Here is a 143,071-nt window from a genome sequence, read left to right on the forward strand (position 1 = left end):
ATACTACAAGTAGTGTAAAATCTTCAGTCTTCAGTAGTGAAAAATGTCAATCTGGTTGGTTTTTTTTTGTTTGTTTTTTTTTTTTGTTAGTGTTTAATTCAGTGTCTGTAAATGCATGCCTGATGTGGCCCTGGACATCGGCCTTGTTACATTCAGTGCTGTACAATCTTTAAAACTTCAATATGCACATTTAATCATTGCTGCTGGAACATTGCTGGATTTCAGTTCAGTCTCTTTTGATTTTATCGTCTCTCTGCAAATACCATGGCCCTTATTATGCAAGCTGTTGAGATGAGCTAAAGGTGCCTCTGGTCATCCACACCTGCAGCTTGTGCAGCGTGTTTCAATTCTTGCTTAAACAGAATTAAAGGTCCTGCACATCTACACAGGCTGACTAGACTTTTAATCAGCCTGACACTGAGAGGAGCTATGTAATGGCTTTAACTTTACTGTCAGAATCAGAATTACTTTATTGATCCCAGGGGGAAATTACTTAATTACTGTATGGTGCATTGTATATTTCGCAATAGAAGAGTGAGGAATGAAACTTTTTTTTGTATGTTAATACATGTCAGCTTATAGGCTCACAACTACCTCTGTACCTACGACTGCAGTCTGGCCCACAGCAACAACATCATTGTCAAATTTGCAGACAGCACCACTGTTATATCCTACAGAGAGGAGGTCCAGAAGCTAAAGTCTTGGTGTTCAGACAACAACCTGGCACTGAACACCATAAAAACAAAAGAAATCATCGTGGACTTCAGCAGAAACAGAACCAACCGGCCCCCCTCCACACATTCAGGTTCTTAGGAGTCCAGATCTCTGATTACCAGCAGCATCTTCAATACCTGTGAGACCTCAGGAAGAAGAACCTGGACAGGAAGCTGCTGCTGGCCTTCTACCACTCTTCCACTGACACCCTGCTGATGTACTGTGTGTCCACATGGTACAGGAGCTGCACCGAGGCGGACAGAACAAGGCCTTTCCTGTCCCTGATCTATCACACCACACACACACACGGTGCCTCGGTAGAGCTTGCAACATCATCAAGGACAGTTCACACCCTGGTTCTCAGCTGTTTGAGCTGCTGACCTCTAGGAGGTGCTACAGATGTACCGGAGCACAGATAAACAGATTGAAAAAAAGTTTCCTTCCTAGAGCTGACGCCACCCCGAACATAATGTATGATAAGCAATATAGACTTTTACTGACATTGATGCTGCTGCACTGTTTATTCTGTTTTAACCTATTTTTTGTGCAATACATTTTTACTGTTTTACATTTTTACCTTGTATTCACCTGTAAAAAAATATATATTTTTACATTTCTTTTTATATTATATTTTATATTTTCAATTCAATTCTCTCCCTTTGAACCATTTTGTATATACTTTGTGTTTGCACTGAAAAGAAGAAGATCTCCAATCTCATTACACAGTGTATAATGAAAATAAAGAGCGTTCTATTCTGATTTCTTCTATTTTGTTTTATTCTATTCAACCAGGAATTAAATCGTCCTAAAGAGAAACCTACTTGATGTTAAGAGAATATTCTTTATATTTGTGCCAACCATACTGGACAATAGCTTCAGCAAATGCAAATCTTATCCCATAGCATATCAATTTAGAGATGAAAATTGGCACAAAAGAAGCAACAATTTTTCTAAACATTTATTTAGGGATTGTACACTCAGAGGACACACCAAAAAAAATGGTCAAAGTACAGTAGGCTATTTCATTTCTGCAGAGTATGGTCGGTGATATAGATGACCCGACCACACTTCCACCAGACTCACTCACGTTTTTGTTTAGTTTAATTAATACTATGCTCTGCTCTACCACCACGGTCACATTCTATTTTATCTTAGGGGTGCGTTAGGTTGGGGTGGGGGGTATGTTTGGAAAGTATGCATGTGTGTAGTATGTTGTGTGTCTTGTGTGTGTATGCATGTGCATGAATGAGGGTCTGGGGTATGGGGGGGAGAAGTCCTTGTTTTTATTGTAAAGCACATTGTGTTGCATCTTTTATGTGTGAAAAGTTCTATATAAATAAAGTTTGATTGATCGATTGATTGATTGATGAGGGGCTATGTAGGTTTGGATTTTGTTATCCCTTAATAATAAAACTGAATTTTGTGTTTATTTGTGTTACCTTTGTCTTATATTTAAATTTGTTTGATGATCTGAAACATTTAAGTTTGCCAAACGTGCTAAAAACTTAGAAATCAAGAAGGGGACTAAAACTTTTTCACACCACTTCAATCTTCTGCATCAGTGAGATGTGTTATCAGTGACTGTACTTGGTGATTCCGGTTTTAGTTATTGACAGAACATTTATTAAACTGAACTCAGTGGGACTGAAATAAACTGACCTCAACTGAAGTGAAATACACTGCAGTGGACAGATCATCTGATGCTCATTTGTTTTGAAGCAACTCCAGTGCCTTTACTTGCAGCATTTCCTTGTCAATTGATCATTAACAACATTATAAAAGGTTACAGATTATAACATTTATTTTCACACCAACATGTGACCTTCATGTTTCTGCTTTATGTTTGCTTGTACATCCACTTTCAACCACATATAATATCAAGTCTTCGATATCGTTTATTAGATAAACACGTTCACACGTGCAAATCTTTTCCCCCCCTTCTTTTCCACACTATCTCCCTGTTCCTCTTGCACCTTAATGCACACCCACACGCACATGCACACTCAAGGTTATAAAAGTTAGTACTGGTGCAAGTGCTTCAGTCAAACAGAAGTGAGTCCAGCAGTACTCTTTCTTTTGCGCGCTCCCTCTCAGCAACATGACTGCAGATACTTATGGACTCTTTTATTTAAAGAGAAGCGGCGGAAACAATGGCACGAACACCGTGGCCCTCAACAATGCGGCAGATATCTCCGTTGTTGTGATATACTTTTTTGTGGTGTTAGCTGTTGGAGTATGGGTAAGTGGTCCAGGCCTTCATGCTTTACTTTGATCAAAGAAATTAAAAATCCTGACTATATTCAGCCAGAAAGAAAATGCAATGATTCATTTTTAGTGAAGGATTTCCAAACACCTGATGAACCTGTGCTAGTTTTGAAACAACCCACTGGGCTTCTCACCTGTCTTCATAGAAGCATCCATGTTGTTACTGTCACGTGAACAGTGATTTGTCAACATGATGCTTAAAGCGTCATGGCACAGTAATGGAGTGGACTAACCAACTTGTTGACCAGTCTAGTCCTAGCATGAATATATTGAGTAAAAATAGAAAGTTGTTTTTTGTTTTATTTCTGAAACCTGATCTTCTCCTGTTGCAGGCTATGATCCGCACCAACCGATCCACTGTGGGTGGCTTCTTCCTCGCAGGGAGGAGTATGGTGTGGTGGCCGGTGGGTATTGCACAAAGTGAAAGAGTGATTTTTAGATGTACTCACATGAACGTACTCCTACTCCTAGACATCTTTCTGCAGTATGTCTACTGATATTTATTTATTAGTGTGTGTATCCCTTGAAAAGTTAATCAGCAGGTATCTCCGTCTGAAACCCCTCTTAGTATGAGAAGTTCAACAAAAGAGAGACAATGCACATCCCTGACCTGAATTAACTGCCTACAGATCGGTGCATCGCTCTTTGCTAGCGACATCGGCAGTGGCCACATCGTAGGAATCGCTGGAACTGCTGCAGCCACAGGAATAGCTATTGGTGCATTTGAATGGAACGTGAGTAAAAGTGTCTGCTATTAATACTTCTTACACAAATATATCTCTAACCTGTGACACAGATGCTGCATTATAAGTTATCTCTAACTGAGGATAATCAACAGATTACCACAAGAGTATCACCATGCAGATGATCTTTATTTGAGCAAACTATACTTGAGAAAACATGGCACTGATTATTTATTCTGTGTTTCTGCCTTACCTGTGTGTTTCAGGCTCTTATTGTAGTCATCTTTCTGGGATGGCTCTTTGTGCCCATCTACATTAAAGCTGGGGTAAAGAAAACACACGGCTTAGAAACTCTTCATACATATTTACTTCAAAAAATGCATTTGTAATTATTGTGTTATTTTACTGTTTGAGCAATGAAAAGAGAGTCAAACAAAGAAAACTAAAAGTTGTGGGTGTGTCTAGGTGGTCACCATGCCAGAGTACCTGAAGAAGAGGTTTGGAGGACAACGCATTCGCATCTATCTCTCTGTGCTCTCCCTCTTCCTGTATGTTTTCACCAAGATTTCAGTAAGTGACTGTGACACAAGATTAACTATCTCTATTCCTTCATTATGTTAGGTGTTATACATATATTAAAGTGATGCTTTGTGTTCCTTTCCAATCAGGCAGACATGCTTTCCGGTGCCATTTTCATCAACCAGGCTCTTGGGTTGAACATCTACCTTGCTGTTATCTTGCTGCTTTTGATTACTGCACTGTACACCGTCACAGGTCTGTACACAGGATAAATTAACATCCTTTTTGACAGAACTCACAGAGATCCTGCTCGTAAACTAAAGAACTCTTATCTGCATAAATAACACCATGATTGGGGATAAAGTGTCTTCAAGGCCATTTTAGGACACACATAACTCCTATCTTTCCTCATATCTAGTTTATCTGTGGTGTTATTATGGTTAATTACCCATGGACTAAGATAAGCAGGAGCTGTCCTTCTGTTGATGATCTATAGTAATGCATTTTTAGTTTATTTTTTTGTAAGTGTTCTTACATAACTGATTTCATTCTCTCCAATAAGTTTGATTGGATAAGTTATAGGGGATAAAATGTTAAGGTTTTCAATTGAACATTTGGTCATAATATCACATATTGTATTTCAGGTGGTTTGGCTGCAGTCATCTATACAGACACTTTACAGACCATCATCATGGTCGTTGGATCGTTTATTCTCATGGGCTTTGGTAAGAAGATTTTTTCATTTTTATTCTTCTGCTTTTTTATGAGCTAATATGGCAGTTCAAGACATGTTTGTAATGCTGTAAATCATCTTCACATCCTCAGCTTTCAATGAGGTGGGTGGCTTTGTAAACTTCCAGGCCCTCTACATGACAGCCGTCCCCTCTGTCACGGGTAACTTCAGCGCCAACTGCTACGAACCTCGGTCAGACGCCTTTAATCTATTTAGGGACCCAATTACAGGAGATCTGCCATGGCCTGGCCTGGTCTTTGGACTCACCATTCAGGCCACCTGGTACTGGTGCACTGATCAGGTCAGTAAAGCAAAAGGCAAGAGCTGTAGAGCACACAATTTATAAGTTATACTTTCACTGGTGTGCGATTCTGGGAAGCACACAGTCTCTAGGTATCAGATTTTTAGTTAGTGATGAAAGTGAAAGACTGTGAAACTCAAGTACGGTTGTGTTGTTCAACTAGAAGGTCAAAGATCTGTCATACTAGCGTAATTCTCAACTTGACTCAGTTCTTTCACCATCTTCTTGTATGTATGTATCATACATGTTTGGAATGTAACTAGTGATCTGGGCTGCACAGTGTTGTGGTGGTTAGCACTGACGCCTCACACCAAGAAAGTTTCGGGTTCAAGTCCAGGCCGACTGGGAATTTCTGTGTGAACTTTGGATGGGTGTCTGCATGGGTTCTCCCCGGGTACTCCATGACTTCCTCCCACCATCCAAAGACACGCTTGTTAGGTCCATTGGTGATTCTAAATTGGCCTTAGGTAAGAGTGTGAATGGTTGTCTGTCTCTCTGCGTTAGCCCTGCAATAGACTGGCATCACCCTGTCCAGAGTGTACCCCGCCACTTGCCCGATGACAGCTGGGATAGGATCCAGTGTGGTTGTGTTGCAGGCGGTTGTGTTGCTACCATAGTTCGACATGACTTGCAGAGTACTTGCACGTGTAATGCATTGTTTCTTCTATATTCAAACTATTGCCAAAACGTGCCGTTGTTTTTAGCCACAAGTTCACCACCGTCATCCACAATGTCCTCCACGTATTTCTCTCTTTGTTCCACCATTACGATGCTCTTGCTTGATGAACAAAAGTGTGTTTGGCCTTAAGCAGCTTTGCTCACACTTCAGGAAACTAGGGCAGAATGACTTCATCCGATTGGCCAGATACATTGAAATGTAGCATCATTATGCAGGGCACATGTAATTATCTTAGTGCAAAGATGATTTTTTCTTATGTTGATATTGCGTTGACAACACATTTTCAATATATTGTGCAGCCCTACTACTGCGCCATAGTTATTGCATGGGAGCATGGCCTCCACCACTCCAGAAATGTAACTACACATTAGGGAAACATGTTCTGCAACAGCTGTGATTCGTCCGAAATGCATTTTTTAGTTGACAAATGCATAGAAAATTCACACTGCCTTTTCACTCAGGCCGGTAACCTGTATTCTACTTGGTTTGTCAATACTATTGGGATTATGAACAGTAACAAGAAAGTTTCCAGTATGAAAATCTTTGTCTCTTACCTGTAGCTTGACTATGCTAATATTTACAAGTGCTTAAGGTAGTATTGTACTTGAGTAAATATCTTTAGTCGCTTACCTCAAACACATGGTCCTTTTCTCAACAACAGGTGATTGTGCAGCGTTGTCTCTCCGCCAAGAACCTGTCTCACGTAAAAGCTGGTTGTATCCTGTGTGGCTACCTGAAACTTCTGCCGATGTTCCTCATGGTTTTTCCCTGGCATGATCAGCAGGATCCTCTATCCTGGTGAGTATGTTGTAGATTTTGAATTACTTATGACCTGTGTTGATTAAAAAAAAGATCAGTCGTTAAAAGTACTTTTGTAGCTTGTCTTACTACAGACACAATGGTTTATTACATTCACAATCTCCGTGACGTGCTTTGGTTAAAAGAAATTCTCAATGGTTGTGTAAAAGAGGCCCCTATTCAGCACTTTTCACACCGAGCCGTTAAAGCGCGTAATGAGCTCCTGTCACTCTGCCCCTCATACTTGAGAAATATACCCACAAAGGACACAGGCAGACATGGGTAGATTTGCCCAAAAGTTCAGCAATAAAGGTTTGAACAATACATTTCTTAATGTTTGGTGAACTTAATTCTACTTTGAGCTGCTGTTCGCTACCTTGCAGGCTAGTGAAAAGCAGGTAAGTCAAGGATTTATTGACAGCTACTCTGCGTGTTTGTGGTACAGTTAATGGTCATGATAGGCAGATCTTCCGGTGAATGCATGCATGACAAGGTCATGCAGCACTAACATTAGATAAAAGTTTTACTGTAGCACTGATGTTAGCTCACGGCTAATAACGTAATGCGCGAGCAGTAATGGGTATAGCAAGGGTTGTAAGACACCTCCGAAATTACTGTAGTGTATGCTTACCTACATTTATTATTTGAACTCCCTAACCCATGCCTTAATTATGAAAATATTGAAGTGCATTTGTACTATTGCAGTCAAAATGCCTACTGAACGAGAGAATATATGCTACAGGGAGATAGGTAGGGTACAGGTACATTCATTTGTATACTTAGATGAGTTGCTATTGTGCTTTTTTTATATACCTTTTTACTTTTTCAAAATAACAAGGAGACCATCTTGATCACCTTGTCCAGGTCATTGGGTGCCGAGATGTCTAGCACCTCACCCACATATGGGGTCGGGTCGGAAAAACCTTATCAAAGATAAGACTGTAGACACAGATGGAAAACAAATATTATAAGTAATTAGTTTTTATTCTATTATTCTGACCTCATAGAAGTGACGCATATTTTGCTACTTTATGGTATTTATATTATTTCCATTAGTAGTATTTCTTTTTTTTTCTTAAAAAAAGAGAGTGATATTTATTAACAATAACAACAATAATAGCTGCAGTGGTGTTGTTGTTTATGGTTATATGCGTGTTCAGATAAGATAAGTCGCGATAAGGCTTTATTGATCCCTGTGGGGAAACGTATGTGTTACAGCTGTAGAAAGTGCAAAATTAAAAGTTATTTAAAAGTTTTTTTCAAATATTACATAAGGAAACACACCTCACATGTTTGACCCATAAGCCTGAAACCACAAGCATTTTAGGGCATTAAATATTAAATATGGTAACGACCACAACGGGCTAAATCAGTTACCGTTAGCCTAACGTTACTGTTCCACGGTAGCACACACGCAAAAAAATGTAATGAAATATATATTACAAATACACTACAGCTAAACACCAGTCGGTTAACACGCATAATGACATACAAACACAATGAAACTCTCCATTAACCAAATAATAGCGGATAATAACGGATATTACTGAGTATGTTTAATTTAGCCCTGCGATTAGCTCCCCGTATATTAGCCACGTTAGCCCCGCTAGTCTCATTTAACTTTAACCGTCAAAATGTCTTGTGAAAAGTCACCATGGGCACTCATTAACTCTGAGCTCTTACCTCATGCATGAGCGTTAGCCCCTTTGGTAGCCTGCTGATAATACATCAGATGCTATTTGCGAGACTTAACTGAAAGAAACACAAAACCAGAATTATTTTAAAATGCTTAGCTTCGTCCTTGTAGCACAATTTCGATGAGTAGTGGAGTGCCAATGCATTTACGTCACAAGTGGCTCTAATTTGAAACGGCTAATTTGACGTCCACCCAAGCAAACTGATTGCATGGCTTTTTTTAATCACCTTTTGGTGACACACGTCCTACTAACTGTCAAAAAGTGAGATATTTCTTTAACACACACCTAATTATATAAAAAAAAAACTTTATTCCAGATGTGGTGGCATGTGTGGACCCAGACTTGTGTCAAGAGTACTGTGGTGCCAGCGTGGGCTGCACCAACATCGCTTATCCTAAACTGGTGTTGGAACTCATGCCGAATGGTGAGTCACTTAAGGTTTTGCGACCTGTGAATACAATTTAATTTTCCACTTCTCTTCCTTTCCTCTTATTAATGTTATTCTTTTATTTTAAGGTTTGCGAGGTCTCATGCTTGCGGTGATGTTGGCCTCTCTGATGAGCTCCCTCACCTCCATCTTCAACAGTGCCAGTACTCTCTTCACCATGGACATCTATACTAAGTTCCGCCGCCACGCCAGTGAGAAGGAACTCATGATTGCTGGCAGGTAAAAATAAATAAATAAATTAAATAATTGTGATTGTGTCTGACATGATTATTGGTTAAATTCATGACTGGTTCTGTTTGTGTTTCAATTGCCTACAGGGTATTTATTTTGATCCTGATTGGCGTGAGCATTGCGTGGATCCCTATGGTGCAGTCAGCCCAGAGTGGTCAGCTCTTTAACTACATCCAGTCCATCACCAGCTACCTCACTCCACCCGTTGCAGCTGTCTTCATGCTTGCCATCTTTTGCAAACGCGTCAATGAGGCTGTGAGTTCCCTCTTTAATTCAGTGCTTTAATTTTTTTAAGGTTTTGGTTTACGGTTAGTAACCCTTCCAATCTGCAAATGTTCACAGCATATGAACAGTGAATGTTTCTGATTGAGACTGCTACACATTGTCAATCCTTGCACTGGTTTTGGGGGTTTGAATAAATCTTGCACACACTCAGTTTATTTGGGTACATATCATCAATAGCAGAGCGTTGACAAAATACTAGCCTAGCTTAGCATGCACATTGAAAACAAGGGAAACCCCTTAGCTAGAGTGACCAAACGCCCATGTTTACATCAAATTTGTGTTGCATTTCTCTGTGCGTGTTTATAGACGCAATATAGATTTAATGTGCAGACAACAGAATGGGATTGATTTGTTCTCAATTTCAGCAATAAACATGTACTGTATTCCAACCTGTTGAACTATTCCTTTAAATATAACCTTTTTATGTTTCTAGCATTTCTGTATAAGCTGATGTTTTTCCTATTTCTTTCTTTCCTCAGGGCGCATTTTATGGTCTCCTCACTGGACTGTGCATTGGACTGTGCAGGATGATTCCTGAGTTCGTTTATGGGACAGGCAGCTGTGTTAGCCCCAGCAACTGTCCCACTATCATATGTGGAGTTCACTACCTCTACTTCTCCATCATCCTGTTTGTCATCTCCTGCCTCGTCATACTGGCAGTCTCCGTCGTGACCAAACCCATTGACGACAAACACGTATGTGACTGAGCTGAGGGATTAGGCTAGATAAATCATTCATCTGAGTGGAAGACACACCTATGGCTATGTTATGTAATTGTATGCATAACAGTTAGGCACCCCTGTGCTACAACAAAGATTATGAGAGTAGTTTTGAGACTACATCTTTGTTGCATTGCTAAAAACTTTGTGGTTGCTTCCATGGTTGTAGTTACTTCTGTAACCCGCCCTATGGTACTCAAACTTATATATAATAATTAATTCAACTCATGTGTTGTGTTGTTTTATTAGTTGTATCGACTGTGCTGGGGCCTGAGAAACCGTACGGAGGAGAGGGTGGACCTGGAACAAGATGACTGGGTTGATGACCAAGATTCCAGTACGGACATAGATGGTAATGAGCTGATATATGGAGCATATACAAGTAATGAGAATATCAGACATCTACACAGTTACAGATTCTCTTCATAGACTGTGTCTCTTCTGTTACAGAACCTGAGGAAGAACCTGGCTTCTTCAAGAAGGCACTGATGTGCTTCTGCGGACTGGAGAATAAAAAAGCAGTCAAGCTGACTCCAGAAGAAAAAGAAGAGCTGCAGAAGAAGCTCACAGACACCACGGAGGTGCCTCTTTGGAGGAATGTTGTCAATGCCAACGGCTTCATCCTCTTGTGTGTGGCCATTTTCTGTCATGGATATTTCGCTTAGAAAAATTCTGCACTTCAACAGCTCTAAGATGCTGTTATTTATATGTCAGTGACAGGATTATTTATAAATATAATTTGTGGACAAAGAAAACTAGCTAGTAGCCATCACCACCCTAAAACAAGATGCCTTTCTACTCCATATCATTACTACACATGTATTTTGTGTATGGTTGCATCAAGTCATGCAGGACAGAGGATAGATTTGCATTTGCCTCTTCTGTGAAACTTCATGGTCCCTGGATAACTGAGGTAAACCAGTAAAACACAGTTTAACATATTAACACATATTCCATGAAATCGTGTTAAAATAGTGTTCTGTTTGTTACCCATTGTTCTGACTCACATTGTGCATGTAGATATTGGGATAACTGTACGTTTTCTTGTTTTTTTTCTTTCTTTGCAGCCTTTTTTTGTGACTACAGACATATTCAGGTCGGTTATGTAAATAGGTACAACTCGCGAATGGAGCGGCAGGCTCACTCATGCGTGTCTTTATCTGAGAAGAGCACACTCATTCAGTTTATGATGGTGGAAATTTATTATTTAATTGGTGTTCCCTGTTCAGAAACACTCGAAAACATTTCAGTGTTGAATTCATTCCAGCCGCGGCAATCGATCTCCTCTTACTTTGGCAAATTTAAATACGCCTTTGTTGGCTCACGAGTTCACACATGAGTGCTTTAATTTAGGATCTTGCCTTGAGTCATTAAGAAAGGTGTGATCCACAGAATGCCAGATAATGACAGATTTTAAAATCATTACTAATTACCTAATTACTCAGTGTGCTACCTCATATTTGTATTTAAGCTATTTCCTCGAAATGTTTGCTCGAAGTGCACAAGGGCTGTCACTTTTCAAAGCTATGCACCTTACTGCATGTTGTTTTACGTGTTAATGAATAAAAACATCTCAGGGAAGAAGGACTGTGAATTACTCAAAGTGCTGTCTGGCTCTGTGCCTCCGGTGGTGCTGATGTTGTTTTTGTTAATAATGTAAAAGGATAGTTTCCTGCTTTATCACACTTTAATGTACTGGTAGAATCTGCCATGACTTAAGTTTACTTCTTAATCTGTGTGTACTTGTTGAATAAACGTTGAATAACAACACTCATGAACACTTTTTAATTTACTATCAAGGCTTGTGACTCACTACCATTAAAACTTGCTTACTATCTCAGTGTTATCACCAGCTCTGTGGTTAATGTACACCGACTGCTGTTGAATGATTTGTGTTTTCTGCCTTGGACCTGCACATTTTCTTATCATGTGGTTTTATGTCTTTTATGCCACCTTAAATCTCCACCAGGCACAAATTACTTTATAGCTGTCCGGATCATTTGTCTGGCAGTGAATCTTCCGATCCACGTTGTGGGTAAGAGTTCTTTTCTCTTACCCGCAACGTCAAAGAGTCAAAGATCGGATCACGTGTCTCTCGTCTCTCTCAAGTAAGAGGGGAGGCATCTTTGTTTCGTTCCTAGAATCCTGAAGCTATCTGTCGGCCATCTACATTCACTGTGATAAGTAACGAGGGGACCTGACATGCTCCAAATTCTTTGGTAACTGCAAACAAATGACTCGCTTGTAATGTGCAACCTGGTGTGACACTGGCTCGTTGTTTGGAGACAAAGAGTTTAATTATATAGTAAAGTAGTATAGTATAATGTTCACAGTATCTCTATGAACAATTATAAGAAACATACAGAAAGCATGTTAGGAGAATGCCCATTGAAAGTAGGAAATAAGAGTTGAGCATGAATACTTTGCAATGAGTTTACAGGTACCTCTGAATCCAAACTTTAAACCCGACATGAAGGTACAGCTGCCTCTAAAATGTCTTTATAGCATTTATAGCAAGCATGTTAACAGTCTGGTAAGCAACAGTTTTGGTAACCATAGAAATTCACCTATTCATGACAATTGTGTGGGGTGAATATTTACTTAATATTAGCTTCACCCTCACTCCACTATTTTTTACCTTTTACCTTTAACTTTATATCCAGCTAATGACTTGAACCAGCTGAATATGACTGATCATGGGTGTTGACCTGTTTTATATGTAGATGTGAATAGATATGAATGGATTATTCTTAGTCAACAAATTCATGAATTTGCGATGCCCCTAAATCCTACACACTGGATGATCAGTCTGGTGGTTTCGAAGGCTTTGTTTTCATTGACCCGTGACAGGAAGTGATAATTGCAGATGTGTTTTGAACTTTCGGTCCAAGAGATCCAAACAGTTTCAGTGGTATGATAATCATCTTTCTTGTCTTTGTTTAATAAGCCATAGTAAAAATTTACTTGTAGCAGAAAGGATCTCCACCACACACAGGTCAGCGTGTGGAGCTGTTGTATTAGCTCCATCTACTGTCGCTGATTAAAAAACACAACTGTTGTGAAAGCTTAATCGTGCAAATGCACAGGCTTTCATATAATTTCATTAGTGAGCCCCAGTGACTGTTGACCTGCTTTAATCGTCCTCATTAGATAATGACTTAACATACATTTATTTAACTGAAAACCTTTAGTTAAAAGATTGGGATCTTAATGCACTTGATTTGGTCATCTATATATACTATGTTTGCCTAAAGATCCATCACATTGCATTTCTTTATCTCAGGATAATGATGCTCACTAGGGTTTAACAATCTCCACAAGCAGATTTATAATAAAAATCTTTATAAGCAGTTTGGAAATCATAGTGAGTGTGAATCAGCACATTACTCTGTCCAAATATAAGCACAATCCGGGCAACATGTAAAACATGAAGACAGATGGCTGAGACACAGGGGCCTCCTACTGGCACATGGGCCTCACTACACGTGACAAGATTACCCGACACAGGTTGCTGCACACCTTTAAAAGCTTTAAAAGCTTTAAACCCTTTCTCCATGGAGGCTGTTCAGCGGGTTGGGTTTTAACCTGACTTTTCTGACATCACGGCTCGTTGTCCCGGAATAGTGTAGCACACTGTGTGTTTACTGAAATGGTTTAATGCTTATCTGAGTCCTGCTCTTATTTTACGGGACTCAGTGTACCTTAACAAACAAGGAAAAATTAATAATTTCCAGAGTGTTCTTCAGCTGACAACAACACATTACCAGGTTTTGTTGAAAGAAGTACGTCTTACAACGTCTCTGACATTTGTTTAAGGGGAAAAAGGCACACGCAAACCAAAGGCTGACATAAACCTCATTTTATGGCCTGCTGCAACCATTTGGCCTTCAACTTCCTGTGAACACATTTTAAATATGTTTACCTACAGTGACACTCGAAAGGAGTGTGCATTGATTTCTGCCTGTTCTCCCACATTGACAATCTGTCAACCCGTAAACAGTTTTTGCATCGCCGACACATTTCTTTTTGTTAAAGCTGCTAAAGCTGCAATGAACAGACGTTTATGTCACAGATGGATTGGTTGTAAATGTCAGAAAAAGAGAGATAACAGTAACCCAGTAAAATAATGTGCATACTTACTATTATACCAAAAGCACACTTTTACAGGCCGAACTCATAGATTATCTAAGATGAAGTAAATAACATCTTGTGACAATACGATGTTCTGCTGGGAAAACTTTGAACCTGGCATTCATTCATGAAGGCCCATGTCCATTCCCTGATGAGTTCAAGTTGGAGGCACGAGGGAGGCATATATATATGTATATGTGTCTGTGTGCCAGAACAAGTTATTAAAATGCTGTAGTCCCAAGGCCACTACTCTCAGACCGATCTGCTGCTGGCTGGTCATTTGGCTAACTAGGTAGCTCGCTATGTAGACAAATTGACCAGAAGGCATTAAACCTTTGCCAGAAAAAAAAAAAAAAGAACTTACCTCAAAGAGTTCAAATTAATATTGAAGTTTGCTTTGTCCTGAAAATAGATGGAAAAACATGACAGCAACAACGATTACACTTCCTATATAATTTTACTACGCATCGGACTAACGTGGTGCAAGAAACAATAACATTATGCATTTACACGGTTAATTAGATTATTACATATAACATAATTATTTGGTAATTAGATACCAGTTATCTCCTATTAAAGTGACAAAACCCCTCTTGATCCATTTGAAATCCATTACATGAAGCATTTTTGCTCTGACTAGGTTATAATTTTGATTACTTGGGGAATACTAGTGTCCACATGAACGCACCACTTGTGGCTCACTAACATACTTGTAATGGAAGCAACTGCACAGAAACCGGCGCTGAGCATTTACCCCTGAGATTCCAGCAAACATGATGTTCATACTTTACGTCGCGCTCTGCGGCCCCTCGTCACATTATGCATTAAAACTCAGGTCATGTGGACGCACCCCTCTTACACTGATTGAAAATTCATGCCACTTTGATCTCAGGATTATTTACTGGTCAGCATCAAGGCTTGAGCAGAGAGAAAACTTATCAAAACCCTCGTTATGCAACGTCATTGCATTTACTGATCTGCGTTGGGAGCTTAGGACGGTGCTGCCTTCAAGTTTCTGAGAAAATTTAGCAGTCTATTTTTTTTTTTTCTTAGAAGAGTCAAAGCAGGAATGAATACAAATGTCTTCTCTCTGCTATGCAGCAATCATGAATGGGATTTTGCATGTGTAATTATTTGTTTTTGCAACGCTGCCTTTCGCCGGTTTGACACAAACTTAATCGCTGAATGATTTTTCTTTTTTGCCAGATGACATATGTGCTGCGCTGTGGTCATTAGGTCTATTTAAACCAGCTTCCTGTGTTTCCTTTCTGTGCTCGGCAGGTGCGCCTCTGTGTACGTTAAAATAAGATTCATAGCTTCTGGTGGTCTCATATCTAACACGTCTGTGTGCGTTAGTGTGAAAATGTGCCTCCGCGTGTTTAGATAGGGGTGGGGGGAAGTTGTAAATGTTTCTCATTGGCTGAAGCATTTTCTCTGGCAACGAGAAAACGTGATCCTGCCTGCAGAGGCACTGCAGTGTGTTGCTGCAGAGCTGGAGAGAGTGAACGCGAGGAAAAAGAGAGGCAGTGTGTGTGTGAGAGAGAGAGAAAGAGAGAAAGAGTGAGAGGAGGGGGTGGGCTGTCAAAATAAGCCACATGCATAAGGAGGGAGCCAGAAGCACAGAGACACCGAGAGAGAGGCAAAGCTTGTGTGTCTGAGTGTGTGCACGTATGCATGTGTGAAAACACTGCGCATGTGTAACTGCGAGTTGCACTCAGTGAAGCAGACGGAGGAGGAGAACGAGCGGTACTGAGAGGCAGCTGAGCCAAGAGGAGAGACAACAGCAGAGGAGAGAGGGAGAGAAGGAGAAGAGAGGCATACCTGAGGACCAGAAGAAAGGAACGGGCAGAAAGGAAGAGAGAGAAAAGAGGGGGGATTTACGTGCAGGTGCTGAAGTCCAGGTCACTGAACAGAAGAAACTGAATAACTGGAGGGAAATCAGGGGGATGGAGAAAGAGATAACAAGGGGAGATGCTCTGCCGCCGTCTGGGCAGGAAGGATCGGGATTGGGAGAGTGAAGGACAAAGGTGCTGGAGAGGAAAGGAGGAGAGCAACAAGGGATGCGGAGCCCAGCGAAGGCGGCCAGAGACGTGATGCATCCACCTCGCAACAGCTTCCTCCATCTTACATCTCCTCCATCTTTCCCTCCCCTACACTGCTGCTCGGCGTTCACTCTTGTATAATAAAAGGGAGAAGAGAGAGCGCCGTCCGTCTCAGGAGCAGGAGGCACACACAGGACGGAGAGGCAGAGCAGCTCGGTTTATCTTCACCGAGACATCGCAGCGAAAAAGTGCGCAGGCAGACAGGTGAGAACCAGACATGCATCTGTCTCATGGTGGAGACACAGTGTGTTGATCTTCAGATTCTGTGTTTGTGTTATGATCTGTGTTTCCAGCCTGTGAGGTGTGGCTCATCTATGTTGCGTTCATTTGTATCCATGTATATTTATACAAAGCTTAAAGGGGCAGAGGTATTCTTTGCCTTTTGGCGTTATTATGTTAAGCTGGGATTTGCGTGGTTGTTGCATCATGGTCGTCCATTTTGCAGACACACACAAACACACATGGATGTATGAATGGACGCGCACCTGCACACCTACCTCCTTATCTACGCTGACCATAAGTAGGAGCTGGAAGCTATGAATAGACCCTGATCATGTTTGGGTGCAGACGGTATCTTGAGGGTTTCCTGTCTCCAGCGGTCTTGACATTTGACAGATCTGCGCGCAGACAGGCAGCAGGGGCAGGAGGAGGAGGAGGAGGAGGTATAGGAGGAGAGGGGGGGCAATAAGGACAAAAAAAAAAGGAACGGCCTGTTCTGTAGTTGTCAGCAGCATTAAGGCATCTCCATATTGGCCATGCATTGGCGCTGCAGTCAGAGTGCTTGGTACACCATGCTGCGATTGCATAACTGCTGCTCCCGAACGCACCCCTCCCACATGAGATCAGCACGCTAAACCTCCGCTCCATCACACACACACACGCACGCAGTTCAAATCTTCCTCCCATCTCCCACATTATTCGGCCACGGCATCATCCACCTTGAACCTGTGCTGAGGCAGCCTCTTTAACAGAAAAAAAAAAAATCAATGGCCGCTGCTGTTACCGAAGGGCTGCGGGCTCTTCTTGCCGAGCTCTCCCCTCATAAATCTTCAATGAGGTCCATGGCAGGAAGAGCGATGTCGGTTATCGCTGTTATTTTTCGGCCTGTTGTGCGCGGCCTTTCCACCACGCACGCTGCTGCGGGAGCTACGTGGACGAGAACAAAGAGCACTTGGCTCAGTAATGAAATGCGAGGCAAAATGGCCGATGTCTGCCGTGAATGACAGCGGGCTGAATTATTGAAAACAACACCTTGCCACGCACGCACGCCGAGGGCCCCCGTTTCTGCCTGTGCAAAAAAAAAAAAAACACAAACATCATCAGCAGTTACACAACTGACTGTGAACATGGCAGACGGAGAGATGCAAATATCATATGTGGATCTAAATCCTGACGGAAAACACACAAATGTACTTGAATATTAGCTAGCTTAAAGTAGCTTGTTGTCTATGCATGTGAAGGAAGTGTATTATTTTACTCAAACATAATGCAAAACAAATATCTTTGCACACAGTTGCTAGCCTCTCATATATACAGTTGCTCTCATCTCCATGTGCACAGCCTTTCATATTGTATAACATCCCATGGTGGAAATAAATCCTCCTGCATTTACATGACTCTCATTTTATCTCTGTAAACTCTGTGATTTGCTGAGGAAAGCTGCAGCCAGAAAACGTACGGCAAATCTAGGGGGATTTTGCCCTCGGACCAGGCTAAGGTCATAACGTGTTACGCAATCAGAATACAGCATAAGAATGATGATAATAATAACAATAATTCCCCAAGCAGAACTGTGTTTTTGTACCAGCCGAGGTCTGAACGTGGATACAAATCTCAACATAGCTGGCATACCTGACAAACTGCTGGTACGTGGGGTAGAGGCACAGGGAGCAGGTTTTTTTTGCAGGCCAACATACAGGCAGATATGTAGACGGATGGATGGAGGTAGAGAGAGATGAAGCAGACAGACAGAGGAGGGGATAGGCGAATCCGCACCGTCGATGACTCATTCAGAACATGGTGCCCTTCTCCTGCACTCCGATCTGCACGGGTGATTGTGGGGGCCGGGGGCAAAGCTTTGTGTGTGAAACACAAGAAGAAACACGGCGATACGACAAGAATGTCCTGGCCCATCTGTTTTTCTCTTTGTCTTTTGCGTGTCAGTTTAATCACGACAGAGTCATAGCATTTAAAGTCGCCCACTCCAGCGGCTCGTATCAGCGCGTTATCGGTTTGTTTGTGTGTTCACAGGAATGTAAAGGGTGTTGCCCTGTGAGTGATGGGGAGTCGTCTGAGAGTGAGAACGCACTAGGACATGAGTGTGTGTGTGAATGCGGCGTGTGTTTAGCGGTATGTGGAATTTGCTGCTGAGGCAGACTCCTCCGACGACCCTGTGGTCAGCTCTCCTCTCCGTCTTCGTCCTCTCCGTCCTCGCGATGACGAGGTCAAATGCTTCTCGTGATTTCATTAGTGCGATAATTCGGCCGCATGAACTGCATCCAGAGCCGCGTACAGACACACGCAAACACAGGCACAGGCACCCGCACAATGTCAAGACTGTGGAGGGCTGCAGCAGTTTGCAGTGTGTTAACATGGTGGCCGTGTGGAAGATGAGCCTCTTACATAACAGGATAGGGCTCCGTCAATTAGGAGGAGGGTGAGTCAACACTGGCCCGTCAGGAGGCAGCCCGCATCACTTATCAGCTCTTTTCATAGCTCCGTCACCAAATTAGAGGGTAATTTTAGCCGCCACATCTCCCCCAGGCTCAAAGGCTCCTCGTGCAACCTAGATGCTTTATCAACTTGACCCTTTCTATTATTAGACATTTATTTTCGCGGGCCATCTGATTTGCTCACTCGTCGTTCGAGCGTGGATTGATAAACTAAATACCAACAAATATCAGATCTTGTGCTCACAGTGTTTCACATTTTTCACTTTCGATTCACTTTGTCAATAGGACAAGAACCCGACAGCAGTGACCCAAAGATTATTGTTTGTGAGAGGCTTTAAGACTGCTGAGCAGGAATAGAACACAAAATGGTCGATTTGCCGATCTGTGTGCAGACCGGTGACTCACAACTTCACCCACTCAAACTTTTTTTCGCCTTGCGTACATCTGCTTATGTGCTTTGTCTCTTTGATACCGTCATGTTATATAGCGTATAGCTTGTGGACAAATTGTGTGCATAATGTGTACACAGATGTTTGCCTTGTGTTTCCCCCTGAGGAATGAATGAATATTTTGAAACCGGAATCCTTTTTTATACATATATATTAAATTATTAATTATCTTTTATACGAAATTATAGTACAGATTTAGTATTTTGTTTAAGATGCTCTGAATCACACCAAACAAAATAAAAGCATGTTTCTGTACAGTTCATGTGATTTCGTGCCCCACTTTCTGTTGATCTGTGGCTAATTCATTAAATCATATGGTGTTGTTTTTATGAGATTCAACATTCAGGCTCAAAGCAAAGACAGACTTGGACGTAACTAAGATGCAGTTCAATTTAAATCAGTAAATATGTGACCAGAGAATAAATTAGAAAACTAAGAAGCTGAAGAGGCCTCGACAAGAACATGAAGCCCTTTATACTGAAGACAGATATGTTACAGTTTCTATCTAGTAATAATTATGATCAGTTTGTGTTATAGTTTTTTTTTTTTGTTATTATTAGCATGTTTTCAGGTTTATTGTTAGGTACCAGCATTTATGATTAAAAAATGAATAAAACCTCATAATCTGGACAGTTTTCTTTGCTATGTCTGTAAAGGTAAGGTGCATCGCCTCCTAAAAATCCTAAAATCATTGTTTTATTTTGGCTCCTAACTCCCAGGCTTATGAAACGTGTATGAATGACTGATGTGTGAGCAAGAGGATGAGAAAGAAACAGAGGCTATTCTGGGAGAAGTGTTGCAGCATCTCCGCGCTGCCCGGACACATTTGTTGAGATCGTTAGTGATGCCTGCGAACATTTCTTTTCTGTCTGCGGTGTTCATGTATGCCGACAGATTCACGGAGGAGGAATGGGAGAAACAAATGTTCTGTGGCCGAAGCACGTCTGCCTTTCGTTAGGTGCGTCTTTGTGATTTGGTGTGAATCTTCAGCAGAGGTTGGGGGCAGGAAACCACTGAGAAGTGAACAGATAAACAAACCATAAATAGAAACCAGGACCTGTGCTCCCTCTGCTCTTTCTTTTTTTTTTCTCTCTCTCTCTCTCCCTTTTTCCACCGCCATGTAGGTCACCTCCTCTGCTCGTTTTTTTTATTTATTTTTTTCGCCTCTAATGAATCATCATGGACGAGAGCCGCGCAGAACATGAACGATGTGTCATCCTCCCCCTTCTTCTGCTGCGTCGCAGCTATTGTTTTGGTCAAGATAAACATTTTCTTTCAAAAAATAAACCCACACTCAGTATGACACAAAGCCTCTGTGCCAAGTGTAACCTGTTCCCACGCGTGCTTGAGCCGAACCGACGCAGCGCACCAGATGACAGATTTAAACAGGAAGTAGGTAGAATGGCGAGAGCAGGGCCACAAGCATGTCACAATTACCTGCTCTGACCACAAAGTGTGGCAAGATGAGGCTATTATTTACTTGTTTGTCACACTCGCTGCCTTTTGCTTTCGACTTGCAGTTCACTTGTAGCTTCTAGTCTCATATTACTACTCTTTCAAAGATCTCATTTTCTTTGAGAGACTCATATTTAAGCCTAACATTAGAAAGGGGAATTCCATTAAATTTACTGCACATGCATGGTGTGGCGTTGCACGGTCTTACTTAACTCCACTAACATGTTACCAATAATGTTCCATTAACATGTATTCACAGGAATGTGTGAATGTACACTACCAGTCAAAGGTTTGGACGCACATTCTCATTTGTTTTCATGACTGCAACAGATCAAAACGAGAGCAAATTAGAGCCAATTCATGACATTAGTCAGTAATTCTGCACCAACATAACTGACAGACCTCAAACTTTTAACTGAACATCTTTGAGGTTATTTTACTTCTCTATGCCTTTCTAGAACAGTGGAGGAAGTTTAATTCATCATTAATTGGTAAAAAATTCACCGGCCAAACTACTTGTTCACTTCTTTACTTCCCCCTTTAGTTCTGCAGAAGCTCCAACCACCAGCTATGTGGATGTGTAAACCAACAATAAACCACAATACATCAGATAATTTACCTAGTGGTGTTTGTTCTTTGTAACTTTAAGTTACACATTATGACCTTTTAGAAGGACTTTAAAAATGATTTTCACGGTGCTTTATGTTTTTTACGGGTATAAAACCAGTAAACTGCTGCTACATACCAAGAGAGAACCACATCTTGCACACCACCAGCTCTGGAAACTGCAACAACAACAGGACCACAAAGGGATATTTGTAAAATCCGACAAAAGCATATTGGATTAGAATGACCCCGCCTTAAATGAATCAATTAACCTAAATCCTTTAGAAACACTTGTTTTGTATTTGTTCACTCCTTCCCCGCCTAAGATGACTACGGGTGTTACACCCAAGCACACTACAAATTAGGATAATCTTCAGACTCGGTAGCGCCCTGATTGCGCTCGTTCAAAAGACAGGCGTGCTCCCAGAGTGATAATTACCTCCGCCTTTGAAGAGATGCACCTGGGCCGAGGCCAGGACGCAAGAGGAAATGGGACAAAATGTATTTTCCCTCGGTAATCACTCTTGGCATCCTCCACCATCAGATAAGATGCACAGAAACTGATATTCATGCAGACAAAGCTGAGGGCATTCCAATCAATCAACACCGAGGTTTTAGAACAGCTGGAGAATTTAATAATTTGTCACGGTACTCGGTGTCGGCAGCACCTACTGTATGTATTTAGTAAAAAAAAATAAACAAGTAATAATAACACAGAAATCTTCTCTCGTCTTGTTTTTCCACAGGTAGATGAAAGACCAAAGGAATCTTGAAACACGTAACAGGTCTGAGCCCGAAGAGGGGAGACGAGCACAGAGACATTCTTCTGACTGTTATCACCGTTTCTGCTCAGTCGGGAGGACTGTCTGAGAGAGAAAAAAAAAAAAAAAAAAAAAAGAAAACCTTCACCCTCACCACTGAGGAATTTAAGAGCTTTGGACTTTGAAGGAACCATTTCAACAACTTTCATGAGCATTATAGGGCAACTCCCCGAAAAAAGGCCTCCTCCCTCTTTCTTATCAGCAAGCTACTGAAAGGGTCACACAGGGTTACCTGACCGGACTGGACCGAGAGCAAAGAGAAAGACTGAAAGCTCACATTTGACACACCCTCAGCCAAAAACAGGAAGTTAAGCTCGGCCCGTTTGAGCGGCAAAAAACATGTAAGGTACTGGGTATAACTCCAGCACAATACCTCTTGGACCTTTCTGAATCGCCTGTAATCCACTCCTTCACTCTGTGAATGCAGAAACCTGTACTGTATGTGTATATGTGAGCATCTGTGTGCATATGAGATTATTTATCTGTGTTATCAGTGAGTGACAACATATCCTTGTGCTGAAGTTGTCCTTGTGTGTGAGACTATCTTTTAGCAAACCCAGAGCCATCAGAGACAGCACAGGAACATCAGCAGAAGTAACGACACAAACAAAAGTACCTTTAAATAGTCAACACTGGTCAGACACTGTAAGCTGGACTTCAAACTTCTGTATATATTTGCTGTGATAGACTAAGAGAAGCATATCGTGGTGCTCTGGCTGAGCTCCTCTATCTGTCTCCCCCTCATAAAGACTCAGGTTGACAGAAGTGCACACCAAGGGGGGGAATCTCTGAGGGAAACATGGAGGCCACCATCCGTCCCCATGTCCCTTCTAATGGCTGACTTCGGACAAGAAGGCTAACCTTTTTACTCTTGAGCAGAACCAGGCAGGGGTGTCCAGCACTGATCGGAGCCGCAGACCCTCTCTCTCTTCCGCCTCCAACAACGTGCGAATGTCCTGCCTCAGGCGTCAGCCCGTCACCATCCCAATGGACACCGTCAAGATCATCCAGTCGGAGAAGTTTCCCAGAGAGTGCCCCGTGCCCGTCACCCAGCCGCGCTACGCCCCGCCCCCCAGAGTGGCATGGGACGGCGGAGGCGAGGGCGAGATCATCGTCAACCAGGCGTGCAGCGACCTGACGCTCGACGTGACGATGTCCCCCAGGCCGATGGTGTCGCCCCCGGCCCCCATGATGCGCAGGGAGCAGAGCTTCCTGGCGCAGCGCAAAACCAGTGCCAACGAAATCTGCTACCACCAGTTCCATTACAAGATGGAAGACGTCATAGTCAACCAGTACGTGCTGCGCTCCTCCTCCACCTCCTCCTCCACCTCCTCCTCCTCCTCGTCGGGGCCCGTCATGCCCTGCGAGCCCCTCGACTGCCCCACCTGCGGCCACACGTACAACTTCGCCGGGAAGCGCCCGCGCATCCTCTCCTGCCTGCACTCGGTGTGTGAGGAGTGCCTGCAGATCCTCTACGAGTCCTGTCCCAAGTACAAGTTCATCTCCTGCCCCACGTGCCGGCGCGAGACGGTGCTGTTCACTGACTATGGCCTGGCTGCTCTGGCCATCAACACCAGCATCCTGAGCCGCCTGCCCTCCGACCCCAACGGGCCCGTGCAGTGGGGCGGGGACGCCGACCGCAGCTGCTACCAGACTGTGCGTCAATACTGCCAGTCGGCCTGCACCTGCCAGATCGCCAACCCCTTGTCATCCTGTGGCATCATGTAGACAGGGGAGGGGTGGGGGGGTTGGGGGCATTGCAGGCATGACTCAACGCTGCTGCCCCCGACCACCACCGCCGCCACCGCCACTCTTTCCATCTATAAGCTCTACCCTCTCTGCCAATGCCCTTTTCTCTCACACGTACAGTAAATAACTCCCTCCATAGATGTTATCTCAATATATTTAATAGCACAGACGGACGCTGTGTGAGACTAATGGATGCTGCTGGTGGTTCGATAAATAGTAAATAAATGTATTTTATGTATGGACTGGAATCCTATTCGCCCTCTCTCGTTTGGTTGGACGTGTTTGTCAATGACATCTCTTTACATCGGAATGCCAGGGGAGGTCTATCCTCCCCCCAACCTAGGTGAATAAAGATTAAATAAATGAGAAAAGCACCTCTGTGTGGCCTGCACTTGTTATCCGGGTGATTTTAGCTGCAAGAGGCTTTCTTTTTCTTATTTGGATTGTGGCACTATAAAAAAAGCTGCAGTCATTAATAAAGCTGTAGTGACAGTAAAAGGAATATTACTTAATTACTTAAGTTTCCTTCTTGTGCAAAGGTCTTAAATGAGGTTATTTTAGAAATTTGATCGAAGTTCCTCAGCAGTGAGCAGGGGATAAAGCAGGTGGTAAAGCAAAGAAAAATATATGACGAATATCCTGTGGCCATGGTCCTAAAATGTGAAAATCTACTGCTTTTTCTTTCTTTACACATCTGTTGAAATGTTGGTCAAGCTCTTAATCTGGAAAAAATGTGGTGGGCATTCTTTTCTGACATTTTAAGGATTAAATAAGTATTAATCTTTTAGACAAATGATGATGAAGATTTGTTGCATCTATAATTGGGACACATTGCCTCCTCTAGGATATAAATACTATGTATATTTTTGTATTGAGCAGAAATGTCATTAGAAGTCATATTTTCATGTGTGGACAGCGGTGTTTATTGTACTGAAGCAAAGACAAAACTGATAAGAAATTCCGAGAGGAGCTGAATATACATATGATCATTTGACAGCGTCGGCTACAGCATAGCCTCTAATCTGCAGGGTAAAATAGCCATATACTGATATAAATTGCACGTTGACAGATTAATGAGCTATACATTTAATCACAGTTTTATACAACCTGTCTCCATTTGTCAGTATAAATAATAAAAAAAAGAAGCTGTAATAAATAAACAGATTGCTGCATCACTGTCTGAGTAGGAAGTCATTTTGAAACCAGTGCTCGTACTTTAAAGGAAAAGCTTTCTCCTCCTCAGAAACCAAAAACGTCGAAGCATCGAGACGGACGCCGCGGTGCATTTATCCCGGCACACTTTTCCCTCTCCTCTTGAACAGCTGGCTCCACCGTCGCCGGGCTGAGTTTTTCTCAGATGGTTGCGTCTGTAGGCTTTGCAGATAAAAAATTCATCAGGCACACATAAAACGAGCCATGTGAGAGGCAGAGTGTTAGCTAAGGCTCGTCGAGAAAGAAAAAAAAAAAAAAATGGACAAAATGTTCAAGAGGAACAGATGCACTGGCTGAAAATGAACCCTCACCGAAGCCTCTCCATCTACTGTGCAGCATTAGATGTGGACCGCTGCATCCAGTGTGGCTGGCTGCCATGTCAGAGCAGCGCACACATTTCCTCAGAGTACCATCACAAGATTAATAACCCTGCCCCCTTAGAGGTTGCAGCTATAAATACTCACCTCTTTGTATTTGACACGAAAGACATGTCCCTTCTCAGAGATGAAAGTTTTGACCTCCAGTTACTTTTATTTGTCTCCTTCTTTTCCAACTTCTGCAACTGAAAGATTATGAAATAAAAGGACATATGTCTTATATATAGAAATTCACAGAACACATCACAACACTATTTACTATTAACCTGGTAAATTTGGTTGTGTTAATTACTTCACTGAACTTTAAGTGTGCTATGTGATGCATTCGAATGTAATCTACCTGTAGTTCGTGGTCTTCCTCATCCTTCTCCATGAGGTCCACTGTGCTCAGATGCTGCCCTCTACAGTCTGAATTAAACCTCTCTGCACCAGAAACACGCACATTGAATTTAAAACAGGGCTTTCATTTCCGAACAACAACAACTGCACAAAATATTACCCAAAAATGGCATGTCAGGAAGGAAATACGTGGGAGAGGACTCACTCAAATGCAACGTTGACAGATTTGTCTCTGAGGCTGATTTCATTCGTAAATGCTTGTTTTTTGGTCTCTGGGGTTTGTAGTCAGTGCTTTCTGCATTTTCTGTACTTTGAAGCGGTAGACAAGGCCTGAAGTCCTCTTCAACAATTGTAGAGTCACTCTGACAGGTGTCGGAAGACTAAAAGGAAAAAAGAGAAATGAAGGACGCCGTTGTGCTATAATTTAGATCAATCCTCAGGCTAGGAGGAGGCATCTTGCCATCAGCCTGTGCCAGGGTTTTTAAACTGTGGAAAGTGTGACAAAGTCTTAACTGCATTCCAAAGATGTCAACCATGAATGTCTGAACTTGGCACACCTGCACGTCTTGGTGTAGGCAGAGGGCATCGGTTTCCACGTACAACTCTCGGCTCTGCATCTGCTTTCTGGCAATTTCTTCCAACATCTGACACACGGCCTCCAAGTAGCTGAGCCCAGGACTTAGTGTTTTACTCTCTTTTACATCAAAGCTCTGCAAAGACAAATGAGAAAAGAAAATGTTATCGAGTATATAATACTTTACTTCCGTTCTGCATCCTTGGAAACATATGAGAACTTACTTAAAGCATTAGCACACAAGTGTGGCTCAGATTTATTGGTCCAGACTGAAATGTGTCTGCAATTACTAGACGGATTATCAAAAATTCTTTTCAGGGCATTCATGGTTTCTTGACAATGAAATAGCATCATAGTATTGACTCATACGGGCCTGGACACACCAAATCTAAGTCAAAGAGCTACCAGTGACAAAGACTGACTGTGATGTCACCTTGGCTATGCAGATTTAAGGCCGGCATGAGAGGAAATAACTCTTGACACCAGCAGTGAAACTTGCACTTGTGAGCTTGTGGTTATGAAAAGATCGGCTGTAACATCGGCTGTAAGCTGCCGCTGCTGACACTGTTGGTGTCTTGAAGCCTCCAAGCCATACTGTGGAGAAAAGCTAATGGACGGCTAGCAAACACTATACAGCACAATGACATCTTATGAACTTTACCAACAACTTCCACTGACAAGGTCGTGAACATCATAAGAGATTGAACTTCATTTGAGAACACGGCATATTCCTCATTCAAGAGGTTCTAGGACTAGCTAGGAGGCAAAGTAGCTAGAAAGGGCTGCAAACTGTTTTATAAAGCTGGCAATGAATCATGGTGGTTAGCTGGTCAACAACGATCCCCAACAACAAGACCGGGACCACACTAAAAGAATGAAAACTTTTGTATTATCTTATTTTATTAACCATCTGCATTATGTTTTATTTTGAAAAATGACCACCTCGTCCAAGCAAGCTCCAGCCAAAATGAGCAAAAGTATGAAGTATGACAGAGCTTCTTTGAAAAAAGATAAACAGCTAATGATGACAAAGCATAAAACTCTCAGAGTGCCAACAAAAAGAAAACCGTCAGCCTGGTGTGTCACAGACAGTCCTTGAACTTTTAAGTGATCTCTCGACTGATTTCAAATTTTCTGCAGACGTTTAATCCGCTAATTAAAAAGTGCGTTAAATTTTCACCTCGGCAAAATTTCACATTACAACTTTAATCTGCATTTGCTGTTTAGAGCTAATTTTCACATGTTAGCATGCTGCGCTAGAATGCTAGCATTAGCATTATTGTTCCATCAGGATGCTACCGAAATTATAGAACAGATCTTATCGTGGATTATATTTAATGATGATGTTAAATGCTACCTTACATATATATATATTTATTAAATGTATTAAGTGGTTGTTTCATGAACCTTGAAATTTAAAAGGAAGTATCATCCAAATCCAGATATTCAAATCATCATTTGAAATAGTATTTAAATGTGTCATTTTATTTACTTTAAACTGGTTCATACATTATACTGCATGACTCTGTAACATTGCTCAAAGCCTTTAAACCTTCGCCAAAAAACACAAGGAAATAAGTACTGTATACACGCCCACATCATAAAACAACGCTGAAGAGTAATTAAAATGCGCAAATGCTACACTCTATCCAGTTGTGTCGACTCTACTGTGTCCTGTCAGCACAAACTGATTTTCACATTAACGTGACAAGGAATGTATTCAGTGTTTTCTTAGTGGTTCAAGGCACGAAAACCAAATTCCGCATCATGACTAATTGTTTTTTTTCTTCTTCTACTGTTTGGTAAAAAAAACTATGTGTGTGTGTGATATTTGTCGAAAACTGTTCAGCGTCCTGCACCTGCCTCTATGACCCATTCCTCTCATGCTTGTCACCTGGGCAGACTGGTTTATGATCCCTCGCGCCAAACGCCGACTGGTGACAGGCCGTGAACTTGAAAGAGATGAGTAATGACATGCCTGTCCCTCTTTGAATTCGAGAGAAACTTTGTGAATGGGTGTTGCAACCCTTTAACTAAGGTATCCGACGAGGCCTTGTTAAACCTCTGGGAACCTCTGTCAGGACTTCCGTTCACGACCGGTGCAAGACCGTACATGTAGCACAAACCGAAAATCTCGAATTCCCACACATTGAGACACAATTATAGGAATCTCACCTCTGATCTGTGCCTGTCACAGCTCTCAGACAGGGGCCGTCTGTATATTTCAGACATGTGCCTGATGGGAACAGACGGGTTGGCCGTCCGTCTCACGCCAAAACTTTCTAACCTTTCACCTCTAAGTAACTGTGATGTGTGGCGTTTGGGCTGAAAAGATGCCCGAGGCCGTCGTCTGAGCACCTCCTCCACAGTCGGGGGTTTCGCATTGTCCTTCAGAAGCTGAGACTGAGTCCTTTTAAGTGTCTCCTCTACTTTGTGCACGGCGGGAGAGTCCTCCTCAGCTCGGCTCGGACCAAGGTGAGGGGACGAAGTAGACGAAGGCACAGGAGACAGTGACGTTGATGCCGGGCTGAGTCCTTCACCCTGTGGTGTAAACAAATCCATTTCTGAATTGTCTGTCGAGAGTGAGTGGGATGCAGCAGGAATAGACATGTCGCAGCTGGCTGTCTCCACGCCGGAGTCCACAGACTCTGACCGCAGGTTAGTTTCCATGTCAGAAGAAGGTGTAAGAGGCTCTGTTGCTTTATTTCCAGGACAGTCAGAGTCAGGGCACACGCTTTCTTCAGTCACCCAGGCCTCCATGAGGTTCCCAAAGCTCCTGTACAGATTCATGTCCAAAAAGGGGTCTCCTCTGTCCCGCACACCTCTGCTGTTCAACTGCAAGACTCAACTGAACAAGACACCGGTGTAGACTGCCTACGCACTCATTGGCCGAGGTGAGCTGGTGATGTAGACTTCAAAACATTCACTCCGGCCCGCCTCCGCTCCTTCGCCACGCCTCTCCACATCACAGGACAGGGCTGCATGTTGATACCCGCTCCTTCTTGTCCCCAAATACTAGGAAAAAGGTGACTGAACTGCAGCGCTATTTGAAATGGCTTTATTTGCCCTCACACCTCACACTGAGCAAATCCAAAAACATAACAAGAACAAGCCACGACACAGTCACACTGATGTAACCGGGGAACTTTGTGCCTTAATACTGAGAGTGAAACAAAACTTGACAGACAAGGTAGGTGTAAACAAAGAAATTAATTATGGAGTGGGGGAAAAAAAAGATTAATCCTGCCAATTACTTGCTTGCCATAAGTTCACTTACTGCCGTGACCTACTTGCCTTAACAGAAGAGAAAGATAATATGCTGGAATTCCACAGAGGATATTCAGAGTTATGGTATGTGTGCGAAAAGCGGAAATGGAAGAAGAAGCCGAAACAGTAGACGGCGTTTCGTCACTCCAACAGATTTATCTGGAGCTGTAGGAATGTGTTGAATGGGCTCCTGTGTGCTGACATGATCTGCATTCTCCAGGTGAACAGTGACGGTCGTGGGTCATGATCTGATCTTTTTTAATCCAGGAAACACAAATCACATTTTTTAAAAGCCAGTCCTCACTAACACCATGCTTTAAATATTCTTTCATTATTTACTTAATTACATCCTCATTCTGATTATTTTTTACACCTCACCATAAATACTTCACTGCATTCTAGTTCATATATATATATATATATTAATACATATTTGTCCAGTTCTCTGTTGTGTACAGTGAGTTCATATTTTGTTGGTGTGACCTTGTGAATATATAAATAAATGGTTAAATTAATATTCTTCCAGTTTCCAGTCGACAATTTTTATGTAATTTATTTCTTTACTCGTTTTTACAAAGCGTGTGTTACAATAAATAACAAATGAATTAATACATTTTGATTTTGATAAATTAATGAATTAATAAAAAATTCCATCTGTTTTCATTAGAAAACCATTTCTAATTATATAGATAATAGAGAATTAGCACTAACATTTTTGCCTGCTTGTGTGTGTGTATTTATTTCTTTGTTGTGTATACTAAAGCATCCTCTTTGTGTGTCTGGCAGAATAAATAAATAAATAAATGTTCCTCTATAGCTCCCATTATCTTAAATAGTTTTCTAGTACATTTTTTTTTCCCATTAGTTTGTTGTGCGTGCTGGGGTCACCTTTTTGTGTAGTAGCTATGTATGAATAAATTAATAAATAAATGAACGAGTGAACAAATATTGGTCCTCAAATTATTTGAAAGAATAAAAAAATAAATAAACTTAAAAGAGGGTGTGGAGGGACCAGAATTTAGTATTAAATATCTTCGTCTACATAGTCATTTGTTTAGTTAACTGTGTCTAATTAAAATAACATGACAGGTATTTCTAAAACTCCAGAAGGTCCAAGTGGCTCTTTCATGCAGAAAGTCGCTAGGGGTCGCTGTTGAGCAATTATGAAGAAAATCTGTTTCCTGTTATTTTCGACCTAATCTTTTTCTTTTACATACGTATATGTGTATTAAATATATATATTATTTGGAAAGGTTTTACAGCTCATTAAACGTTCTCAGCATCGTTTGAAGGTTCAGATGTGTGGAGCTCGTCCTAAATTGGTAGAAATGCTTATGGAAATATATAAATGAGACCTTACACATGCTCAAAATATAGTTAAATATAACTCGGAAGATAATATTACTATTGCGTTTGACACTACATGCAAATATGTACATTTTCATATGAAAATACCTATTTCTTACACAGTTTAAATTGACCACCCTTCAACACGGACTAAATTCCCATAGTGCGCTATCACATATCAAACAATCGTCTTCGTCTCCTCGCAGGTAAAGTTTCTGCGCGCAGGTCGGCTGCACCACACTGAACTCAGTGTCAGTTTGTTTGAGGTTGATCCCCTGTAGCAACCAGTAAACAGTCCTGTCTGCATGGAGGGAGAGAGCTGCATCAACGGGACCAATATGGAGCAATATGCCCCGAAATTCAGCCAAGTCCTGCTGACACCGGATCCACATTACATCCCGGGGTAAGACAGAAATACTACTTTATAGATGAGACTTGTTCATTACCACTTGAACATGAACAAAAAAGGAAACTGACCCCAGATATCTCTACCAAATCCACCTTTCTCTCTCAAAAAGGTGTCAGTCAAATCTTCTAAAATACCAATAAGTGACCATTTCTTATTCCTTTTTTTTTTATTACAAACACTGGCTCTGTGGATGCTTGACTTTTTTTCTAAAGGTATTCAGGCTACTGCCCACAGCTCAAGTTCAATATAGCCAAGACCTATGGGAAGCTCACAGGAGAGCTGCTGACCAGTCCCGAGGTGAAACATTCCAGCCGCCTGGTCCTCCACACGGGTCACGTCCCCTCCACAGACACACCCAGGAGCTCCACTGACAGTAACTTGAAGAGGATGATACCTGGGTACACAGGCAGGTATCACACACCGACAGCGACGTCAACAAAGTAACTGAACACCACAGGGTGACTTGGATTTTTTTTTTTATTATCAGATAATGTCAGACACTATTTAAATGTGTGTGAACCGACTAAATGACATGAATCAGCAGTGTGTAGCTATCATTAAAATCTGCTTTTAAAAGGCCTTTAAATGTACGTGTGAGTCTTCGCTGCAACACGAGACCAAACAATCTGTGTCCCAGCTGTTAAATTATTAAGGAATAAGCCACCAGTTCAAACGGATAAGTGTTGAAAGTGAACACAGCAGAAAGCTGCAAAGAAGGGGCTTGTAAGAGTAAGTAATAATAGGGATATGGAAGGTTTATGAGGTGGCTGACTATAAAATATGCAATATTGTGTAAAAGTTAAAGTGTTTGTTCTGAAACCTTTGAGAAGTGATAGCCACACACATAAAAAAAGAGAACCACTTCAGTGGTTTCTGGGTTTATTACGTGGACTGTATATTTGTCTTCTCTTTCATCTGCGCATTCAGCTGTAAAATGTATTATTCTATAATAAACCACAGAGGAAAAAACACACATTCATCTTAGCTGTACTGAAGTGGAGACTAATAAATCGAAAGTACGCAGTCTTAGAGGCTAGACGCTGTCTGATATCTGAACCTTTCATCTTGCTGCTTTATGCTTAAGGCTTCATTCCAAAGAGACAGAACTACTTCGCCTGCAGCTACTCTGAAACGTGCCACAAAGCTCTGAGTGAGTTTTACCATGAAGGGGAAGTGAGGCTCCAGCGGCAGTCAACAGACCTGCCGGTTGTTGTCAACCACAGGACTCAACAGACTGACGTACGGTAACCTCTCCTTCTCTTTCTCTCTCACACTGTTGACGTGACACCTCTGAATGGGCTCATTTTCTTTTAAATATCTAACTCCAATGTACCACCTAGCATACCTCATGGTTCACTAGAATACTCTTTTTGTAGGATTTGGTGGTTTATTGGTACTAACTACATATTCTTGTATAGAATCACACGTTGTGATTGTTTCTGACGTCTTCACATTTTAATGGTTCGCTGTCATCTTCTGGCCCAGAGACTGAAACCACCTCTGACGGTGATCTCCGACAAAGTGATCACCTACAAGCCCTTAAAGCCCTTCGTACCCACTGGGAAACCATATTTCATGGAGGACGATAACCCACAAAAGTACTTCATCCCAGGTACGACACACAGGACCCTTAACAGATGTGTCTTAGAGACTCATGTAGAGAATTAAGGGAACATGAAGAGCAAACAACATCAACCAATCCATGGTTATCGTCCTAAAATACTATGTATGGAACAGTATACACGTCTTCAGACTTCATGTGAAAGGTGCTTTAGGAGCACAAATCCTCTAGACAGACTTCAGCCATGCAAATTCTTATCCTTCTTGTTTGTCTTTTGTAGCTGGGCTGACAAGACTTTTCATAAACTCAAAACAACGAGCTAAATGTAGAGAACAGCTGATGTTCTTCTGCTAAGAAGTTACCTTCGCATAGACTAAACTAATATGCGTTTTTGCAGGATTTGCAGGTCACGTGCCAAAATCTCGCTTCCTGTTCGGCAAAGTTTACCCCATCATCACCAACCAGGCACTGACCGAGTTTGGGAAGCAGCACAGTTACTTTAAGTCCAAAGACGTCTCAAGCAGGACGAACAGTTGTTCACCCACCATGCCCACTATCTATCCACCCAACAGAGGTGGGGCGCCATCCTTCTGCGTGAGCAACACGCTTCATGTGACAAATTATCTGACTAATAGAAGTTACTGAAACATAAACAGGGTGGCCGCCGAGTCAAAACATATTTACATGTTGAAATAAAGAATGTATTTGAACAGAGAAATAGTAAATGATCGCACAAGATCACTACCAGTAAAATGAGTGAAACCTAAGCACTTAAAAAAATGTGTTGTGAGAAAAGGTCGAAGACATGGCAGGTCTTTATTGACAGACGTTGATTGTCACTGGGCATTAGAGGAAGCATTCAGAGGAGAATCAGAAGAACTAAAACCAGGCGGATCACTTTCACAGTGCATTAAAAAATTTCACATTTCACACAATTACCGTCACTTTCTTTCCCCCCACCTTAAATCTCCACCATCTGACACACAGTTAAATACCTGAAACAGCCACAAGATGGCTTATTTTTAAGCATCCGGACCAAGTGCACTGGAATACGTAGCACTGCATAAACCGGACAATTCCGCACATTTTAAACCCCCCATGCCAAAAAATAAAAATGTCCAACTGCAATCTCTACAGAAGCATCAGGAGAAAATTCATGATCAAGACAGGAGGGCCTGCTGTATGCGTATTAAGTCATGCACCTACAGGAAATCCATGCTGGAGAAAATAGTAACAGGGTATAAAAACATCACTGATAGTCTACCACAAGAGGCTGGTGTGTGTGGCATATTTGGCACAGATAAAAGTGTATTGCTGTTTTTTTTGTTTTTTTAACCTATCAATGAACTGAACAGTACAACTATGCGGGGACTGAAGGTGACGTATGAGAAACTGATAGGTTTGGACCACAGGAATGTATAACAGTCTGCAGCAGGTCATTACTTATGTTTTATGACTGATGTCTGCCTCTAGGAAATAAAACCAATCACAGTTATTCAAGAGTTCAAAGGCAAACAGGAGAATTGGCCCATATTCATTAAGCTGGCTTTACTTCATCCTTAAATCTCATCACAAAGTGAACATCTTAGGAACATTTTAAGATCAGTTGCAGCAGCAGAGGTTTACTAAGTGGACAATTACACATCCCTAAATGAAGCTGCACCACCCAAACTAGCTCAAATGAGACATTTATCCTGATGCATTTACATCTAGCAGCCCTAAGGTTATACTGTTTCCAAGCTCACAATGCTACCGTTAGCTTTCTACATAACCTGTAAGAGATAAGAGAAATGTGGTTGACATATTTGACCAGAATCAAAATATTGATTAATACTGATGTAAAATTTAAATATTTGTCTACATTCTTTGTTTCTATGCTACAGTTTGTGATGCTAAACCACTTCATTTTCGATGTGACATAAACTTTGGTAGTTTTTGTAACATATTTCGTGATGATATTTAATAAGAATTCAGAAGGAATCCACAAAAACTTAAACAGCTGGTGCAACTCACAGCCTGATGAATATGGGCCACTGCCAAAGCTGTTGATGTTATTTTGTTGTGCTTTATTACCAGTTGACATGTATAATTGGGCTGTGTTTGTATATTCATGCAGTTAAGACTTTTGTTATTACAGTAGATAGTCCCCGGTCACGTCCTTCCCAGACAGAGGGTTTAGTTCTCAGCAGCCTTTCTCAGCTCCAGGTAGTTTCATTGACCTGATGGATTGAGCCAACAGTTCAAGCTGGGATCTGTCCAAGTGTAGCCACTGTGATGGTCTCTTGTACCTGCGCAACAAATGAAAAAGTAAAGTGATACTGTTTACGAGTAGCATGATGCATCATCAGTCTTTCAATCAGTCCACTTCCTGCTGTCACACACAAAATAAACAACTCAGGATTTAGCAGAAACTGATTTCTGTGAAAACAGACAAGCCTACTTGTTTTCATTGCAAACTAGTTCTTACCGTCTGGTTTGGGCTCCGGTTTGACTCTGAGAAATCGTTTCTGCTCTGGTTGACATATCACCTGCTCCAAACAATTTGGCCCAGCGCAGCCCAGCTGCCTGGACAGTAGTTGGTGTATTTGGGGTTGCACAGTGTCCCTCTACTCTCCTCTCTTCTTGCTTGCTGTCCATACTTATTTGAGACCAAGTATCTGCGTTACTTTGGCTACAGTCCTCTCCTTCATCTACACCATCCACAGAGTCAGATTCCTTTGGCCTCCACTCAGGAATAGGTGCCAACAGTGGGCTCCTGTTGACCTGCATGCCTCCATGATGCTGCTGGTAGCAACTTGAATTCTGAGAACTGAAAGACTCTTGGGAATGCAGACCTACCTGCTGTGAAACATTAGTTTGCTGACTGCTACAGATTCTGTCTACTTTTTTGTCGACTTGAAGTCTCGGCCAGCTGGTGGCTAGAAGGGCGGAGCACGGTTGAGGTGGAGAAACTCCCGGCTCCTCAGAACACAGTGGTCTATCACGTAACAGTCGTGGCTCCAGGAGCAAATTGAGGTCGAAGGGCAACACAGAGAGCGGCTGCAGTAGAAGAAGAAGCTCCTGAAACAGGGGCTGGCACCGACCCAGGGACGTGGACAGGAAGCCCCAAGAATGGTAGTATGTTGTCACCACATCTGCGGAGACACAGTGATGAGTGTGAACACGCATAGATACATGCAATAATATGTTGATGATATGGCATTTTATTTTACTACTTAAGTAGTGATAGTAAAATTCAAGGTGTACGTTTTCTCCTACATGACAAGTTTTTGTCTGACTATCATTAGCAAATAATGCTAACCATGGTCATCACTTCACTTTAGCACGTTAGCATGCTAACCTTTCCCAGTTAGTACCACACACTAATCAAGGTACAACAGTGGATGTAAGGTGTCTGACAAGGCTACATTTTGATTTCTCGGCGTTGATTACTGTCAGAAGCTAATGTTATTTCATGCATTCATTAGTCTGGGTGAAAATGTCAGACCAGCTGAGCTATACCTGCCAGAAGTCCACTCACCTTTTTGACTGAGAAGGTGGCTGAGCCAGAATTCCAAAGATCTCAAGCTGTACGTGGCGAAAGAACCAAGAAAACACGGTTTCATGTGCGATAATTTCATCCATAATTTGCTTTTTAACACTAAAGGCGACATTGATACGTACTTAAGCAGGCCCATGATGAAGGCTCTTAGTCTCATGCAGTGGCTGCTAAGCTGGGGACATTGTCTGATTTTGGTGACGAGGCTGTGAAGGACTCTGGTAGATGGACCTGGGACACAGTTAGACAGACACCGTTAAAAACTAATCAGAAAATAAAAAATGACCACCAACAGTTCACCTTACACTTGATTCATAAGTGATTATATTATGTATACCGATCCTCGTAGAGATTTCAACGACGCTCCAGGAGTGGTTGCGACGCTGCCCGATTATAAGGTCCAGGTTGTGATCCCTAAGACCGTCCTCTAAAATATTCTGAATCGACGGACACAAGTGCTCCAGCACCAGACCGGCAATTGTGGGACTGTAAGAGCTGTTACCCAGGCGCATCTGTACCAGAAGGAAAGAAGCGTTATGCAGTATGTTTTCTTGCTGACACAGGCATCCTAAACCCTTTCCATGAACGTGAGTAATACCAGTATGGCACTTTTCCAATGGGGACACATCATTTCTGGTGCTTGGATATGCAAATATGTACCTTTTCTTCAGGGTCTCTGCTGCTGCCAAAATGAGCCATGATCAAATCCACCGCCCTGCTCACAGACCTCAACAAACCTGGAGGAATTGACAGATTGGACAAGCTGAAACTGGGGCACATAGAGAATCTTCTATACAGGGTACAATAATACACTGAAGGTTTCCCCATCTTATGTATTTTCTGTGTATTATTGATTGTTAAAAAGGCTTCTCTGGTATTAACAGGTTACATTTAATTGCAATGCATAGACACACGAGAGAATGTTTTCAGATTTCATTATCACATATAAACAGGAACTGAAGATAATAGAGCAATTTCATCCTCCATTTCAGCAGCAAATCCCACTGACTTGCTTTCCCCTGCCTCTCTGTCTCCATCTCTCACTGGCTAGCCTCTGCAAATGTCACTGTAAATTCTTTATGCATGTTGATGCTGCCTGCAGTGCTGCGCCACGCTGACTCTCAACCACTGCTTCTAAATGCCTCCATGTATGATTATCCATCTCAAAAGGCTCATACTTAGGAAACAAGATTGACATCACGAGGCCCATATGGTAGTAATAAAGCAAAAATGATTAGGTGTGATATAAATCACTGTTTCTACTGCATCATTCCTTCTCTCGTCCTCTCTTGGAGCTTGTAGTCGCTCACACATAGGCTACAGAGCAGAAGGCTCAGCCAATCCCGTGCAGGGAGAGTTAAAAATAGGTCATGTTTGAGAGGAAGCCCCTTTGGGGTATTGAAGGCAATGCTGCAGCACAGTGAGTTTTATTGCTGCTCTCAACAGCTCATCACTGGCTAGACAATCCAAACCAGGATGAATCCAGTTATTACTACTACTGGGTCACTTTTACTACGTACTCCATTTAACATCATTTAAAGAAAGAAAGAGACGCTGTGTGCCCGTCATGAGTTGACCCTCACCTTTCCTCTGAAGGTGGCTGATCGACATAGACTCATAAGATGTATCAGGCGAAAGGCAGAACTCTGTCGGCGGCTTGTCACTCAGAATCAGAGATTCGCTGTGATGACTCTGCTTCGAACTGAGCCCTGCAGAGGCCGGGATGTGTTGTGGATGCAGGCCTGAAGCAGCCAAAGACAGGAGAGAACTCAAAGAGGAGAGAGGAGCCACTGAGGAGAGGGCCGCTGCAATACTACTGTGATTAAAGCCAGAGTGGGCTGCAGGTGCAGCTGCAGACTGTGGTAAATTTTGCTGCGGTGGCGAGGGTGTGGAGGCAGACAGGGACGCCTGCAGGTTTGGGTGGTGGGTGTCAGCAGTAAGGGGTAAAGTGGGCGGTGTGTGGGACAATACTGAATAGTAGGAGTCGTTGGTTATGGACTGGTTGGGAGTTTTGGCCTCAAGGCTGTCATGGCTCCCATGAGAGGTGAGCTTAATCAGGTCTTGGTACGTGGGAATTTTAACAAGCTTAGGTTGGTTTGGAGCCGAGATCAGATTTAAAAAAGTTTTGCCTGAGTAAGGGCTCGTTTTATCTTGCACCTGAACCATTACAGGCTTTAGGCTGCTGTGATATGGATCCAGACTGCTTTTTGATGTGCATGGACTTTTGCCGGACAGGCTCCATTCATGTCTGCGGCTGAAGCACTCGGGGCTCGGCGTGCAGGTGGAGCAGGTTTCAGAGCTGGAAGGAGCCTCCAGGAAGATGGGGCAGTGGCTGCTCATTGGCGACGGCTGGACGTTGCTTTTCTCCTTGAACTTGGAGCCTGGCTGGGAGCTACCAGGCTTGCTGCTTTTTTGATTCAGGTACTGCTCCAGAAGACAGCCCAGGTGCTGGGCCTGAGACTGAGGTTTCCCTGTGGGGATCAGTACGAAGGGCTGGATGGGCAGCGAGGTCGGCCTCTGGGCCTTACTGTAGCGCACCACTTCTGTTTGCAACGAACAGGCCCCTGACGAGAGGATGAGAAAAGCAGAAATCTTAATTCGCTTAATAAAACCATACATTTGTTATGTTCTTCCACTCATGAACCCGAAAAACAAGGGGAATAAAATGTGAAATCCATTTTACCCGTTGCCTTACCCATCTCAACCGCATCAGTATTTTTGTGCTCCTGCTCTTGAGTCACAGATGGCCGTGTGGATGCAGTTCTTGTGTCTTGGCATTTGCTGCTATGTGGGCTACACTGGCTGGGGCACAGCGAGCAAGGCGTGTGGGAGAGGTTCTGGATACCGTCTGTATGTTCCTTCCTGCAGAAGCCTTTGTCAGTGGAGGTGGTGGCAACCTGGTAATCATCGGTCTCAGAGCGGCTCTGAGCAGAGGAGACGCCCTTTTCATTTAGCTGATCCTCTTTCTCCTAGTGGGGAGAGATAATGTACGACAGAATGACTTAGATTTATACTACTGGCTGTATATTTACAGAATACTTCTTAATAAGTTACTCAAGCTTTTACAAACAAGGACTCATTTTACCTTCTTGGCTTCATTGTGGTCTTCTTTCCTTTGATTAAACAGAGGAGGGTAGGGGCTGCTTCTGGTTTGACCCTCGGGGCAGCTTGTGAGGCTGGACCAGGCTGGGCTTGGTGACTGGGAGGAGAGGTCACAGGTCACAAGCTTGTAGTACTTCTGGTTGGTCCCCACGGCCAGCGTGGCCTGGCCCTGAAGACAGGCCGACAGGTCTGACACTTCTAGAGAGGAGAGACCTGGGGGCAGCGGCTCCAGAGAGTAAAGATTGCAGTTAGAGTCGAGGCCCTGGGGAGACCAGCGGGACGCAAAGAGCGTCATGTCAACCTCCTCTTTCTGGGGAGAGTAAAGTCCCATGCCTTCAGGTTGGACGCCCTCAGTCTGACTTTGGCAAACAGGTTGTAGGTTGAGGAACACGGATCCCTCGGATAACTGAGGGGGGTTAATTGCCGGACTGCTGAGATCTTGAGGCGTGGCAGGATTGTTACTCCCGTTGTAGATGGTGCAAAAGTTAACTAGGACGCCATCCGAACTGTTACAGGAAGAGTCACTGACGTACTCCGCCTGGCCATTGGACAGCACGTCTGGGGAGCATTGGTGTTGGCTGTGGAGGCAGCAGGACATGTTATCCTTCAGTCTGTCTGAGTCCTGCTCTAGGCAAGCTGTCACCACGGTGCCAGATCTGCTCTTATGAAAGCACTGGCATTCAGGCTGCAGAGAGTCCATCTGGTTAGACTGGTTAGGGAGCCACTCTCGGTCGCTCCGAGTATCCAGCATCGTCCCTTCAGTGCTCCATTCACAGTCCAGGTCCTCGTGAGACATCGTGTAATTCGTGGCATCATTACTAAGCGGCCAGTTGGAATTGCCATGCAACACAAAAGACGAGTCCTCGTGATATCTGTGTAGATTATCTCCATCGCTGTCTTCATCCTCTTCCTCCTCATCCAGTTCTGTATTGGGAACGAATGAGTTGCGCGATCTCACGTTGCTTCTAGTCGCAGAGCTTTCCTTCTTCTGATGGGAACTCGTCTCCTCCGGCGACGAGTTGGAGTCGTACCTCCCGCTGCTGTCGCTGGTCCCCTCCTCCTCCCCTCGGTCCTCATTGAGACTACTGTAGCTGCTGGAAAAGTGTCTGCGGCCGCCGGTGAAGGCGTGCTCCCGGTTGAGCGAGTCTTTCTCTGGGAGGGACACAGCCCGGGTCAGGCCTACCGGGCACAGCCGGCCGGTCCTCTTGGCCGAGCTGCAGAGGGCCTGGACTGGAAGTTGCCAAGTGGGAAGCTGCACCACAGGGAAGTGGCAGGCTATCATGGTGTCCCCCGAGAGACTGGAGTTTCCAATCATACTGCTGGATAAGCCTGGACCACGGACGCTTTGTCCATACTCCTAAAATTAAAGCCCAAAAGAGTGAGATGTGACAGAATTACTAAAAAGTACAGGAGAGGATGGAACATTCGGTTGCTACACACAGCGCTCAGCATCTGGAGTTGATCTGGGATGTATTTGATGGGAAACATTTGTTTTAATGCTGGATTTAAATGAACGCTGGGTAAATTCTATCTGTGTTCGGGCGTTTGGACTTGAAGTGTTTTCACAGCACGTGGATCTGCCTCTCAGAGATTTTTGTAATTCAGGCCTATTCGTATAATTAAATTATGGAGTAATTACTTCCCGTGGAAGTTCTAGCTGTGGATCTGAGACATTTGTTCCCTCTGAGAACTAATTAGACATTTTAGTGGTTTGAAAAAAATGTCTCTTTAGTCTGGGGTAAGAACAGTACTACTGAACAAGACAAAGATAAGATAAAAACATCACACCGCTGGTCCTCCAGTCCAAGTCCTCCTTCGCCCTCAGCAAAGCCTACACTCCATAATTCGGTCAGTCATTATGAAACTCCTCCTCTGTCCGCCCGGACCAACCACAGGCTCCCACAGTTACTCAGCTGCTCTGTAACTAGGGCAGCTGCACTGCAGAGATGCTCCGCCGGCACCGCTAACAGTAAATACACTTTCACATCAGTTTAGTTAACTCGAAGTGTTCGAGCATATTCACAGCCTGCGCTCCTGAGTGGAGTCAGCTTGAATTTAAAAAAAAAAAAAAACAAACAAACAAAAAAAAACACACAGGCAGAAATAATAATGGTCGCATTCTCAAATATCTGATTTAAAAAAAAAAAATTAATCAACTGCGCATAATTAGTATTAGTGGCATTCGATCATACAGACAAAATAGAAGTTTTCATGATGTGAATTTAAACTAGACTCAACTGAAAACAGCACAAATAACATACATACATATTTCTACTTTTTAGAAATAGGGAATATAATTTGAGAGGAAATTTTAATTTCAAAATTCACGGCTCAAGAATGAAACGGTGAATGACATGGGTTATAGACAGATCCAAAGCAATACTCAGACCTGATGAAATTTGAATAAATGTGTAAAAATATAATACTCCGTAGATATATGGATGAAACAGGAGGTATTGCACTAAATTAAGAATTACTACCTTGCCTTGTTGGTGGTGTTTTGTGTTTTTTTTGTTAGATCACTGAAGCATGGCGTAGAAACGGTTTTCCCTTTGTAAAATATTAAAGCATTAAGGTTAAATAACTGATGGAGAAGGGGTGGGACTCGATAAGTTTTACTTCCTCCCACTCCTTTTCGAATATATTGCCTGTTTCTTTCTTTTATATTTTTATTCTCCTCTTTTGAATATATTCGAAATAAATAAAGCTCAAACTCAGTCACTGACAGACTGCGATATGTTTACATGGGCATCACGACCTAAATGTTGCAGGTTGTTCTTTTTATCATCACATTAGTACATAAACGAGATGTTGGTCATAGCTGGAAACAGTTAATACGTCAATAAGATGCTCACAAGCAGTAATAACCTTACAGTACACAGTCATTGTAAAGTCCATAGTATGAATTGGGTTAATCTGTATTAATGGAACACTGTAAATAAAACAAACAGCACAATACTTCACTTTTAGTATTTAAATATATTATAAAGACCATCCGATGAGTACTTTCTTTATCTTTGATGATAAAATTGGTAAATTTCTGAACAACAGAACAAGCTGCTTCACTTCAAAACAAAGGGTCAGATTGTTCTCTTCTTCCCATTAACTCAGCAGTTGAGATGTTCTAGTATAAATTCATATGGGAAAATGATCATCACTGATAACTTCCCTACAGCTCAAAACTGTATTGCACTGTGTGTGTATGGATACAGAACCAGAACATAAACACAAGCCTACACTTGACCCACTTTGTCGAATTTCAGTGTATTCCAGATAATTTTGTATTTAAATGTGTAATGTGCTATAGGCATTCATATACATTATTTCTACTACACTATTTAGTATTTATTTGCGTAGGATCACAGCCTTTTCAAGGCTGCGGCTCAGGTGCACGTGGGTGGAGCAGGAAGGCTCTTTTAAGGATCGTTTCTCCCCGAGTCGCTCGTCTCTGGTCCCCGTGCGCTTGTGTAGGTGTGACTTCAAAGACAAATCACATTAGACAGAACCACGTCCCCAGTCAATTATGCGGGGCATCATTTTCACCTTAACTGTCGGCTAGCTCATTGGTTTGTGAGGACTGCTTCTGTAAGCAGTCAGCCGTCATTGAGCCACTTTAGATCAAAGTGTTCCCATTTAAATATCAGTGGCACTTAATGACGGGACCTTGACTCGTCCTGTTCCCACTAACTTTCAGTCGCTTAGTGCCACTGGAAAAGTAGGCCAGCATGACAGACCAGCTATCTGCAGAGGACTGACTATTTCTCTGCAAAGCGGAAGCAGAGCTGATTAACCGAACTATTTCTCTGGGAATGTCAGGTTAAGTCAGCCGTGCAGCGTGAAGGATGAGACAGGCGAAGAGTCCGAGGCCCAGTTTGGGGCTGGTAAACAGACTCACATCAGGATGCTGCTTGTTAGGAGTGATGTCCCTCCGTAATGATGCAGTAGCACCATCATTGGTCTATGCTTCATTTATGGGAGGCTAAGTTTCAGGGGGAGCAAAGGAATTTAAACAGAGGTCATGTCTGACCTACATCTTACCTACATCTTACCTTAAAGCCAGGCAATAATGGAAACAAACATTCAGAGTGATTTAATTAATAGGGCCACGTGAGAAAGTGTGCACAAAACATGCATTAAAGCAGACGTGCATAAACACATTTGTGGCACGAGTAGCACACATAACATAAAGTAAATGCAAATATATAAGATTCGAGCCCAACAAATGACAATTGGCACACAAGTAAGTAGCACACAAGCATTTGCAGGATCTCTACCTACTTGAAAACAGTCATGGATCAAAGGTAATGAGCATCCTCTTCTTGCAGGTGACTTTGTTTTGCAGGTGCCTCATAAATACGTTATAGGTATAGGTCCAAAATTATGCAAACATTCTTTATATATCTATAAATAAATAAAAAAAAAAGCATGCAAGTGCTCGACGCAACTTAAACATCAAAACTGCACCTTACAGCTGATGTTTTCAGAACAATTTCCGGATATTTCCGATTAAAATCCGTGATTTGTCCACGAATTTTTCTAACTATAAAGCCGGGTAACGCGAAACCGGTCCGACATTGAGCCGCAGACGCGCACAGTCCCCACGCCGCCTCTTCAGCATCGCTCACGCTGGTTGACATGTTGCGTCACGACGGCTTCGGCCAATCGGATGAGAGAGAGAGGTCCCTGCGATTCAAAGTATCCAAGACACCTGGTAGGAAATGGGTTAAAGACCTATAAATACATTTTTAAAAAATTATTTTTAAGAATGATAAAAATAAGCATCGCATCACACGAAGCTGTCATACTCCAGTGCCCGAAATAATCCTAAAAATATGAGAGGCCAAACCACGATTAATATTTCATTAGAGTAAAGCGACAATTAATTGTGCTACTTTAACACTGGATATATACTTCTATTAATATGTAATTCATATTTCTATCTTTTTATTTATTTCAGTTTCACTTTTAGAGAAGGCACAGAGCTTTCAATCTCTACTAATGTGAAAAAAAATATTTTGTCATTCTTTGTAATTGTAAAAACGTTTAACCAATGAATGTATTTGATCTCACTTAACTGGCTCAGCACGCCCTCCGGTGGTGGAAATGAGCATCCACAGCTATTGATGAGTTTAAAACCTCGGCCTATTAGCAACCATGTGATTGCCATGATTTTAGGTTAACAGCCCTTACTGTCTAGATTTGTCCTCTCTTCATAGTTACTGGATGCAAGGTTCGTGTTGTCCTCTGTACCAGTGGATGTCTTTCAGATCAATGCCTCAGGTAAATGTTAACCTTGCACGAGATGTGGCACTATCCAGTAGCTCTCTCTCTTTGACCGGCTGTTCAGTCAGTCTGCTGTGATCAGTATCAAAAGTCCAAGAATGAAAAAGAGGTGAAACGTCGATAAGGTAACGACTCAATGTGGGGAGTAAAGGGCTGGCCAGTGTATTACGACCCATTAGCCAAAAGCCTTATACTAGGTCCGATGGAACGGCATCAGAAGACACTGTGCACCAGTTTGTTTAGTATGACACCGCCAGTCAGGATGTCCACAATGACCCTTGTCCACCGCCCACAATAAGCATGGCAGCATCAGGTCTAGACCACAGACAAATGGAAGAGGGTGACCTGGTTTTACTTTGCTTCAGATGAATGGCTCGGAGCATAGCTCAGCTGGAGAACACGTGGACCAGGAAGCAGGGAACACCTTCCTCATGGTTGCCATGGCGGCGTGCTTGGTCCGCAACCATGTTCAGGTGGTAAATCCCATGACCCAGGTTTCACCTTACGCCATAATGACACCGTGAGCGTTATTCACGTCACCGGTAGATGGTTTTATTGTTGTGGCTCATCAGTGCATTCATCAGCATGGCGTCACCTGCGGAAGGCCTCTCCCTGTCTATCGCTGAGATGAGCTTAAGCCACAGACATAATAAAAAGGTCAGTCACCTTTTTATGAATCATAGAAGAGATTAGAGCATCTTTAACACTCGTGGTCTTTGAACCACACTCTTAAGAAATTAAATAAAAATCATTAACTAATATCCCCACAATTCCCAACGCTACTCCGCTAATTTTATGTTAAAACTTTGACCAGTTGTCACACAGATTTGCAGTATGGATGTACGTTTACTTGAATTTGATCATTTTTATTTAATTTTATTTTATTTTGGGTTTTGTTGGAAAAATAGAGATACAAAAATGAAAAAATAAAATGCTATAAGATAAAGTTTGTTCTCTGGTTGGCACCAAAACACATAGACTTTTTTTTCCTGTACTTAAAAAAGGTAATACAGTAAGTTTAAAAGTATTTCTTATTTTTAACAATCAACAATAACATTTTTTTTCCGAGTTCACTGAAAGAGTAGCAAGAACTGTGAGGAATAATTTAATTTGTGTTTTACAAAAAAAAATTTAAAAAATGTATAGCACATTTAAATATTTACATTTCTTACAATATTTACACATAAATAAATAATAACCAATAAACTCAGAGCGCCTCACAACCTTTGCATGAATATTTATATTGAATTCAGATTACACAGCCTGTCTGGTCATGTGGTCAGGTTTTACAGCTTTGTTTTTGCTGCAGAGTCAAATTAGTGGAAGGCACTAATGAAACGGAGCACGTCTTCGGCTCGAGCCACAACGCCAAGGCGGGTGTTTCAGGCAGGGTTGATTTAAAGACAGGTAGGTTCGGTCCATAAGGTAGATGTTTGATTTGCAGACAGTCGATCTGACTGAGCTGTGTTTGTGTGTCTCTTCTTTATGTGGAGTACCAGAAGGAGCAAACATATTTCCTGTGGAGATAAGGAGGATTTATTGCCGTGTCATTACTCTGACTGTGTCCGTACCAGGCAAAAGACACGTGGACACAACAAAGCACAGAGATAATACAGCATGCAGCGTGAAAAACCTATCAACTAAATGTTTTATTACTGGAAACGATAAGAACACATTTAAACACTTATTAATTGCATTTGAAGTAGCAAATGAAATGTATCCAAAAAGAAAAAGTATTTTCTAAAATATTAAAAAAAAAAAAAAAAATGCTTAGCAAAGCTCTACTATACCTGCAGTAATTAGTGCCACATTCAGCGTGACCCCTGCAGCTGGTTCCAACAGGCTTCATAATGTTCCAGCGCCACACCAGTGACCGTTTGGTCCGCTGCACCAAACCATTCAGCTCTTTGGGTAAAGGCATTGAATTGACCTGTAAAAGTAGACACGAGATCCTTTAACACCACAGAATGTCAAAACCACACAAGAGACAAAGTAAACTTTCCTATACAGGACATAAATATTCACATTTCACTTGCCTGGGTGAAGCATATTAGGGACAGGACAACCGAAAGGACGATGATTTTTTCCTTTAGAGTTTTCATCCTTTCACAGATGAAGCTCGAGGGAAACGCTGCTCGGCGACAGGTTTGCTGATGCCGCCGGTTGCTACTTGTATTAAAGGTTTTAATTGGACTGGGAGGAGTTACCCTATGACTAGTCCACTAATTTGTTAATGACTAAGGCTGAACTGTTTGGCAGATGGGGCTGAAAATCTCTTGCACAGTGTTATTTATCAGTTTTATATTGACACCAGAAGTCAAAGTTTATCTCCGGAGATCCAAAGTACACACCTGGAAACTGAGGACAACTCCACGTCGGAGGCATCTTACTGTAAGTTTAAGTGTGCCATGATTCAATCATTTACTTCCTCCTTGTAGTCTTTTGGATTGAACAAAATCAATGTGAATACAGTGTTAACACGGCAACATATACTGTAGACTAAACCACATTTAATAAGATGATCGTGTAATTCTTGCCAAAAAAAATACAAAATGGTATTTATACATAAAGAATATACAACATATCCCAATAAGTACCAATAAAATACAACAAAAATGATTGAGTATTTTTATGTCTTCCACTTAAATGAAAAAAAGTAATAAAATAAAATAAATTAAATTAATTCTTCATGCCGTTGTAGATTTTTACCAGAAAATCATTTTAAGAAATGCAGTTGCGTCACCTGCACCTGGGGGTGTGTCCTAATGAAACACCTTCTTGAATTTTCTCTTTCATCAATAACACTGCAGGCGTCTCCCAGCGCAAACATGGATAGACGGCGACATGTCAGGTTGTTGGAGATGACAAATCAGAGCCAAGAGGACTTTTGTAGAAGGGATGGCCTTAACTCTGCCCTGGCCATGAGGACTTTAAAGAAATACTTGAGGATATGTAGCAGTTAGCTTAGCTTAGAATAAACATGGAAGCAGAGGGAAACAACTAACCTAGCTTTGTTAAAAGTGGAAAGGAAAATCCAGTAATATCAACACATGTAAACCATAAGTGGTATTTTTCAGTATTTTTACCCGGTAACGTTACTTACATCAATCAAATTACCCCTTTTACAGGCTGTTTTACCTTTCTTGCTGCTTCTTGTGCTTATGCTAAGGTAGTGCAGAATATTCTGAAGTCAACTGACATATTAAACATGCACACTATATACATATGTGCTAAAAACAAAAAAACTAACGCGGGCCGTCTCTAACATGGAGCCAATCTTTTAGCAGTTGTATTTCAACCACAACATCCTATATGGTGTCTAAAATGCAGCTTTAATTCTACAATAAACCAGCAGCAACTTAAAACAGTTAACAGGTTAAAAAAAAAAAAACTATCTCAAAGTGCTAAAGAAATAGCACACATTCCCAGTTAAGCTACTCAACAAAACATGTCTACCTCTAATCTTTCATTAATTAAAGGATAACTTGATGGGAAGAACTTAACTGTACAACTTAGGTGTAAAAATAATAAAATAATAATGATTTTTTATAATATAATATTAAAATTTGTGGGTGAGGATTTAGAAGGAAGTTACTACTTACCTCAACTTGTTCTTCGTTCACTCCTGAAGCTAGCAGGCTATGTTAGCTACTGCTAGCATTGATGCTAGGATACATGCTACACAGTCGCACTGTGGGTAGCGAAGGTGTCAAAATAATGCGGGATGAGCTCTCTTTTTTGAAAGATATATTTTAATTATGCATGACGGCAAATTGTAATCTTCCTTAAAAAGTATATAGCAGGTTTTTCGACTACGCTTTTACTTATTAATTACTGCTATTAATAGAAGTTTAAACATCTGCAAACAGAGGGTATGCACATGACTCCATGGTTACAGCCACAAAAAGTGACAGTTGAGCATGGAGATTAGCCACATTAGCTTGAACCATGGGCTTTAATAGTGTCTAAATTGTTAAATTAATTTAAAAGAGGTGAAGTAAATATTTCAGTTCCAACAATAAATCACAATTAAATAATAAATGGAATATTTGTGATCACTCCTCATCATCCCTTTAACGTCCGGTCAGATACTACAGTATTGTATGGCTAACGTTACTTCTCAGTAAAGCTGTTAGCGTTAGCATAACTGAAATTACCTAAAACTAACTTAAACTAACTGAAACTGAGGCTAATCCACTTTTCCAAACTCATACTAGTTCGTATAGATCATTGTCGAGTTCAGTTGTCCTTAATTTGATCTGATAATCCACATTTTTCCTGGTCTCACTGTATTTACTGCTACATTTCACTGTTTTTGCCACTCAGGGGGGCGTGGCCACGGGCATGCCCTCTTTTAAGAAAAAAAAAATAGATGTCACATGCTCCGAATTTTGCCACAAAGTGAGTCAGTTTTATTGATGACCTCTGGACAATATGAAAAGCACCTGTTAGTAATGATTCATCACCTGGTCAAGTAATGACCAAGCCGCACACACGCCTTCAGAGAGTACGAAAGCAAAATTATTCACGTTAAAGCAGATGAGACACTGTGCAAATGGTTACCGACATGACCTATAGAGATTATGTAAACAGAGATTACATGTAGAGTTCTGATCTGACTATAGAGTAGTGGTGTAAACGAGATCACTTACATTACAAAACACACAGAGGGGACATCTTGTCAGCGGATAGTGGTTACAGAAATCGCAACATTGTAAAGCCATTGTTAGCAGCGATGGACAGAAGATAGATTTAAGAGGACGTTTAGACAGTCATAGGCCAGTAGATAACTATGGCTTTAGCCTTCAATAAATTCATAAAATGCTGCTTAAAAGTGCAAAATACAATCATAAAAATTAGACAAATGGGTTAAAATGGGTTAAAAATGTTTTTTTTTCTTAATACTTATTAGTAGTGTCACTGATGTAAAGTTGCTTATGAACTGATTTTTTAAAACTATAAGTAGATTCTGTGACAAGAACTGGAATTAAGGGAAAGAAAATATCTTGGTGGGTTTCAAACCATCTAGACAAACTGGCAAAAGCTGTCCCTTTATCCTGATACCTACTGAGAAATACTGCTTGGCTCCTAGTCCACATCACACACATGCACCCATACTGTAGGCGTGTCGGGCTTGGCTACACGAACATTGTTTTAAAATGAAGCTGATTAAACTGCATTAAACTTCATGATCCATGAGGCAAAAGTCCAAACGAAAACCTTCAATTGAGATATTCTCAACATCACTTTATGTTAAAAACCTTTCAAGGCTACACACATATCATTATTCACATTAAAAGATTAGAAACATTCTGTCAGTTGTCACTTTGCACAGCTCAACTTATGTCACTTTGCTTGAGTTTGTTCTTCTTAAAGCAAACTCGTTAAAGTGACGTTTATCCTTCCGTTGTTGCAGAAACCCTGCACTTACACACATATAAAATATGGCTACGGTCAAATAAGAGCATAGTGTTTTCCCGCTTATATTGCTGGAGGTTTGATTTGCTCGGACTAAGCAGGCTCTCCACGACAAATTTGATTTGGCAAGTATTCAGCAGTTCAGGTTATCTCAATCCAAACCTCGGTTTTTCTTAGAAATATAAAACCAAACCATTAAACCTCAAACCCAGTAAACGATACAGAGGCAGCGCACCATCCTCTTTACCTTGTTTCCAAAAACCATTAACATTTAAAAAAAAAAAAAACGATTAAAAGGTTGATGCTGGTGATCAGTGGAAGCTGTTACTTGGGGATTAATGGTGGAAATTTTAGATTCATTGAGCCTTTGAAATTATATATTACCCTTTTTTTCCTTTTTTCAGACACTGATTTCTACCTAATAGGAAGATGTTACTCGTACCTCGACATGTTCCGGCGGAAACTTACACCTTCCTCAGAAGAGAGCAACATCTTCCTATTATCAAAGAAATCAGTGTCTGAAATAAAGGAAAAACGGTAACACATTATTAATCGAAAAGACACAATGGACACCATCTAGCCTTTGATGTTACACTTCAAACTCAGCAGTCTTCCTCCTTTCACGGCCTGTGTGCTATGACGAGAGGAGCGGCTGCCGTTCAGCGGAGGTGCTCTGAAACACAAACGTTTAACGTATTTAATGCTGGGCAAAACATATTTAACACATGGTTTTGTGCTAACTATGAAATAGCTTCTATTGTTGTTCAATCAAACAGAAATGTGAAACATTCTCAAATCTAATTTCAATACGTGGAGATTTTGCAATTGCAACACTGAAGCATGAATTTAGTTTTTCGAAAAAATTACACTCATTGGAGAGCTGAGATTTTGCTGTTACACCAATTGTTAGATATTGACAGAAAAATAAGGACGAATAGTTAACATCTGTCAAAAAACATAAACAACACAATTTGTTCCTCTGATTGGTTGTCGGTGAAATACAATGTGTGCCTGACTCGGTTTGGCTATAAAACTATAAATCTATAGGAAATGGAGAGTCATGAAGTGCGAGACGTTTTATACATGTTTGAACAGTTCACAGACTAATGACATCACAACCCTCACCTCAGGGACTCTCTGTCGACACATCAACAGCATGAAGACTACTCCCAGAATAATGCCCAGACCAATCAGCATGAACGGGATGTTCTCCACGACATCCTTCTCCATGACGATCATCTGCAGCTTCTTGGCTGAGGCGTCGTCAATGAGGGCGCTCTGACGGGACGAAGAATCAAACGTAAGAAATCCATTAACAAGGAACACACGCCAGCTGGAATGGCATGAAAGCTTTTCGAATTTTTGAATTTGCCACTGAAATATTTTACTTTGAATATACATTCATGTTGAATTTCCAAAGTTTTTTTGGGCGGGAAATTACAAAAATCTAAGTGAAACCTCAGATCTCTCCTGTGGAGTTACGTCATATAAAGTTCAGATTGGCTTTGAACCTTGAACACTAGAATTACAAAAGGTGCAAAAGGATCATTTGCATTCATCTCCAAGCAGCGTGCGAAGCAAACTTCACACACAGGCTACCGCTTCATAAATATATCACAGTCTGAACCATCCAACTGCATTGTCTCACTATAACACAAACACAGACATTTGTTTTAAGGTTTAACGCCAACTGGCCTCATTTTCAAAGGACTGAATCCAGCAGTGGTATGTTCATGATAGACAGACGTAACAAGTGTGAGATCAATAAAAGTCGCTGCCTTTCTGGCTTGGATTTATATTGTATTGATATTATATATATATTACGTTGATGGGGATTTGTGATCTGCATAAGAATAAGAGACGAATAAGGTGTATGTGTGTTTGTACCTCGTTGAGATAAACCACAGGGAGGACCACCGTCCTCACGTTTCCTGTTTGGCTGAAGGAACAAAAAAAATAAATGAATATAACATATAAATAAAACTCAATGTTTTCAGTCATAACCTTCTAAACACACATCTCTGATGCAAGTGGACACCTTCATTACCTCATAGAAATTGAAATAAAATATTGCATTGTGAACTGTGCCTTTAACAGTTTATTCTTGCACAAATGAGCCAATGCGTAAATGGTTAAAAGTTTCCACTTAAACAAGATCTAATTCAATGGCGGGAGTCAGAAACTGAACGGCCTGGTTGCAGCTCACAACCCAAATCACATTATCTCATCTGTCAAACACGATGGTGTTTCTGACATCGTTCTGTATGTTTATTGAACCAGATGTGATCATTTATCATTTTACTGCTGACAGAATGAGTGCAGGTGTTCACGAAAGCATTCAAATAACAGTCAACACCAGGCTGAAGGCAGAGGGACCCCACAACAACAACAACAACAACTATAATTGTTGTTGTATTTTAAACTGAATCTGTTACTAGGTGTGCTCATTCAGATGTTGGGTCGATGCATAACAAGTGAGCTAGACTGATCAAAAGTCCACTCATAAAGATGATGGTGGCATATCTGCAGTACCAGTTATCTTACTGGCAAGCCCTCGCAGACACGGCTGGTGACACAGCTATTAAAGCTGAAGCTGAACCCAATACAGGGAGAGTGAGGTTTACGAAACACAAAGAAGTTAAAATGAGCAGATTACCTGAACCTGGGCATCTGCTCCAAATAGACGTTAATCTGGAGACGCTTCGCTGCTTGCAGGACGATTCCCGTTAGCTGCAAAACACAATGAAACACGTGGTTTAAAAGAAGCGCACACCTGCTACTCCTGATTCAGGAACGTCTGAGTCTGATTATTAAAGCGTCAGCATCAGTAGCACCTGGTCTCCAGAAATCTCTTATTATTTTCAAGATCTTTGGAGTGATTCTCAATCACCCAGGTCCTGATAAAGTTAGAGGATTCAGTCCAGATTCAATTCAGATTCAGAACCGAAGAATACACTTTTAGATTAGTGGGAAAACACTTCCTACGGAAGCATTTAAGAGGTCCAAAATGTATTCAAATGTACAGCTGGACAGGGACAAGAACGCTCCTGCAGCCTCTATCTGAATTATCTCAATAGCCCTATTTCTTTTCGCCAAGGAATTAGCAGCATTTTTACTGTAATCCCCTGCACAGGACTGGCTGTAACAGGAAGGAGTTGCACCTTTGTTGCAGATAAAAATGTCTCTGAAGCTGCAGTGAAGGTGGTTATGCTGGGCTCGTACAGGGCATCACGACCCGAGAGTTGCAGTGGAAGACAAGGGACTTTGATCAGCCTCAATAAGGTCATGCAGTGGCACGACGGCAAATGCAGCGTGGGAAGGAGGAGAAACGGAGAAAACAGTAGCTTGTTTACTGGTTGAAAAGCTCCTATTGAACTAATGAAGCCACCGCCTGAGATCTGGGCGCCGGAGCGTACGTGCCTCAGCGTATCACAGCTTCACGCTGGGTTTTTATCTTTGACATTATGCAGCACTGCACATTTTTCACTTTGCTCACCTGAGAGCTCGGCTTCAGTTCGCTAGAGGAATTATATAAGTACGGACTTTAAAAACACAACGGCCCAGAGACACCTTTAGTCAAAATGAACTAACTTCTTCTTTCTTGCAGTAATTCAAATACATAAATGTAATAAATGTGTTGGATTACAAGCAATTTGTTTAACTCCTATTTTTTTAACAATCCTTAATATTGACAGGTGGACTGTTACAAAACCATTTGCAATCCATTGTCTTTGGTTTTGCTTTGGGGTCTCACAAAAACACACTACACATGTGTACCTAGAAATGTTTTTTCTTTAGTTCGTGCCCCCTTATCAAGATTTACTCCAATCAGAACCAAGGGGCTACAGTATTAGTGGAGATAAGAGCTGTCAGGTCTTATCTTTTGTGACAGCTCCGTACCATGTACCGCTGCTTTAATCTTTAACCACTGCTTCCAACAGAAGCTCTGACCTATGCCTATGGTTGTGGCATGGACTCCTAGTGGTGCTCTTTCTCTCCCTGAGCTCCTGTGTGTGTGTGTGTGTGTGTGTGTGTGTGTGTGTGTGTGTGTGTGTGTGTGTGTGTGTGTGTGTGTAGTTTTTCGAAAAAATTACACTCATTGGAGAGCTGAGATTTTGCTCAGTGTGTGTGTGTGTGTGTGTGTGTGTGTGTGTGCAGGTGTTTGCGTGAGCGTATGTGTGTATACGGGTGCTTGTGCGTATGTGTGGGAATTGGGAGGGTTTGTTTTTTGTGTGAAGCACCTGGTGTTGCTATTTATTTGAATGTGCTGAGCTGAGAGAGTTCGCCATCTAGTGGTAGTTTAATACCACAGCTTTTCAAAGCCACTGACTGCACTGCAGAAAACGTTTGCTTATGACCCCTCGCATTATTACTACGTGCTTTCAGTTTCACCCTCTGATGCACTGAGACCATTAAGCCACACATTACTACTAAGTCCACCAGACGAAGACACGTCGCCAGAAACACCTACATAAAACGTATGCTTTTCTGTTATTGTTATTCTCTTTTTCCTGCCCCCTCGGTCAATGTTTTGAGTGATGACAGACATAACGCCAGGGGTGGGCCCTGGCTGGGGCGCGCACAGTTGTTTTGTTCTTTTTTCTCGTGCTGCCCCCTAAAGAATGCCACCCTGGGCAGCGGCCCACTTTGTTCATGCCAAGAACCACCTCCGCAAAGATGGATAAACTCTCTGTGCCCGCTTTAAAAGCATGATGTGCACGTCTACTATCTTATTTTATAAATGTAAAGATGCTATTTCCAACACTTTGTTGTTCTGGGTTACTTATTTAAAGTATTACTGTGTCATTTAAGTTGCTGTGGGTGTATGTACGTCTGTCCACTCAATCACTAAAGGGCTTTTACTGTGGCTTTGGCTTTACTAAAGTGAGGTAATAATCAAAATACAGGGCTGTCTCTAGCCTTCTTCAAACTGAGCTCAACCTTCTGTAGCTGACGTAAATAAAGGTCCCTTATAGTGTTTAAGGACATATAAAGGGTATAAAGAAACAAATACTCAAAACTAGTTGTAATACCTACCGGATGAATATCAATGGTCGTCTGGTGCTGCTCCTTGTCAGGTTTCATGCCAAACACGTCCTGAGCAAACTTCTCATCTGCCTCGTAGAAGTGCGGTGAAGACATTATGATGGGAGCTCCTGAGCACGCGGAAGATTCAAAGAGAACGAGGTTAGATCAGACCGAGCCAGGACCGGATCACGCTCATGTTAAACCAGCTCCACCAGCTCAGAGAACCTCTAACGCTGATTAATTAGTTTAATTAGTTTCATGCGACCGCTCGAGGCATTTCCCACCTTGTTTACATGGGCTGACATTCAGCACACCGGAGCCCTGGCAATTACCGGCAGGCACGCAAAAGCCTGCGTTGTCCGGGTTCACAGACACATTGGCAAACACCTTGGAGGGGGGGACGAATCGATACCCGGGGACCCCCTTCACCGTCACCTCTTTGTCATACAGAGCGTACAGAGACCTTTGAAACAGAGTCACATGGCGGTTACCTTATGTAGGGAGAAATGCATTTACTGTAAGATGATTTTCTGAAAAATACAAAATGTTTCAAAGGTTGACTCTCTCATAAACCTTGACTGTACTCTCAAACCCCCCGTCAGCAGTTGGTTGACCTGTATACGAATGTAACTGAACAGTCGGTGTTCTAAACAATTAACAGTGGCCTAATTTAAGGGGCTAACACTGACCAGCAATGCAGCGAGTCAGGCTAAAGTGGAAGCCTTAATCCAGTATCCAGACCTGAATAATGTTGAGGAGGTCCAAGCCTTAAGGCAAACTTTTCAGGCTAAGTTTAAAACTTTGATGAGCCAATACCCAATCAACCCTAACCCTATAATTAAAAACACAATAGAAACACTCCCTCGCTTCACTCACCTGCAAAGGTCAGAGGAGAACATGTAGAGAGTCTCACTCTTGGTGATGACTGGGTGGAAAAAGGCGCCGTTGGTCCCATTGATCATGTTGCACTCGTCAGATGTCCACCAGCTCAAGGAACTACATGCATACGTGGAAAACTTCAAATTAATGCTTTTGTATACATCGCGTGCCATGTATGTTGTTTTTTTGTTTTTGAAAAACAAACAAAAAAAAAGATGTGGGAGTTTCATTTACTGACTAGCATCAAACCGCTTCCTCATTTTTTTCCTTTACAGGCTAAAAGACATGTAACCATGTAACCAAATGTTCTTTTAAAAGTATATAAACAGACTCGCAGTAGCTGCTCAGCGAGCCTCTCAAAACTATTTCTTACAGCACGGCGCTGGATGAGACAACAGAATCTGAATGAACTGGGTGTAAAAGAGAGGCGCAGGTGACCGAAAGACGTGGATAACGTGGAAAGAATTGGGCCACTGAGTGTCTATTCTTTTATGACTGTTGCCTCAGATAAGGAAACTAAATACTTTCATCCTTGAATAGATACGGTCATGAACAGTGTCCTTTCAACTGTGATACAACAATGCCAAGAAATATCTGCAGGAAACTCACACTTATCTCTCCTAAATGTTAACAAACACATGCAACTAGCCTTGATCATTGTGGCACTGATATAATCACTTGTCGTGCCCAAACCTAAAGTGCATGTGATCAATGATTCTCAGTAGATTTTACAAAGAGACTGATCACTGCAATGATTTGGAAAAGCTACCTTCCACCGTTCCATGTGTCCACTCTAGCGAAGTCCTTGTAGTTCTGTTGACCGGTGAAGAACACATACTCCCCATCGTTTGAAGCATTGCTCTGTAAGAAATAAGGAATAGCATCAATGCAGGAATACAAGAAACCACATATACAAAGTATATTAATAGTCTACACAATATTTAGTTAAATGAGACCTTATAGAAGAGTCCGAAAACATCATCCAGGTCGTGCTGGAACTTTTTGAAGTCTGCAAGGAGGCGATCTTCATATCCCCACAGAAGCTCTCCCACTGTGCGGGTGGTGAAGAGGTTTTCATCAAGATATTTCATGAGGGAGGAGATAATATTGGAAAGATATAGGCTGTCCTTAAATTTCTCCATTATCGTCTGACAAGAGAAAGAAGGAGAGGAAATAATACATGAAAATCTCATCAAGTTTACATAAACCTTAATCCAATACATTTAAACTCTCCAATTCCTGGCATTCGATCCCAGCAAACATTCCTGTAGATTTAAATTGTTTGGGTCAGAACATTTGCCACAACGTTGGTATTATACATCTGGGACCACTGTAAATATATTCACATCATCTTCCTTCCTCATGATTTTATCTGTCTTCTGAAATGTACCAGTCTCCTCCTGCAGTAAATCTCCATCCCCCACAACATGATACTGCCTCCCCCATGCTTCAAGGTTGGAATGGTTTTTACAGGACTTCCCCTATTTTTCTCCAGACATATTGGTGGTTTTTGTTTTATGGCGGTCAGCTTTGTTTTACTACACAGGACAATTCTTTAAAAAATGAGATCTTGGTTCCCACGCGTAGCTGCAAACCACAGTCTGGCTTTTTAAGGTAGCTTTAGGTTATGTTGATATACAAGTTGTTTCACTGTGATAATCAATCATTTTGAGTATCGTGGTATAACATAGCACCAGTTGCTGTCTGAGGAATAATGAAATGATTAGTGAATGCATACGTGAAAAGTACTCACCACGGCAGGGATGTTGACCGTCCTGATGAGGTCACTCTCAGGACCTCGGGACATGTTACGCACGAAAATGTAGGTTTTAGTGTTGACAGCTGCTACTTTAGTGCCATTATCCTGGAAGTCAACCTGCTCCATAGGCCGGTACTCTCTGAGTAGAAAAATACATCAGTCAATTTAAAGTGATATTTTTGACACGTCACAAGATTGCAGCCATATGCACACTACCAGTGAAACGTTTGGACACACCTTCTCATTCAGCATTTTTTCTTTATTTTTTACTACTTTCTACATTGTAGATGCATACTGAAGACATCAATCATATGAAACAAGATCTGTGGAATTATGTAGCAAAAAAATGTTAAATAACTCTAAATATGTTTTATATTTTATATTCCTCAAAGTAGCTACTCTTTACTTTGTTGACAGCGCTGCAAACCCTTGGCCTTCTCTGAGTGAGCCTCATAGTGTAGTCACCTGAAATGGTTTTCACTCATTTGTGCAATGTCTTTCTGTCTTAATGGGGTTAGGACCATCATTTGTGTTGTGCAGAAGTCAGGTTTGTACACAGCTGACAGAAGAATTTGAAAACCATATCATGCAACAACCAATCAGCATTACTTTAAGGACTGAAGGTCAGTCAGTCGACAAAACTGCAAAAACTTTGAATGTGTGTACGACATTCCCAAAAACCATCAGCCCCGGGCGAGGAAGACCAAGAGTCACCTCTACTGCTGAGGATAAGTTCACCTGAGTCACCAGCCTCAGAAATCACAAGTTAACAGCCTCTCAGAATGGAGGAGAATCAGGTCTTTATGGTCAAATAGCTGCTAACAAACCACTATCAAGGAAAAACAACGAGCAGACGAGATTCGATTGTGTCAAGAAACACAAGGAATGGACATTCGACCAATGCAGAAAAGGTGAGTGGAAGTTTTACGTGACTGCAGCTTCTTAAAATTCTTTCAGTCAGTGTCAACAGATAAGAAGCCCATCAGTTGTGTGGTAAGGCGAATACCAAAGCTGAATTCACAGGATAAATGAACTTTAGCATGGAGAGGGTGAGTAAGTAGATCACAAGGTTGTTCAAGGCACAGTAATGCTGAATGGACACAAAAAAAATGCTTTTTTTGGCAGAAAGAAAATGATGTCTAAATAACTGGGTTATGCAATTCTTACATCAGTGCTCGTCACGAGGATGCCCTTATATGTTCATTTCTTAAGTCTGTGAAGGTTCTTAGTCATCCGGGTCATGGTATATCCAACGATATCCATTTTGCCACTCATCCGAGTAGAAGTTGAGGTTTTAAAAAAAGGAAACTCTGTGGGTATAACCCATCAGAAACTTGCACTGGTTGGCAACAAAAACAAGATGAGAAATGTTCAGATGGGTTATAGCCACTGGTTTATTTCTTAACTTTAAGAAAAGAAGGTTGTGGGAGAAACATGTGGTTTAAAAAACTGAGGTTTTAATTTAAAAAAGGAAGAAATACAATATGAGTGGTGGTGACTCAGCTTTTATAAAGCTAAACGTGGTATTGTTATAATGTAACTCCTGAATACTCCACAAACTAGTCTATTGTCAGTCAGGGCTTTTAGGACTGAATCCTCCAGTTACCTCCATCCATGCCTGGTGAAGACACAAGGCTCTGCCTCCATTACCACATACATTTCTCGCACACCACACAAGGGTGTAGGACTGACTCAGTGAAAAAGCTAATTAATTTCCTTAATTCCTTTCTTTGTGTTCAGGCAAACATGACAATTAGCTCCTTGTGACTTTTCAACATTGACAGATGACACATTTGGTTCCTATTTTTTATGTGATTTGTACATTCATTAAATTAACGAACTAAGAAACCAAACCTATTCCTGTTTCACCTGTATGTATACGGACCAATCTCGACCACAGCCGGCCTGTCACCCAGCAACACCTCCGCGGGATTTGTGAGATTGAAGAAGTAAAACTGCATGTAGATGTGTGCCGGTGGATTTTCCCAGGCCGCAAATGTGTCCGTGCCGTTTTTTAAAACGACTTCCTACGAGGGACAAAGGGCAGTGGGTTAACAATGTGTGACTGCAGACAAATAGTTGATGATAAGCCGCCTCAGATCACGTGACGGGATGGCGGTGCTGCATATGCCTGCTGCAAGAGGTAAAATCACATTTACTTAAGATTAGAGTAAGCTGGGGATATCAAAGCACAACTTTCTTGTGGATACAGTTGTGGGATATTGTAAGATACACAATTTTGACTGATATGATCCACGTTAAAACACATTTAATACATTACTGGGAGGCTAAAGACTTATAGATTGTTTCAGGCATTTTAATTTTTAGTTAAAATTGCATGGCATAAATTGATCAACAATTTACAAGACACATTTAAAATGGAATGCTAACACAATAACATAAATATTATTAATAATAATAGCTGGAAATACAGACATTTCATAAAACTGGCTAAATGCACGTAGCAATAGATGGTAATACAGGACACGCTAAATACATTATAATCTTTTGTGAATGAGATAAATTCAGCAACATCTTCATAATGAACCTTAATGTCTACAAAAAAAATTGTCTTGCCCAATTAAGTAAAGTAAGCTAAGATTAGCCGCCGCCACAACGTTAGCTTATGTAAGGTTAGAGCTTATAAATGGCCCAAATAAGATACTTACCTTTTCAACCATCGACTGTAGAAGATGTGGAAACACGCTGGACAAAACCAGGGAAATGCCGAGAATCAGCATGAGAATAGAAAAGGCTCCGGTGCCGTAAATGCAACATGATTTCAGTAGCATGATGACAATGCAACAGACTGATACAGCAGGGCAGGGCTGGCACTGTTTTTGTTTTGATGATCCAGGAACTTGCTCGACGAAGCGAAGACTCACATCCGGAACGAAATACTTCACCGCTTCATCGCTTCCGCTTTCCAGGACCGACGACTTACTGGAGCTGACGATTTCTCTCCACTACTTTTACAATACCACTTAATACAAGCTTTTAGTCGCACAGTTTTTTTAAACACGATACTGCTTTGATAAGTAGGAGAAAAGTAGGTGTTACTTTATTAGTCCGTTAATGTTAAAATACAGGGCGAGTGTTTATCTTGAAGCTGAACACTCTTTGTTACGTAAACGTAACGCAATTCCCTTAAACTCAAGACATTTTGTGGCCCTTTTAATCGTCTGTTAATCATCGATATTAATTGTTATCACTACATTTAAGGATTAAAAAAAAATCACTACATTTAAGGATTAAAAAAAAACTAGTGCAGTAATGCGAATGTGCAGTAAATTGAATTTGGTAAAGAAAGAAATACTACTATAAATACTTGTTACTGTTTCCTCGGAAGTGTCCATTGATGTGAGGTTTTAGAGAGACAGCAAGAGTTATAATCTCATTTTTATTTTTATTTTTTGAATATTCTCTTTTACCTCAGATCACAACATTTGCAATGATTTTAATAGTTAAAGGTTAAACAAAGAAAAAACAAAGTGAGGAAAAAGAAGCAAGAAAAAAACTACAAAGCTAGCGGCCCTTGTATCAGCTTCTGTTTTGAAAATACCATGATATGGATAACTGAAAACCTTCATGAACAGTTTAATACAAGCCAGCTGTTTCAATGTTAGCAAACTATACTTTTGTTTTGACACTATTATTATTTTTTTTTTATATCAATTTAGAGACAGGTATTGTGGTCATTTTTTTTTTTTATCATTAGATGGTTTCTTTGTAAATCAGCAGTAGAATATGAAGTACTCTATACATAACTCTCCAACCTGCTTGTGATACCTTAATCACATACATTATGCCAGCCTACTCACTACAATATATCAGCTATTGTCCCCAACATAGTTTTCTGCCTCAAACAAACCCCACAATCATCTGGTTTAAGCTACAGGTTTCTTCCTGTTAGGAACTTTTAAAAAAGGACAATGAGTAATTCAGGGTCCACAGACAGTTTTTACCCTGAGCAGTTATTTAGAACTGAAGAAGCTAGACATGGACAGTAATCTTTGTCATTTTCAGCACTGAAGTCCAATATGATTGGTTTGTATCATTTATTGTCCAAATATCTTTTTTTTTTAACTTATTTATTTATTTTTGATTAATTAAAGGTTTAAGGTACTTTTGCTTGAAATGTAAAAAAAGGACTAAAAACATGTCACTTACTCTACATGCAAATAACCATCATTCTATTGTGTAAACAGTCTAAAATTACACTTTTAAGTAAAGATACTCTTTACTTGCTACTGAATATTAAACCATTCTCTTTACAGAGCAATTGTGTAGTAAACAGCTTCTCCACGAGATGTCGCTGTCCTGACATTTACTGCCTACATTCTTTGTTGCCTATAAACTGGGATTATAGTACTGGTTGAGTCACGATTTCACATAAAAGGGACCACGCCTTGGCCAAGCAGACTAACCTACAGAAGGAGCAGTCGTCTGTGTCACTACGTCTCATTTTGCTTTCATTGATTGTGTAGGCAGAAGTTCTCAGAATTACCTTTTTTAAAAGACGCTGCTCAGAATAGACTGTTTATAATGACACAAATGAATGGATGAACGGAATAATAACGTCTGGGAAATTTGAGCATAAGTCTTGAATCGATCATTATGTTATGACTCACAGACAGTGAGGTACCCTATGATACATGTCGTCTTACCAAATGTCATCAGCATTACAACTTCACAGCTCAGACATGTTCTTACCTGCACAGGTAAGTTTCACTATAGAGCTGTTGCAACACTGGCCCACAACATCAACATGAAAAGTTTCTCAACTTGAGACATGATACAAAATGAATGTGCTCCTAAAGACCAGGTAGCACATGATGGGAAGTGCTTCACACCTTAAACAAACACTTCAATCATAGTTCCTGTTGATCTGGAGGAGCTTTGTCTTAGTTGCATTGTGGGTAATGTAGGATTCCTGTGTGTGGGTATTAATATTTGGATATTAATAAGGACATAAATCAGAATATCTCTGTTAATGAATGTTGTAAATCCTTGAAAAGATGGAGATCAGTTCAACATTAGAGCTGTAGCTGTTTGTATCTTTTATTTTAATTCCATTTAAGTTTAGAATCAGTTAGTTTTCAGAGCTGGATTAATCATTTCGGTTTAAGATTTGTTATTAAAAAATTGTTAATTTGTTTGTTTTTTATTATTAGCTTTTAGATATTTTACTGTATTTTTGTTATATTTCATTTAATTAAAATACACAGGGGAGTTTAAATCAGGGGACTTTGAAGAATTGAGAAAGCAGAAGATTTCTGCTAGCTTTTTACTTATAAATTTATATAATTGTTATGTTATGTCCTCTATATTTACAATATTTTGAATGTGAACTTTGTCTTCACGTGTTTGTGGTGACAGTTTTTTGTCTGTTCGTATTGTTTGTGGTTATAACAATGTCATCAAATGCTTGCTTGCCCTCTTCGTCATCCCAGTGATCTCACTGAGACTGATTGTTAAATAATAAAAAACTTATAATAGTGGTCTTACTTCTCATACTTGTTGCTTTGCTTTGACATATTTGACTAAAACAAAAGACATTACCTGTGCATTTTATATTAAAGACAAAGGTGTCTCTGTTATTTAGCCAAGCCCAATGACTAAAATGGGGTTGTCAAAAACAATATGTGTTGCTACAACACAATACAATTTAGTATTACTACAAACCACAGCCTCCGAGCACAGCACAGGTGAATCAACAGCTCACTTCGTTTTCATTAGTGTACCTATGATGCATAAGATATAAAATTCACACAGGTTTTTCCTTAACTATAATAACCTTGTTATAATACTCCACTGCAAAAAGTTAAAATCGTCTGTTGTAGTTGGCATCTCAAACGATGATCAGCGCACAATTTACCCAGATATCGCACTGTAAATATTGACATTTATTGGACAGCAAAGCGCTTCGAGTTCTGCTGTGTATGTATGTGTACGTGTTCTACCGGGAGTAGGCTCGGTTTAAGACGTTCCAAAACTGAAAGTTAGTACGTTTTAAACATTTATGGCTTAACCACGTGCTAAGCCGAGAACTGACAATTAAATTTTGATAAGGGAGTCATGGGAGAGAAGTGGTCTGGTGGACTGTAACCTGCAACACCAGTAAATATAAAATAGGATCCAAAAAAAAGTGGCCTGTCATGGTTAGCTAGTTCAAACAATGAATGGTCACTGCACAGTTTACACTGGAGGTGTACCACAGGTATTGCACAGTAAAGATACTGAGCATGAGATAAAGTGACTGGTTTCTGTTGTGTCTTTTGTTGTACTAAGAGTAGACTTGTCTGGAGGGGTTATATTCAAATATGTTTTACTTGACCACATCCTTTTTTTGTTTGTTTTGTGGGGGACTATCCCTTTAACCTGAACATGAATGGGGCTCGCTCACCGCGGTCACGAGAGCTCCGGCAGAGTGACGTCACTTTCCTGAACCGGGCAGCAGCGGCTGAGCGAGCGGAGGGTCCACACACACACACACACACACACACACACACAGAGATACAGAGAGAGAGAGAGAGAGAGAGAGAGAGAGAGAGAGAGAGAGAGAGAGAGAGAGAGAGAGAGAGAGAGAGAGGAGCAGGAGTCCACGGACGGACCAACTTTTAATGTATGCGGGGCCCGGAGAGCCGCCGTGTAGCGCCGCGCTGCTTTCTCCCTCTTTACGCATCCCCCCGGTCGACTTCGCTTCGCTCTTTCCTCACTTGTTCAGTAGCTCGTCTGGTTTTTGGCTCAAGAAGAAGAAGAAGAAGAAGAAGAGCGGTTCTTTTTTAAGTCCTCCTGCGACTTCCAAAACAGAGCCGGGTAAGTTGTCGGTCCACTCATTTCACATAAGGTTGTTTCGGTTGAACTTATGCTCGGAGTTGTTGTTTAATTTTTTAAGTGGGAGTCTACACAACTAACTGGTTTTGAGCCTCGGTGGTGAATTAAACAGGCACAGCTCCCAGCGGCGCAGCTACAGAGCGTATCAATCTTATTATGTTTGTTGTACAATGATGCACGTCGCCTACACCGGAGCTGCAGCTTCACCCGGGGTTTGTTCACATATTCACTGGCTTCATGCAAAACTGTCCGGAGGAGCAATATGCAAATGTGCAGAAGGTTTCTACTTGATACATGCAGGCCTGAACTACACGTCGGAGTAATTCAGTAAGAGTTTGACAATGGAATCAGTTTGAGGGTAGACAACACATTTTCATGATATTTCTTTATGCAAACGAGTTTCTGACAACTATAAAAGCATGTTCACACTACTTTAACATCAATCTAAAGGTGCTGAATGATTCAAGAGGAGCCTGGACATGGCTGTTGGTTGTGCACACACAAACTCTATCTCCCCACTTAAAACTCAAGATCTGATTAACTCTATTTAAGTCTGTGAATATTCTCAAAGAAAAAAAATGTAAGCCAACTAAAGTTAGACAGTTCAAATGAAGTTTGTTCAGCAAGAACTCAAACAAGTCCAGTTGACTATTTCCAACTCTTCCTTCTTTTGTCTGCAAGATCTTTACGGAAGCGTGCATTTTAAAATGTTATTCTTTCAGACCAGATTGCAAGTGATCATTACACAGAGTCTCAAACTGCTTACGTGGTGCCCTCAGTTAAAATACAAGTAGACACACAGAGGCCCCGGTCTCTAATAATGAAATAAGTAAGAAGCCTAACTTTGGCTGGAATGCTCCAAAGTGTATTTTACAGTTAAATCATCGACAAGGTCATTTCAGGTATGAGAGACTGGAAGTTGCTCGGGGCGGAAAGGGTTCAAAAATACAGTCTCCAGACATCCCTGAGGGTTCTGTGGTGATTTATAGCATCTTTGTAGGAAATAATAAAGAGCCAGATACCGGTTTTAACAACAGGTTTGAACTAGAACTGCACGCAGTAAATACGTCCATTTCCCCCAAACACTCATTAATTCAAGATTGAAGTGGAATGCAGTTCAGGTATTGAATGGTTACTATTGTACTAGAAGTCTGTTAATGAGGCTTTAATAAACACCATATTCTTAGGAGGAGTAGTTAGGACTATGATGACTTACTCAGGCAGCAGACTGTTGCCACCGTAAATCTCTGGAGTCCACGATTACGAGTCATATTCACTGGAACTCGTGTGGATATAACGTAACGAAACACTCCTTAAGTTAAGCGGTTCGGTGTTGAGAAACACTAAATCACATTTGAAATGGGAGCTAACATGGCAGAGGCTAAATTTAAACATGTGTGTGTGTGTGTTTTTTTGTCTTCACAGCCTCGACTGAACGATTGATTAAGTGACTGCATGGCTCAGACTGAACATGAAGAGCCTCAAAGCCAAGTTTAGAAAAACCGATGTAAGTAGCGTAACATGTGTTCACGACTGTGTGGATTGTGTGTCCGAGCTGCCGCGTGTGTGCACGCGTATGTGTCTGCGTGGATGAGTCGCTGTCTGCGCTCGAGAAGTTGTGGATGACTTTTTAGCTCCGCTTTGGAGTCGGCAGAACCCGGTGGCTTGTTATATTTGTTCAGGAAAAACATAAATAAGTTTGAAAAATAAAACAAATGCCATGTACTGAAAACAGACAAAATATGTCATGCTGGATTTCACATAAAACAATGCAGCTCTTAGTGTGTGTGTCATGAGAAATCGAGGACCTGGATGTGAAGTCATAACATTGCGAAACTACCATTACTATTTATGTTCTTAGCGATGTGACAGGGACTTTCATAAAGACAGACAGCACAGAAGCATTTCACAGTCACTTCATCTTCCCATACTCTGACTCTGCGCTGCTCCAGATGAGGATTCAATCACACTGACTATGAATCAGTCTTTCGGGAGTAATCTCTCCGTACTGGTTCACAGTCATTCATTTGGTCACAGTCTGAGATGCTCTACACTCACAGGAAGTGAGGCGTCTCCGCAGCGTCTGACTCATCTGTTGTCACGGTGACCCTAATGACACGGAGCCAACCGGGAGACAGGAAAAGTCTGGAGGTTTTTCGTGATGAATGAGTCCTAGGCGGTGGAAGGGGAGGGCGTGTCAAAAGTCAGAAGTAGAGAAGCTGGCGAACGGAGCGAAGAACGCTGAGCAAATGAGACACTTGGCTTATGTAGACGGTTTCCATGAGATTAAGAGTGTGCGGTGGGGCAGGATGGTGAGCTCTGGTTAAATGGTATGTTTGCCGTGTGAGAAAGAGGGAGAATTATGGGCGCTATTATTCAATTACACCCAAAACATACCGAAAGGCGCCTGCTAAGAGGGGTAAATGAAATATTTAGGAGACCCACCTCTGGAACTTCTAGGAAAACATTAAAACATGCTCTTAAAGTCGTAATAATAGAAAATTGCGCAATCTTAAATGGGCCTACTGTCTTTTACATGCCCCTACTGCTTAATATTGGTAAATTATTGCAAATTCTGTGAGCTATGTGGAGGAGTACAATAGTGGCCATTGTTCTGGAAAATGTTGAATCCAGCACTGGGCTGTGAGGTCAAATAGCTCCTCCTTAGTGAGTAAAACGGACTGTGTCTTGTCTCACCTTTACTGGGTGTTTCCCAGTCGAAACTATTTATACAGACTCACTGGCCACCACGTTTAGTACACAAGTGAAAACAAATGCATTCAAATAAAGGTTATTCTATTCAGAATTTGGTTTAAATAAGTCACAGCTGTTTATTATGTTTTAATTTGAGAGGCTGTGGTTTGTATTTATTAGTTTGACAACTCCATGTTTAGGGTAAATAACAGAAACACTTTCACATCCAATACTGTTTAACAGCACCACAAACAACATCCCACATCAAAATATTCACTCAGGTGACCGGCCACACGTCTTCAACACAAACAGTCATCGGGTCTGTTACAGGAAAAAAAAAAAAACAGGGAAATTAAGTGCAGGGCTCTTACATCAGAATGTGTTTGTTTTCATTAGTGTACCTAATGTTTTAGGAAGTGAGTGCACGGGGCCCGTTTTAAACAGTTTGAGATGCTTTGGGAGCGAAACGCTCGTCCTCACTGAAATAGCCCCCGTCGTAGGCGGCATGAGAGAAGAAAGGAAGGGAAGAGCAGTGGATGTGAATGTTGCTTAGAAACACAACTGATGCCATTTGCCGTCATGCATTCCTTTGCAGACCTCCCACCCACATACAGTACATTGTCGCTCTTTGATCGCCTGGGTACTTGTCGGGTTTGTTCTCCTGCTTTATATAACAGGCGCCCGTTTTCATACCTGTTTATTCATATGACGTTTGGAACAGAAAAGGAATCACGCTATTTTATTTAATACTCATTAGGAACAATTGCATTATGTGCAATTATACAATCAAAGGACGTTATTGTTTGGCTTAAGAGTATTACATGATTTAACATTTCTGACTCCCAAAGCATCTTTATTTCTGCGTATTCTGGGTTTCATGCGAAGCCCTGCACATCGTCAATACAACAGCCTCAGTGTATGTATGCCACGCATGTTTCCATTGATTATGCTGCTCTATATTCAGAAAACACAGTGGACACACTGGAAAAGTGCAGCATATGTAGCCAACTGTGCTCCGAACATAGACTTTCAGTGTAATACACAGTCAGTTTTGTGGAGATGGTGGTGAAACATCGATAGTATCGTAGCCCCACACTTTGTTAAAATGAATGGTCATGATCCAGGTATGCAGTAAAATGAAAAGTTTCACAGGCCGACATGTTTATCCTAGCCAATAGCCATTCCACAGCTTTTTATAGAAACCCTGAGCAACCGTAATAGAAAGAAAATATCTCTTTGGTTCTATTTTAGGGAGTGTGTGTCAGTGACAGATTACCCAGGAATGTTTCTCCCCAAAAACCAGCCCTGCATTTTTTTCAACAAAATAACAGAAAATTCGTGCCTTTGTAAATAGCCCCCCTCTTTTTTTTTTTTTTGAAAGACATTCCCAGATAATGTGCAATGGAATCTGTGGTTCAGTGTGAAATCATTACTAAATGCTTCTCTTTAAGGATCCTTGTCCGGCTAGGTGAACCGAACGCATCAGTCACCCGAAGCGTTACTGAAACACGTCAATGACGCGGTGACGGCTAAATAAGGCAGAGATGTGAAAAGGAATGGGAGGTGGTTGCAGTAGCCTAGCGGTGGCGTTCATGACTCACAGCTGATGTTATGACTTGACCAGCAAAGGTTTTGTGTGCTCAACTTTTCACTTTGAATGCTACTGTCAAATGCTCTTACTTCGTTCAAGAGTAAAGTCCGTATGTGTAGCCCCCTCTTGTCGTATGCACATGAAGATGTTTTTAGAAATGTTATAGATGGATAATACGTTAACATTTTGTCATTTAGCTCCATGGAGTTGTTTTTATAATGCGTCTAAGGAAAATGTTGATACTGGCATTGTCCTCATCCTTTAATTATAACTTTGTTTTTCCGCCATTACCCACTCGTTAGCGTGCTAACCTGTTAGCCTTGGTGGCTTCTAGACTCCAACCTTTACACTAGCAGCAGTGTTCTCATGACTTGCGGCTGATGCTACTAGCTTGAACGCCAAGCTTTTGGCGTGCGCGTCTTCCCATGTTGTAACCACATCATTTTAAAGCAGCAGTAATCATGAGTCCACGAGTTCCAGTGCCAGAGCTCTGAAAAACACTAGACGGCAATCAAAAATTCTAGTTAGTGCGCCTGTGTTTTCCCTGCCTCTGAAAAGTTGTTCAAGAGAGCATTTTTTTCCATCACAGCAAACACATAATCACATTAATTCAGTTCACGGGTTTAAATCCACGTGGCTTACTCAGGGAGCATTATATCGAAGCTCATTTTGAACTGCATTTCACATCATGAGGAATACTTCATGTTGAGCTGCAGAAATTGTGCAACACACAACAGGTAGAAGCTTCTATTTAAAGCAGCCATAAATGATATCTTGCGTTTGAACAGTCACAAAGTAGGTGATAAGTAATGCGCGCTACGCCTGATCGGCCTTTATACCATTGTGATAAACGCATCCTGTATACCTGTAAATATGTTTTATGTAACTTTATGGTTACGGACTATCTCAGGCTATCACTTTGGCTTATGCTATAATTCATAGCATGAAGTGCACCAAGAAAAAAAGTCTTGATTGCCTAATGTATCGGTCATTTCTTTTCATCCTTGCAGGAAATTACTGACTAAATAGGTGTAAATGTCACAATGAAATAAATCAAGCATCACCGGCACATAAAGCCGTGTTTGAATGTAATACTATATCCCATCATTACTTAAGTCAACATCTGTCGGTCTCCACCATAACTCTAGTGAATTGATGTCGTCTCCTTTATTAACAAAAACAGACTTTTCCCAGACTCTTCCCACACGATGTTTTGTAAACGCCTTTTTTCATTAGCATTAATTATCTTTTTCTGACCTGGCAGCATATTTGATTATTGAGAAATACATGTGAATGTGGAAAGAACGAGCAGGCTAGCTTAAAGCTGCACAGCCAGGCACACTCAGCAGAATGTGTCACCAGGTTAAGTAGATCAGCTTTCTCCAATGCTGCGCTGTGAAAGCTCCGTGCAGCTAAAGTAGTGTGAAAACGCCGCCCACGCTTAAATTGAACATGAATTTCCATGTTTTAATATCAGACGGTGTTAATGCTGCACGGGAGATTAACCGAGAAGGCAACAGAGCGTGTTGCATCTTCGTGGATTACAACAAGAACGGTTCATTTTTCTGCTCTGGTCCCATCATTGCTGTGTTGTGGGAATACCAGCGCCTAATAGGGAGCAGCACCAGTGTCGCTTTATCACTCAGTCTGTGAGCATGTGTGTAGTTATGCAAGGTCAAAGTGAATCAGAGGAAATCTAGCAAGTGTTTATGTGTCTGTGCATGTCTGTCTCCCAGACTCTGTGTCTGCACCGGTGTATATCTTTGGAATACACTATTGACATTATGGGATTTGTTTGTGGATCATTTCTGCTATGCATATTAAGCCAAAGAAACAGAATAATAAGGGAGTTCCCATGTGCATGTGCGGGTTAAAGAACAGCGTTTGAGACAAGCAGACAGGATAATCTCTGGGAATGGGTTTGGCCAACAGCCACACACCAAGACTTTAGAGGCTTTCTGCTTCTGCCATGTCTGAACAGTCAGAAATGACCTGTGACCTGCAGAGATAACATCAATAAAATTACAAGATTAGATTACAAAGAGAATATCATTCTCTTTGTAGTGTTAATATTTAAAAAAAAAAAACGTCCTTGATTAAATCTGGAATTAAATGCCAATTTATTTTGATTCTTAAATCCCACAACCTTTTGTAAAATAAAGTGATGTCAGAAAGTGAGTGATGGTGAGGCTTTCAACTTATCCGTAACCAATCCTACCCATTTCTAAACATGAAGTACACTAGAATAATATAACAGTCCTGCACTAGATCTTAGCTTCATGAAGGTTACAATGTTTAGTTTATGTTGAAACAGCGTAAGAAAGGTGGTAATTCAACTGCATGATTATTCAGCCTGCTGACAAAAAAAGGGGGCTGTCAACGTAAAGTATTGGTACAGGACTGTTTTATTATAATGCATTCATTGTCACTAGTGTACCTAATGAACTGGCCAAATGAACATTTCAGCTTCAACGCCGAAATGTTACTTTTTGTGGAACATAAACACGGTTTTCTACAAACTAGTGCTTGTGTCTAACAAAAGGAGGATAAATCTCCAGTTTATACCCAGGAATCTGTAAGAGCCAAAAATATAGTCAAAAACTGGCCAAACTCTGATTACATGGAATTTGACTGCAAATCAGAACATTCAGTTCCAGCTTTCAGTGCTCGGTGCTTTGAACGCATTTCGGTCGTAGAAAAACAGACATGTTTAATTAGCTTGAGAAGTCTTAATTGACTCTTGTAGTGTGCGTCGACCCTTTGAGACCACATTAACAACTCCCTGCCTGCTGTTTGAGCAGAGCTTCTCTAAACGACTTAATTAGCTTTGATTATTATCTTACTCTCAGCCCGTTACTACCATCCCCCAGGCGCACTATTTCCAAGCTGTGCAGTTGCGAACACACACACACACACACACACATGGAATCAGAGTATATTGTCTGTGCACTCTATTGTTGACAGTAGTATTGAACGTTCACCAGGCCCATCATACTGTCACACTGCTTAAAACTTCTCCCCCAGCTGCTAGACTAATCGGGATTACTCAAGGCTTACACACACACACACACACACACACATTCACATCCATGTCCGTGGATCCACAACAGACAGTCGCACGCACCCCCCCTCCTCTTATCATCCCACCCTCTCTGCGTCTAATTGATGTGTGGATTATTCCGTCTCCTTTCACCGCACATCTGTTTCATAGCTTCTATTCATCTGTGCTACATGAGACACGCAGACTAAACTGCACATTTACAGTTTTTCTGTAATTTTGGCACCTTTGTAATGTATGAAGTCTGAATTGAGCTGTACCAATATGGGAGGAATGGAGCCCTCCTTATCAGGAGTTATGAAATGTGTCTGGTGTGTTAACCGGAGCAGAACTGCAAAGAAAAATCACATGATAAACATTTCTAAAAAATGCTTTGTGCAACGTGTGGTTAAGTAAACCACAATACGTCCCAGCATTCAAGGAAAATATAGCCCATTAGAAAAAAATGTTGCGCCCTACTTTTTCCATAAAAGAGAGAATATAATACATTTGCAGAAAAAAAATAAAAATTGCAATTATAAACAGGTTTCTTTTTTAACAGAACCACAGCCTAAAGTATCCCCCCTTGGCTGGGTTTGATTTGGCCCAGTCCGACTCGGTTTGGCATGTAATAGTTTGCTCTGGAGGGGTGTAGTAAAAGCGTATTAGTACTAGGAGTGAGAGTAAAACCTCAGAGACAGCCTGGCATTAATCTGGGAGATGAGGTGGAGGAAGGGTGTGCACGGCTGCCGTCTATGTGTTGTTGATTGACGGCAGGAAATGGAAGATCAGAGATAACTCAGAGATGAGATGACTCACTCGCTCACTACAAAATGTTTAAGAGTGAATATTCAATTAATAGTCAATACTGATGCAAAAACATGCAAAAACACATGTGCTAGGCTAGTTTTATAAAACTGAAAATCACTCCTTTAGCTGCTTGATCGGTTATTTGATACATTGAAAGAAAGTCTTTCCATCTAGGCGACGTCATTTTAGCTCAGGGGGTTTTCGTGCCTATATTTGTTCTAATTCAGAACGTAATTGATATGATTTTGTCACATTGTGGCCTTTAACCTTGTTTTGGTTGTGCTCAGTGTGACTGGTTATTTGCAGAAAAATTGGATTTCAGGAAATCAGGCCGTGATTGCATTAAAAAAATGGAGCATCAGCAGGGAAATGTGGGCACTGGTATCTATTGTTGTTTTGTGGTCAACATGCCAGTGTTGTGTATATGAACATGTTTAGTTTGTTTGTGTATCTCTACATGCTGAGACCCCTGAGGTAGAAGATGCCCTCTGGAGGCCTAGAGCAACGTATTCACCCGACGTTTACATCAGTTAAACTGCTTTGCTGTAGAACCATAATTTTATAAATAGTAACAAGTTTTCTCACTGCAAACTAATTGCTCTGGGAAGCGATTGTAAGCGGATTGAGACCATCCTCCTATTTTCTTGCTTACAACAACTTATCATGCAAGTCATGTCCAGTCCATCTATGCGGTTGCTTTAGTCACGGTGGTTTAATTACACTAGGGACAACTCTCATTATGCTAAAGTTTCGCTCCCCTTTTTCCCATAATTATGCACAAAAATATTAAAAAACAAAGACCTGAGCGGTTTAAATGAATCCACAGAAAGTCGGGGGGGAAAAGGCTTAAGGCCTGTTTAAATAGGCATCCAATTAAAGCGGGAACTGCCCATGGGATCTCTTTATTCCTTATCGCCCGTGTACATGAACTACGGACACACGGTCAGGAAACCTGCTCGTCAGCCAGTACATGAACCACTGAGCATGCTGAGGGAAGGCCGGTACGATCCTGATGCCTGCATGTGTTTGCATGCTCATTTATGTGTGGGTGTGTGTTTGTGCTCGGGCTTGTTTGTTGTCTGACGCGGACTGTTGTGGTAAAAACAGTATTTCAGAGCTATTGTGGAAAATTCTTCATCTATCTGATTGATGTGTAGGTTTATTTATCAGTGAGCTCTTTAGAAAACTGTTTGCAGCACACGTAATATAGCATGACTCGTCTCGACTATCACGAGTTGGCCTGCGCACGCGGATGAAGTAATGGTGTAGACGTAACTAATCACTGGTGAGAAAAAACACACAGTCAGATAAGGTGAGTGTGGGGAGTTCAGCTGAAAGGCTGAGATGAACGGGGAGGGGTTGTACGTAATTATGATGGAAGAGGGACACTGATGGAAAAACGATAAGGGAGAACTGGATAGAGGACGAGAAGATGAACAGATAATGAGGAGGAGGAGGAGAGACTGCAGATGACTGGGAAGCAAGCGTGCAGGAGAGGAGCCCTGTTAGAGTGCGAGGAGCAGTCAAGGCTCCCCGCCCCCAGTTTGGTCCAGACGGGTTGTTTAGTTTGGCCTGCGCTGAACAACTGGAACAATATTCATGCTAGGAGATGGATGGAGGGAGGGTTAGACTCAGTTCACCTGAAAAAAAAAAAAAAAAAAAAAAAATCCTCCTCTATAAGAGACTTTTGGCTTTGCAGTAGTTGATTTGCGACTTCCGAGAACTGTTTTCATTTGCTAATGTTTGTGTTTTTAGTTTAGTTCAATGAATTCATGTTTATGGAGCAACTTTAGGGAAGTAGTTTAGCCAAACAGTTCCTGTCGATGGTCTGTTGTTCATGAGGCTGTGTGTGTAATGTTTTTAATTTGACTCCTCAGTACTTTCATTTTTTGGTACACCGTCTGTGTATATGTGTGCGTGTGTTTGAAATGCCTTTCCTATCTTGACAAAACTGAGTGATACTGTGTATTCCCCGGACCCCCTGCTCCACTGACTTTATGAGCAGCCCTTGAGCGTAATGAGGCTGGTTACGTTCCAACTCCAGTGGTGTTTATTTATAGGGCAGGAAAGGCTATTTGTGTCAGGAGGAAGTGTTGCACGAGAGCTATTTTTTTTACTGGAGGTCTTCTTGTGCCCAAAAAGGTCCCTAGACATCTGCACCAGTCCTTCAGCTCTAAAATAGTCTATGCATTTAAAGTATTAAATCATCGTGTTTTAAAAGAGCCCCGGCTGTAAGATAATCTACTTGCTGGAGGTCTTTAATGCACTTGGGACATTACAGTATAGTGCATATAATGTCTGGAATCCTATTTCACATTTAGCTGACGTTTGTATTTACAACATATGTGACCGTGCGCTCATCAGAGTCACGGTGGTCTCATAGTATTCTTGTAACTACACAAGTTGTTTATGAGAAGAACACTGTAAAGTGAAGTGAACCTATAAAATAAAAAGTAAACTAATTAGAGGTCAACTAATTACAGTTGGGAGTTGTTCAAGAGTCAACGGTGAAGTAACGAGACGGAGGCGATGGTGTAAATGCTGAGAAACATCATATCTTTAATTTGTTAGTTAGAAAGTATGCAGTAATAGTGCAGTTTTGGAAATACTGCGAAGGGTTAAGCATGAGCCTCAGTGCCATAGTTGGCATGACGTCGTCTCAGAAACACTTTTCCCATACTTAGATTTTTATAGGAGTGTTAAATGTGCTATAAATACTGAATGACTGTTGGGCTTAGTAACACAAATGAAGGAAGGCTTAAAATAAAGGACAAAATGCTGCCTAATAATTTCTTATCGCATCCAAGACACAAATGTTCTCCTTGGCAGTCCTGGTTCCTGGCAAAGTTGGCACAAAAAAAAACAAAAACAAAACAAAAAAAAAACAGTTCCATTGGCAGTCATTGGTTGCTAAAGCAGTGCTAGTTTCACTTGGTTGTGGTGTATTCAAAGGGAAACATATTTAGTCTGTGAGAAGGTTTTGGGGAGGACTATGGCGTATGTGGGATATCTGGTTGCGACATCAGCACTGCTAACATGACCTGGAAGTCACGATTTTTGTGTAAAGACAACAAACGGTCAGCAAGCTGAAGACTGTGTGACTTAAGGTGTAATGAAAGCATGACATTGTTGACATATTCTTGAATTACGAAGAAAACTCTTTATGTCTAAATTAATGTAAATTTACTTTATATCCAGTTGCAATTTCAGAGAAGAAGCAAACACGGACAATTGTGAAATTGTGGTTACTATGCTCATTTATACAAAATTGTTTTATATATTAACCTTGAATGTAAGTCGTGAGAATCCTGCTGTTGGGCAAATGTCTGGCTAAGCAGTTGTGCAACCTTATGACTGGGTAACTAAACATAGAGAATATAATGACAACATACCCATACATTATAAACACACAAAGAAACCACCATACAACTAAATTGCAACATACACTCACTCACACACTTTCACTTCTGTCTTCTCTGAAAACCTCAGCAAACACGTCACAAGCATAAACTGTAAGAAAAATAGATGACATGACCAAAGCCAGTAGAGCTCCCCCTAGTGACTCCATGTTAGTGGATGAGACTCAGACCAAACTAAAACACCAAAGTACAATTTTTTAGTTATTTTTTTGCATTGAGTTGCATTGTGGGTAATGGCACCAGGTCTCGTCAAGGCAAATGAATGCTGCATTCATTCATAAAACTTTTTTTTCTTTTCTCCAAACTGTCCATCTTAAATCTGACAAGGCTGTAGGAGGTCAAGGCTCGTACTCTTTAATTACACTTATGACAGATGTTCAGAAACGTGCCAGATGGGGAATGTACTGCCGACATATGCTAGTTTTGGGATTAAAATATATGTAGCGGTGGGTGAGGGAGGGAGTCTGGCCCAGGTATGATTGCAGTGAATTTTAAAAAACAAGGTTGGAAAGTAGAAAAACATTCTCATAATGTAAATTTATGTCATTATCTAAACACGCAGCCGACATCAGGCAATATTGTGAAATACATGGCAGCATCTTTCATTTTAAGAGCAACCATCTGGTCTTTGTTTAACAGTTCTGTATACTAACTCTTTTAGTCCTGGTTTTAGAGTCTAGTAAACTATTGTGGCGTGCGTGTGTGTGTGTGTATATGTGTGTGTGTGTGTTGCAGAGGGCAGTAAGCGGTCTCAGCTGTGGCCCGAGAGAAAGGATGTATTGTTTGAGGATATTTGAGCATCTGCTTTGTTGCAGATAAGGGGTTTGAAGTTAACAGTCACTGCTGATCAAAGGGCAGAGATATTGTAGATGTGTCAATCTCTGTCTTCTGTTTCTTTTCCTTTCATTCTGTACATTGTTCACTCGTCCATCCTCTCCTCTGCTTCCTGCCCTCCTCTGTCTCTCAGCTACTCCCGAACAAAGAGCAGTCTTTGAACTCGTGTCCATGTTATTCCCCTCTGGAGTCAAATCTGGTTGTGTTCACGTCTTTCCTCCCATCTAACCTACTTTTCTTTCATGTTTAGTTAGTTTTATTTCTCATCTCTGCATGTAATCCCATAAACAACATAATCCCTGTTCAGTCAAAGGACAAATCTTCTTGTGTTCACTTCCATTTTTTTAGCCTTTTAGTGAGGCAGTCTCTCTGTTCAGTGTCTATATTTATCTATTTCACCCACGTTCTCTCTTCACAATAAACTATGTTTTTGTTTTTTCTTGCCCGGCCAATATTTCGGCCTCGGTCTGGCAGTCTCTCCAACACTTCAGTGCAGAGCATGATTTCCTGACAATTACAGGCCAGATCACCATGAAATTAGTTTGGGTATTTTCTTTCATGTCCACAGTGTTATTAGCTTGGATTTTGGTGCCACCGTCAGGTCAAATTTCCCTCTAATCCACGACAAGGCATCTGGAAAAGTAATTCCTTAACTCGAAATTTGCCATGGATATACAGTAGACTTCCTGGGAAATTGTTTTTTAAGTGTACAGATCTTATGAACAAAAGAATCACGGAAGACTTTTGATGTCTTTGCTTATCGGGTTAATTTTAATGTGGAACTAAACTAGTTTCATTTACTGCAGTTTCCCCTCGTCAGGTTTTTAGGGATTTCGGCCATAGTGAAAGTAAACAGGAGGACATAGAAAATCAAAGGAGAGCAAACACATTTTAATGTGCAGATCAACAAAAATGTTATTTTGGGATTATAGGAGGGAAGTCCTAAAGCTTTTCTAAAGTAAACGTTTATGTGTCAAACTTCAGCCGCTCTTAGTGGTTGAACTTTCAGAATATGATGTAGGATTTACTATTTCCTGATCGTAGTTTGTTTTTCTGTCTGAGGGTTCAGAGAAAGAGAAATGTTCATACGTCAGTCGTGAGGTTGATGGATTTTTTGTGTAACAGTAGTAAAGACCAGATGATAGAAGTTGTAGTTCTGTCATTTGTTTCTAGGACTTAACAAAAACTAAGTCCAGTGATGGTTAAGGAGGAGCGCATCTCAAAAATGAAAATGAAAAACTTCAAAGCAATAAACAGCATATAATGCAAGTTGTAAAAAGTCTGATTTATACCATCCTAATGTATCTCTCAACACATCTTACAGCAAATTCCTTTTACTCTTCTTTCAATTGTCCTTTCTTTTCTTACATCGGCTGGCCTGTCCCATTTTGTGTCTATGTGTACCTTGAGAGAGCCCACCTGGTCAAAAAGTAACACACTTAGTTTATCAGCAGCGCAATTTGAGAGCAGAATGAAGGGCAGGGCCAAAAGACAGTGGAGAACAACCGGGCTCAAAGTAAAACACACCCTTTCTTACTGCAGTCTAAAAACACAGGACTAGGTGACCAGGCGGCACAAGCAATGAGCACTCGAGGAAACTCAGCTCAAAACAGCACTTCCTGGTGATACAAACAGCACCCCAGTGGTCTTACTGGTTTATAATCTCAGGATTTGTGACCCATGGCCTCTGTGTTGGCAAAGCCTGAAGTATTCAATACCTCTAGATATGGTCCAAAGGTATTCCCGGTTTCTGAAATTAAGTCGTTGCACTGCTTGAATCTGACAGGATGAGGAGTATGGCTGCAACTAAACCTTTTTCTTTAATGAATCTGCTATTATCTTTCTCTGATTTAATTAGTCATTTGGCGTATAAAATTTATGCGCATATAAATTTATGACAGTGAAAACCCCAAAGTTATTTGGTTTATAATTACATAACTGAAAGGAAAATCACAAAACCAACGTATTGATTTAGCCTGGTTGAGTAGATTGAGGAGTGGGACTGCTGTGGTATTCAGATATTTGATATTGGGATATTAAAATGGATAAATGGACATAACCTGTGTGTGCATTTAGAAAAACCTTTGAATAGACTTTGAGTCTCGCCGCCTTTTGTTGGATCTGTGGTCTGATTTAGCACCATCTCTGCAGGCGCATGATTATTTCATCGGCCTCCCTGCGATGACACTAGTTTTGTATGCGGCAGAAAGTGGAGCAGCGCATTCCGCTCCACTTAAACCTGCCCGGCACAATGTAGTCGAATGCTATCGGTGTCACGCTGCTCTGTCACGACGGCCCTTCACTTTGTGTTCGGCCCGTCAGAATCACAGAGGTCATTAGGCTTGATCATACTATAGAGTACGTCAGTGTTTCCCCCCCAGACTCTTTCTGTTACAGGGTATTTATTTTGGCAGAGCTCCAGCCTAGTTATTCTCCTGCTTGCAGTTCTTGCTAATGAGCATTCACTGTTGACAGCATTTGGACAGGACAGGATGTTTTTTTTTTTTTTTTTTTTTTTTAACGTTTATATAAATTTGAAGAGTCGGAGGAAGAGTGATGCAAAACCAGAATTTAGCGCCTGGTGTTTAATCAGTTATTTCCCCTTTGGTTCTTGTGGAGTGAGACCAATGTGATGCTTCAGTGTACAAAGAGGAAGTCCCGCTCAATATGAGACAAACAACATGAATCATGAACACTGGGGCTGTGCAGATGTTGAATGGCTCGTTTTCCAGTCTTCCAGACCTTTTTAATAAACAGTAGCGGTTTGTATTCCTGTTTAATACAGAAAGGGGTTGTTGACTCTACACTGTGGGCATACAGCGGTGGTCCCGATGAGGTGATTCGAGTGAAGGCAGCTGTTAAAAGAAATGTGGTAGTGGACCTCGCTTCCCTTTTCTTTGCTCTAAATGTTCTGCATTTTTTTTTTTTTTGAAACAAACAACAAGCGACAGCACGAACAAATCTCCAGTGGAGCGAGCGTACAGAGAACCCGTAGTCTGGTGTTATTAGTGGTCTGCTGGCGACGGTGAGAAACTCCGAACCAAGAAATTCTGCTCATTTTCTTGCGGTGTCCTCTGACGTTAACATGAATCACTAACTAATCCCATCTGTAGATCCATTTCCGTTCTTATACTGAACAAATGTATCACTCTGTATGGTCTGTGACATACTCTGTTTGCTATTTGACCATGTCTGAATGTTACGTTCTTACATGCCAGGTGGTAACATTTGCTGCTTGAGTGAAACCTGGATGCTGAGATGGCCACATTCATGTGGGTGATACATCATACGTTGCTCCTGCTGTATGTTAGCATGCAGAAAAAATCTCTTAGTGAAGCACAATGCAGTTACTTGGAATATTAAAAATTATATAATACAGGGTTTTTAATGTGGACTAAGCATGAATGCAGCAAACACTGGATGAAAATCAAACAATTGGATCAAATTATTACTATACAATTTCATGCAGCATCAAGGGAGCTCATTATTATTTTTGATGATACCGAACTATTCCAATGCATTACAAAAGTTAGGCTTAAATTAAAGCCTGAATTAAGTGGTAACGGTCAGCGTCCTCAGGATCTCACGGCTTCTGTTATTCAGTGCGTATCTATAGGGGTGGGTTTGTTTTGCTGCTGTTTCCGGATCCAAGAGGCACTCAATTACAGCACTAGGTTCTGCCCTTCCTGGTGTCCACACAACAAGATAAGGCGAGTGCTGCTCGCCGCTAAATAACAAAGACTTCTGTTTCACTAAACACGTGTTGAATAAAGTAAACAAATTCCTCATGTTGCTTTCAAAGTTCAGTTTGAACATTTTGCTGTGTTCACATGTGTGCACATCAAAGTCCCCCGTCATTTAGTGCTCCGTCCACTGATTAAACAACATGACCGTCTATAAAAATCATGTTTCCATACTGAGACACTACTGCAGCCCACGTCTGCAAAAAAACAAACGAAAAAAAACAAGAAATCCTAACCACCACCACCACCACACCACATGGGATGCGTCTTTTATAACTCCAGCTATCTCCTGCTGTGTCATGTTTCACCGCGCACACACACCAGCCATAGTGGCAGACACGCACACTTCCTCTGCAGTTACTAGGTAGAAGAGTTTCTGTCTTTCTCCTTTTCCCTACAAGTTTGGGTTTTATTTCATAGGAGCAGTTTCGGGTGATGTTGCCGATAAATGCTATAAAATCTAAAAGTCAATCTTCAGATGGAAATGGAAGTAAAATCGTGCATGTAATGAACCCAAGTGATGCATGGCTGCATGTGGCGCAGATCTGACAACATGCACTTTTTTTTTAACGTCGTAAGAGTAAAAGGTGGTTGGGAGCTTTGCTACATGCTGAAATCTCAGCGCCGTGCATGCATTATAAATACGAATTCTGCCTTGATAGCTTTAATAAAGCCTTGTACATTTCCTATATTTTTTCATGTGTCTCTGTTAGTGTTCAGCTCTAAGTTCTTCTGACCGGTCTGTTTCTTCTAATCTGAGAGGACTTTCTCATCTTACGCCACCTCTTACCTCTTGCTGTGTTGCCTTGAAGCCTGACTCACAAGGAGTCGCGTATGTTGTGTGCGTGGGCATCGGTTTACAGCTGGATAAGAATCTATTTTCTAGATGTCTTTGCGAGGAAAGCGAGAACACTTTTCTCAGTCGCCTCAGACTTTTAATACGCTTTTAATACAATTTCTGACTTCCTCACTGATCCATGTTAATGACCCGGTGGCTTAGGCTGCAGGGCTCAGTGGTCGCCCTAGCTGTCAGTGACAGAGTGGGTTTTTACTGCCCTGCGTGTTTCTACCAGCTGTGCAAAATGTACTGCAGTGGTTGCATTTGGGTGTTTGCCACAGAGGCTATGTGCACCCTGTATAGCTCCGCCGGCTTAAAAATAGGACGCAATTTGCCACCACTCCGAGTGTTTATGGAGTCACGGAGTTCACCTCCTTATCACGTGGAGGTCACTAGGCTATCTGGTCAAATCTAATACTGTACTGCATCCTAATATGACCAGGTGCTCGCAGGGAGAGCTGACTAATGACCTCGCGCTGCCAACATGTTGGAGTGGGTGGTCGGTTTAATTCTCTCCCTTACCCAGACTGACTAAACATTTACTGTCTTTTAACTCCTTTTACTTTGTCTTAAATACTGTAAGTTCTCCTGGAAATTATATAGCACGCGTTTTTGGCCGTGCCACGTCGTTATTAGTTCACAGAGTCGGTCGGCTCTTTCTGTTCAATGTCCTGAACCATCAGTACTGCTGTGTAGCAAGATAGTCTCAGGATGAGATCATGCTCGAAGCTTTCCAAAAGCTGACTTCTCTCTATCTGAACAGCCTGTTGGTGATGCAAATGTGAGGCCATTTGGTTTGTTTATGAGTGTGTCAGTGAGCATGTTGATGCTACGTGTGCGCGCGTGTGTGTGTGTGTGTGTGTGATGTCAAGCATCGTACACACTTTTTTCTCCTTCTTGATTCTCAGTTCCACATCTCCTCTTTTTCAGCTAGAAACATAGATTTACAGATGAGCCATTTTGCAGTCTAACGCAACGATTTAATTGCCTTATTATTAGGCAAATCAAACGACACGATATTTATTTCAAATTAATTATTAAGCAAAGTTGAAAAACGCCTCCGTTCCCCATTCCAACCTATTCCCTTTTGATATATAACTCTCTCATTTTGTTCTTCCCCCTCGTCCTCCCTCTTTATCTCTTCTCTGAACAAATCCAACAGGCCAACGAGTGGAACAAAAATGACGAGCGCCTGCTCGCTGCGGTGGAGCACGGCGAGGTGGACAAAGTGGCGCCGCTCCTCGCCAAGAAAGGTGCCAATGCCGTAAAGTTGGACAGCGAGGGCAAATCAGCGTAAGTATTATCTACTGAAGATAAGATCAGTGTTTAATATCTGCATGAATCCCACACGATTACTAGACCCAACTCCCCCTTGAGGGCAATAGAGAAAAAGTCACAACATAGCTTCTCCAGAGAAATTATTTTCACACGTTTATGGTTCACAATAAACATGTAATATGTTGGTGATTCTTCAGTTTTCCTCTCAATATAAAGGATTACACATACCTCCGCAGTTTATGCTCTAATTCTTAACTCTGGCGCTTATGAAACTACTTTCACGCTCCACAGCACCGTGTAAAAAATGAATGACCAATCTAAAAATACAGCTGTTTCTCCTCAGTTCTTGACATTTTGCTGCCATTCTCCCCGTCTCCATGACATTCAGTGTTTTGAGAGCCAGAGGCGGCCGAGGTGGTGCTGCTGCTGCTCACCGGTTCAGATTGTCGATAACACAGAGGCTCAGTGTTAATATTTGACCTCCTCCTTTCTCTGAAACACAACACCCGCTGACCTGAATGTGTTCAGTAGCGCACACACAAGAGCCAGCAAGATCAAAACATGTATGCAGATTCTCACACACTGAAACAAACACTGGGGGCTTTGGTAGTAGTTCACACCCTTGACCTTTTCTCCGAGCGAACACAAACACACACACACACACACACACACACAGATGCGGACTCACAGCCTGGTTAGGGATCACAGTGCTCCAATCTTTTCAGGACGCACAAAGGAGGAGTCTACAGTATCTCTATGGTGATAAAACCTGATTGAAAGGCATGTGGGCATAGTTGTGTGTAATCTATGCAGAGTGGGCATGTGTAGTTTTTCTTTTTTTGTGTCTTTTTTTTCATTCTGCTCACTGAGCTGGAAAGTGGTTGTATTTATCTCCTGCAGCATACACACACGCACAAACAATTCAGACAGGGTGATACCAACGTATGATATTCCTGCATGCTTGGCAGTACTTTCACTCTAAATGTTATTTATCTGACGAGTTTAAAGCGTTTATCTTAGTTTAACCTCAGATTTATCTAATTTAGCTTAGCACAACGGCTAACCTGGCTTAGACTCCACCGTAACGACTTGGACCACAATCTTTATGTAGTTTGATGACACATTTTCCGGTCCTCGTCCTAGACCACCTTGACGGGTGGTGTGAATGTGTCTCGGCGGTTGTTGTCAAGTTGTTCCGTTGTGACGCTAACGCCTAAGTGTAAACAGGACAGAGGGAAATGACTGGGCTGGCTCCTTCCACAGGTTGTACAAGCTACCTCTAATTAACACCAGAAAAATAAATGGTGACTCCAGGAAGACGACCGTTTGAAAAAAAATGCAGACAAGTTTGTCACACTTTGATTTTTACGAGGATTAAAGAACGGCAGGTAGAGGCAGAGCCTTATATTCAACAGAGAGAGGTGTTGAATTGTTTAAATATGTGACGTTTTTGTTCTTTGTGTTTAGTCTTCATGTAGCAGCTGCCCGTGGTCTCACAGACTGTCTGTCCATCATCTTGGCTCACGGAGCCGACCTGTCAATCACTGACGCTGCTGGTATGTACTGCAGATAAAAGATATGTAGGATAAGTGTTTAAACTCTCCTGTAGTTCTTTAGAAATGTGAGATTTTGCATATATTGCTTGTTTGTCAATCAAATCTTTTCTCTACTCACGTTCAGGCTTTAGTCCTTTACACCTGGCTGCCAAAAACAATCATATCGAATGCTGCAGAAAGCTCATCCAGGTAAGCTTCAAACACGGAGGAGGATTTGATAAGTTATGATCGCGCTACTAACTGAAACTAAATATTTTAGCTCTAGTGACATGTTTTCAACTGAAGCACTGAAAGTGCTAGAAACATGAAAGTAAGAGTATGTCAGTGTCACACAGAAGGATTCCTTGTTGGATTCATTACTTGGTGCAGACGAAACAGGAACGCGTGAAACCTACAGCGGAGATGGTTTCACTGCTTCATTTCTTCCGTCTGCTGATTGTGGGAGTAGATCAGCAGACTCCCCGCTCTGATCTGCTGACTGAACTCATGACAGTCTACCCGGTCAAACATCCAGACACACGTTCAGTTAGTTGTTGTCTGCCCACATACTGCTTTTCTTAACATCTGTAACTGGTTATTTCCATTTGTAAACTATGTAGCGTACAGAACAAGAGCGTGTCAATGCAATAAGCCAATACTTACTTAATTCTCACACATTTCAGGCTTAGTCTAAAGGTAAGCACACACCAAAAACCAACATCAAAAAACTACTGGCAACCAAACGCCAACTGTGATGCTGCCTCACTTCCCCTGCAGCCTGTGTACAGTACGCACCATTTTCCCTATAGAAATCAAAAAGGGAACAAGCCAGTTTTTCCACTAACATTATCACAATTCCAATCATTATACAATACGTAAAACCTAAATTAAACACGGGTTAGGGTTTCAGTACAATGTAGAAAACCTCAAGATTTCACGGCACAGACAAATGATCCCACAGCTCTGAACTGCTGTACTTAATAAAAGTGTGTTCTCTCTCCCGATCCTGCAGAGTAAATGTCCCATCGATGCTGTAGACAGCTCAGGAAAGACTGCTCTCCATCACGCTGGTAAGTGTCTCTTAATTATGTGAACGGGCCTGTGAAAGCCAGCCTCATAATATATCTTAAGATTTAGCTATAAATGTACTCGGATACAGTCCCCCATTAGAAATTGAGTGATTTCAGCCCAGTTAGGCTCAATCAAACACTCTTTCCTTCACTGTTTGACTGTCTGTTTTATTTAATCTTCAGCTGCCAGCGGCAACATCCAGATCGTCCAACTGCTGTGTGAACACAAAAGCCCCGTCAACCTGAAAGATGCAGTATGTGCTTTCATTCTTACTTCCACTCCATCCTCCCCAGACTTATTTTTCCTGGCATGACAGACAGAGGGTCTGAAACCGAGTCAAGACCACAAAAATGCTCCATTAAGCCCCGTTCTCATCACTTTCTGCTGTCACACGTCCAGAGAGGAATTTCACTGTACACAGCAGACAAGATTTACTCGTCTGTTGAATATCTGCTGGCAGATATCTCATTCTGCTGATTTTAGTTTTGGCTGCACCTCTTGCTAAATGAACCGCGGTTATTTCTCACAACGGTTGTTACAAGTATGAAGGATCCTCATTAACTGACATTTCCTCTCCTCGTTTAAGATTGATCAGCGTTGTGTGTGTGTGTGAGGTAGAAGGTCAATGTGCTGTGGGAACTCTGTTCTCAGGCTGCAGACATGTGGTCTCCATTGCAGCTACACACCATGTCTGTGGTTTTTGCCCAGCTGGAGTGTGCGAGCATGAAATTGTGTCTGTGTCTGCGTGCGCGTGCGAAAGAAAAATGGGAGAAGAGAAATCGAGATTTTGCCCATTTATGTCCTTTTTGTTATGATCATGCCAGAGACGGGCTGTAGGAGATCAACACTTAGTCTAAAGGTCTCCTGACCTACATATAAAGATTTTATTTCTAATAAACATTGATTTCTGTCGGTGAAAGACGAATGTTCCGTCTTTTGGCTTTCAGCACTTTAAAGTTTAAACCAGATGCAGCCACATTAGATCCCTGCAGACATGGACGTTTAGTTTTTCCTGTGCCATTTGTGCTTGTTGTCTGCAGATAATTTATTCTCTCAGTCCAAAAATGATGAACACAAATAATTACTTGTCTGGCCTTTTGGAAAACCGTAAGCAGCACAGTGATCCTCACTCAGATTATGCGTTTTCTACATTTACGCAGTTTAACATTTACTGTTAGTGTAAGAAAAGAATGAGAAAGTCCACTTTCATATAACAGCATTATATTTTCCAACCATACTCATCTGCAAATGTGTAAGTGAGGTTTCAGCAGCTCTGTCTCCCGTTAGTGGACATATAGGCTGCCAACCTCAAAGCGGTCTGGAACATATTGCCGTTCCTGCCGCGTTTCTACACATGCCAGCTTCTTAGCCTCCAGCATGAACATCATGGCTGTAACATATATCTGTACCCGCTCTATGTTTGACTTAAATAAACACAATTTCTGGACAGAAATAGAGAAACATCTGCCAGGTCGTGTTTATAGATAATCAAGTAAATGTAAACTTTAATTCTGCTCAGAGGCAGAGTTAGGATGCCATATTTCTGAGCGACTGCAAAAAAAAAAAAAGCTTCGACTTGAAATCAGAGACACGTTAATGAGTTGAAAACTCTTGGAAGGCTTTATAATATGTAATGAAGGAATGTAACTGCCCCCGAGTTATTCTACATATTACAATATAAAATATATACAATAAAATACAACAGCTGACGGCCCAATAGTATAACTACACTGTCCAGTAGTATATAAAATAGTTGGCACCACATTTTCTTTTCTTTTTTCACCATGGATATTTATTTTCATATACTTATTCATATTTCCTTATATATTATTGGACTCTTGACTATAGAGCAACAACTTGGAACACATGTTCACTTATACTTCTACATATTTCTTATATTTTTTTACACTGATGCGTGTATTCTTACTATAATTGCCTACTTACTCTTACTTATTCTTATTGCTTACATTGCTCTTTGTTCTGAACACTGGTACACTTTGAGTAGGAGCTGCTGTAACAAAAAGTAATTTCCTCCTGGGATCAATAAAGTAATTCTCATTCTGATACTTCACATACTTAAAAAAACACATTTTCAAGTAAGGGACTTTTACTGTTTTGGCAGCCACACAGCTGACATTACAAAAAATCCCACATAAATAAATAAACTCGCACAGATAGACAGATAAAGAGGATTGCATTGCAGGATTTGCATTGTGAAATATACCACATATTCTCTATCCTTTAAGCCGTATGTCGTTTGTGTATTCCAGTCAGTATGGCCATAATTTAAGAATGAGTCAGTCAACTATATACAAGAATACAGAGCTGGTGCTCTTCCTTTTGGGGACAACAACCATTTCAGTCACTCCTCCTCTCATTTTCCAAGAAAAAGAGGAGGTTTGTAAAAAAAAAAAAGATCTTTCTTAAGTCATCTCTCATGTGGTTGGACGTATGAATTATTGGTTCACGGTGAATCACAAGCTCAGACCTTATCTGTGTCTGAGTAGGAAAAGGAGAACTGAGAGCTACTGAGAAATGATCTGCTTTTCTTAGGATCAATCTTATCTGGTTAATACAGTATGTAATAATATAATGTAATATATATATATAGAATGCATAAAATCAGCAGGAAATTATATATTTACTTTCTCAATAGATTAGTGGCATTTTCAGTGCAATACAACAGCAGATTTAAGATACAGCTGTTCATACGATAGATGCTGAATCCAACATATATCAGGACACAGGATTTTAGACCAGATTTGTAGGTGCAGCATTAACAATACTATGCTATAAATAAAGCATTAAGCTGAAACCAGGGGCAGCTTCGTACGCCTTTGTCCTGATAATCGGGCCTTTAACACTGGGTTGTGATGGCTGCTACTCGCCTACCACACTTCAACTCCGCTCAGACTTTACACTGTTGTCCACATTAGAGCTTTGATCAGGATGACAGCAAGTCGTAAACATGCTAGGAATAAGTAGTAATACACCTGTGGACGCGCATACTGGATCTATTACCCAGAGCAGAGTGGAATAATTCCTGTCTCTCAGATTCCAGAGGAGCAGAGGAAGAGTCTGAGCAGAGCAGAGCTGGTAAAGTCTTCAGCTGAGCTCGGAGGAACCCAGAACATAGTTTTGTTCTCTGTGGTGCGCAGCCTTGTAATAGAAAACACACAACTATGCTGTTTCTCTTACTTTTTCCACTTGGATGGGGCTTCAGAGTTTTTTTTTTTGATTTAACTTCATGTTTGGCTGTTAATGTAAATGGCCTGTATAATGTCTGTTAATACAGTTTAATAATGCCTTCTTTATCTAAACTGTGCCTTCACGCTTAAGTCGCAGTTATTATTTCCTAACTTAATCTTGGCCCAGTCGATAGAGCCGGACTGAACCTTCTAGTCTGGACACCGCCCTCGGTAATTTTAGCCAATCAGCTGTCTAGGTTGGTCGTGGGAGGGTTAAGGGTCATATTTGGGGTTAACCTCGTTAAAAATGCGGTGCGTTTTATGAAATGCCGTCCAATAAACTCTGGAGACTATTCATTTAGGACAGTCGCTGTATATACTTTTGAGGGATTTTCCCTTGCTTGTATGTCTCTCCTCTGAAAACATACAGCTCCGGAGGAAACTAAACAATGTCGGTCTTTCTGTTTATCTGCTGGAAGGACACGTGCACTCAGTTTTCACATGGATCCGCAGTATCTCCCACCACACAAAAAGCTGCCATACTCTAAGTCAAGGCCCGCATCCTGATGTCATGAGTTACACCGGTGTGTGTGTGTGTGTGTGTGTCCACATAAATGTGTTTTCATAGTGTGCGTTTGTTCCACAGGACGGCCTCACAGCCCTGCTGCTGTCAGCCAAACACAGTCACCCTGACGTCTGCAGCACTTTGCTGGACTGTGGTGCTGAAATCAACACTCCGGAGAACAGTGGCAGGTAAAGGCAGAGTCAACACAGGAAACTCACACAGGACACGCTGACGCATTCTGGGATGTTAGTTAGAGGCGTAGTTGGTGTTCGGTGTGCGCTCATGCACGTGTACCTGGCTCCTCCGTTTCGCAGGACGGCCTTGATGCTCGCAGCCGAGTCCAGCGCGGCGCCGGTCGTCGAAGTGTTGGTTCAGCGAGGAGCGGAGCTGACGACTGTAGATGCAGAGGGCCACAATGTCGCACACTACATCAAGATGTCGGGAAACCCCGAGGCGAGAACCGCTCTCATGGTCGCTCTGAACCAACATCCTGTCTCAGGTGAGACTGAAAAACAAAGAACACACATGAGACAATTAACAGTCTCTCAGATGGCTCTAATTTAATGTTACTGTTTTCAGGTCTTTTTCCACACACATGAATAGTATCAATAAAAAAACACACACACAGAAAGGTAAATGTGTCTGATTTGTATCGTCATGGTTTCGGGACAAAGCCAACACTGCCCTCTGCAGTACAACCTTTGTTACTGTTCTGTTTAATACATAATGTATGAATGTCTACTGAGGTTAATATTTAAAGAAAAGTCTGAGGTAGTTACATCATCACCTTGAACATGCTTTCTACTTTTGGTTCCTGTCTCCTTCACCAGACGCCAAGTCTCCTCGAAGTCCTCAGGTAAGAAAACAAATCTCCTTTTCTCTCCTATCACAAACAGAACTCAAAAATTTACAAATCAATCCATTATAAATCAAAGTGTAAATTAAAGTGTTATAATACTAGAAAATGATGGAACAGGAGCAAAAAAAAAAAAAAAAAAAAACTTTTATTACTTTGTTTTTCAGCATTAGCTTCTCCAATCATGTCATTTTTGAAGAGAGAAATCTTTTAGTTTTTGACTCGATACTTACTGTAGCAATCACTGATCAACTCTCTTTTTACTAACCAGCACTGAATCCCACCTTTCCATTTCTCTTTCCCCTCTGCCTCTTCCGCTGGCTCCTCAGCATGATCAAGTAGCTAAGCTAAGTGATGAACGGATCACAACTCCCAAAAAACGAAAAGCACCTCCACCTCCCATTAGCCCACTGCAGGTAAATGCATGTCTCTCTGTTGGCTTGTATCAGTGTGCCACTCTTTATCATTAATATGAATGCATGTCTGCAGCGTGTTCATCAAGTAAGTACGGTTTGTGTGGTTTTATATGTTAATCTGTTCATTCAGTGTTTTCTACAGCTCAACAGAAAACATGTTGTGGTTGTCGACAGTTTCACATTTTTTTAGTGGGTAAAAATAGCGCTAGGACAACAAATTTTGGGGTGGGAAAATGTTTTTGGTTGCACTAGTGTAAGCCATCTAGGTTGTCATAGCACCAAGCTAAATATTGATCTGTTATTTTGGGTGGTTTTGACTGTGTTTTGGTGGCTTTTAAAGAACGTTGAGCCGGGTATCTGGCCCCACTAATTGTTAATGTGTATCATCCATGTAGTTTTTTTAATTTATGCACTAGTTTGTCTTTTGTTTTTCAAATTTGAATATATAAAAATGCTCTTAGTGCAAACATCTAGGCCAGCAGTAACTCTGCACAAACAAGCTACTCACTGGTTTTTAACGTTGCCATTAAAGTAGAGAAAACCTCGTTATTTTTAGCCACACGATGAGATATGAGGAAAATAAATCCAAAAACTATCAACTCAATTCTTCTCCAGAGCTCAGTACCCTCCTCTCCTTCAGTCATGACGTCCGCTGGGACGCCAGCATCCAACAAATGTGACACTCCCAAGAGATTTAACTACAAGGTAAAAATGAAAACCTCCAAACTAAACCAAATAAAACTACATCATCTAGTATTTTCCATCTACGTTTGTAGCTGCGTATATCATGTACCGGTCAGCTAAATTTTCTCCTTCAGCCTTCAAATGCTGTTCCCTCTCTCATCTGTTTTTCCCACTCCCGCCACCCCTCACTCCTTTCTCCTCCCCTCGTTTTAAAGGAGGATGAGATTAGGGGAACAGCACTGAGAGAGGAGTTGGAGAAGCTCCACGAGGAGAGAAACATGTTGCTGGAGACGATCGAAGACCTGAAGCAGACGGTGGAAACGGTGGCGGGCACCGAGCTGGAAACACAGGTGATAATGACGTAACTCTGCGGTGACTCATTTATATTACATAGGAACAGATTTAAAGCCAGGTGTGTTGACTAAACCTACAGACTGAGTTCTTTTTTTCATCCGGTTGGAAAAAATGAGTTAAAGCCAGGTTCTATATAACTCCTGATTCATCTTAAACTATTTTCCTATGTGTAACAAGTTTTACAAAAGCTCACTCTCGTCGTTTTTTTACTCAAACCTTTCCAGTTTGGCGCTGCACTCTGACAACAGCTGAACCTTTTCACCTTCAGCATTCTTGAAGGAGGTCTAACCAAAGCTTTAGACGTGTCAAGGCTTGTGTTGTTTTTCAGCAGGTAGCGAGTGGTCCTTAACATTATCTTTATGCCTCTGTGTGGCATGTGAATGTATGTGTGTGTTCAGGTAGAGCACAACTTCACTGCATCTGCAGCTCTGGTTTCTGCCCTGCAAGCCAAGATTACTGCTCTGTCTCTGGAGAACCAGCAACTTGCGAGCAAACTGAAGGTATGTAGCTCAATCATTGACACTCAGCAGATGACTGAACATATTAATGTTGAACGTTCTTCGAGTGTGTAAACTACAGCAGAATGAACTATCTGTGTTCCTTTTATTTAAATAATAAAGAAATTATCCATAGATCAAGGTGCGTCTCGACTCAAACAACTGATAAATGACTGATTGTAATCAACCCTCCTGTTCTCACCTAATGCAGCAAGAATGTACCATCCAAGGTTACAACTGAGGAAAACAAGAATGCTCGCCAAAATAAAATACATTTTTACAACAAAACAATAGCTGTAACAATAACTGCAGGGTGTTAATGAAACTAAAAAAATAAAATAAAATTATGGAGAAAATGTATGCAGTTTTCATGTCAATTCATTTTGCAGATTTGTCCCTAAAAATAGTATAAAATATAACACTAAAAGTAAGAAAAAATGCAAATCTATTATAATATGAATCTATGCTCAATTAAAATGTGTAGTGCTGCAGTCAGTGATTGTAGCCAAATAGTTTTCTTTAATTAAAGGATCCATTGATATTGGAATGTCTTACAATTGTGAGAAAAATAAGGAGATATTGATTTAGACTTTTTGTGCAGCTGTGAAAATGTCATGTAACTCTACACCCTACACCCTCTCACTCACAGAAGCATCCGTCCCACCAAGGAAGTGAGGACCTGAAAGAGAGCAGTCGTCCGAACAGCATGGCGTCCAACTCCTCCTTCCACTCCACCCAAGACGAGTTCGATCCACAAGTTCCCTCCCCCGTCCAAGCGGAAGCGGAAGACCGTCCAGGAGTCGCCTCCGTCAGACTGGAGGAACGAGACGACAGCGAAAGAGGAGGAGGAGGAGGAAGCATGGAGGAGATCAGGCTGCTGAGGCGGGAGCTAGAACACGTTCAAATAAAACTCCTTGAAACCAGGAAGGAGAACAGCTCGCTGCAGGCCCAGCTGAAACCTGAGCGGGGTCGAGAGAGAGAGGAGGACGAAAACATCAGAGAGAGAGAGCTGGTGGAGACTCTGGCAGAGCTGCAGGCCAAGCTGACAGACACTCAGGAGAGATACCACCAGGCCACGGAGGAAGTGGAGGATCTGAGGGCGCGGATCGGAAGAGGAGAACTGATGGACAATCAGACGTCCTCCACACTCGAACATGAAGTAAAGCAGCTGGAGGCCCAGCTCGTCCAGTCGGGGGCCGAGCAAGATAAAGCGGCTCAGGAAATCAGACGCCTGGAAGAGGAGCTGGGGAGGATGGAGGAGGAGAGACGGACCATCAAGGAGAAAGAACAGAGGGCTGCGCGGATCGAGGAGCTGTACACGGAGGCACAAGAGGAAGTCAGGATGCTGCAGGTAAATATAGGACCCTTCATTTCTTTGAACATCTTTATAACATCTTTTCCTGCCATTCATTCATCCCGTCATTCCTTCCTCCTCGTCCTTCAGGAGGCTCTACGAGGTACGGTGCCTGTTGAGGCTGCAGCCAAAGACTTTGAGGAGATGAAGGCTGAGCTCAGCGAGGTAATTGAAGGGCTGCAGCGCCGCCTGCTGGAACTCTCACACTCCTACAGCGAAACCAAGAGTCAGCTGAGCGTCGCTCGCAAACAGCTGGCCGAGGTCCAAACCGAGAGCAGCGCAGCCTCATCCACGTCCTCAGAACAACATCAGCAGCAGGTCCAGCTGCTGAGCAGCAAGGTGGAGGAGCTGCAGGCGCTGTTGGCCGAGGCTCAGAAAAAGTACTCAGCCACTCAGGAGGAGATTTCACTACTGAGACAGGAGGCGGAGGCTCAGGCGCAGAGCTCCGTGGCCCTCGCCGACCACACGCACGTCATGTCCTCCCTGGGAACGGCCATCAAAGAGCTGGAGAGCGAGGTGGAAGTCCTGAGAGAGCAGCTGTGTCAAAAGACCAAGCAGGTGGAGGCTCTTCAGAGCAGGTGAGGAGAACGAAACATCTCACACGGAGGTGAAAAACAAAACAAACCTTGGATGACTATGACAGTGAGATGCAGCCTGTTGCAAACTACTATGCCAGTTTGAATAAAATGTTCTTGTCTGCTTCAGCTGTAGTTACCGTATCAACCTTGTGTCTCTTACACAAACAGACTGGCCACAGAAAAAGACGCCACCCCAGATGACTCAGTGTCCCGCGCGGAGCACGACGCCATGCGGGAGCAGCTGGAGGCTGAAGTGAACCGTCTGACGCAGCTCCTCCAGGGGGCTCTCAGGAAGCAGGACGAGATGGCTCTGGAGGCTGCAGACGCGTGGCAGAAGGTGGGAACATATTAGAAAAAAAACATTTAAATGCTCTGGATATTTTTTTTCTTTTTGTTTTTTTTTACTTATTTACCCTCATCCGTCCACCAGGCACGGGACAACGGAGCAGAGCGGGAGGCCCTGCAGGAGGTGGTGATGTCCAGGGAGAAGGAGAACCAGACGCTGACGTCCAGACTGGAGGAGTCCCAGGACGCGGTGTGTCAGCTCAAACAGCTGGTGGAGAACCACGTTGCCTCTGAGAGAGAGAAGAACAAGAGGGTCAGAAAATAACCTACTGTTGTTCACTTCAGTACTGTCACGCTTATACAGGACTTAACCTAAACTTGAGAAACTCGGTCTAATCGGAGCGTTTTTAACATCATCACCAAACCGTTTTATTTGACGTCTTCCCTTTCAGATAGACGACCTGTCTCGGGAGGTCGGGAAACTAAAGGAGGCGTTAAACAGCCTGTCACAGCTCTCCTACAGCTCGTGTTCCCCCTCCAAGAGGCAGCAGCAAACCCAGCAGCTGGAGACGATGCAGCAGCAAATCAAACAGCTGCAGTACCAGCTGGCTGTAAGAACACTTCAAATGCTAATCCTGCTGCCTCTGACATTTACCACAGCGATAAGAGTTCACATTTAACGCATTTTATCTTTACAGGAGTCAAAGAAGCAGCACAATGAGATAGTGTCCGTCTACAGGATGCACCTCCTCTACGCTGTCCAGGTAAAACCATACATCAGTCATTAGCTTATGAATGTCAGTCTTGAGATGGAGACTCTATGTCAATCATTGCAGAAGCATATATTGCGGGTTAGCGTGTAATTGATTGATGTGATTTACAAAAGACTGAATGAACTAACCCTGTGCTGTATGGCTTCAGGGTCAGATGGACGAGGATGTGCAGAAAGCTTTGAAGCAGATCCTGATGATGTGCAAGATGCCAAGCCAAGCCAAGGAGGCCTGCTGAGGAGGCCCCCTCCCCCCGCCCAAAAAAAAAATAAAAAATCAGATGGTTTGAAACTGGTTACAAGAAAGCCCAACACATGGTGCCTCTGGACGAACCTTGAGTATTTGTTTATCAAGAATTGGTTTACAACCGCGTCTTCATTACGTTTCCTAATGTAATTTTGACCTGTTTAGATACAATACGTCTCCATTGTGCTAACAAGCAATCTGTTGAGAAGTTCAAAGGTCAGCTGGAAGCGCTTCTCACTAAAGCGAACCCGACAAAAGCTACAAGTATCAACCGTGACATACAGCACACACAGATGAACTGCTCCTGTTGACCTGCTTGTTGGGAAGTCATCCATATTTTTACCAAGTAGCTACGTGAGATCGGATTAAATCACAGCAACAATCAAGAGAAGAGCAAACAATCCAGCTACAGATGTTCATACCAGGTAGAACCGGGCACAGAGGTCGTCACTGGCTACCTTTATATGGATGATATTTTTCCATTTCAATTCTGGCTTTGTTTATCTTTTCAAACACTTGCTTTAAAACTCATTGCCTCTGTCTCTCCTGGAAACTTGTCATGCTAACTCATGTTTAATCCTAGTGGTACAACATCTACACAAAGATTGGATTTAGTCCAACCACACAGGTAGTTACTTTGGACTTATAGGAATGTTTTGCACAGTGCTGAGAAAATGTGCCAGCATTGGTAGAAACTGTAAAAATTACCAATTTTCCTGTGTTGTTATTTCTTACATGTCGACAAGTTTCCAGTGTTTCTCTGTGGGAATGGTCCCCTGCATTGATATTAAGTGTCTTACCTAGCAACAGTAACACAGGAAGTTGGGATTGGTTTTGAGCAGACCAATCAGAAGACCAACGAAAACACAACATAAAAACACAAGCGACACTCAGCTCTGACTGACATCAGCCAAGCAACCATTCAGATGATTCTTCTTCATCTTGTGCGTATCAGCCAAAATGTACGATCTCAAAATGTGCACGTTAACAACACCACACTGAAACTGTCTAAGAAATTTAGCTCAAACTTAATCAAAACAGATTCTGTTACAGGGCGCACGTAGAGAAATAAAAGACTGGGTTTATAGTATCTGTTTTATGATACGACAGCGTTAGTATTATTAAGTCCTCTCTAACTGTATCATCTGTGTCACAGTTTCCTGGTTTAATCTAAATTATTTGTGTCCTCTAAGCAAAGCATGAGATCAACCCCAGCCCAAAACAGAAATGTTTCTTCTTGGCCGCACTTCTTTGAAGAAAAAGTAAAATAAATTAATAAATTAAAATTTTACCACTTGGCAAAAACATGTAAAAACATATCTGACTGAACTGTATTGCCATGTTTTTTAAGTTACTGTACGTTAATGAAGAGCGGTGGTTTTTTTGACGGCCTTGTTTTGTGTGTTTCGTGTGAACGAGAAGCTTTTTCCTCCAGTATAATGACGCACTATTTTGTTCTAGTGACACATAAATTAGTTTATTTTCCTGTTATTATTCATATTTTACACGTAAGTGGTTGTTTAATATAGTAAAACAACAAAACAGTACGGCCTCCATGTTTGTGTCTGTTTGACTGAGAGGATTGTGAGAGTTCTTAACTTTCCTCTCGTCTCCTTCTTCTGATCTTTTTTTTTTTATTTTTTGCAGCCAGTTCTTGTGAAATGTTTTGGCTGAAATCAAAGACTTTACACTAAATAAGAGTGGTCTCGTGCCTGTAATCAGACAGTATTCTTTCTGGCTCTACGGTAAATGTCACCATCTTATTAATTTATTTAAATTTTTACATTTACCAGGAATGTTTTTTCCAGTTTTATCTCTCTGTTCTGTTCTTTGTAGGTACAAAAAATACATTTCTTTGAGACTTCTGAACTGTTGCCACACTACACTCCTTTGCCTTAGCCACTGTACCCAGAGCCATATGCCCTTAGAGATCACCTCCAGACATGGTTCACAATCCTAACAGCTAACACTGTTTAACTGCAGTCAGATTATTTGAACCTGTATGTGAGTGACTGACCCCCTTTCTCACACCTGACTAACACTTGTTGGACCCTGAGTAGAGTCTTTGCACGTCTTCTTCATGTGTTGTAGAAAACAACATCCTTCTTCTTCTTCCTCCTAGGCCTTGACTGAAATGTTTTTGTACTAAGAAAGGGAAAACGAAGAAACAGCTTTTCTATCGGTTGTTTCAGTTTTGTAGTGAGAAGAACAATAAAATGCTTGATTGCCACCTGTGTTTTGTCCACGTTAATTCATCCTCAGACACTCTCCCATCATCTGTGTGTTAATACAGTTGTCTAAAACCGACCTGATGATAGCTAAAAGGCGATGTTATCCTATTAAAAAGCCTCAGCTCTCTCAGCCTACAAGCATGTGAGATGAGTCAGAAAACCATGAACACATTTGCAAAACAAATAAGCAACACTGATACCTCCAAAACTGTAACCCGAGAAGTAAATATTTGATATCTGACAAGTTTTCCTGAACATTAATGAGGAGAAACATCACAATTTTCCATAAATAGGCTCTCCGCCTGAACAACAGCACAATCCTGACTAAATAAAAAAACCTTCTACATTATTTAAAGTTCATCCCAGTGTCTCAAACTCAGAACAAAATGAAACTACACTAAAAAAAAAAAAAAAAAAAAAAACACTGGGACATTGTTTTCTTTCAGGAATCAAACTCTCACATAGCTCCTCCTGAGGTTTTGATGAATTTAGTTACTTCAGAAAAAACAAACGCATAGCTTTCATACGTTTTCTACCTAAATATTTTTTTCATGTGCCCACTTCAATATCCTCCGGGAGAATACCAGATCTCAGCTACTGGTCTTACTAGAAAATTAGCAGCAACACATGATTCAAATGGAGACAGTAACAACAAACAGCCACGTCTGTCAACATCGTTCATCATAAAGTCAGAAAGACATCTTCACTCAAACGCACTTGTGGCTGCAGTGGCGATGCGTGGCCACCAGATGGCAGCCTTTGCCAACGTGGGGTTTCTTTTCACTATGTGGCAGGCCCCCACTCACATGTTTTACACATGTGAAATAAATACATGAAAAAGTTAAATAAATGGCTGGAGGAACATGCACAGGAGGATATATTTCAGACGACTGGTGCTTTATCAACATGTACGACAAGCTGCACTGAAGCTGTTTCAGTAGCTCATTGTGACTCAACGCGAGATAAATTAAAAATCTTTCTGCACATGCATTTTCTTGACCGCCTTCCAAAGTCGGGCAGGGTTCACGCTTCGGAGATTAAAATACTGCGCGTATAAAAAAAAAACATCAGATGAATTTGTTTTCCTGTTGGGTTAGGCACACCATCCTACATGTCAACACTCTGTCCTCCCTCAATGTCCACTCAGCTCCGGCTCTCAGAAGTCCTGCCAGCCCGACTCAGAGTAATTTATCTGCCGTTCTGTTTCCTCTAACCGGTGGCACAACCACTTCGTTTCCTGCCCTGGCCCTGTGTTCTGCCCGCTGGGCAAACACACACACACGTGTGCACGGAAGAAAACACACATACACACCTCTGCCTTCACCCAACGACTTCCTGTCAATCTTGCTTTCCCACACGGTCGGCCCTCGGCCTCGGGGTTTAGTGGAGAGAGATGTAGGGCTGTGATCCTAATCCAGTTAGGTCCTGTATTTGTCAAGCATCCTGGGATGCAGTAAAATATCAAAGTCTGGAGAACGTGAGTGGCAGGATGGAATCTGCTCGGGCCACACTGAAATGTTTAATGTGATCAGATTTGACGAGTGCGGTCAAACCTGGGACATTTCTTTTTGTTGTAGACTGCAAACATGTTTTAAATCTGCATGTTTGATGAAGTGCGCAGCTGAGTATCCAGCAGGTTCACAGAATATTCATCTGTTAAATTTCATTTCGACTTGCTGGCAAAAATATTTTCCTGATATTAGCTAAATATTCAAAACTGCTCTTTCATTACGTCTTACACGAATTTAAACCAAATATTTTTATGTTTGAAAATCGTTCTTTTATTGGAAACATAATCTGCAGATTAATTTATGGTGAAAGTAATCAACAGTGACTGGCCTACTTCAAAGCTAGCCTTAAATATTCACAACACCCTAATTTAAGAAGAATTTCATGAAAATAACATGGCAAAGCTTAGGGTGTTAACCTGAAATGATGCCCAAAGGTTGCAAATCATGAGGGGCCCCGAGAGTGAACCCTGAGGAACACCAACACATAAATCAGGCACACTGTGACTGGAATCCAAAAAGCATTTGAAGTCCAAAGAAATAAAGGCTAATTACATAAAATAATAACAATATATTAAGGAAAAAAAAATAAAAAAGAGGTTAGCAGACAGTTTAGATGACACAGTCATACCAGAAGGTCAAAGCCCGGGACAGGAAGACTGCGGCTGAAGCAGAACATTTGGGGAGGAAATGAGAGGAGGCTGAGGCCAAGAGTAAAATCACAGAGAAGCAGGAGTAGAACAGGAGAGGGGGACAAGTGTATATGTTGAATCACTGGGAGGATGACTAATCCGCCACTGAGACACTCTTCTGAAGTAGCGCAAAAAAAATGAAATCAGCTGCCAAGAGCTTGGAAGGAGCAGGTTGAGGAGAGGAAGCTGCTGATGAAGAGGTCAGCCTTCTAGGCAGTTTTCTGGACAATCGTGTCTCTCCAGCGATTTAAAAATGGCACCAGGAAAGTAGTACAGTCTCAGCTGCCACCTCGCTACTGTTAGAACATTTTTTAAACGTTCTATCCGTGTCTTTGCTCACTATTTGTTTAGGCAGTGTATTCCCGACTAATCAGGGTTTGTGTGCTCAGTAAATATTATTGAATGGCTTCTTGCTAACGTGCGTCACAGGCGGCGTGCTTGCTCTCAGCGAGCTCGCCTCTGATATCTGCTGAAGTATTAGCACTCGAATCTGCCAATAGCGCGTATGTGTTTCTCTTGCGTTAATTAAGAGTTTCCGAATATTTTTGGCTGGTATTAAAGACATCTGGTCCGGGATTCTTTTAGGTAACTGCGGAGAAATCTAGAAAGATTTATCGACATACATTGTTGCGTCTGTTAGCAGGTGCGAGACAGAACCGACTGCACCGACTCAGACCGGAAAACCTGCAGAGCTCGGAGGTTCTTGCGCCTGCCGTCAGCTGAACGCTGCAGCTGATCAAACTGTGGTTAGTCGTGCCCACAGTAAAATGTTCTATCAAAAAGACCGAACATCGCTCCGCTGACTGTGGTTCGCTTTTCCCAGCCGCCATGGGAACGATGCAGATTGTCATCTGAACATGAAAAGACTTGAGCGCAGCAACACATGTGTCACTGCGCTGAATGTTTTGGGATTTTACAAGGCACCAAACATTTTATTTAAGTTAATGTGTGCAGGGATTAGCGCAGCACGTCAGTGCTTTATCACAACAACAATAGCATTAGTTAAAAAAAAAACAAAAAAAAAAACATATTGAATACGACACCACTTTAGATTGTTTTAGTACTTTTGGCTGAAGTTATGGAAAACTTGATTGGTGTGAACCACTGATGTCTCTGATTGAAGTCACACAAAGTCGCAGAAGGCTGTTAGAGCGCCACACTAACATTTATGGTTTAAAGTAAGATTTTAACAACCAAATAATGGTGCGGTGCTTAATTGTCCGCTTATTTTTGGACACATACTCTAAATATACGGATCGGCCACAACATTAAAACCACTGACATGGGAAGTAAATAGCAATCGAGCATCTTGGGACAATTCAATGTTCTGCTGGGAAACTTTTGGACCTGGCATTCATTCATGGGGATGTTACTTAGACGTGTACCACCCAGCTAGACCAGAACGGGCGCCCCCACCCCGTAGCGCACATCCCCAGCAGGATGTAGCCTGACACAGGAACAAAAACTAAACAGTCCAGGAACAACTGAACAAAACATGACGCACAAGGTCCCAAGCTGATCAAGAATCTGTGGGATGATCCACAGAACAAAGACTCCCCCACCAACATCCTGGTGCCAGATACAATCGGACCTCACAACTATTGGAAGCACAAGCGAGACCTACACGATATGAGGAAGGTGGTCATAATGTTATGCTTGATGGGTTTTCAGGTCACATGAACTTTCAGAACACCTGGTAATCCATGAGGTGATTTAATTTGAGAGCAAATTGACCAAAGCTTATGAACTTGGGAGAGTTTAACTGGCGGCTCCTCACAGGTAGAACAACCGACTCCATCGTCGACCTGCAGCGAGGAGATTGCCTCACACCAGTTTCCACTACGAAGCCCGGTCCTTCTCGGTACACTCGCCGTCTCCGTAAACAGTACTTATGTGGCCCCGCGTCTCCCACCGATGATTTGTCTGATGACAATCTGTCGAGCGCAGTTAAAATCAGTAATTGTGACATTTAGCCGTGCCTCTCAGCAATGCTAGGGACAATTGGCATTTGGCATCCAGGCTCCTGTAAACAGTTAAAAGGCTTTCGGTATGTCAGTAATTCGGTTCATGGTAAGGACCTCCGCGTCGTCGTGTTGTCATCAGAGATTGTCTGCGACCCGTGAATCTCTCTTTAGAGCAACGCTGGGAGCACAGGGGTGTTTACAAACCCGCTCTAATCGGAGGCTCGATTTCCCAATCCTCCTATCTGTTTTTCCGCCTTCTCTCCTTCGTTACCTTCGGCTGCACGTCTCGTTTGTCAACACTCGTAATCTGCTAACGTTCTCCGATACAACCGCATCTCGGTGTCAAACGCCGAGCTAATGCGCGCGGCATGTTGTTGCCGTGTTCAGCCACCAGGCCATCAAATGTTCTCAGTTTGTCTAACGCAGGCTGGCCTTGAAATAAGACCCCGCAGTAGACGAATGGAGGGGCGTAGGAGACGCATGCAGCCTTTAATTGCTGCAAGATGTAACCTCGCCTGCAGCCCACTGTGGCCCACAAACACACTCGCACACGTTCACGCATGAGAAAGCGTGCGCGTCGACACAAACACGGCAACGTGCGCACGCACAGTATGCAAAGTAAAGCAAACACGAACCGTTCTAAGTGCGGGACCAAATTACAGCATGCTCCGGAGTTTCGCCCGATACATATTTGTGTTTGTTTTCTGGTGAAAAACAAGATTTTAATTCGACAACAACACTGTCCTTTGATGGAGAACATTCGAAAGCATTTCTCTGTGAAGCAAACCAAATGGAATCAGACCAAATGAAACCGATGCAAAAACATGGGGTTGTTTCCTTAAGGCATTGTGAGGCATCCTTTGAAGAAAAAGTTTAATGGATGAAAGATGATATTAATGCAAAGATGTCTTGGCATTACTGGGAAGAAGTGAACAGAGAGGGACGGGAGGGGAGGGAGACCTGATTTGATCTTTAGCATGAGAAGCGCACTGCAATACAAAATCCAAGTTTCGAAAGCGGCGTGTTGAGACATTTCCTGCGAGAGAAAAAAAAAAAATTTATGACTCAAATTGACACCGCTAAACGACTGCAAACACTTTTACTAAAATTCAGCCTCGTGTTGATTGTCGCTCCAGGTGGCACGCCAGGATTACATCACAGCTCACGCTCTCTGGTTTCTCGCGCCGGATAAAACCGAAGAGGGGATCCGATGGCGATACGCCGTGACGATGGCAGATGTGGTTGGTTAAATCGCGCGGCATTCCCCCTACGACCGCTGCGCCATCTCTGGCGGATGATGTTCCCTGACATCATGGCGCGGACTGCGGCGGTTGCCCAGGTCACTGAGACACAATTACACTCGCGACTCCGAAGACCGCGACGCAGCAAACCGCAGGGAGGTTCGGCAGCAACGTCCTGCACTGGATCAGCAAAGCCACGGTTATCTCAGTTTAAATAGTCGCGTGTCTGTCAGTGGTGATTCAGAATAAAAGCCACAAGACGTATCATCAGTTTTACAGCGAATATAAGGAGTCTGTGCATGTAAGATGTTTAAATGCTGATCATATTCTGCCTATTATCAATGTGTCGAATCACACATCCAACATGTTGCCTTCCTCTGTAATAGATGTGGGATAGTTGGACGAGATCCCCGATCCAAAAGAGTTTTGGCTGCAGATCCAAACCCTAGGGATGTTTATTCCTGCATCTGATTTAGTGAAGAATGATTGCAGCAATACGGTCTGGAGGTGGGGTAATAACAGTGGGTAGGACGAGGCCTTTGATCTGCCTGTTTTCTTGTTTATGTTTTACATTAAAGCATCTTGCAAATATGTTAATAGGGCCGCTGACTTGCTTGTGTCCCAGGGCCTCTTCACTTTAAAACCCAAACCAATCATTCCAGACAGCGTAATTACATGATCATTTGTATGTTGTTAAAAATATGTGCGAGCAAACATGAAAAGGAGAAACGTTTTTGTACAGTGTGTTGATATTAAATCACGTGAAAGTGGTTGAGACAACGGCTTTTTATTGTGCCAGCAGGAGAACGACAATTTGAGGCCGTTGCCGTCTTTCCCATGGGTCCTTTTTTTTAATCCCGAACAGACATTTTGAATTTTAACGTCTCACTCAAGTGTACGACAGTGTGCACCGAAATAGCGGAGACCCTGTGATTTAATTACCTTGCCCTGCGCCGCCGTTCCCACTCTGGTCCGGGCTTCCCAGCTCCAGTGCCTCTCGTTCGCTCCGGCCTCGCCACATCGGGTTCTGATGAGCCTAACTGGAAACACGTGCTCCACGCTGGCTCCCCCGACAGATGGGACAATATCATATTATTAATGACAGAAAGAGGGAGATGGAGGGAGACGGAGAGAAGGAAAATCCTCCCTCCTCAAAGGCCTGCTGGTCTTAAATAGCTCAACACTGAGCTGCCGACGCTTCTGAGGAAGTTTCTATAGGAAAAGGGCCCGTCTGCGTTTGCATATGGAACATCCTCTCAGTCTAATTCAGTAGTCGGCAGGCTTAGCCCAGTGTCACTCCTCTCAAAGCGGCTGAACTCTGAACCTTGACGTGCACGTCTGACTGGTGAAAAGATGTTAAGCTTCATACCTGGATGAAAAGGAGCCTCGTGTGTGTTGGTGGTCTGGGGGTGGGTCTGATTTTGGGGAATTTAACCCGGAACTAAATAATTTCTATCAATTAGCCGAGCACCCCGGCACCGAGAGTTCTCAACACTGGACCAGGCAGGGACCTCGGAGCCGACCCACAGCTTTCGAGTTCATCGTCTGATGCCCACTAAAAAAGGCTAAAGTTGAATATGCTGCATTTCTCCAGGCATCAAAAAAAGAAATGATTCAATTCGTTATCTGAATTTGATCTATTCCATTTCCACTTGGAAAGTCCCGCAGAGCCATAAGATCCAGATTATTTTATCCCTTTCATGTGTGCGGAGAACCAACAGGAAGTGAGTCGGCTGGGTTCGCGGGCGTCTTGGACGCGGCTGGTGTCACCTGGTTTGACTAGAGAAGGAGGATTATGCAAATGCTCTACGGGCTCATGGCAGCGGCCAAATTTCATATGAAGTAACAAGGTGTAAACTGAACAAAACAACTCATTTGTAATAAACAAGACAGCCTAGTCTGAGGTTTGAATATGAGTTGGATCTAGGCTAAGGACGGACAATATGGGCTACACACATTTATCCCGATATATTTTGCCATTCTGGTGGTAACGATAAAAAACACATTATACTTCCAATCCGTGTTTTCAACTCAATCTGTCACTACGTTGTGTCTGGGGAGCTCTAAGATGATACTGACCAGTTATAGTCAAATAGTTGCTTAACTACAGGTTTAAGTTGTGACTAAATAAGTCTGAAATGTGAGAACAGCAACACCAGGTAAAGTGCAATCCCTTTGGTTCTACCTTTCCATCGCTTTCTGTGCTTCTCATGTTGAATCCACTGACTGAATACGTCGGCAATTTTTGGCTGAGTTTTTTTTAATTTGTCGTACTCCGGCTTGTGGTTGTACTTAAGGTGGTGGAATAAATTTGTGGTGTCGCTATCCTTAGCCATTATCTTTTTATGAAAACCTTGCATGTGGGACTAGTTTGTTCCTCATCTGAACATCTGAACGAGCTGTTTTATTGATGAGGAGCCTCATTTAGCCGAGTATGTCGCGTGCGCCTCCGTCATCAACTTGCATTTGTCACATTAATCGCAAGATGGCAGTTTCCGTTTTGGTGGTATATCACGTACAATAAGTTATCACCCATTCCTGATCTTAGTCAAAGTCTGGGTTTGTGAAACCAGGGCGTGGACGTAACAGCCAACAGCAGTATTCAACCTCATAAATGCCAAATGGGACAAAATGTTTTTTCAGATGTAGTCATTTTAGTTTTGGATGCCTCCTCTCCAACAGTTTACTGATCAAATTAGAGATGTGAACCAAGACAAAACAAGATACAGAAGTTTTATTTTTATTATTATTACTATTGTTGTCATTGGGTAATGTGCTGTGCAAAGAAGCAAACGAGTGAAGTCGGGATGCCTCAAAAAGCGGTGCAGTGCCTCAGACGTGCGCGCCGTGCGTCACGCCGTGTCCCGATCTTAGGATTAGGAAGGAAGCATCCTTGTACCCTAGCCTGAGTCACAGAGGCCAGATTCACCTGCACTGAATTACTCAGGGAGCCTGAGGCTGCATATACCGGCAGCACAGGAAACACTGAGCATGTACAGATCGCGGCGGCATGGGGGCAAAGCTCAGGAGAATGGACGCGACCTCTTTCCTTTCAAGACGCTAAGCTGAAAACGCTCTTGTGGCTGAAAAGGATCGAATCTGCAGGAAGAAGATTTGTGGTGAGGTTTGGGCGTCCACACACATTTTTTATTTCATTTTGGTGAACTTAACATCACCAAAAACGCATGCAGAGCGACAATTAGGTGGTCTAGTACCTTAATGGCTTCTTTTACCACCAGTCACCAATGATTCACTGCGTATCAAAGCGCCGGAAACGACATTAACACTGAGTCAAAGCACCAGAAACCCATTTCAGCCTCGCTCTCACAGACACACACACTTACAGTACCGCGGCGTATACACAGGAAGGGGTCTCCGAGTTTGCAGCCGAGTGACAAAGAATTTACAGGCGTGTTGTAAGGACCTGTAGATCTAAGTGAGTGTGTGTGTGACGGAGTGTGTGAGAGAGAAAGAAAGCAAAAAGATCTGACACTTGTCTATGAGCGCCTTATTAAAAAGGTGAGAAGTGAGTGCAGTGTCTGGAGGAGGGGGTTAATTGTGCTCTTAAAAGAGGACTTCAAAGGGAGGCTGGTGTCAGGGCTGAGGGGCATGGGAGCGAGAAAGGATGAGGAGGAGGAGAAAAAAGGATACTGTAACTAGTGTTGGGGGTTTAGGGGAATAGCTAGGAAAAGACAGGGTTAGGGTTAGTTAGTGGACGACTAAACAGTTTGAGAAAATATATTTTCGCTTTAAATGTTGAATTTAAAATATTTCTAAAAGGATCTCAAAAGATAAGTAAGAAGACAAGAAGAAACATATAGTCTGAGTATATGATCAGATCAAAGTTATTAAAAAAGAAACAAAGGTTGTAAGTTTTAATACAGCCTTTTAAAAATGAAATGACCATTTGCAGGGTAAAACTGTCTTAGAAATAAATTCTGTGCTCATACGAACGCAAGTGAGAATGCATTAAACGAGTACCGATGCACAGTAACACTGGACAGTGTCATTTCTGCAGTTATATAAAACACGACGGAGGAAAAGCAAACAGTAATGGAAAAAGATCGCGCTTCTTGGCCCAAAAGCCAGTTGGAACCTGAGTTTTTTCTTGCATCTTAAGTGGAGACCATCAGTGTAAACAAATATTTCCACAGAATAAATCAAGTAACTCACCAGCTTGATTCAGGAGAGACTCTTTCCAGCTCATCCTAGCTTTTTTTTTTTGACTACCACTTACTTCCTCTCATGTCTGTGCGGTGTGTTCAGGTGCGACCCGGCCTGGTCCAGACACAGGGTTGGGGTTAGGCGTTTGGTATGGCCAGACCTCAATGAGCAAATCTCAAAATGAAACTTTCTGTCAACAGAAATGTCACGAACTGACGTCTGATATTTCAGAGAAAGTCTGACTTTGGAGATTTGTTTCTAAAATGTTACTCAACCGCTCATTTATCTCCCTGACAGCAACAGATCCTCTCATGAGCTTTGGGTCCTCATGCTCTCTGACCCCCTGATTGGTTCTGTTACATGTTAGCTTAATGTAGCATAGATGATTGGACATTATCATTGTTCTAATTAGAGCCTCTGACAGGCAGCTGTAAAGCAGATGGTGGATTGCAGCTCTCAGACTAAACACTCCACAGCCAGAGGAGACGGATTCACATTCTGATGATATGGTGGCTGGAGGCTAAAAACGTCGCAGCTAAACTTACTGTACATTTACAGCAATTTACATTTTCTTGTTTTTTTTTCAAATGGAAATGCTGGTTAAGATTTTACACATTTTACAATAAAATACATCTCTGACTGGATCAGCAAGATCAGTAAATGGAGATCAGTTTTAAAGAGTTTTTTTAAAGATCAAATCAGAACTGGGCTTCACACAGGCCCAATGTTTTATGGTTATTAATATAAGATCTGAAATAAACCGGAGCGTCAAAGCGTTTCCATCCTCTTCTGTTTTAACGGTGGTTGGCCAGTGTCAAAAAATGACCAAATCTCAACGAGAGGACTTTTTTTTTTTTTAAATTTATTTATTTTATTAAAAATTGGATCGGTCAGCATTGAATATCCAAACTTCGATATCGGATCGGGAGGCAAAAAACTTCAGGAAAAAGCTTGACCATTGAATTGCCTTTTACCAGTAGTCACAGAGAAATATTTTTAGCTATTAGAAGAACACTAACTCATCTTTTGGCGCTCTCTTTGGTCTCCACCAAATCCTAAATACCTTTCTAAAGTCTCCTCCGTGTTTACAACCATGTCATTAATTTTCTGTCTGTCTACTGTTTGTTGATAGGCAAGCAGTGCGCAGTCTATCTTTAGATCTTTTTTATTTTTTTTTTAACCGAAAACAGACGCCTAATGCATTTGGAAATGACCCTGATGAGAGCAGAGAGGAGGGTGAAACAAAACTGTTAAGTTCTGGGCCAGAAAACCAACACAGTGAGCGACTGCGTCGGGACGACGAAGCTACGCAGATATTATTTTCATTTTATATTCAATATTGAGCTATTAAAACATTGCACATGTTCAAAAATTAATTATTACTATTATTTTTTTTTTTAAACATGTGCAAAAGTAAGGTGGTCGTGCAAGTGCCGTAAACGTAAACATACATGTGTACATGGGATTTTAAATATTCATAACTTAAATATAAAAGTTATATGTAAATAAATATGGATACATGTGAAATCGCCTTGAATAAAATCCTGTAAGGGAGAAAACACAGGCTCAAATGACTGTTTTAAAATTCCCAGAAAGCAGCACACAGTGACAGGTGGAAGATACCGGGAAACCAAAAGAGGAATCGCATCAGAAACAACAACGACGTTATCATCCTGAAAAAACTTCACTTCACTCAGATTCCAGATTTTTAATCATTTTGACTTTTGGATTTTTCCCCAGATTCATGACCCATCCACGTTATTTCACCTACAACTGATTAGCCTCCTCTTGGACAGAAAAAGTATTCCAGCTGATACGTTATCCTGTAGGCCGTCAAATATCTTTCATCCTGACTTTCTTGGAGCAACGACCGCATGATAATTACAGCTCGCATGAATTCAAAATGTTGTATATTTGCACTACACCTGTCCTGCACCGATGGCGCTTAACGACCTGCGTGACGTTATTCCGATCCTCCGTACGCACACAGACGGCTCTGAAACTAAAGCAATGCCCATGTTTACATGACTATACAATGCTGGCCCTGCGAGGTACTCCCTCCCAGCACCCGTCTGACAATAATTACAATGATTCATTTACTTTTATTATACAACAGACATCTCTCTTTGTGTGTGTCTTGGCCTGGGGAGACCTAAGTGTCACTAAATGACAGGTCTTTAATTCCGAGAACAAACAAACGACACCACGTACATGTGTTCTGGTTTACTGTAATGAGGGAGACACCAGCACGAAAATAATGTTGTCATCGTACGGAGGATTACCGAGGCGGAGGGATCAAATTCTCCGTTTTTATCCTCCCCTTGTAAAAAGTAATCATCATTACTGTAAGTCTGGTAATCCAATCTGTCGAAACTTTGATCCGCTGATGTCGACGAGGCCATGAATCTACATGTGCGCTCGGTAATGAATTAGATCTAGAGTATCTGGCCCTTAGATTCTCATCTCATCAGAGCCTCGCAGCAGTTTAACCATGTGTTTCTGATCACTTAAATTAATCACCATTTATCTGGCTAAGGTTAATTTCTCAGTGGGAAAAAGACAACGCGCTTCAGATTAGGGTTTTTCTTTCTTTTTTTTGTGTGTGTGTGTCCACACTGTGCTCTCCGTCTCTGTCACCTGCTGGAGCTCTGCTTGTCAAATGTTCCTTCGCGGAGACGGGTTGAATTACAAACCAAACTTGGGTCTGCGAGCTGCAGTCAGGTAACAGGCCAAAAGAGCCTGAGAGCGGCAGGCACACATGCACTAAGTGGTGTTATCGTTGCTCCGTACGTGCCTGCGTAAACCTCCCCTCCGCTGCGCGTACGTACGTACGTGTGTGTGTGTGTGTGTGTGTGTGTGTGTGCGCGCGCCGGCGAGTGTGTGCGACCAGAAACAACAGGGCGGCGTGAGTAATGCCTTAGCCTTTGGATGTCTCTCATAAGAGGCGACGTCAGAGCCGGTTAGTAAATGATTAATCAGCGATGTTATTTGGGCTAATGCTGTCTGATAGCATTTTTTCCTGGAAGCTCTGGAATTTGTCTTCACAGCTGGACTTTTACAAGATCTCCCTGCTCTGTGAAGAGAGGGGGGGGGGGGGGGGAGTAGGGGGTGACAAATGAAGAAATGCATGAGCGCCACGGTGTTGCAACACTTGGAAACCCGGAATAAGCCGATACTTAATCTATCACAAAAAAAAAAAAAAAAAAGACTGAGTTTAATCTGAGATCTCGAAACTCTGCATAACACCACAGAGTAACCATCGTTAATCAGAATGATAAAATAGTAACAAGAGAAACAAACCAAAAAGCGTAGCGCCTTGACAAAGCTCGGGGTTTTCTGCCTAACCGACGAAGAGCTAATACAGCCTGGAGGGTATCCTATAAAGTATCCTAGCGGTGATGTATTTGCTGCATTTACCCTCCCCTCTCTGTTTTCTCCCTCCATCTTTCTTAGATAACAACTTCACCACTTCTCTTTATCTCCCAGACAAATTGTTGTCCTGACATCAGAGGTTGTTTCATATATCATAGCCCACCCACCCATCTCAATACTCCCCCCCCCCCGACTTTTAACTCACAGCGCCCCGAGAGCTGACATCCCTAAAAGCTTTAGCTCATTGATTAGTTTGCAGCCAGCAGCCTTCAATGCTTTTTTTTTTTTTTTTTTTCCTACTACACTTCAGGAGGATTCCTGAAGTATTCAGAGGTAAAATCAATCTAAAGAGTTGGGAGGGTGGTTTAAAAGCAACATCTGACCCGAGCGGACAGAAATGGCTCCCATGTGAAAGTGCTGTTGCTCTTTTGAAAGTACAAATAAATATCTTGAGGAAAACCGAGAGATGATCTTCCTCTGGCAAAGACGCGAAGACACGGGAACTCTCTCGTCACCTCCCGAGTAGACATAACATAATCTGTTGCGTATTCAATTTTCTGACAATTACATACAAGAAGACAGTTGTTGAAATGATCATTTGCAGTCAGGTTTTTATCATGAGCAAACCCTAAACTGGTTTTAAACGACATGTAGGAAGGTATTTTATTTACAGACCGTTACTGAGGCAAAAGAAGCAACATCCCTGGATGAGAATCTTCTTTTTTTTTTTCCACCAACATCAAGAAGACTCCTCTCGATTTCACGCTTTAGGCTGGCTATGCTGGCTGTGTGGGACGGGCGTATATAACGTCAGACGTATTGACAGATTTACCACCGCGAGGATCACGGCATCTGTCGGGTTAACGCTGGAACAAATGCTGGGAAGTCGAGTTTTCGAGTGATTTCTAATTATCCGACACCAGCTGGTGGAACTAGATTAAAGTTTCAAGCAAAATGAAAGAAACGTATGCGTGTGAAAAAGAGACAGAAAAAAGACTGAATGTAGGCTACCTCACCTCTCCTACAAAATGGTTAAGGCCGTCTCTGCTTACATACTGAAATGACATGCTAAACCAAACTGTTTATTTATCTTAATCAAAAAAATATGCAGGGCTTTGCAGCCGATTTCAGATCCACTTCTCTAAAAACAGTGCCTTCCAAAAGTACAATATTCGTGGAGAAGCTGCATAACATTTCATCCTTTCTCAAAACGTAGATCTCATAGGGAGTCGGACACCTAATATATCAATGAATTCTGCCTCCGAGCTACAGGTGGTTGTCAGGTGGGTTAGCGCTCAATCTCCAGAATCGTCTTGTCTGCAGATTATTAGTTCATTTTTAGTACATTTTTAACCCCACGTTACTTCTTTGTACATACTGAGAGGAAGCTGGATTTGGGTTTTGAGCAACAGAAGTTTAAAAGAGGTGTAATTTGTGCTCTGGTGCACGATTTCTTCAAGGTTGACACTAAATGCTACAGTTAATGACATGTGAAGAGGGTACAATGGTGACCATTAGAGATTACACAGGAAATTTAGCTTCCGTCTACTTGTGAACAAATTTCAGTGGTATTGCAGACTGACGCTTCAACTTGATGTTGGAAATATATTTGCACAAATATTTACACTTCTCACTGTTGCCACTTTACAGCTGACGGACATGACGCTGTTAGTGCTAGACCCTAGGGTTGTGTCTCTGGTGCAAACAAATTATTTCAGGGGATTTTCCCGACCGACGTTGGAATTTCTTTTGGGAGGAAGGTTTCTTAAGATTGGCAGGTCAGTAACAAGGTAAGATTCAGTAACAAATCTTCTAGCCCTTTTGCTGAGCATCACAGCAAACAAAAAAAACACGTTAAATTACGGCGTGTCGTTGCATTGAAGAACACGACCGACGGGAGAGATTATTGAATATTTGCTGTAGATGTGCAGGACTTTGTGCAGGTGTGGTGTTAGAGGAAAGCTCCCTAGAGCTCCCTAGCGTGTAGTAAAACACGATTATGATTTTAACAAATTTCGCGTGTCTCACGTGAATAAATCCAATCAGAAGCTCAGCTGTCCGTCACCTTCGAGAGGTGAAAGAAGCCCGAAACGTGAGAACTCTCTTAAGGATGAAGTTTCAGCGGAACCGTTTTCCAGCTCCCTACTGTTGTCAGCGGACGTCTTGTCTTGGTGCAGTGAACCAGTCAATGTCAGGTACAAGATTACACCCATAACCAGGCACGATATAATGAGGTCTCAAATCTGCAGCCCATGGGACAGGGTACTGTAATCCCCGTCAGTGAAAGGCTGAGTAGTCATTGAATCAGTTTGTTTTAGGCCCAGAGGGAAAACGATCAATGGCTCCAATCATTTTATTTCTTAGATTACTTTGTTGCCTCCTGACAAGCAAATGTTATCCATCATTGGTCAGCTACCAATTGTGGAAAAAAAAGACCAAAGGTTAAATAAAATCAGTTAACAGCAAACATATTTGTCTTCTATGCATGTGCTGTGAAATAAAATCTAATGTCCACCGGAGTCCAAATAATTCATTTCCAGCGTGTTCTTTGGTCCCTATTTAGATGAATGAAAACCAGAGAGGAACACAGCTCAAGAGCAGACAGAAAAAGATCAAAAAGGAGCGAGGGAATGACTCTTCTACTCGCGTGTAATATAGCTCTGGTTCAGAAAGAAGAATTAGGTGTTGAGAGGAAGAAAACAGCTGCATTAAAGACGTAGGTAGATTGAGAAAGTTGGTGAGGACTGAATCCAGCACTAAGACCTCCCTCCGCGCTCTGTGCTGTATTTCGGAGCTTCCTCTGTTCAAAGACTTGTTGGTTTTTCTTTCAAATCATTCAATAAATCAGATCAAATATTTATTTTATCATATCAATCGGTCATCGCGAAAATAAACCTAATAAACCTAATATTTCTTTCTCCAGGTCAGAAAGTTGTAAATAAAGCACTCTCGAGATGATGCAACAACGAGCATAAGGGTGGTATTTCGAAGTGAAAATATGGTAATTGTAAAACCGGCGAGGCCCGACCTTTTGGCAGTGACGGTAATTGCATAAACACTGTTACGTGTGCGTATGACGTATATCTGCAGTCCTCCAGTCTTTTCTCTTCTTTCAGCGGCTCCGCGATGTAGATAAAAGCCACACTGACAGTAATCTGCGTGTATCCCAGATGTAAATCCTTTCTTTTTAGACTCTATTTCTTCCTCATTTTATCTGTAAAAGTATCTGAAACTCCCTAAAGTTGCTGTACTCCAACTCAGTTGTTATGGATGAGGGTTAGGGTTAGGGTTAGAGTTAGGGTTAGAGTTAGGGTTAGAGTTAGGGTCAGAGTTAGGGTCAGAGTTAGGGTTAGAGTTAGGGTTAGAGTTAGGGTCAGAGTTAGGGTCAGAGTTAGGGTTAGAGTTAGGGTTAGAGTTAGGGTTAGAGTTAGGGTTAGGGTTCAGCTCTAATGCAGTTAATGTAAAAGTCCCACACAGTCACGTTGCCAAGGCTTTGGACCCATCACAACCCTGACCTCCACCTGAATTCATACAACTTCCCTTCTCAGGTGAATGTTTGTAAGGACAAATGTCTCAAAGTTGGGAATTAGGATAGGAGTTAGGATTGTGAGTTTGGTTAAACTCTATTTCTTATTTAAGGAAGCAGCTGACATTTTTGTTTTTGTTTAGTTTCCACTAACAGTCACATCTAAAAGAACCCGAGCGACTGAAATCCATCCAGTAAGTCTGTTCTTTTTCATATCGTTAGCGCAAACCTTGACGCAGAATCCTACAACAAAACTCAAGCAAACACTCACTCGTGCACATGCAAGCACTTTCGTGCACCCTGTACGTGTTTCTCACAGCTTGCTCATGCATTTACAGGAAATACCGCCGTCCCTAGAGGCCGGCCATAAGTGTGAAAATGCAAAGTCTCGAGGCGGCGGGATTACAAGTGTTCCTGTTGAGTCAGCTGAGCTGCTGGAAAATTACACAACGGAGGAGAAAATGAAGGAAACCACTCGTGCGGAGTGTGTCGTTGAATATAAGAGCCCGTCCGTAACAGCAGCAGGTGGTTAATGGTGACACCGTTTCGCTTTGTAGTCGGCTCAGCTGGCTCAGTCACTCAGTCGCATGACTAAAAAAGATGAGAAGCTAATGCTGGGCTTGTTGGTCTGCTGATGATATGCCTTACTTACAGCAGATGCTGGACAGATCACATCAAAGATACACCGCCGACTGCATCCAGCCTGTGTTGCTTTATTGTTATCTTGCCACATCTTAACAGAATGTGTTGAGCTGATGTAGGAGACGGAGGAAACGGTATGCTATTTCCTCCGATATCTGCATGAGCCGGTTTTTTAAGGGTCTAGAATATATCTATATACCCCAGATATTAGCTGCGATTTTCAGATTAGCTGTTGATGCAACTAGCAACTGTCCCAGCGTACAAAGTAAATGTTGGAAGGTGCTATTTCATACAGTGATTTCTACGTAGCTGTAGACGATACCAGTGATATGACATGCAATCTACAGATGTTATGTCCACAAGAGGAAAACAGCTGAAAACTGTAGATTATTTAAAAAAACAAACACATGGATGAATAAATTCGAGAACCTTAGCACTTAAGGAGCAGACGGAGGGAAGAGGCTGACAAGTTACACAATAAGTAACGCGGCCATCTCTCGGGATGCTCCCAACTCGTCTCGTCACCCGTCACAATCGCAGACACGACTGACAAACCAAACCACCAAACAAACAAATGCGACACAACACGCTTGTCTGTCGTGCAGAGGGTTCACGACCCGTGCTGCAGCGATCGCTGTTAATCCTTTTCTGTTCTATTACGACATTAATCATCTCTCTGGGAAACATGTGGACCGAGTCGGGTCTGCATCCAAAACATCAAAGATCTCATTGTGTTGTTGCCTCCATATGAGGGAGTTGGCCTCGGCACAACGGACACTTTTTTTTTTTCCCCTTTTTACAAACTGCAAAAGGCTTTAGCAGCGTGTGTGAGGGAGGGAGGGAGGGAGGGAGGGAGGGAGGTGGACAGATGGACAGACAGTCCAACAACCACGGTCATGGTATCATATATATATTTTGTTGCCTCCATATGAGTAGCTTGGCCAAAGCTGACGTATATTTATAGTGATGATAGCCAAATTAACATGCCAGTTGCACTGGCCACCATATGAAAACGCCTTTGATATTCACACATATATGTCAGAGCTCCAAATACTGTATGTCACTGTCATATCTGGGAGAGAACGTCCAGATCTGAAATAGCTTATGGTATATGGTATATTATTAAAGGAATGCCCTTTCCTACCATTTTCAGCATAGACTGCACTCCAACTAGACTACATCTGTTGTCTGTGAAGAAACAACCTACAGACCATAACTTTTCATAACTACGCAGGGTGTCGACAGATTGATAGATGTAGTCGCGAATTTAAGTAAGTAAAGTGTGTATTTACTGGAGATTTTCGGCGGCGTGTATAGTGTGATCACCAAATGAACTACACACTGGGGCCGAATTAAAAAAAAAACGTTTTTCCGATTCAAATGGACCAGGATACTCTAGTGTAAGCAACCAGGGTGGTCAAAGTACGAATGAAAATACTGATCTAATATTTTGAATGGTTTTGTGTGCGTTTTGGCAGTTTTTTGAACAGCTTTCTGGCAGCGCTGTGGGAGCCAGATCCAAGCCATGAGAGCACCATCAGGCCTGAAAGCCGGTTGTGAGTATGATAACGGGGAAAAGGAGCTGGACAAAAGCAAAGAGATATGCAGGATGATGCCAATTAGAGGTAAACTATTGTAGAAATATAAAAAAAACTGTTAAACATAGGAATAAACTGGACAAATAAAAGGGGTAAGAAGGATCAGTTTTGGTCTTTTTGTGGGTTTTACTGACAATAGGAAACCAGTATCTGATGTACTGTATGCTATGCTATAGCAATGGTACACCAGAAAAGCCTAATAATAATTAGACTAACAAAAGGAAACATTAGATAACACTGATAAAATCCACATTTCCCAATGTATTTCTTCCACTTTTCTAACCTGGTAATCATCACTGGACCCTTCACATTTTATTTTGAGGCTCTTTTGTCACCCTTGAAGTTTTGTGGGATTCACCTGTAGCAAGAGCATGTGGGGAACAACCTCACTGGGAATCCGTGAGTCAAGACATCAGCAGCCAGACAAGGGGAAGCCCAGCCTCAGTCCCTCCTCATTAGGAGCAACAGACCACTGTGATGATCAAGCGCGATGACTCCTTTTATGTGAGACCAAGTCTCATGTCTAATGGCCCTATCATTAGTGGAGAGTGTAAACAGGAGAAAATACTACATACAGACATGGAATTAGTCCCTGGACTAAGTGTTTGTTGTGGTTTTTCAAAACCGCAGGTTCATATGTGTGTTTTCTGTGTGCGCTGCTGCTTCTTCTTGTTGTCGTGAGCCTCGCTGCGGAATCAAAGTGACTTTGAGCGCATGATCATAGGTGTTCACATTAGCTTTGTAAAAACTTGTAAGACGTTTAATTAAGACAAATGGTAACGTGTATCATCAATCAGCCATGAGTGAGGGACAATACAGTCCAGATGTGAAGGTGAATGTCTAAACACAACATGTGTCTATAGCAAAGGAAAAGAAATGTTATTTTCACTCTAGAGTTTATTGTAAATTACACACTATGTTATATTCTACAGTAGTTTGTGAGTATTGTTAACTGTATTTAGCATTTTCTTCAAATGGCCAATTTTAGCCAATCTATCTTTGATAAGCACAGTTACGTTATTTATTTATTTATTTATGATAATGATATCAAATCTGAACTGGGACCGACGTAATGCTTCATGTCGTGGTTCCATAGTATTTTCCAGGTCTCTTTAAAGAAAAACGCATTCGGGCAGAAGTAAAAGCCTTCGATTTAGTCTATTCAAACTTTCCTTCACATGTTTTGGATCAGAAACCGCAAACTAGTGCTGAGCAATCTTCATCAGTTGTTCCTCGGTACGTGGCTCCAGCAGCACTCCACAGGGAGATTGAACAAATTCTTGCAGGAATGTCGGTCATTATTACCAACAACATCTAGTAACCTAGATACAAAATTATGCTAAACTTCACAAAAACATAGTTAGGATACTTAGGAAGTGGCCAGAAGAGGCTGAAAGGCTAAACTACTTAGTATTAACCAACCAACTGAGCTCAACTCTTCAGACGGACACTCGTGATGGCTGTTTATTCACTGTAACCATGCGGGAGTGGAAGGTAACTGCAGACAAACAGCGACCTCCAGGAAACCTTGGATGCGATCCCGAGCCAAACGCTCTCTCTCCGTCACACTTTACAAAGAGACTCCCTAAAAGAATCCGCTGCCCCACCTCACCGGAGAGCGCCACTCCAAAGAGCGCCGCGAAACATTTTTAGCCTAACCTGTTTACCTCAAAACAAAATCATTTGGGCATTGAGTTGCCTCTGTGCCTTTGAAAATAGAGAGTATGCCTTTAAATAAATACGCCGCACACAAAACCAAAAAACTGGAAAACAATCTTGCTTGATTGATCTTGAAAGTAGGGTGCACACTACAGAGGCGAGTACTTAACATGTTAATTCAAGTGCTTTCAAAGTACTTTCAAAACATTTTCAGCTTAATTTCTTTTTTTGTTCTTGTCTTAACCTCCCGAGGAATGTCTTCATCTTCTCTGTATGGACTCCTTTTTGCTTTGGTTTGTTCGCGTGTCTAGACAGAATGCATTTCAGAGGGCTTTGAATCGGCTCTCCATTGTCTACCTGTGTACCTGGGGATGGCTGGATGGCTCCACCACATCACAGGGTTTTGTCTGCCTCAGTTTGTTTCTCTCATCAGAGACCAGACAAAACTGCCTTTCAACCGCTGTCACCCTCCCCACACTCGCCGACGCGTTATGTATGGGGAGGTGGGCCGTCTCCACCTGCTGTACATTCTTACGTGTAGGGGATAAAGGTGCGGGTACGCCGGCCACGTGCTGACTGAGCGTGTGCAGAGAAAAGGGCGAGAGGGGGGGGGGGGGTTTGCTGGTGGCTCATTTAAACCTGACACCTGAAATCCTACCTTGGCACATGGAACAAGACAGGTGTCTGGTTCCAACTATGGTCAAAGTAATGGACGAGAGTGGCGGCGGAGGGGTGTGTGTGTGTGTGTGTGTGTGTGTGTGTTACGCCCTGGTGTGGGAGGTTACAAAATCCTCTGTAACACTAGCAAGGAGCTCATGAACTTCCCATGTCTCACTCTTTCCTCTGACGTCTCACCCTCACCTGACCTTTACACAAAGGTGTGTTTATGAGTCAGCCCGTGTAGAGAGTTGGGGATGCGTGCATTTTTTTTTTTTTTTTTTTTTTTTTACTGAAAGCATCAAGGTCACGAGAGCGCTGAAATGAAACACCGCGTTGTCTAAAAGCAGGGGAGATTCTTCCGTGTTTGAAAGGTCTGGGAGCATTTTGGGCAAATAACGCCTGAACACACAAACACACACACACCTGGCCTCCATTTTACCTCCCGTCTGACGCAACCCCTGCGCGTCACGCCAGTCGCCAAGATGTGTCCCCTACCGAGGAATTTAGGTTACTTGAAACAATGTCAAACGATCGCAAAATTTCACAGAACAGGATGTATCCATGTGTCAAAAAGGAGAAATAACAGTTTAGTTCCGAGCAGTGGGACGTACGTATACAGTTTAGAGTCCGATGCCGATCACAGGATGCTGACACGGTCACATTTTAAGCTGTGTAGGCCCGTTTTAGACATGCAAACTGGTTAAGATAGCAGCCTCACAGCAGGAGATAGCCACGCGGCTAACGCTAACCAGCCGATCACGGTCTACGCCCCCGTCCTCAGAGGCTGACTGGAGAAAACCAGGTTCAGCTTCCGGTACGTTCGCAGCTCTTATCTGAATCTCTGGGGTTCGGATTTGACTCGCACGTAGCCACATCAGGAAGGATGCTTTTATTTTAAAGGATTGCTAGGAGTTAGCAATGCTTCATTAGTAGATGAGGCAAAGTGCTTTCTGTGTGATGCAGTGGAAAAATACTTCAAGCGTCAACTGATGGCTCGACTGATGGTGGCCGCTCACAGCACATTTCAGCACGACTGGAACTTACAACGGCGTAAAAAATCCCCAATGAATGCTGATATGTGACTGGGATAACGTTCAGCAGCGTGTTAGCATGATAAAAGGGATTTAAATTGGAATCAAAACGAAGTGTTTCAGGCAGCAACCAGCATGAAGTGTTGGGCCATGATAACCTTCTGTTGGCCGTGTTGCTAATGGGTTTAAACACGAGTTTAAACAACAATGTACACTCCAGCAACTGGCAAAAGAAAAACAAATACATTAAGAAAGGCTTTAAGTACATATGCAAGAAAACTACAGACTCCCAACACCTAAGCTGTCTGCTTGTCCTCAGACAATGCAACCGCCGCGCGCTTGTCCCACCTTCTCCTCAACGAGTGTTTGATTGGTTCTGGCACTCATCTCGCCTTTCAACGATAACCGCTGATTGGTCACAGGCCTCGCTCTGCTTTCAACTTCTTGGCTTGTGGAATAAACAAGAAAGTCATGAGAATCATCAATCACCGCAGACAATTACATCTCTCTTCCTCAGTCTCGTCTTCTCCCCCCTTTCTCGATCCCCGACCTCCCCCCTCCTCCTCCTCCTCCTCCTCCCCCGTCCCGTCTACCTTTCTTTTAACTACACACGTGTCCGGACTTTGACGAATGTGCCGGTCGACACCGAGTATCACTCTTCATTACAGTTATGAAAAAGGTGCTCATTGAAGTCTCACATACATCTTCAGAGTCCCACATATGCTGTCAAGAAATCCTGGGAGGAATGATTCATATTAATCTTACTCCTCGCTCCTGAAAATAAAGCTATTTATGCTATTCCTGTAATGTTCAATTGATCACCTTTGACATTTTTTTTTTCGCCTTTAATTCTTTGTAAAAGCTGGACGGACGCAGCTAGAATGATTAATTTATCCGTCCACTCGCTTTCTCTGAAACCAGAACTAATCTGCCTGTTGCATTATTCACCCGGAACCAACACTCCCAGTCCCCGCATCAATATTTCAGTGAAGACCATGCACCTCCACTTGGCTTTGGTCAAACAGTGTGAGGAGATAGATGCACATATTTGAAAGGTTTACAGATGGACAGGTGGACGGAGCCGGCCAGCACAGGACTTTATACGAAATTACTATCATTAGTGCACATTTAATGATTTATAACACAGTAAAACGTTATTATATTCAAGTATAAAGAAAGCGTCAATTAGAACTTTCTCTATAAAGGCATTTTATTAAGACTTACTGGGCGTTCTTTGGTGGTGTGTCCTTTATATTGTTATATATCATTGGTTTGTACAAGAATACATTACTAAATGTCGATGTCTGTGTATTGGTTGTTGATTACGTAGGATCCAGATCAAGAGGTCACATGCAGAAAAAGAATATTAAATGATGATTGTTTGGAAAGTCAAATATTCAGTGTTCAAAGAAGAAGAGGCGCAATCATTTTTTTTTTCTTACACATCACATGCACGTATACAACCGCTGGCCTATATGTTTGGCTATATCATCTCAGTTAAATATGGACTACAGAACCAAGAGTTTCACCGTACTGCAGAATCCTATTTCATGTTCTGTGTCGCCATCTTCCTCAGCCTCCAAATCGTGAGCCCAGTCTCAACTTTTCCGCGGCCGAAACGGAGCTCACATATTTCCAGTCATGTTTCGAGCGCACGCAACGGCTCCTGTATAAACGACGCCTCAGATCACCGAGTTCGTTTCATCGACTGAGGCGGCTCAAGGGTTAGTCCAAGTGACAAAAATAATAGCCCCCCCCGCCGAAGATTACCGTATATCACCGGGGTCAGAATTGCAGCGACAGTTGAGTTTAACATTCCTGCTTTTTAGTCGCCCTGCGTGGGCCACACAGTAATGACTTCCATGACGTTAGCATTATTAAAATATGGAAGTTGTTTCGGCTCGTGGATGAAGACGAACGAGAAGAAAGTGACGGCGGTGCACTGGGCAACATTTCAAAATTGGGGTTTACATTTCAAAATGTAAACTTAATTCTAGACGCGGCACCAGCTGATGCAGGGAATCGCAGCTCGTAATCTAAGCAGATAGGAGACAAATTAAGTATGAAACTAGGTGCAGGCGGATCCCATGGGATTTCATGACGTCAGATGTGGCTAATGAATAGTACATTCTTCGGTTAAACGGCTCCTTGCTATTAAAAGGAAGAAAAGAAAAACAGGAGCAGTTTCGTCTATTTAAAGTCTGTGACTGCCTTGTTTCCACTGACAATAATTCTTTATCCCAAACCACATTAAACGTTAATGATGATGTTAGTTTACACTGACCTCACCGAGCCAACACACAAAAGAAGCAACATATACTTCCGATTGAGGAGCTCCACAGTCATTAATAAAATCAACACCGGCTGCGCACACTTCCTATGGGCTCTGTGAAGTTAATATTCCCCGAGCGGGCGTTTGTTTGACTGTATGGCTCATTATGGCACCGATGCTGCTGGTGTATGGACATATCTGCGAGGCAGATGTCAGAGGGGTCGTCTGTCTCGCAGATGCGACGTGTTTGGCGTCTAAAAAAACAAAATACGGCCACACTTTCCTTCATATGTATAATTAGCAACCGTTATGACTTCATATTGAGTCATGGGTTTTCAGCGTGGCCTTTAAAGAATCGACAGTTTCGTCCTAAAGGCCTGAATTACCTGAATCGCCCTCCAGCACAAAAAAAAAAAAAAAACAACCCCACAAGAAAAAGCGCGTGGGGTGAGTCATTCGAATAATTTAATTTCTAAACAATAAAAGATTCCGGTAAATGACAGAAACCAGATTGGCCGACCGCCTGCGACATACTGACATTAAATGAGAAATTATTAGTTGAAGACAGTGCTGCCTTGGGTTATTTGTAGCTTTAGGAAAGTCTTGTTAATGTTTCAAAACTTTTTTCATTTTTTTTTTTTTCCAAAATTAGTACAAGGAGGCCATCGGAAATACTGCGGCGTCTGCACCATAAAACACCCTTAAAGCAAAGCACTGGTCTTATTGTTCCATGTCACCATCTCAGAACATCTTTGTTTATGCGATGTGGAGGTCGTGTCTCTTCGCACAGGAGTCTGGCAACCTTCTGAAGAGGTGTTTATTCATGGTTCTCTCGTTGCCGCTGTTGACACGCCGATCCGCGTCCGTTTCCATTTTAAGAGTATGTCGTGCATTCCAGCTGGATGACAAAAAAATAATGCACTCGACGGGCGAAAAAACAGAGCTTTAAAAGGACTGGACGCGGATTCGTTTAAAACGGTGACATTCTTCGCAATCAAAGCGCTCGGGATTATTAAGGCTGTCACTGATGGTTTGCATTCGCGGAGATTCAGCAGCTCGGCCGTAACTGTAGTTTATCTGTATGTTAGCTTATCGTAAGACCTCCTTTTTTTTTTTTTTTTTTGCCTGTAAGTGCTTTAATGTGTCTGTAATTAAAGTTAACTGCCAGGGCCATTTTTGCCGAGCTGGTTTGAAGACCATAATGTGTTCAAAGCCACCAGCTCGACCGCAATGAAACAATTAGAATCACTGAGCCAAACTGCTGGTCCCTAATGGCTTTCTCCTCCTAGGCATGAGCAATCAAGACTTATCCAAGGCATGACCAGCAGAGCCAGAGTGGGACCGGTGTCAGCTCGCCTGGGCTGGAGTCCGCAACACTTGCCGATCCAGGATCTGCGGAGCTCTTCGGGAATAAGGAAGATCACAGACGTCAGCTGTGGGTGCTGACCCCGGATCGGCGTCGCCACTCAGCAGGAATTCGAAGCGAGGGCCTCGGATTGCGACGCTAGTTTACGCCGAAACCACAGGACAATGAGGCTGAGTCACTTCTTTCCGAAGAGGAAGGGTAAAATAAATAAATAAATAGATAAAAAATTCTCGGAGAAATATGCCCACATCTAAACAAAACTGCGCGTTCAACATTAGCGAGGCTGCAGTTTAATATTTACTCGTCCCGCGACAAGTGCGGCATCACGTTATCCATAAATCTAAAACGAGCCGCGCTTTTGAAAGCAAGTGTTGCTTACATGAACAACACTTGAATGATCTATTCCAGAGAGGGAAGCCCCCACAGCTTTCCTAAAAAAAGATCAGAAAAAAAAAAAAAAAAAAAAAAAAGTGTGGCAGCGCTTCACTGAATCCAACAAATTGTTTTCTGGTGTGACGAAACATTTTTTCCCCTCATGGACAACTGACTTCCAACATCTGAGTCTTGTTAGGACCTACACAGAACAACAAGTCTGCAGGGCAACGCAATGAAGAGATCAGTCAGAAATTGATCAGTGACTGATTATAAGTTCAATTGTAATTTGTGCTTACCATGACCACGGAGCAATGATTACACAGTCTGAAAACCTCAACGCAATGAAAGAAGGGTCAGTGACATCCTCTGTTGTGTGTGTGTTGTCAATCTACACCCCGAAGTCAAGCCACAGAGCCACTGACCAGATGTTTTTTCTCCTCGTTGCTCTACAGTTTGACAATTTTCCTGTCTCGTTTTCTCACTCTTTGATTCTTTTTTTCTTCTTTTTTTTCCCAGAGAGTTTCCCCTCTCCGTTCGCTTCACAAGGGCCAATTCATTCAGCTGTAACAGCAGGTTTAGTTCCCAGTGCCCGATATACAGAATGAGCTTCTACGACCAACAAGGCTGAGTATCTACGATGCCACACACTCGCCTTAATAACAGCACGTGCAAGAATGCAGCCGTAAATTGCTTTAACCTATAATTGTATAAAACAAATCTTTTCATTATTTTTACTACTCGGCAACACTCTAGCTTCTATTTTTTGCGCGTCTGTACTCCAATTACAGTCTTCACAGATTCTCCCGCAGGAACAATACAAAAAAAAAAAAAAAAATGGGCAACACACCAAGTAAAACATACCCTACATTTTACTGTAAGGAAAGGATTCTCAATTACAGCATTAACATGTTGGAGGAGCGCGCTGCAAAGTGCTGTCCACGGTGCTGAACGTTGCCAACGTGACATGTTAACGGTTAACGACGCGAACGCACCGTGTGCCAGGTGCATATAAACTACTCTGATAGGCGACTAATAGTTTCAAGTTATCTTTCCAAGCTAATTAAATTGCAATACAGGCTGTGTAGGTTTGGTTTTGCCGACAAACGAGCACCCCGGAGACGTCTTTGTCAGCTTAAAAACTGTGCTTATTTGATCACCAAATTGTCACTTCTTCCGTAGTTTTATGATTGAGCTCATAATTAGACGCAGTCCTGTTTAGTCTAGACTAAAAGGTGATATCGCTTTGTTGAGCACACGCAGTAAGTAGTTGTAGCTTTTGGCCTATTACATAAGAATAAGAACATTCTGCAATGATTGATCATCATTCTACTACAAAGTTTAGTACAGTGGTTGGTTTTCAACTAAACAAACCGTCAAATCAATCTTTACCATCTGCAACGTCGGGCCCTCAGCGGGAACTAGGAATAAAGCTGACATGAATGACAGATAGTTGGCAGCAACCAACATCTGTCTATTCTCAGTCAGAGTGACCCCCGCGGAGGAAGGCAAATACTAAGTGCACCGCATTTTTTTTTTTCTCGTTTTTTTAGACGGTTATTTCTGCTCAACTGAAGTATCCCCAAACACAATGCTTTGGAAATCCAAACGCACTAACGCACAAACTAAACAGGTAGAAGCGCGGCGCGGCGCAATAACTCAAACCCGTCTGCAGTTCACCACGGAAGGGGAGAGAGGAGATATGGCTGTTGTCTGACAATGTGAAAAGGAAATTAAACAATACTGAAACCAGACAGTAGGCCCAGATTCTTTAAAGGTGAAACGCGGCAACGCACGAAAGGTACCACTTTCATCCGAGGCGCGCGGGGAGATGTTTATCTGGAGATCAAACTCCCGAATGATCAAGGTCAAGAAATCCCTTGATACTATCTGTCAAAACAGCTCGGGGAAAGAGGAGATTCGGCTCAAGACTGCGCGGTGGATTTTCATGTAAGAAAAAGAAACACTTTAACATTTCCAGGCAATCGTGGGTCACGGAGGGACAGGAGTTTTTTTTATGTTGTCTAAACACGAGCACATGAGAAGAACCAGAGTACGAGACCTAATTTGGGTTTCACGAATTTGGCTTTGTCATCTGGCTATAACTTAGTCGGCGACACTTTCATAAACTGACCACACAGTTAGATCTGTCAGTCATGTTCGGTCAATATGTTTAGTTTGATGTGTGGTAATTCATTTAGTTTCATAAGTAGAGAACTCGTCAGACACTGAAATATTCTGCAACCAAGACCCAGCCCTGAAAAGGACAAAACCACGAGGATGATGGACTGACAATGCTGCAAACGGACGGAGGAAGAGATGAAGAGAGACTTTTTCTTTCCATCTTTCTGACCTGCTCTGCTCAACTGCTGGGGTTTGGTCTGGAAATGGGAGGAGACAAAAGTGGGGGAGAGGGAGGGAAAGAGAAAATGGGCTGGGACAGACTACTACACCCCACTCTCCCGCGCACACATACACACACACGCACACTCACACAAACGCACACAGCTCTTCAAAGCCAAGTGGTTTTAATAGACGTCCAATTACACTAAGAGATGACATCTGGGCAACTGCAGGAGATAAATAAGGTGAAAGGAAAGACAAGATTCAGTCACCTCAGAGAAACTCCAGATAAGCAGGGAGAGCGCTGCTGATAGAGATAGGAGAGAGGGAGAGGCAAAAGGAAAGAGGGAGGGGGCCAAAAGGAGAGAGAGAGAGAGCCACACACGGGAGGAAAGAGGAGAGGCGACGCGCCGCTCCAGCATTCAGACTCTGAGAGGCAAGGACAGAGGACAGACAGGGAGCTCGGCTCACTCTGACAGACGCGCAACGAGAGAGGCGAAAAGAGACGGCAGCTCGCGGGCTCAGTTTCACACTCAAGTAACTTCAAACCAGCTCAGGCAAAACAAGAGCGACAAAGAGAGGAAAAGAAGAAGAAGAGAAGAAGAAGAAAGTCGGGATCCTGTGACTATTTTTTGCGTGCGCTCTGCCTCGCGTGGATTTCTCTGGACATTTAACGAGAAGCAGCATTAATCCATTTTTGACTTCCTGTTTTTTTTTTTTTTATTTTATTTATTTACTCTGTACTAAGCACTTTGACATCTTTTATTTAACCTCCTCCTACTGCATTCCTGCTCTCCTCATCCCTGGACTGAAGGAGATTAATTATCTGGGACACGTGTGTGTGTGTGTGTGTATGTGTGGAGTGGATTTTTAGGAGCATATATGAATGACCTGACAACGTGCGCTTGGATGCGAGAGCGCGAGTGTATGTTCAAAACTTTAGGATTTTAAGAGCGTGTTTTCGTGTGAGCAAACCGGGAGCAAAAGAAGCGGCAGCCTTGGGAGGAGAGGGAGGAGGAGGAGGAGGAGGAGGAGGTGAGAGGTCCTTGAGGAGAGCCCCCCGTAGTCCTCGTCGTGAGGTGATCTGAGTTATGGATGTTGATGCATTCCTGTGGCGCTTCTGAGGAATAAACAGCACCGGGGACTACAACAGAGTCAGCCACTGGACGGCGGGCTCCACCACCACCACCACCACCGCTAATATCGCTGATAACTCTGAATCTGCTACCTAAACTCAGCCCGACTGCAGCCATACTGTCTCCCCGCCAGGTTCCATCGCCTACACTCCCGGCGAGGTCGTGGGATCCCAGACGAAGGAGGTTTAGCCGGTCGGGCAGGGGGGGTTTCTCCCACTCTTGTTCCCTCTCCCCGCACCCAGCTCAGCATGCCCCAGCCCCTGAGCACCTCCACAGCTCTCCCAGCTCCACTACCATGTGTAGATGGACAGTGACACAAGGTGCACCGGTCGCCTGGTTCTCCTCCTTCCCCCCGCGCAGACCTCCCTCGTTCCTCCCCTCCTTCACGTTGCTGCTCCTGCTGCTCCTGCTCGGACCGTCCTCGTCCTCGCCGCTGTCCGCTTCGCCCGCAGACCCAGGGAGGAGGCAGGATGCGCCCGGGGAGGCTTCTCCCCACTCCCCCGTCTCACCTCCGTCACCTTCCTCATCACCCGCGTCGCCCCGCGCATCCTCCGCGAGGTTGCCACGGGCGACCAACGTGTCGTCGTCGTCGTCGTCGTCCGCGGCGGTCGTCGGCCGTCACGTGCGGAGCAGCTACAAACATCTACAGGGAGACGTGCGCAGGAGGAAACTGTTCTCCTACCAGAAATTCTTCCTCCGCATCGACGGGGAGGGGAAGGTCAACGGCACCAAAAGCGAAGACGATCCATACAGTAAGTCCGGCTCCCTTTTATCTTTTAATGTGTTCTTCCATCCTCTCCATCATGAACTAGATTCAACCCCAGAAACAGAAACTTGGGAGGATTACAAATAGTTTTTTTTAATACTTTCGCTAGATATTTAAGTTTCCGTATTATTTATGTGACGGTATCAAGACTGTAGGCAGTAAAACGCGATCCAAGAGCAGCAAAAGGCCCCGCTATCTGTCAGGGAGGACGCAACGGCAAAAGGCGCACGTGTTACATCTCACTCCACCTCGCGTGTTTATCATCCGCGACGCGGAGGCCGACGTTTCTTTTTCTGGGCGACCGTGCAAATTAAGACAGGTGACTGGGCACACGGGCAAATAAAAGAGCCGGCGCGTTCCGAAATCTTTTCACCATGTGCAGAGGGCAGGCACATTTCTCTGACTACAAAGAGTTGGGGAAAGGCGAGCATGACACAAGAAGAGCAGAAGAGGAGGAAAAAACAAAACAAGTAAGGCAGGCAGATAAAAAAAAAAAAAAAGAGAAACGATGCACTGGAACCAATTAGAAATTGCCCAGAGAAAGTTCTTCCTCTTTGAGGAAATATCTAAAACACAGCTATTACCGAAAACCCTGTGGACAGAGACAAGTACGCTCCTTCCCCTGCTGCTATTGTGCTGCCGCTCTAATAGCGGTGGGCACATGCTAAGTATGAGGTTATAATGACTCGAATGCGGAGTAATAACCGTGCAATTCCCGCTCCTTTTGTCGGTGCATTTTGCGGGCTGAGAAGTATGATTCCAACCTTTATTTATCCTAGGAAGGGTCACTGAGCACACACGCTCGTTTGTCAGCGCCACTCAGCCTCATGTTCGCACAGTTTCGCTCACTTTTTTTTTTTTGAGTGAGTCTCAGTTCTGATGTGTCCACCGCTAGGCACCGGGAAACTCTGCTGGGTACTCTTAAAGCAATCCGGAGCACCACAGCTGCAGCTCGTGATAAAGAAAAATGTTTTGACTGACTCAATCACGGCAAAATGCAAATGCAAGTTTCAGCGGAATAAAATAGACTGTGCAATGACTAGATAGTGTGCGAATTTCAACCAACAACGTAGAATTTAAAGGCTCGGCAGAATCAGCTGCGACTGATCCAGAACGGCGAATCGGCCGTTATCATCCCGCGGTCCACATCTCTATCTTCTAGTTAAACACATCTGGAAGTTCTCCAAGGCTGCCAAAGTCCTCTGGCTTTGTGAGCAGCAGCGCAGAATAACTGCACCGCCTGAGGCCACACTGACAGTAGTTGCTGAGAGAGAGCAGAGCGTTACTCCCACGTCTACCTGGCCAGAGTTTCCCCCGCTGGTCCGCCGAATCAGGCGGGCGACGTCTGAAGAGCGGCCTGATTTCTCACAAAACAGGCCGCGCGATGTCTACTGTATCTGTTTGATTCTGTCGCAGCTTGACAAGCGTGTGCGTGTGTGTGTGCGTGTGTGTGTGTCTGGGAATGCGACCTTTGTAAATAGGTCTTCATCGCTCACACACCTTCGTACACATGTCGTAGGTTTGCATGCATCTGTCTGTGGTGCTGTACGCTCTTGTGAGCGCGACAGCGAAACCTTAAATCAGACTCATCGCCACACACCACACACACGATTTCACACCACACTGGCGACAAGCCTCACCGACGCACACACACACCACACCACCACCACCACACACCCAAAAAACACACACACACACACTAGAGCACAGAGAGGCCAGTCTTGCACATGGCCTCCATATGGCAAAGCCCACTTTTATTAGGGCCAGGGCCAGTGTGAATGTGTGTGTGTGTGTGTGTGTGTGTGTGTGTGTGTGTGTGTGTGTGTGTGTGTGTGTGCGTGTGCGTGTGTGTGCGTGTGTGTCACTCAGACACCAAGGCTCTGCCAGACATGGCTGAAGGAATTTCAATTAGCGTCTCTTCCTCCCACCCCTCGCCTCGAACGCACACGTGCACACGCACATACGCGCACGCAGTAAAAGCTCAACCATTAGGGTGCAACGTGTCACTAACCATAATGGCACCGGGTCGCGGCATTAGAGGCACAATCCATCATTTTCAACACCTCTCGCCCAACTTGATTACGTTGGGAAATAGGTGAGAAGTTTCCAGAGGGGGGAGAAGAAATCCGAGCGCGACGACGTGGCCGCGTTGGCCATATTGAGTGTTGGCAGCGTATTAAGTGAGCACGAGCCCGTATCTACCTGATAGCAAGTGCAGATGTTGAACGTGTTTCGGATTACGGGATGATGGGCGAGTAATTTAGCAGTGATGAAATGATGATTAAATAATGTGTGCGTCTGCACATCATCAGGCCACGCTGTACGTCCACATGCTTGTTCATATATATATATATATATATATATATATATATATATATATATATATATATATATATATTTATAGCATGCGTGTAGAGCGTTGTAGATTTTTACCGTAACGCGCAACCTCCTCCTACTCTGCATCTCCTCTTGAAATAAGCAAAGAACAAATTGTTCCCTTCAAATAAACCAAACAGAACCTAATTAAATTCTAGTCGTCTCACAGTGAACATGGATGTGGTTTTCCACATACGACGGGGGCCCGCACTTTAGCATGACTGCTCCTCATCATGAGATTTCCACGGCTGCATATCTAGCCTTGTTTATTTTTACATTTCTGATTATAACATCGTTCGTACATATAGCGTGATGGAGGAGCAGAGGCGATAGAACCAGAGCGACCGCTTCAAAGCTACACGCAGACTTTTTTGGATAAATTAGTTCTTTGATGCATGTTTCTGGCCCGAGCTCATTAGAAACACATGGCTCTTTCGAGATAATTCAAAGACAACTCGCAGAGTTTGTTCTGCATGTAACGTACTATATCATGATGCCATATAATAAATAACAACCGGGCATTGAAGTTTGAGCTAACTCAGGTGTAGACGTCGACCCGAGACCTTATTTGTCAAGAAGCGGGGCCTTTAGGAAAGCGTTACACAGAGAACGAGCGAGGGAACTGCAGTGTTTATCATGCTCTAGTAGTCTGGTAATGTTCAGGAGGTCAGATTGCAAATGAGTGTCATTAGACCATGTCAGAGGTGATGAAGAAGTTTTAGCTCCGGCTCCGGGGTCGAGGCTCTCTTCCACCGCCGAGCACTTCTAATCATCTTGTCAAACTTGAGGTCGGTGCATCCCTCAAGTTCCGAGGCACGTATCGTTAATTCACGCTCACCAAGCGCGTGTCTGTTTGTCTATTCGCGAGCGTGCGCTCAGAGCCCATCCATCCGTCTCACCTCATAAGGCCTTCAGAACGAGGCGCTCCGGTCTCGGTTTGGAAACGTTGCGCGGCTGCCATGTGATTAGCATCGATCCTGCCAACTGACCATGAGCAACAAAAGTGTCCTTGTTTTCTTCCCGCCATGTTGACCACATCTTGTCACATCTTGGTTACAAACAAATCAATATAGCAATGAAACAAATGGACATGTGTTTGCAGTTGGACCGCAGACTTGTGCTCATCTGAAGCTCCATTACCGTTGAACGGTGCCAACACGGCTACAGTCGGAGCTTTGATTCCCGCTGCGGCCACCCGGATTGTGAAAGCTACCACACGCGCTAACTAACATCAATCAGACATTGATCAGCGACGCGGATGACGCCAACAAACCACAATTCGTGGAAAGTCTAATACACTGAACATTATTCTGATTTAGTGCAGGTTTTCCACGTCCAGGCTAATTACGCAGGCCTTCCCCCCTCAGATCTGACCTCTACCCATTGACCCGAGTCAGGAAGCTTTGTTAGTGGAAAGGTCAGCGCTACGCAAAAGGGCGTCGCTTTCGGCTGCTCCGTTATTCCGCCGCCGTCGCGTAGCCGCGGGTCGCAAAACTCGCACGCTCACAAAATCCGCCAGGCTAATTTGCAATGAGTGATGTGCGCGTCGACAAAAATGTTCTCTCAGCACGGGTTTAGAAGACAAAAAATAATGATGTTCCAGACTCCCACTACAAATAAACACATTTCAAGGAGATTTCGGGAGTCCAGAGTCTGCACACTAATTGAAGGAAATCACATCCAGTTCTTCAAAACCCGAGACGAGTATTTACTGAGCGGGTTTTCCACTACTTTTGGGACAATTAGGCTCAAAATGGAGCGAAATGGTTTTTTTTGCAGTTACGCAAAAAAAAGAAGCAAAATGCACCAATAAAAACCTCAGCTTCTTTCTTTCACTTTCTCTTTTAGTGAATGCAGAAAAACTTCAAAACTATAACGGTTTCTTAAACTGTGTCCCATAAGTGACTCAGCAATGTTGACACAAAACAAAGTTGCAGCAAGTGCTCCTGCGTTTTTTTTTTTTTTTTTTTTTTTTCAAACATCATCTCGAAACGAGCCCCAGGTTTTCCCCCTTTCCGTTTTCTGGATGTCTTTACTTTGCCGCTGGTCTCCCCCCGTTTCGCTGCTTGATGAGAGAGTTTAAGGTTTCTCGTGGGAAAAGGTAACAGTGTGGCCCATAAAAGAGAGTTATGAGGAGGTGCTGGATGCGGCGGAGGTTAGTGTCAGCGTTGCTTTTCATTTAAAGTCGCTCTGACATCTTCATGGACTCCTCTCTGCAGCGGCCGTAAATAAAAGCGGCGTGCAAACGTCACCGCGGGAGCTTGTTCAGGAAACGCTGAATGGAGCGCTCTTAAAGCCGAGCGCTCGCCATCAGCAGTCACATGCTCTGAATGCACACGGTAAACATATACCGCCTGCACACTTCCACACTTTTACTCCTCGTGACCTTCGAGCCGACTCCACAGACTTTAATGTTGCTCATGGGAGAAACAAACAGGACATTATTAGCAGCGTTCCTGCCTGGTTGTAAACCAACATAATGGAAAACCATTCAAAGTAATGAGTCAAATTTGTTAAAGCTGTTCGCTTTATTCGCGTCGTAACATCCCGAAAGAAACAATCTTCTCGCACAAACAAGCGAGACCGATGAACTCGAATTATTTCGGTTCCCGCGTCCTTTCGTCCAGACGCTGGATCGGAGTCAGGTCTGAATCGCGACTCCTCCTTTAACCATAAGCTGTCAATGTCCTGTACAAACATTACATAACGCTTGTTGTCTTACATAACGGAAACGTTACTGTAAATGATAGATGGCTTCGTCTTGTGCCTCGCGAGATGATTAAATGCGTAGTGACATCAAATCAAAGCGCTGATAATTTTGGCAGCTAACAAAGGAGCTGTTACATAATGAAACCTCTGGCCCGTATTATGACAAGAGGTGCAGATGTTTTGTGTCATTTGTGTCTGAATGCTGTTGTGAATAACTATACTTAGAAAATGATAGTTCTCGTATGTGGGACAAGTTTCTGAAACGTTAGCTCCCGTAGCTCCCACTGATTTCTATCGATTATTATCTCTAGTGTCCAAAAGTTGACCTATTTAGGTCATTTTCTAGATTCTCCTTCTATCCAACGCACGGTTCATTGTGAAAGTCAAGACGTGCAACGTGACCTTTAACCTCATTACTACCCACAGACGGTCATTTCTGGAGCATGTGCGGGGACGTTCCAGAAATGCTGACTCACACACACACACACACACACACACATGCTGCGAATGATCACAACAATGCCTCTGCAGTTAATAAAAGCCTCCCATGGAGATATCTGCGAGGATATTTCTTCAGTTTTCAAGAGCTGGTTTTCCACCGGGCCCCGTTGCCAAGCGTCACTGAAGACAACGACAGGATCTGTCTCATTTTTCCATCACTGTTTACATACTCTCTGTCATCGGCGCTTGATATTTTCCCCATAAATTCACTCCCTTGTCGATTAATGTGTCAGCTGCAACGAGACTGAAACAAGAGCCAGATTTCTGCAGGCGGGCGGAGGCAGCGCCGCCACGAACGCAACCAATCAGGCATCACCTTAAACAAAAGTCTTTCGGTTGCAAATCGTCTCTCCGTGAGATCTCCCGATGCTTTGGCGCACGAAGAGTCGGTCGCCGTCCGCGAAGGCTCTTGAATTTGACATCCGCGCCGCTGACGGTCGGCCTCTTTCGATGCATATGTTTTGCGGAGGATTCCTTTAGAGTGCGAGCGCGTCCCGGAGAGATGGAGAGACGTAGAAAAGAACGGGAGGATAGTCTGAAGTAATGCAAACATGTTGCCCATTCAGCACAGCTCGTTTCGGCGATGTCCTAACAGCAGCCCAACAGTCTAAATAACAAATTACTGCAAAGTTCACTTTGGAGTAAACAGTGATGGGAACTTGTTAGCATCATTTACAGAACGGGAAATTGCACTATTTGCCACGTCAGCAACACACTCATCTCAGTAGAGCAGTGAGGTAATGTTTTATAATCTTGTTGTAATCAAAACTAGTACTTATTTCATGACAGACACAAATACATCAGAGGGAAGTTTTGAATGGAAGCTAATGCTTTGTCCCTCCATTGGTCCGTTGAACTCTTCATACCGGGGGTAACAGTGGCTTCTTGCGACAGAAAAAAAAAAACAAACTTTGCGCCTCATGTAAATCGCACTTTTACAAATAAAACAAGCATCTGATTTAGTTGATTAATGGCCTGACGGTACGAGACACCGCTCTGATTCGCTTCCAGCTCGTAAAACGCGAGGAGTTCTTTTCTTTGTCGCACTGAGCTCTGGAAATGTTCCCCCCCCCCAATCTTTAACATCAAGCAAATAATTGTCACTCATCGCGCGCGTAATTTAGAGAAATAAAACGAAAACGAGCCGTAGCCGCGCTAAAAGCGCAACTATGCGACAAACAAACGCCTAAAAAGCCTGATGCTGAAAGTGTCGTTTCGGCGTTAGCCTGGTGCCTGTGAACAGGCTGAATTAATGGCCAGTAAAAGCAGTGGGAGGTGAAGAAAAGCATCTGTGACAGATAACATCCAGGGCTGCTGCCATGCAGAGACCACGTGCTTTGGGGGAAAAAAAAAGCCCCCGACCAAATACACACACCTCATGTTCTCCCGCTCTCCTCCATGCTCACCCCTAACCCTGCAACACACACACACACACACACACACGCACACGCACACGCTGCATGTAATGGAGTCATCAAAGGTAGAGCAGAGCGCCGCGAGTCGAGTCCAGAGAGGCATCTGGACAGTCTGGCCGTCTGAACAGAGCGGTGAGGAATGCCAGATAATTACTCTATCCGCGCGCGTTCGACATTAATGAATGTGCAGGGAGACACGAAGAGAGCGAAAAAGCGGCGAAACGGAGAGAGAATGTGACAAACCAAATAATGTTTGTGCATGTCCGCGCATAATATTTGTGGTCTAAAACAACAAGATCTCTAAAGCCGAAAGTCCATCGGTGACAAGTTCGAACCACAACAGTTGGGCAACATCGCTCTGGCAGCTGAGCCGTAAATGAAAAATGTGTGAAACGCAGACAAGCGTCGCAGCGCTTTGCCCAAAAACATAACTCCTGTGAAATGTTTTGACAGGAGCTCGCGGCTTTGATACTTGGTCGGGTTACAGAGTTGACGATGTTAAAGGGATCACAGTTCCTCAGGTGGTTGGGTTTAACCCGTTTGCATCGGAGCAGCTGGTCTTAGACGCGCGTGACATAACTTCAAATTCCTCGCGTAGGGACGACGAGCCACAGCGATGAAAGTTCACGCTGTCTGTTTAAACTAAGAGATTTCACAGGTCGACCCCCACAGGTTCGACGTTGCGCGCTCAGGAGAAGAAATGAAACCATTATCAGAGCAACAATAAGCCAAATAACACAGCGAGAACCAGGTCAGACGCGACATTTGCAACCAATTCTGAAATTTATTTATTTTTTAATAAAAACCCGTTTATCAAAATTGAATTTGTAGAAACGTTTCGTCCGCGTTGCCAACCAGAACCAGGCCTCCGCTCCCTCCGACGCGTCTGCCAGCGCGAGCTTTGATGTGGCCACTTAGCGCGGGGATGATACTGTTGTCCGCCATGTCAGTCTGAACCAATAAAATGCATAAAAAACAGCCGTTTCTACTCCGACCAAACATCTTCACCAGCTCTCGACAAGCAATGTTCCCGGTCGAGAGATGTTTGTTCTTTCTCAGACTTCATAAAGAGCAGGAAATATTCAACTCGACTCGAAATGCAAATCGTTTAATCCTTTTAAAAACTGCGTGTGGCCTCGATCCTGTAGCCACTAAAAAAAAAAAAAAAAAAAAAAAAGTACCGTTATGTCCTAATACAACGGAGTAGTCTCATATTTTTAATTCATATCTGATTTATGCACGCTGGTGGTCCATTTTTTTTTTTCCTCTTTGAATTCTTCTATTCTATTGTATCTTTTTTTTTTCCCCCTTCCCCTTTGAGTCTTTGGTGGTTGCAGGGACTTAAACTCTCATGTCACAGTGAATACAAGACATCGTCTGTCACTCCGGTGTTTGCCCCGGAGAGAAAAAGGATCTCAGTGTTTTTGTCCTAAACTGGTGGAAATGAAATCTTAGACGTAGTCCACAAGTGACAATTATTTCACAATACAGAGCGAGCCCTCTCCAGGCTGTGGGCCCGCAGGCGGACCCACTCACAGCTGGTCACCGTGTCGAGGTCACGAAGTGAACAACCGCAGTATAATCTTCAAAAAAGCCCCTGGATAAACAGTGGAAACATTTTCACAACCTCCCTTAACCTTTAGGTTCAGCTGGAGTCTCCCTGACCGTGTTTCCAAAGGGGGCCAGACGGAGGTCGACGGGAGGTCTGCGCAAACGCGTGTCCCCCCCCCCCCGTGTGTGCGCTTGTGAGGTTTTTTAATACACATACGCGACTGAACCTGAGAAGCTTTGATCGACGACCGAACGCTCATCGACACGGACCGAGGCGTAGATTATCACTTCCCTTTCGATTGCCTCGTTTCACTTTCCTCTCCTGCGGCGGTTTTTTGCGGCGGTTTACCGGAGAATTAGCGCAAATTGCCGTTCAAATTCAAACACTCGGTTAACGATGAGGCACGGAAACGTCCGTGAAGATTTGTGTGAGCTGGGTCGAAATTTGCGCTAGATCAAGATGACAGCTGGAGACGCGGATCTAACGTGACAGGCGTAAACTCCACCGGCACCAAAAATCACAATCAGCTGATATTATTACCGTAATAAAATCAAACACCACGGCTCTGAGTCACAGCGGAGCTATGATTTGGCTCGGAAACCCCCGTCAAACATCGCAATGGTCTTTATGAAGTGGTTAATGAACAGTTACTTTCTTGTTTGAAGGCCAGGTTTTGTTTATTTGAACTTCTCCCGTCAGTGTTGCGGCTCGGGTTTGACTGGCAAAGGCCGCCTTGGCTCGCCGTCACGAAATTCATAGTGTTGCCCTGTTACACGCAGGTGTTTGCCCTTGGTAGTTCCTTAAAAAAAAAAAAAAATTTAAAAAAAAAATGTAAAATGTTGATAGCGGCAAATGTCCATGCCTTTTAAATTAAGTAAACCTTTTGCTATTTGTGCTTTCAGCGTTGGATCATAAAAGTTAATAGCATAAATTCATAGTAAAGATGTCGGGCTCGGGTCCAGGTGGCACGGGGAGGGGAAAAAGTGAGAGAGGAGGAATATGCATAAACAACCTCGACACGCAAATAAGACGAGGCGCTGGATTAGAGAGCGAAATGATGTAAGGAAGTTTCGAAGGTAAGAACTTGCTGAGTATCGATCGCAAAAAACTCACACGAGCTCATGGCCCTGTTTTCCCTCCCTTTCCTTCGCCATAAACCGCGCTGCTGCTGCAATCCAAGCCTTTTGTTGCAGGCAGGCTTTTTAACTCGCAGAGGGGCTGCTTCTGGTAACTGGCGAAGGGGGCCATAAAAAAGCCCTGTGCTTTCGGTTTTCGACAAACCACATCAAACAGACGGAGGGAAAAGGGTTTGAACAGGTGGACCGGGCCTTCAGCGCGGCAGATTTTTTATTTTTTTTTTTTTTTACGTCTCACAGCTTAGAAATGTCAGCTGCGGAGCAGCGAGAGGGAACATTTTGAACCTGATAGATCAGTGTTGTGTTGCGGTACACGTCTAGGGTGAGTAATGGACTTAACATAGCACGCCAGCATGATGCAGCGGGAGCTACGAGAAGAAAAAAAAAAAAGAAAAAAAAAATCTTGTTTGAGTTTGGAAGTTTCAGGATGCCTTATTGACCAAAATGAGCGCGCTGAGGAGATAGATAAATGCTCCAGCCAAGCACAAACAAGTGCAAACAGACGCACGGCCAAAAACAATAAAAAAAAAAAAAAAAAGAAGCAACATAAACATGCACACAAGAGAAGACTGTCACTGCGGAACATCAAGTAAATTTTTATGTACTTCTACGCCTCCAAATGGAAAACAGTCTCCGCCGCTGCTTTTTCCAAAGTAATGAGATTTGAGAAACACTGGGAGACGACAGTGACACATACTGCGGGTTAAAGTAATAAACATGCAAATGCTGACAGAGGGGACCAATTAAAGTGTCATCCTCTCAATTCAGACTATGAGAAAATCATACTGGGGCTGCGGAGCGGTGCAAATCTGGAAAGAGAAGGGACGAGAGCGAGGAAAGCGGATAAGATGTGAGATACGATTCACATAAGGGGACAAATTGAGCGGCTTTGCTCCTCCCGTTAGCGGCAGCTCAGATTTGTGAAACAGACCTTCTGACATAGCGTCTTTACTCTTGCCCTCCTAACTATTCCTGCAAATGGCTTCACTTTCTACCGGCCCCTTCAGCTAATCCTCTCAAACCCCTGATAGTTTTATGGCTCGGCGTAACCGACTTAAGGACGAGAGAAGAAAGGGCCGGCGACCACAGCTTAAACCGGTAATTGGTTCAGGCTTGAAAAACGATACGGACGCCTTGACCTCTTGCCAGCCTGGCAGCCAGAGAGCCTCTCTCTCCGTCCCCCCGTCCCCCGTCCGTGTGCCTGCCTGTGCTCCCCTGGTCAGAAAAACAAACACAGAACGCAGAAATGTTTTTTTCCTGGCTCGCACCTCGGTCCCAGGGCGTGAAGCCCGCGAGCGAAACCAGCAAACGAGCAGGGGGCGAGAGGCCGGCCCGAGGCGCGTCGCATGGCGGAGGAAAAAAACAGGTACGCGGGACTGGGCTTCGCTTGTGAGGAAGAAATTTGTGTTTTTCTCATTTTTCGCGATCTGTGACAAAGATCTCGAATGATTTCGAATGAACATCACTTCTGACTAATGCCAACTACAGCCTGTTAGTCATCGTCAATTTAACTGAATCACTTCCTCGTTGAAGTCAGCAAAAACCGAGAACATTTCTTCACGGGAAAAATAGATTTCTGCTCGCTCGCGGAGTCATAAGCAAATCAAAGTGGTCTGAAGAACCGTCTGGGGGCCTTATTGTTGCTCTATAAATAGTCTCCGCAGGATCTAATGACAACGAAACAAAACGCGACACCGTCTGAGGAAGCGAACCGCACAAAAGGTTTGACATATTTGTCTCTCTCTGTCCCCACAGTTATTCTGGAGATCAAATCAGTGGATGTGGGAGTGGTGGCCATCAGGGGCCTCAGCAGTAACCACTACCTGGCAATCAGCAAGAAAGGAGATCTATACGGAGCGGTGAGTAGCGCTTTTTCTTTCTCAATGTCCCGTCCCTTTTTTTTATTTAAGGTATCTGACCTAAATTCCGCAGGTAATTGTGTCAAAACAAAGTGGTGACGCCGTTAGGTTTGAAGTTTCTTGAGGGCTTTATAAAACAATGGATAGGGCGGCAAGACGCACTATTCCAGAAATAGGAACCAAGAGTCGATCAATGCGAGCCCTCCTCTCCGCTACCTACCGCTCCTCCATTCACAAACAGGGGGGGGGGGGGAACACAATCCTTCAGTTTCTCTATTCTGCTCCGCTCCCTCCGGGGGAGAGCAGCCCTCGTTCCTTTCATCTGTTTCCTCTCACTCTCTCCCTCCTTTTCTTTTAATCCCGCTCTCCCCTTCTCCTCCTCGCTTTTGAAAGGCCCGATCTTTCGAGCACGTCTCTCCGGAGCCGCGGCGCAGATGAAATGACACACGGTGGACGCGAAAAAGAAAAAAAAAGAGGCGTTTTGTTGCACGGCCCCCGAAACTGAATTCCCATGACGTCTTCTGCACGGCCGAGAAGAAGGGCCCGGGCTCGATTACACTTGATGGCTTTACACAGTGACTTCTTTATCCCGGAGTGATCAATTGAAATCATTGTTTCATTATGACGGCAGATTAAGACGGAAGTGACACAAAAGGGGTTATGATTGCCTTTAGATTTTACCGTTCGTACCATGGACTTTGGCATGACCCAACCATTCATTTAGTAAAACAGTACTAGTGTTACTAGTTCCTGATTAACCCACTAATTACCAGTTAATACCGTTGTATATCCATCAACGGTATCGGTATGGATGGATATATCCATCCATCCATATATCCGTTGTATATCCTTAATCTAATGTTAACTACTTCCTGTCTACTGCCTTAAAAGTTACATGATTTAAACTATTGGGTTTAACCAGACTCATATACAAGACCTACCCCCATTATGTGATTACCGATACCTGGATCCTGAGTATATACACACACACGCATGTTTGGATTGTACCAAGCAGCAGTGTTGTTTTATAAAAAAAAAAAAGCTGCAGTGTCCATAAAATATTCTCGTTTCGCTTTGGGAACATTCAGTTTTACTCCTGGAACCAATTTGAACAGCTGTGGCCAGATACAGAGAGAGAGAGAGAGAGCGAGAGAGAGAAAGAGAGGGATGTACTAAGCATATGTGCGCTTGTGTGTGGGGGGGGGGGCATGTACATTTTTTTCTTTTACGAATATCAACTGCATCCTGTTAACTGGCTGTTTAAGTGACGTTAGCCTTAAGCGCGAGGGCAGCTTCCAGTAAACCCGGCGAGCGTTTCTTTCTCAGATCATTTTCTCTTCATTTACCAGTGGGTGGTCACTGCGGTAAAGCAAGCCACAAACATAGTGTCACGATGCTCTTTGGTGGCTGCGAGCTTAAAAAGTTTAAAATGTTATGCTAACCCTCCTGGCCATTCACCACGCTACACAACCCCCCCACCACCACCACCACCACCGCCGCCGCCGCCGCCACCACCAGCCCCCGGACACACAAACAGCACCGAGAACAATTCTCATTTTATGTGCACTTTTTACAATTGGGCTTGATTACACTGGGGGGGTGGCTCTTAAGCAACGGATGACCACTTGTTGATCCACAAGTATCAGCCTGTTATTGCTCTGCTCTGACAAGACCCTTAAGGCTAACTTAAACTTTAGCTGGCATGCACATTACAAAAAAAAAAAAAAGAAAAAAAAAAAAAGCTATAAAACAACAACAATGAAAGTCTGAGCTGTGACAAATATTTTCACTTAAAAAACAACAACAACAACAAAGAAAAAAGAAAATATTTAAGAGGCTTCTCATCTAGGAGTTAGCTGCGCTAACTTTGTGAAGGGGTTCCCATGTAGCAACTAGCAGCTAGCCCTTTACATGTCTATATGTTTAGAAACAAACTGCTGTCAAATACACTGGAAAGTCTGGAGTTTTGCAGTACGCGCCATTAGCATCTCCTCATGGGAGTCTGCACTTCAGTTCTTGTCTGGGAAACAACAGATGCTGAATCAACAAGGAGTCACCGAACATCAACCAACAATCAGACTAAATTCAGCGTAATAGTCCAAATACGGCCGCTGTGCTCTTCTTTGTTTTGAGGTCGGAAAGCCGGCGGATCTCCACTGTTTAGATGCTCGCGCACGGCGTCTGCGCCGCGGTGGTACACAGTCCTACTTTTCCCAAAGTGTGCATTTTGTTAGGTCTTTGTTTAAAGAGTTCCCACACTTCTGACAAATAGGATCAGGCCTTTTCAGCACTCCTGGCAGACAGAGCCACTATCACTGCGGAGGAACGTAAACATTGTCGAGGGTCAACGTCTTTCATACAAATTGATGTGTTGCTGCGGCCCGGGATGAAAAATTATTTCAAGAAAACAAATTTATTCGGTGAAAAAAACAGACAAAGACAAACAAGCATCGGGGAAGGTAGGATTAGAAAGTGTTTGGCTTTTTTGCACGAAAAGTGACTTTATCCCAGTGTTCTCTGCCTAGGAACTAATCAACAAACCGGCTATTTACTCCAACCACATGTACGTTCACTGTGTCACAGCCTAAAGTAGCCGCAGACTCATGGGAGTAGAAACCCCGAGCACTAAATTTAATCTTTAATTCTGTTCATCACATTAATACTCTACATTCTCCCCCACAGGAGAAGTTTGGTCCTGACTGCCGTCTAATCGAACGCATCGAGGAGAACAAGTACAACACCTACGCTTCGGCCGAGTGGCGCAACAAGAAGAGGCACATGTTTGTTGGGCTGAACACCAACGGGAAGCCGATGAAGGGAAAGAAGACGCGGAGGAAAAACACAGCCACTCACTTCCTGCCCCTTGTGGTGCAGCCGCGGTGACTCGACGCGTCGGCCGAGGGAGACGCTCCGCAGAGCGCGGGGCGCCGGACATATTTGGAGTTACAGCGACGGAGCTACATTGGACAGATCTGAACCCGATCTGTATGATGCACTGAGGAGGAAAAGGAAGGAAACCCATAGACATTTTGATCTCTGTTGGAAAAAAAGACATTTTTATTTTTAAAGAAAGAAATAAGATATATCGGTATACAATGTATATATTATTTTCAGTTTTAAGTTATAAAGTACACTGGCACAGTAAAAGAATATGGAAAGAGATGACTTCTGTGCCAAAATGTGATTTAGTAACTCACATTTCTAGATTTGTGTAGATGTGAAGTGCGTGATTGAGGGGAACCAAAATGACCAAGGACAACCGATCAGAAAACAGAGGAAAGTAGAGGAAGTATTATCATACCCCGACTGATACAGGAAGAGGAGAAGGGCAGTAAAGAAACAGTTTGCAG

General features: G+C 42.6%; 9 protein-coding genes across 10 annotated transcripts in view; 5 read left to right on the forward strand and 4 right to left on the reverse strand.

The window, feature by feature from the left end:
• The first annotated feature begins 2,778 nt into the window (after positions 1-2,778).
• On the forward strand, positions 2,779-11,842 carry LOC124996732 (sodium/glucose cotransporter 1-like). Its single transcript, XM_047570013.1, is given in 16 exon segments — positions 2,779-2,953; positions 3,312-3,383; positions 3,609-3,713; positions 3,929-3,988; positions 4,128-4,232; positions 4,331-4,436; positions 4,826-4,906; positions 5,007-5,215; positions 6,556-6,657; positions 6,659-6,692; positions 8,706-8,813; positions 8,906-9,056; positions 9,155-9,323; positions 9,833-10,048; positions 10,322-10,424; positions 10,523-11,842. Coding segments are annotated over 16 exon segments (1,977 nt in total). The 5' UTR covers positions 2,779-2,812; the 3' UTR covers positions 10,738-11,842.
• Positions 11,843-15,684: 3,842 nt separating this feature from the next.
• Positions 15,685-24,431, forward strand: rnf208 (ring finger protein 208). The gene is made up of 2 exons (XM_047569523.1): positions 15,685-16,509; positions 22,234-24,431. Exon 2 carries the CDS (start codon positions 23,260-23,262, stop codon positions 24,034-24,036), a length of 777 nt encoding a protein of 258 aa, XP_047425479.1. The 5' UTR covers positions 15,685-16,509; positions 22,234-23,259; the 3' UTR covers positions 24,037-24,431.
• An 848-nt stretch (positions 24,432-25,279) lies between these two features.
• Positions 25,280-29,439, reverse strand: si:dkey-106l3.7. The gene is made up of 6 exons (XM_047569522.1): positions 28,735-29,439; positions 26,543-26,695; positions 26,191-26,365; positions 25,987-26,069; positions 25,734-25,831; positions 25,280-25,431 (listed from the first exon to the last, which is right to left on the reverse strand). The coding sequence occupies exons 1-6, from the start codon at positions 29,347-29,349 to the stop codon at positions 25,344-25,346; spliced, it is 1,212 nt and encodes a 403-aa protein (XP_047425478.1). The 5' UTR covers positions 29,350-29,439; the 3' UTR covers positions 25,280-25,343.
• A 1,654-nt stretch (positions 29,440-31,093) lies between these two features.
• On the forward strand, positions 31,094-33,795 carry fam166b (family with sequence similarity 166 member B). Its single transcript, XM_047569018.1, has 5 exons — positions 31,094-31,576; positions 31,795-31,988; positions 32,667-32,821; positions 33,068-33,194; positions 33,541-33,795. Exons 1-5 carry the CDS (start codon positions 31,479-31,481, stop codon positions 33,786-33,788), a joined length of 822 nt encoding a protein of 273 aa, XP_047424974.1. The 5' UTR covers positions 31,094-31,478; the 3' UTR covers positions 33,789-33,795.
• A 145-nt stretch (positions 33,796-33,940) lies between these two features.
• Positions 33,941-44,602, reverse strand: LOC124996218 (AP-4 complex accessory subunit RUSC2). The gene is made up of 10 exons (XM_047569017.1): positions 44,062-44,602; positions 39,767-41,140; positions 39,377-39,650; positions 38,265-39,245; positions 37,342-37,418; positions 37,019-37,193; positions 36,807-36,912; positions 36,664-36,710; positions 35,611-36,277; positions 33,941-35,431 (listed from the first exon to the last, which is right to left on the reverse strand). The coding sequence occupies exons 2-10, from the start codon at positions 41,096-41,098 to the stop codon at positions 35,326-35,328; spliced, it is 3,765 nt and encodes a 1,254-aa protein (XP_047424973.1). The 5' UTR covers positions 41,099-41,140; positions 44,062-44,602; the 3' UTR covers positions 33,941-35,325.
• Positions 44,603-46,291: 1,689 nt separating this feature from the next.
• Positions 46,292-47,567, reverse strand: LOC124996729 (liver-expressed antimicrobial peptide 2). Its single transcript, XM_047570010.1, has 3 exons — positions 47,103-47,567; positions 46,857-46,996; positions 46,292-46,583 (listed from the first exon to the last, which is right to left on the reverse strand). Exons 1-3 carry the CDS (start codon positions 47,166-47,168, stop codon positions 46,550-46,552), a joined length of 240 nt encoding a protein of 79 aa, XP_047425966.1. The 5' UTR covers positions 47,169-47,567; the 3' UTR covers positions 46,292-46,549.
• A 1,888-nt stretch (positions 47,568-49,455) lies between these two features.
• scarb2c (scavenger receptor class B, member 2c) lies at positions 49,456-61,017 on the reverse strand. The gene is made up of 12 exons (XM_047570366.1): positions 60,820-61,017; positions 60,020-60,177; positions 58,145-58,289; positions 57,348-57,539; positions 57,161-57,252; positions 56,389-56,508; positions 55,797-55,975; positions 55,522-55,640; positions 53,141-53,214; positions 52,372-52,423; positions 51,610-51,762; positions 49,456-51,157 (listed from the first exon to the last, which is right to left on the reverse strand). Exons 1-12 carry the CDS (start codon positions 60,940-60,942, stop codon positions 51,119-51,121), a joined length of 1,446 nt encoding a protein of 481 aa, XP_047426322.1. The 5' UTR covers positions 60,943-61,017; the 3' UTR covers positions 49,456-51,118.
• A 3,602-nt stretch (positions 61,018-64,619) lies between these two features.
• On the forward strand, positions 64,620-97,860 carry rai14 (retinoic acid induced 14). 2 transcript variants are annotated; one of them, XM_047570231.1, is made up of 21 exons: positions 64,620-64,969; positions 66,413-66,494; positions 83,116-83,246; positions 84,699-84,787; positions 84,912-84,976; positions 85,779-85,836; positions 86,020-86,090; positions 89,672-89,778; positions 89,905-90,089; positions 90,421-90,446; positions 90,776-90,862; positions 91,478-91,567; positions 91,762-91,896; positions 92,299-92,400; positions 93,047-93,748; positions 93,842-94,329; positions 94,498-94,666; positions 94,760-94,927; positions 95,067-95,225; positions 95,313-95,378; positions 95,536-97,860. In XM_047570231.1, exons 2-21 carry the CDS (start codon positions 66,459-66,461, stop codon positions 95,620-95,622), a joined length of 3,021 nt encoding a protein of 1,006 aa, XP_047426187.1. In that variant the 5' UTR covers positions 64,620-64,969; positions 66,413-66,458; the 3' UTR covers positions 95,623-97,860. The 2 variants fall into 2 exon arrangements, with proteins under 2 accessions (XP_047426187.1, XP_047426188.1); XM_047570232.1 differs by lacking the exon at positions 90,776-90,862.
• A 29,542-nt stretch (positions 97,861-127,402) lies between these two features.
• The window catches only part of fgf10a (fibroblast growth factor 10a), a 15,890-nt gene continuing 221 nt past the window's right edge, over positions 127,403-143,071 (forward strand). The window contains exons 1-3 of the mRNA XM_047570756.1: positions 127,403-128,159; positions 139,618-139,721; positions 142,404-143,071. The exon at positions 142,404-143,071 is cut by the window's right edge and continues 221 nt beyond it. Of these exons, the coding sequence (XP_047426712.1) occupies positions 127,703-128,159; positions 139,618-139,721; positions 142,404-142,604 (762 nt within the window). The 5' untranslated portion in view covers positions 127,403-127,702 and the 3' untranslated portion in view covers positions 142,605-143,071. The remainder of the gene's footprint in view (positions 128,160-139,617; positions 139,722-142,403) is intronic.

The sequence above is a fragment of the Mugil cephalus genome, chromosome 19, assembly GCF_022458985.1.
Source record: "Mugil cephalus isolate CIBA_MC_2020 chromosome 19, CIBA_Mcephalus_1.1, whole genome shotgun sequence".
Lineage (NCBI taxonomy): Eukaryota > Metazoa > Chordata > Actinopteri > Mugiliformes > Mugilidae > Mugil > Mugil cephalus.

Excerpts from the sequence above, each read along its gene's own strand:
- rnf208 (XM_047569523.1), top strand. The coding sequence starts at position 23,260 with ATGTCCTGCCTCAGGCGTCAGCCCGTCACCATCCCAATGGACACCGTC.
- si:dkey-106l3.7 (XM_047569522.1), bottom strand. The coding sequence starts at position 29,349 with ATGAATCTGTACAGGAGCTTTGGGAACCTCATGGAGGCCTGGGTGACT. Across the intron at positions 26,070-26,190 it reads TCTGTCAACGTTGCATTTGA|AGAGGTTTAATTCAGACTGT; the intron begins GTGAGTCCTCTC and ends TTTCTGGTGCAG. Across the intron at positions 25,432-25,733 it reads TTCGTGTCAAATACAAAGAG|CCTACAGACGCAACCATCTG; the intron begins GTGAGTATTTAT and ends TTATCTGCAAAG.
- fam166b (XM_047569018.1), top strand. The coding sequence starts at position 31,479 with ATGGAGGGAGAGAGCTGCATCAACGGGACCAATATGGAGCAATATGCC. Across the intron at positions 31,989-32,666 it reads GATGATACCTGGGTACACAG|GCTTCATTCCAAAGAGACAG; the intron begins GCAGGTATCACA and ends TTTATGCTTAAG. Across the intron at positions 33,195-33,540 it reads ACAAAAGTACTTCATCCCAG|GATTTGCAGGTCACGTGCCA; the intron begins GTACGACACACA and ends GCGTTTTTGCAG.
- LOC124996218 (XM_047569017.1), bottom strand. The coding sequence starts at position 41,098 with ATGATTGGAAACTCCAGTCTCTCGGGGGACACCATGATAGCCTGCCAC. Across the intron at positions 36,913-37,018 it reads TGAAATCTCTACGAGGATCG|GTCCATCTACCAGAGTCCTT; the intron begins GTATACATAATA and ends ACTGTGTCCCAG. Across the intron at positions 36,278-36,663 it reads CCACCTTCTCAGTCAAAAAG|ATGTGGTGACAACATACTAC; the intron begins GTGAGTGGACTT and ends GTGTCTCCGCAG.
- LOC124996729 (XM_047570010.1), bottom strand. The coding sequence starts at position 47,168 with ATGAAAACTCTAAAGGAAAAAATCATCGTCCTTTCGGTTGTCCTGTCC. Across the intron at positions 46,997-47,102 it reads CCCTAATATGCTTCACCCAG|GTCAATTCAATGCCTTTACC; the intron begins GCAAGTGAAATG and ends CTACTTTTACAG. Across the intron at positions 46,584-46,856 it reads TGTGGCACTAATTACTGCAG|GAAATATGTTTGCTCCTTCT; the intron begins GTATAGTAGAGC and ends TTATCTCCACAG.
- scarb2c (XM_047570366.1), bottom strand. The coding sequence starts at position 60,942 with ATGCTACTGAAATCATGTTGCATTTACGGCACCGGAGCCTTTTCTATT. Across the intron at positions 58,290-60,019 it reads ATTGGTCCGTATACATACAG|AGAGTACCGGCCTATGGAGC; the intron begins GTGAAACAGGAA and ends TTTTCTACTCAG. Across the intron at positions 51,158-51,609 it reads GTCGACAGAGAGTCCCTGAG|AGCACCTCCGCTGAACGGCA; the intron begins GTGAGGGTTGTG and ends TTTGTGTTTCAG.
- rai14 (XM_047570231.1), top strand. The coding sequence starts at position 66,459 with ATGAAGAGCCTCAAAGCCAAGTTTAGAAAAACCGAT. Across the intron at positions 83,247-84,698 it reads GACAGCGAGGGCAAATCAGC|TCTTCATGTAGCAGCTGCCC; the intron begins GTAAGTATTATC and ends CTTTGTGTTTAG. Across the intron at positions 89,779-89,904 it reads ACTCCGGAGAACAGTGGCAG|GACGGCCTTGATGCTCGCAG; the intron begins GTAAAGGCAGAG and ends TCCGTTTCGCAG.